We start from the raw sequence: 144,179 nt of genomic DNA on the forward strand, positions 1-144,179 counted from the left end.
TACAGAATAGAATGATTCCTGAAGATCACGTGACACTGAAGACTGACGTAATGATGCTGAAAATGAAGGTCATGTATTCCATCTCAGGAATAGATGATAATAAAATAGAAACAGTTTTTACTGCATTTTTATCAAAGTTTGCTCCGGCCTCATTATTAGAGCAAATCTTGTTAGTTAGTAGAGAAGAGTTTCTTAGTAATAAATAAAAGAAAATGCTTTCTGTGTTCTTCCACTAGATATTGGTGCAAGTGAATCCATGATGAAGAAGAAAACAAAGCAAGATTTCCAGGAATTGTTGAAGACTGAACACTGTAAGTTGTCTTGATAAATTTGAGATCATACTATAGGATTTCTACATGAAATCTACACCATGACACTGTAACCTCACCCATTTCTGCTCCTTTTTACAAATCCAGCTTTACTTGAAGGTTTCGAGATCCGTGAATGTATCACCTGCATTGAAGAACATATCAACAGACAGGTATAAAAAATAAAGACTTATTATTTTTTAGAAGACACTGGTATAATCGCTCTACAATAATAAAGATGCTTGATTTAAAGAATGAGAAAACTCTGTCCATCAGGTCTCAATGATTGACAGTCTTAGACTCCTTTGCCTGTTGTCCATCACAGAGAATGGTGAGACTGATTTACTCTTGTATGCAAGTTCTATGGCTCAAGTTTTTTATTTAAACTATTTCTGTTAAATATTGCATTTAACTGTCCGACAGGCCTTCTGTCCAAAGATTATCGATCTCTTAAAGCTCAGTACCTTCAGGTATGTTATGGTTATTTACATAACCCTTCAAAAGTAAGTGTTTAAGTGAATCATCTGAAATTACTGAATATGTTTTTGTGAGATTGTTCTATTTGTTTTTACTATATGTTGTATTTTGTTCAGAGTTATGGTATAGAACACCTGCTGACGTTTTCAAACCTGAAGCAGCTGGGTCTACTGGAAGAACAGCAAGCTGGAGAAACACTGACAGTCATGGAGAGTAAAGTAGGGAAACTTGTCAATGACAGGACGGCAGGTGAGAATCTTGACAAGTGCAGTCTCCCTCACTCATATTTATTACACTGACTATGATGTGCACATACATGCACTGGGTAGTTACTTATGTTTTCTTTCCAGGGAAGCTGACAGATGCTTTCTCCTCACTGGCTAAGAAGAGCAATTTTCGAGCTCTGAGTAAAAAACTTGCTCTGGTTAGCAAATATGTACAGTTTTTTTAAAGACTAAAAATTACTACAAAAATAAATAAAAACGTGTATAAAATTATCATAATCATCCGATGTACAGGTACCAAAGTCTGGGGAGGAATATGATCTTCGTGTTCCTCGAGACATGGCATATATTTTTAGTGGCGCTTATATACCTCTGAGCTGCAAACTTATCGAACAGGTTAGCTTTCCAAAAAGCCTTTGACTGGTTAGCCATTACTTTTCTCTTTCTCTCGCTGAACAATATTTTACAGTATTTGCTTCTGGCCTTTGCTCCCCGCAGGTGTTGGAGAGAGATGGTTGGACAGGTCTGGAGGAGGTCACCCGCATGTTAAATGGACAGGAATTTGCTGTAACAGGTTTGAACATTTAATTTTGACTATGTTAATATAATGCAAGGTTTCTTATAAAATAATTTATAAGTAAATTATTTGACTTTTTTGATCCCATCAAGCCTCCCTTTCATCCCTCTTTTCCCTGTTTTTGTTTCAGGTGGCAGTAGTATTTCAGAAACCAGGAACAAAACTGACGCTCATAGGATCGTTCTAGTGATGTTCCTTGGTGGTTGCACCTTCTCTGAGATCTCTGCACTCCGGTTCCTTGGCAAGGAAAGAGGTGAAATATTCCAGAATGTATTTCTTTGTTTTATAGTTACTTATTAGTATTGTAAGTAATATTATATACAAGTTAATATATTAGCATGCTTCTAATATATAAGTATTAATATATTGTATATAAATACATATATTAATAAGTAAACAAACAAATTGGATATTTGATTAATATAGAATTGTCCATTTGAAAGGTTGCAGATTCATAGTGGTCACTACAGCCATCACAAACAGTGCGCGGCTTCTGGAATCATTACTGGATAACCACCCTTGAGTCTGTGACAACATTCCACAAGAGGACACTTTTTGACCAATCCTAGGACAGCAAAAAGGACAAAATGTGTACTTATCATCCTGGTCATCGATATATCTCATTTAACAAATGTAATGTTGGAGGGGATGACAACAAAATGTGTTCAATCTTAAAGGGATAGTTCACCCAAAAAGGAAAACTGTCATTTACTCACTATCATGTTGTGCCAAACCTGGATGACTTCCCTTTTCTACATAACGTAACGTAACGTAACGTAACGTAACGTAACGTAACGTAACCAAAATGCTTTAGTTGCCATTGATTTTCATTGTATGGACAATCAAACTGGGTAACACTTTAGAATGATGGTCTGTTATTAATAGATAACTATGCAGGAAGTAATGCAGGACTTATAAGTAGCACTACATTAACACTTCAGCTACTACTATTAACTAATATAGAAACAAGCTGAACTGATCAGTAAGTAACATCAAATTTAGGAGATAGTTCCTTATTAAGTAATCAATAATTAATGTCTGAGATTAGCCGCATTAATAACTATTAACTAACTGACCAATTATCACATTATTTTGTGTCTGACATGTAATTAATCATATTCTTTACTCTGAATACAGTCATTAAATGAATCACTAATTACTTGTGTTACCTAGTCATTATGCAGGAGCTACTAGTGATCTGGACCATTATTTTAAAGTGGAAATATGGTTTTTCACTTTAAAATAATGGTCGTAATCACCAGTAGTCATTGAAGAGTTATTGGGTACTTGAGTAATTAGTGATGCATTGTATTACTTTATTCAGAGTAACAAAGGACAATTTTTAAGACCTACTAGTAATCTAACAATGTTTTCCACTTTAACATAATGGTCCAGATCACTAGAAGTTTCTGCATATGACTAGGTAACACTAAAGTTATTGGTGATGCATTTTATGACCACATTGGGAATAAAAAAAAAGACTTTCTCACATCTCAGACATGTTAATGTAGTGCTTAGTAATTAATTAGTAATTCTTTATAATTTTTCCTTTTTACCTATTAGTGATGCCAGTCTCATTCAGTAACTATTAATTACCTAATAAGGATCTATCTTAGTCCTGAATTCAATATTACTTACTGATTAGTTTAGCTTGTTTCTATATTAGTTAATAGTAGTAGCTGAAGTGTTAATGTACAGCTACTTAGTCCTGCCTTACTTCCTGCATAGTTATCTATTAATAATGGACCATTATTCTAAAGTGTTACCTCAAACTGTTATTTTATGTGTCACAGAAAAAAGGCGAATAAGTGATGACAGAATTGACATTTTGAGTGAACTAATCTTTTAATTGTCCTGGCATCTTGATTTATGAATGGAGAAGTGGCAAAAATAGGATACAAATTTGCACTTTATAATTTTTTGTTTTTAAAACGTTGTTCATACTGTGGCAAGAACTGTAATAACTGATTTAGACTGAACAATAAACAGTTACTGGTGTCTGGTGAGTCTTTTATCTCCAGATAGTTGTTATTGAGTACATAGTGAAGTGACCCTGTTTTAAATCAAAGTGGAAACTTATTTTTTTCAAAAGGGCAAACATATGACTGGTGTAGGCAAAATGGTCAACAATGTAACTTTTTATCATAATATAATTAGCACACTTCTCATATATGGATAAGTTTTGTTGTGAGACAGATATGTAATAAATATTATGAATTATTTAACGTTACATCCAAACATGAAAAACAAAAACACAAAATGTCGGTGTATAATTAAACTGAAAACGAATATAGAAATGACATGAAAATAGTGCCTTATACGATATACAACATTTCGTATACGATAACGGAATAAATGGTAAATTGGACAACTGATTAACATTTTATATCGTGAGTTGCTAAAGAGTATTCATGGGGTGAAAAATCAGGAGTGGTCATTTGAAAATGTTCCTGAGGTGAGGTCATTGTGGAACAAGCCGTCTGTTTGATACATCTTCACGCATGCGCACATTGCACATCTCTGCTCTAACCAGCCAATCAGACGAGCGGCGCTATTTTGACGCATATTTTGAATCAGACAGGAACGGTTAAGCGTACGAGTGAGAGGACTGTCCAGTCTAATATTCCTTTATAAAATACAAATAAGCAAGCGAAAAGCCTTGCATTGGTGTTCTAGGATGAGGAAGAGGTGAGTATGTTTACTGATATCATACTCATTTTGTTATCATTTTGTTTATCTACGATTAAGAATACGGAAACAGAATTTGTATAACTTAATGTGATCAATATGAAGTTTGAGCAGAAGCTTGTTTTGAAGATGGCATTGGCATTGCAAACACTCGATCATCACATGATGATCATATTTGACTCATATTTGACTCCTGAGATTCACGCAGCAACTTTACAGCTTTTGTCACAGATAACGTTAGCAGGTGTTTTGAGCACATTTCACTTTAGCTCATATGGGTGGGTCTCTAGTCATTAGCAAACATTGTATATAACGTTAACTTACGTTAAAGCTCAATACAGCAAGAGCAGTAACAGTTAGTTCATGTTCATTAGAATAAATATATGACGATATATGAAAACGTTTTATAACATTTTGTAACCGCATTAATGCGCATAATGAAAGACTTGTGACCTATAAATATATAACGTATTAATAATGTAATAAATTCTAATAATGTTATTAATGAATGTCATCACTGGTGGATCACAGTAACGTTACATACTTGTCAATGAGTAGATGGATGTTTATCAACAATTCATTTTATGTTCCTTCTCTCCATAATTTAGTGAGGTGATTGCTGCTGAATCAGTGGCATGTCTGAATAAAGCTCTCTGCCATCTGAAGGACATCTGGGAGGAAATTGGCATCCCTGAGGATCAGCGGTTAGAAAGAACAAATGTGGTTAAGAATCATATCAAAGTGAGTGTTGAGTGTACTTGTCCAACATCCTATGAAATATGTTTCAGTGGTAAACTAACAAAACATACTTTAGGGTCTTCTGGACATGATGATTGCTGAGGAAGAGAGTCTGCGGAAACGTCTGATGACCAGTATTGATAAATGTCACCAAGAGTTGAGTAAATTGTGCTTGGAACTGCAGCTTCCCCCCTTTCAGGCAAGTATTTAATCTGAATACAATCTTTATATGAACCAATGTTAACCTCAAAGATCTCATGGCATTGCCTGACCAGATTCAGAAGTCTTGTGTTCATGTATTTCCTATTGAAAGGGGAAGTTTGAGGGACAAAACCTACTAGGTTATTTTAGGAGTAGCATATGACACTACCAGTAAAAAGTTATTATTATTTTTTTTAAAGAAAGTTTATACTGCTTAGCCTGACAAGCCAGACCCACATCAAGATGTTTGGTCTGGAAACTCACCATAGACAGGGCTCAATCCGAGGGGCGGGATAAACGATTGTCTTTCAAACTCCCTCTGCACGCGATAGGATAGCGCTACAACCAACCAGAGCAACAAAGGTGAAATAGAGCTTGTTGATAGATTAAACATTCGCAGGCAGATTAGATTTGCTGCCGCTAGGGAACGTCTAGATTTCTAGGCTACATCCTGCTGCATGTATTTGATCAAAAATACAGTAAAACAGTAAAATATGGTAAAATGCAATATCAATGTTCAAAACAGTTGTGGAAACAGTGATACATTTTTATGAATTCTTTGATGAATAGAAAATTCAAAAGAACAGTAATTATTTGAAATAGAAAATGAATTTCAATTTTAATTTTAATGCATCCCTGCTTAATAAAAGTATTAATTTCTTAAAAAACTAAATCCGACTTACCATGCTGATCATTCTTTCCACAAAAATATTAATTTAGATAATAATACATGTTTTTTCCAAATCAGAATATTGGAATGATTAATGATTAATTAATTGGATGATTAAGGATCATGTGACACTGAAGACATCAAAATTTAGCTTTGCCATAAAATCTTTAATTTTAATAATATTACTGTTTTTTTTTTTTATTTGATCAAATTAATGCTTACAAAGGCAATATTTATGATGCCAACCGAGTGCTAGTGTAGATGACTTCATAGCTAGACATGGACTGAAAGCCACAACAATTTTGATTTTCTAAGGTATCTACAGAACACAGAAACACAAATGTCTTTAACATTTTTTTTTCCTTTTCTTCCTAATTATTTTAGGAAAAGAAGAGTAGCACTATGCTCCAGCAGGAAAAAGACCTCCGGACCCATGTTGATGTGATGTTAAAAGAGAAAAATCAGAGAATGCAAGCACTCAAAGCCTTAAACGAGCAGGATCAGGACCTCTGTGACCTTCTCTGCTCACAGCCGTTTTCCATCTCTGCCAGTTCTGTTCCTTCTCTGGAACAACTGGAGAATTTCCGTCAACACATCTCCTGTCTCACTGCTGAGAAAGTATGACAATAAGTCCTTTTAAACACTAGACTTTTATAAATGTCTTAGTGATTTATGAAATTATTGTGTTCAGTTTGATGTACAGTTTTTTTTTTAATCTTTCAAGGAGCGGAGACATAATGAATTTGTCACTTTGAAGAAGAAGATAATACTTTGCATGGATGATCTGGATCAGTTGCCCGAGACTAGTTTTGAAAAGGATGTTGTATGTGAAGATGAGGAGAGTTTTTGCCTGTCTAAAGAAAACATTGATTCACTCAAAGTCCTTCTTCACCAGGTACAACACTGGCAAACACAGCTCAGTCTGGCAAACTATAAACTTAAGCATTAACAATTGTATAATCCATTATTTTTATATTTTAGTTGGAGAGCAGAAAGGCTGAGAATGAATGTGTCTGTGGCTCTTATCGGGAGAAGATCCAGGAACTGTGGGAAAGATTGCAGGTTCCACAAGAAGAGCGTGAAGCAGTTTCTGAACACATGACCCGGTCAAAGAAAAGGAATATGGAAGCTGTTAGTAACCTTTTGATTTCTGCTTTTCTTTTTCCTTACTTCAGTTATACAGTGCTGCATTAATTAAGGACTTTAAATAGCTAACCATTGTATTGAACTCAGAAGATAAAATTTGTATGTTCTCTGCTGTCAGTTACAAGCCGAGGTCAAACGTCTTGAAGAACTGAAGCTTAAAAATATGCAGAATGTTATCGAGGCCATTCGGAAGGAGATTGCGGTGTTCTGGGATAAGTGCTTTTATAGTGCTGACCAGCGGCAAGCTTTTGTGCCCTATTATGATGGTGAGTTGTAATTTTCTAAATTGCACTGTTGACTGTTCAAAATCTGCCTGTTTTTTCAAAAAATATAAAGATTTAAAGGTTGCCTTTTCTATCAGATGAGTTTAGTGAGGAACTCCTGAGCTTACATGATGCAGAAAATGTGCGACTAAAACAGTATTACGAGGATCATAAAGAACTCTTTGAAGGTGTTCACAGATGGGAGGAGAGCTGGACACTTTTCTTAGAGCTTGAAGTAAGTTAAACTGTCTGAAAATCTTAGTCAAATGTTTTGCATTAAACTAACACTGCACGTTATGTTATAGGAGAAAGCCAAAGATCCATCCAGATTCACCAACAGAGGAGGAAACCTTCTAAAGGAGGAGAAACAACGGGCTGATCTGGTCAAAGGTCTCCCCAAGGTAATTATGGCATGTATGTGTATAAATATATACTACCATTAAAAAGTTTGGAGTCAGTAAGTTATTTTTGTAAATAAATTAATTATTTTATTCAGCAAGGGTTTTTATACGTTTTATACGTTACAACAAGTAATTTATACGTTTTACATTGTTACAAAGACTTCTATTTCAATTAAATGCAGTTCTTTTAAACTTTCCTTTCATTAAATAATCATGAAAATATGTTTCGTAGTTTCCACAAAATATTAAGCAGAACAGTTGTTTTTAACATTGATAATAAGAAATGTTTCTTGAGCAGCAAATCATGATATTATAATGATTTCCTAAGGATCATGTGACACTGAAGACTGGAGGAATGATGCTGAAAATTCAGCTTTGCCTTTACAGGAATACATTACATTTTAGGATATATTAAAACAAAAAACTGCTATTTTAAATTATAATTATATTTTATAATTTTATCCTGTTTTTGCTGTATTTTGATCAAATAAATCAAGCCTTGGGAAGCATAGCGGTCTTTCAAAATCATGGTTCTTTTTTTTGTGCAATATCCAAATCTTTGACCAGTAGTGTACATTTACATTATAAGCTTAGTAACAGTCTCTCATTTTTAGCTTGAGAAGAAACTGAAAGCTGAGATTGAACAGTGGGAACAAGAACAGAACCGAGAGTTCCTGGTGAATGGTCAGAAGTTCATGCAGTTTGTTACTGATCAGTGGGAGTCGTACCGGCATGAGAAGGAGCGGGAAAAGCAGGAGCGGGTATGTACTTCATATTACTGGGCATAAGAATGTACATGTAATCTAGAGTTGTGAATCGGCATCAACAAAAATCTACATTGTCCTTTGTATTAATAGATTGTATATTACTAGGGAATGACCAGTTGAAACCTATGAGAAGAGATTTAGTTGCAGATTTTAGTAATAAAAGAACTGTCTTGCAGCAACTAAAGAAAAGCAAGCAGACAGAGGAGGACATGGTCTATGGCACTGTGGTCCGGACACCGACTAAACGAAGATTTCTGGGTAGCACAACACCCTGCAAAGCTCGAAAGGCAAGTACAATGGGAAATTATTTCCTGATGAAAACAGCATATTTCAGTGAAACCTAGTTCACAGCCCACTTTACTTGTAATGTGTTTTTTCAGAGTGAAAAAAATATTGCAACAGAAAACATATACTGAAAAATGAGTGTTCATACTGACTTTAACTAAAACACATCACGTAACGCACTTTACATTTCAAACGAATGCTTGGCAGTATTAAAGGTGCCCTAGAATGAGTTAAAAAAATATTTTAAATTGTTCTCTGATATCTACAGAGAGGGCATGTGGCTTATTTAAGGGCAAAAATTGTCCAGATACAGTTTTACAGGTCCATTTACAACCCTATAAATTGTCCCTAGGATGTAATGCTCTGGTTTTGCCTTATTTGGAAGAGTCATGAATATTAATGTTAAGCTCGGCTCTGATTGGCTTATTTCAGCAGCTCACATAAGTTCAGTTGTTCAGTGAAGCGGCTTGTCCTGACAGAAGACCGACTGAATGACAATTTAAGCAGAACATATCAAATGGAGATTGATAAAATGCAGCCTACTTGTTTATTGGTGTTTCCAGATCATCTGCGTGTGTGCGAGAGAGAGCTCGTGTGCATATGGTTGCCAGATTGCATATGTCTAGGTGAAACACCAGATAGTATACGTGTTCTTTTCACAGAAAAGCTCTGATTGGGGGATTTTAAATGACTGAAATCTGGCAAATGCAAGCATGAACACTTTAACGCTTTTAACTGTCTGCGTTGAAATGGGCCAAGCAAACGAACGATTTTAAATTAAATTGTTGTGGTATCCTATTATAATAAACATCAACCATGACTGAAATTTTTTATCTGTGGTAAGGGTATGAAAAGTCCTCACATCCCCTGCACAGCCTGGAACATTTGTGTCCATGAGCTGCCATTTTTGCTATCCTCACATGATGCTTGTTTACCTAATGATTTGGCTGCACAGTTCCGGCTGAGATGAACATGTTCAGATATGCAAATGTTGGGGGCGTACATATTAATGATCCTCTTAATTGCGTCACAGTTGGCGTTATGTTGAGTATCACTTATTTCTCTGGGGTTTGGTTTTTATGCACAAGATTTACATAAGAAGTAGGAGGCAATGGTGTTTGAGACTGATGATATCCATGTACTGAACTCTATTATTTCACTATTTCACAAGGATACTTAAATTTTTCATTTAGGGCACCTTTAACTCTTTGACTTTTCCTCAGCTAAACGCTACCTCCAGTACTGGCACTTCTAACAGCACTATCCGATCTGTCTTTGGTGGTACCGTCTGTCATTCTCCTTTATCTCGCCCTCCGATATCTGCAAGCAAGGTCAGTGCATGTCAATAACAAAACTATTGCCCTCAAGCTTTTAATTAACTAATTTACACAATCATTTACTGATTATTGACTGTTTTAATATTATGTTTCCTCTTCCCTTAAGTTATGTGCCTTCTTTCAAAGCAGGGTAACGTGGTGAGGACACCAGGCCATGGCAAACCTCCTCATAAAGGTTTGCTAGAACGCAATAAGGAAAATATCTGTCATCTAACCGGTGGCGTGGCTGGGATGACGAAGGTACCAGCTAGTCCACAGCGTAACTTCAGCATTAACTCTGTTGCAAGCACCTATTCAGAATTTCAGGTAAACTCCTTATCTTCTTTATCAGTAATTCACAGTCTGGTCAAAGAGAGCAAGAGCTTGAACTTAAATGTGTTTTAAGGATATGAGTTGTATAAATGCCTATATAAATATTGGTGTTACTGGCATAATGTTACACTAATAAAAGAAAACCTTGTTTCTTAAGGAAGCTGTCAAGTCTGAATCCATATAATCAAGGTTTGTTTGAGATGTATTTCCAAACAGCCTAAATTTTGCAACTGCATGGTTTAAAACAATGCACCACTTAACAACATTTGTTTGGCTAACACTGTTCAAACGGTATTTTGTACTGTGTAAAACAATTAATGCCTCTTTCATAAAGTATGTAAGGGATAATGTGCAGTCAGATTATTGAAAAATAAACCCTGACTGGGTCATTAGGTCTCTGACAGAGTCTAGTAATTACCCTGAAGGGGTTTGTTTTGTAATAATGACTTGCTGACTTTACACTGTTCAATTAATATTTGCTAAATTGTATCTCATGTTGCATCTATACAATATTGTCAAATTGTGTTTAATATATTTACATTGCCTCTGACTTTTGTAATCGTTTTTATTTGCTGTGGCTTCATATACTAAATGGCCAATTCATTATTTTGTATTCTGAGATGTATCATAAGATGGCATTGTGTATTTGGTATTGTTTTCTAGGTTGTAGATATCACATGTATAAATTTTGAATAACTATTTTGCATATCAATGTTCAGAACATATGTACGAGTTAAAAATCTCTTAATTTGTCATTTTCTTGTCACAGCGAGACCTCTCCAAGTCATCTAAATCGAAACACGTACCTGAAATCCTGAACTCAACCATCATTCAACTTTAACTCAACTGCATGCAACACTTTGTGCTATTAGGACTGGGATCATTATATGATGGTTTGTGGGTTCTTGTTCTTTATAGCTATAGCTATGCATTTTATATGTAAATGAAGGTAATGTATATTTAAATGTTTCTGAGGGATTCTATGTATATGTTCAATTAACACTAGGACAAGCTTTACTTTTATTTGTACTTGTAATTTAACAAATGAATGTGCATTTTAATGTTACAAACTTGCAACTGGTCAGCTGTCTCAAACTAATTAAGACTTTAAAAAATGAAATACTAAAGCGTTTTTTCTCAGTATTAGCTACTTTTTCAAAATCACAGTTTTTATGCTTTTGAATGTTTTGCACAATGTAAAAAAATCTTTATTGCATTCTTTATATTATTGTACAATTCACTACATAAAAATGCACCTTTTGAACATTATGATTCTTGTCTTTATCTTAGTCAAACTTTTCCTTCTGTTCACAATATCTAAGGTTTTTGAGTTTCTGCTTTATTCCAATCAAGTTTATAGACTTAAGTTAGTATATAAGCAAATAAATGCACATCCAGTAGTTGTTCTTTAGCGATGTGTTATTAATTTGCATTAAGAACCCCTGCAAATTCAAATAATACATAATAATAATGGAGCCACTGTGTCCTTTTTCAAATATATATTGCTTTTACTTTTCTTTTCAATGTATTTTTCTTTTTGAGCAGAAAACCGAATTAGTTGTGGAGAAAAACTGGTTACTATCAAAAAATATTCTAAAAAAGATTAAAAAGCAGTATTTTAAACTACTATATAAGTTTATACATAGACACACACACACATTTTAAATTTACAAATATATACCCCAACTATGTATTTCTAATATATGAATTTAGTGGGTAAATTGTATTATAAAATGTTTATAGTTGATTTGTAATATTATTTATCAATATCAATATGAATGAATAAATAATTGTATTCCTTCTCGTGGATTAATACAATTGATACTACTCTTTTCTATTATTGGTCTTACGTACGTTATAAAATGTAATTGTTCTCTGATTAAATAAAGAGAATAAAATATAGTATGCATACAGTAGTTTAAAACACAGAAGCGCCATGGTATATTTATTCGATTGTTTTGATATTTAATAATCGTGAATATTTTTAGGTCATGCGGGGGCGGGGTCACTCTATACCCCGGAAGTAGATTGAGGTGAATGACGCGAACTTTTAGGGTCGAATGGGCAAACGGTAGAAAGATGGCGGATGACAAGAGCAATAGCATAGGCAATCATTCCAGTAATAAAAGCTTTTGGAGCTCGTCAGTCCGAGGACCGGCGTTCGTGTTTATCTGTGTACTGTTGACCGAGCCCGCTCGAGCCACGACGCACTGGGTGGTGACGGAGGACGGCAAAATCCAACAGCAGGTAAGCGGCTGTGTCGTGTTCAGTCACTCCATCTTTCTCTAGATCTTGTTTACAAGACAAGATAGACGAGAAAACCTCAACAATCACTTCCTGATCTGATTGTTACCCACTAACACTGCTTTATACAGCTGTCAGGCAGATGCGTGTGTTGACAGCTGTTGTGTGCTGCTTATCATATCACATCACAGCGCTCTCTTGTGTGCTGATTCAATAATACTCTTCAAATCATCAGCCTGATTTGGCTTCTTGATGTCATCTAACATGTGACCTAATATCTATCAGATAGTGACTCTTGCTCTAAGCATGTGTGTGCATTGATTTTGCCTTTGCCTTTCACATGCGTTTTCGTTCTCAGGTGGACTCTCCTCTTAACTTGAAACATCCCCACCATTTAGTTCTTTTCATGCAACAAGAGACTCGTGTGAACTACCTCAAGAAGTTAGAGGTGATGTTAAGCCTCACGTTCAACATAACCTAAAAGGCTCTTTTATAATGTGCTGTGTCTTGAAGAAGACCGCTCTTAAGTTAACATACGCTTCCCTAAACTCTTAGTCTGACAGTGCGTTATTATACATTTTGCAGAAGCAACTAGTTGCTCAGAAGATTCACATTGAAGAGAACGAGGACCGGGATACTGGTTTAGAGCAGCGGCATTACAAAGAAGATGCTGACTGTGTCACGGCTAAAGTTCCCCTGGGAGACTTGGATCTCTATGATGGCACTTTTATATCCCTGGAAAGCAAAGACATAAAGTAAGCATTGTCTGCTTATGGAGGAAATGTGTTTCTTCATGTTTTTTAATTTATTTTTAATTGTTTATTTAATGAACATTTCAGTTGTCGTTATCATATATGTCATTACATTTTTATTGTTGTTGTGGTTTTCTAGTCCGGAGGATTTTTTGGATCAAATTTCACCTCTACCTCCAGACCTGGAAAAACCTGACTGCGCAAAAATTCTTGATCTCCCTTATAGCATTCATGCATTTCAGCATCTTAGGGTGAGTGTTTTATTACTCGAGATTTTATTACTTAATCTCTCACATGTACCCTCATTGTCTTTGTCTCTCTGATTTTTCCCTCTCAGGGTGTCCAAGAGAAGTTAAACCTAACATCCCCCTTGCTTTCAAAGGATGACCCTATCTTTACCTCCCTGCCTCTTAAGCTGGGACAGAGTATGGATGAGCTTGGGCATCGGATACACCAGGCCCTACTAAGAGTAAGTTGATTTGCTTGATTTATAAACGTATGGGTTCCCACAATCATAGAAATCCTTGAAATGTTACAGTTACGATTTCTAGGCCTGGAAAAGTCTTATGTGACTAGAAATCTGTGTCTCCTCTAATGTAATATGATTGTTCTTCATAATATGGACAATGAGGGAAGCCACCTTTGTGACTCAAAGCTAATATTTTCTTATTGCAGTGGTTCACAACTGGTTTCACCATTGCACTCACATTTTCCCATTGGTCATTAAGCTGTGACCCAGATTTTTAGGAATTTAAACTCATTATTTCTCAAAAATGGTTGACACACACGAGTACCATACCGATTTACTTAACAGACACATAAATTGTAAGAATATCACTAACACTGAAAACAACAACAACAGTATAATAAAGTAAGACTATTAAATAGCAGCCCAAAAGTAGTTTATGTTAGTAGTAAGTATGTAAAGTTATTAAGCCACCACAGTCATCAAAAATATTGAAAGTAAAGTGGTATTTTTGGTTAAGGTTAGGTAATTTGCCATGGTAAATGCTCAATACTAAGATGAACTGTTAATAAAAGATATGGACACTGATCCTGACGAATAGAATGAGCATGCATTCAAATCCCAACTTACATTTGACATAACAGTTAGGTAATTTATTGGTAGTTTTTGGTCATTCCATAAGTACGCCATTGCATGCTTGTAATTTAAATTGCTCTTTATATAATAAAATGATCTATAGTGCACCATTGGAAAATTGTGCACCACAAGCACAGTATAACGCCTGACAGGACTGGAAAGTTACTTCTTCTGAGGTGAGAGACTTTTTATTCTGTAAAGTTATGAATATAATGTAAGAATAATTTCACTGACATGTAGCAGGAATCAGGACAAGTTTTTCTCAGGCACTCTTTACTGAAAATGCGCCTGCCAGAAGAGTCAATCGCATTCACACACTTATTTTAAAGTGTCTTTCATCAGTGAAACATGTTTTTTTGTGTGTGTGTTTTTGTTTGTGACCCACCGATTTAGAAAGGAGAAATTTGCTCTTCCAACCACAATCATTAAATATTTAATATATTAAAAACTCTTTTAATGGACAGTATTAAGGTTTTTGTTTATTTAAATCAGTTTTGGTTAATATTTAATATAGCATTCTCTCATTACCTATTTTTACATTTAAACAAATTTAACAACACTGGTAGTGTTAAAAAAATTATCAGTCTACTATTTGCTTAATTAAAGACATTAATAAGAATTATTTATTATTTTAAGACATTAATTAAGACACTTAAGACTTAATTAATAATAATCATTTATTCTTTATTGGTACCTGAAATACAAATGTAAATCTTGTGAAATGTACTTATGATTAACTGGAAAAGTCATTGAAATGTATTAGTGGAAGCTAATTTCCCTGAATCAGTTTTTCCTATATGATTGCAGTCTTAAAGACTCACAGATAACCGCAGAAGTCATCTGAATATGCCATCCCTCAAGATTAATGATGACCATCTTTCTTTTCTAATTTTTTTTTAAGAATTCCTCTTCATGGGTGCTTTATAACTTGGCCTCTTTCTACTGGCGGATGAAGAATGAACCCAAGCGAACTGTGGACTGTGTGGTCCGTGCCCTCCATTTTTCTCCTAGGTAATGGGAAATGACACATGGATACAAATGGCAGATGTATCAAATGCATAGCATATCAACAGTGAAATCAGTCTCTCAACCACTTGCACAAAGATCTGCACAAGTTGTCATCCTGTTTTGCATAAATTTGCATGTATTTCCGCTTCTTTTGCAGGCAGCACAAAGACGTTGCTCTCGTCAATATGGCGAACGTCCTTCACAGAGCACACTTCTCAGCTGACGCAGCCATCCTCGCCCATGCGGCTTTGGATCTCACCACCGATCTGCTAACCAGCCATTACACCCTGGGCAACATTTATGCTGTGAGTGCAGCCCTGTGAAGAAGAGAGATTGATGGTTTCTTGAAAATACATTGTTAAAATGTTTTGACCTTCCTCGTAATCCTCTGTGCACGCACTTTCTGCTGGACAGGAAATGCCAGTTTTGCATTTATTATCTGATTTCCCTGTTTGTATCAAATGACAGTTCCTTTTGCATCTCTCCCCTTCCTCCCATCTCTCTGGTAGATGTTGGGGGAGTATAATCACTCAGTGCTGTGCTATGAGCAGGCCCTGCAGGCTCAGCCAGGCTTTGAACAGGCCCTGAGGAGGAAACATGCTGTCCTCTGTCAGCAGAAGCTGGAGCAGAGGCTTGAGGCTCAACACCGGTAACATTTCTTTTCTCATGGACGGTGGTGACTGACTGTCTCTTTCTGTGCAATTACTCTCATTAGGGAAAACCTTCAGAATATGGAGCAGACTTGTTACTGGTAATGAGTGGCTTCTCTTTCATTCATGCCATATTTCTGCTAATAATTTCCCCTAGACTCTGTTTATGATGAGGAGTTCATTTTGGATCATTGCAGAGCTGTTCAACAGGGGATCCGTGAGCCCCTGGGTTGTACTGCAGGTCTTAAACCACTGATCTATATATAAATGCCTAGATTGCTCATGACGCCATAAAAAGTGAAGCCACCATGCCACGATATTGGCATTCCTTCAGAGTTTATTGACTTAATAGCAAACATTACCTAATGAGTCAGCGTTTTTATATCTGAAGTCTCCCTGTATATTCTTACAACGCAAACTTCCTAATCATTTAAATAATGATTTGTTTAAAGCCGGATATTTCGCCTGCAGTTGCATTCATCTTCAGTCCACTAGCTAATATAAGATCAGCTGACAGACAAGACACCTCAGCATTTATGTTACGAATGTAAAAATGGTTCTTCTGAAATCTAAATTCAGATTTATACACACAACTTAATTCGCCATGTACAGTTTTTCCGCTGTGGTTATGTAATTATGTTGTGTTATTATATTAGTATTTTTACACTAACTAAAGGATTCAACAGTGTTTTCATTAACAGCATGCTTTTCGATGCAGTAAAGCCATCGACGTAAACATTGGTTAAATTATAATAATATGCTCAACTATATACAAATACTATTTAAAATATGCAAACTGTCATGCTAGTAAAAAGCCATAGAATGTAAGCTGATCTGTATCTTTTTAACAGTTTCCAAGATTTCCAAGAGTCTGAAGTGGATGTTGGTCAACAAAAAGACATCAGGAAATAATATACACGCGTTACAACTTATTCAGAGACATAACGGTGGTTGCGTATAGATTGAGAGACAAGCTTTATTTCCAAGCATTTACTCTCACTCTGAGCAAGATGATGTGTGTTAAACCTTGGATTTTTATCAATTTTGTGCAATATAATGATATGGGCTTGTATGTATTGTAATATTTAATGTATATTCAGTTTTTGCAAATAATCCCAGATATATGTTCATGCTTAATATTTTCTACATACAGTGCCTTGCGAAAATATTCAGCCCCCTTGAACTTTGCGACCTTTTGCCACATTTGCCACATACATATGACATAACGAAACTGTAATTTTTTTGTGAAGAATCAACAACAAGTGGGACACAATCATGAAGTGGAAAGAAATTTATTGGATATTTCAAACTTTTTTAACAAATCAAAAACTGAAAAATTGGGCGTGCAAAATTATTCGGCCCCCTTAAGTTAATACTTTGTAGCGCCACCTTTTGCTGCGATTACAGCTGTAAGTCGCTTGGGGTATGTCTCTATCAATTTTGCACACTGAGAGACTGAAATTTTTGCCCATTCCTCCTTGCAGAACAGCTCGAGCTCAGTGAGGTTGGATGGAGAGCGTTTGTGAACAGCAGTTTTCAGCTCTTTCCACAGATTCTCGATTGGATTCAGGTCTGGACTTTGACTTGGACATTCTAACGCCTGGATATATTTATTTTTGAACCATTCTATTGTAGATTTTGCTTTATGTTTTGGATTATTGTCTTGTTGGAAGACAAATCTCCATCCCAGTCTTTTGCAGACTTCATCAGGTTTTCTTCCAGAATGGTCCTGTATTTGGCTCCATCCATCTTCCCATCAATTTTAGCCATCTTCCCTGTCCCTGCTGAAGAAAAGCAGGCCCAAACCATGATGCTTCCACCACCATGTTTGACAGTGGGGATGGTGTGTTCAGGGTGATGAGCTGTGTTGCTTTTACGCCAAACATAATGTTTTGCATTGTTGCCAAAAAGGCCAAAAACCGCAATTTTGGTTTCATCTTACCAGAGCACCTTCTTCCACATGTTTGGTGTGTCTCCCAGGTGGCTTGTGGCAAACTTTAAACAACACTTTTTATGGATAGCTTTAAGAAATGGCTTTCTTCTTGCCACTCTTCCATAAAGGCCAGATTTGTGCAGTATACGACTGATTGAGTCTCCCACCTCAGCTGTAGATCTCTGCAGTTCATCCAGAGTGATCATGGGCCTCTTGGCTGCATCTCTGATCAGTCTTCTCCTTGTATGAGCTGAAAGTTTAGTGGGACGGCCAGGTCTTGGTAGATTTGCAGTGGTCTAATACTCCTTTCATTTCAATATTATCGCTTGCACAGTGCTCCTTGGGATGTTTAAAGCTTGGGAAATCTTTTTGTATCCAAATGCATGCCTGCCTGTTGTGTTCCTTGTTCTTCATGATGCTCTCTGCGCTTTAAACGGACCTCTGAGACTATCACAGTGCAGGTGCATTTATACAGAGACTTGATTACATTTATCATCATTTGTCATTTAGGTCAACATTGGATCATTCAGAGATCCTCACTTAACTTCTGGAGAGAGTTTGCTGCACTGAAAGGAAAGGGGTCGAATAATTTTGCACGCCCAATTTTCCAGTTTTTGATTTGTTAAAAAAGTTTGAAATATTCAATACATTTCATTCCACTTCATGATTGTGTCCCACTTGTTGTTGATTCTTCCCAAAAAATTACAGTTTTATATCTTTATGTTTGAAGCCTGAAATGTGGCAAAAGGTTGCATAGTTCAAGGGGGCCAAATACTTTCGCGAGGTACTGTAATTACATACATTTCAGTTCAGTTACCTGTAGTTGCAGTGTGCGGTAGAAACACCCATCTTAATTTAAATTCCAGTTAAATGTGCCAATGCTCCTCCCACAATAGCATGCAATAAATTTAAGTAAAATGTACAAGTAAATGTCTGATGAAATAAATGCTAATACTAATTATTTTATTGGCGTTGCAAAGTAAGCATCATAACAAAGTATGTAAATACACTATCGTTAAAACATTTATTTATCAAGAACACATTCAGTTGATCAAAAGTGAAAGTAAAGAAATGTATAATGTTGCAAATGATTTTTGTTTCAAATAAATCCTGTTTTTGTTGTACTTTGTATTTGAAGAATCCTGAAAAAAGTGCTTTTCAACACTGATGATAATGATAAATGTTTCTTGTTTCTTAAATCATTTTAGAATAATATCTGAAGAATAATGTGACACTGAATACTGGAGGAATGATGCTGAAATTTCAGCTTTGCTAACACAGTCAGCAATAAATTACATTTAAATTAATCAAATTATAATATTTTACAATATTACTGTTTTTAAAAATTGTAATAAATGAAGCCATGGTGAGACTACTTTTAACATTAAAGAAGAGAGTCCTTTGGGAAAAAAGGAACCTGTAAAATGGGCATTAAATTATGTTCAATTTATAGTATGAATTATTTTCACACTAGAGGTATGATTGACCATACATGAAGCATGACGTTTGATTTGTTTCTGTGGAAGTTTTCTTACATACTAAGAACAACATATGGTGCTGTAAATATTATGTTAAATACATAACTTATGTAAATATTGACACTATTCCTGTTTCTGGTAATATTTAAGTAGTTACAACAGATAAACAAAAAAACAGTAAAGTGACCACCTTTCTGAATTTTGTTAATATTTAGATTTAAAAATTTGCAGTGAGTTTGCAATTTTTCTCATGTTGATGACAAGGAAGGGGGCACAAATTAATTTGAGTTTGTGCACAAAAAATGCTGTGCATGTGCGAAGTCAACATGCATATTCTTTCACTCTTTGCAGGTCTTTGCAACGCACCCTGAATGAACTGAAGGAGTACCAGAAGCAACACGATCATTACCTGCGGCAGCAGGAGATGCTGGACAAGCACAAGCTCATTCAGGAGGAGCAAATCCTGCGAAACATCATCCACGAGACCCAGATGGCTAAAGAAGCACAACTTGGTTAGACTGCATTTCTTCAATTCCATTTATACAGTTTCTGTAAGGTCCTAAATAAGGTTGTACAATATACTGGATAAACAAGTTTGGCAAGCCTGCCAGATCTTGTTGCCGCCACATTTACTGTCTTTCCTTGTTGTTTGTGTGAATGCGCATAACAGGCCTGTGTGATGTTTTGTTTCAGGAAATCACCAAATGTGTCATATGGGCCAGCAGAAGTTCACCCTGCACTGCCCTTTTGACTTGCCTGTACGGTATCACCGTGGAGAATTGTTTGAAAATGTCCACTACATTCAGGTGAGACTGAAACCACAATGTTTGAATTATTGTGTGCATTTTTTTAAAGTTGACATTAAATCATCTGTCCTGCTGGCTTGGCCTTCCTTCTCTGATGATGTCAATTTTACAGCTTGGGTAGTACATTAATAGTACGCCTACTTTTCTAGATCCAATCAATTAAAAGAGTACTTCAGCGCTGGGAAGATGAATCTGTATTTAAACTGGGTCATTAATGTAGTAGAAATGTGAAATTATTTTTTAATTTAGTGCTTTCTAGACTGAGAAAATATTTATTTTTGTCTCATGGAGATGAAAGACAACAATTCCCAGAATGCTTCGCTGCCCTACGAGGCCACTCGCAAAGCCACCGCTACTAGATTACTGAATCACTGATCACTTTCCCACTGCGACCGTGTTCATTTTCATCATATCAGTTCAGTTAGAGAGAAGACACTATAATTAAAAACTGAACGTCATTTAGCCGCTGAGGGAGTCTCACAGTCCAAAACGCTGCAGGAGTCAGATATATTGACAGTCATGGATGAGTTCGCGATGAGAGCTGAGGTAAACGCGTCCATGGCATAGATTCACAGCGCATGTTCAGTCTGCTGCGTTTTTAGTTTATGTCTTTTGAAAGCTTAACTTTCATAGGAATTAGTTTGAGAAGTTGAAAAACTTTCTTTGCTCTGCTGGCCGCACCGTTTAAACATGAATGCCTGAGGCTGCTAGCCTAGAAATCTAGACGCACCCTAGCGGCAGCAAATTTAATTTGCCCGCAAGTGTGGTCTAGCAACTCTCAATTCCTATCTGAGCTGTATTCCTCAGAATCTGGACGGCCCAATCACATCGTGTATAGAGTCGGCGGGCGGGGCCATAATGAGGACGGCCGAGTTGCGTTTGCGTGCTTCAAGTAACACAGAAACTGGCAAACGGCTGCGGTCTTTCGAATCAGCTCTGCCCGCGACTCTGGAAGACTTGGAGTTAAGCTTTCCTCTGAGAAAAGAACAAAGAGCGGCACTGAAGTCATTCTTAAAAAGGGAAGATGTGTTCGGAGTTTAGCCGACCGGATACGGCGAAAGTTTAATCAGTCAGCGAGCTCCCCTTCACCGTCGTTGCTCCGGTTGGTGTAGCGCTATCCTATCGCGTGCAGAGGGAGTTTGAAAGACAACCGTTTATCCCGCCCCTCGGATTGAGCCCTGTCTATGGTGAGTTTCCAGACCAAACATCTTGATGTGGGTCTGGCTTGTCAGGCTATGAGGCTGCAGCTGCGAGTGTGATCTCCCATCCCCCATGCGCGAGTTGAAGACATATGGAAATGGCTCCCTCTGCTGGCTGTAGTCTTTAGCCTCTGGCTAACAATTCCTCCGATGGCGCAAATTGACGATATTTGCGTCATGGAAGGAATTTTTCCAGAAATAAAATGCATAAATCTCTTGTCTCAGGGGGATATGAGGGGGGGAAGCACAATCATTTGAATATACTCCAGGGTTTCTACTGATACAAAGCCATATGCTAATCGCTGAAGTAACCCTTTAATCTAATTTTCATCCATTCATCTATTTATCTAATTTAATATTCCGTTTCACTCTGAAAAGTCGCATCTTCCGGTTCACACAGACTTTAATATTGAAACTAAATATTGAACCAGTTAAAGGTGTCATCGGATGCCCGTTTTTCACAAGTTGGAATGGTTCTTTAGGGCAGTGGTTTTCAAACCCTGGGTCGCGACCCTCGGGTGGGTTGCGAGACTTAAAAAATGGGTCGCCAGGACAAGAAAAATGGAGTTACCTTACATAAAAAAAAATTAAATATATTTTTTTTTCATAAAATCATTCTATAGGCCTATATAAAAGTAATAAATACATGAAATTTATATTGACTTAAATAGTTAACAGATTAACAAAAAAAAGAAAGAAAAAGAAATGTGTAACAGTTTCTGCTGACTGGTTCATTATCGTGAGGCGCGACGCTCCTCCAAACAAGTTCACTGAACGGAAACCCAGAAGACAGAAAGCAAATCTTGTTTTCTTTTAGGCTATTTTATTGCACAATGTAAGTAAACACTTTTGCTATTTTAAATAATGTCCTTCTCTTCTGTATGACTATTACAGATTTTATTTGTTTCCTCTGCTCTTACGCACGGGCGCCTCGATCACGCGCACACAACATGCGAACTCTGATGGCATTGCAAACTTGACATCGCAGCCAGTTCATTATCAAAATAAAATAGCCAACCTAATATATAAAAAGTTACACAGCTCAGTTTAAATAGCCAGTAGTAGCCAACACTTCGTGCCATTCAGCATGAGCACTGCTCCTGAGGTGTTTCCAAGTAGACACCCTCGCAACATTCATGTTTTGTCCCGCTCCTGTCCGCATACAAGTATAAATAGTTTTTTTTCTGCATGGTTTGGCGTGGCAGAATACGCGCAAAATGCGCTCGTAATTCCAAAAAAGCTCTCATCTCAGTTCAACGCGATCTCACAAAGCTCTGTTATCAATAAAAATGACTGAATCTTTTTTTATAATGTCTAAACTTTCTTTGTTATAATCAGGGGATTTGTCAGCATACAGAATTCAGCACTGCACAAAGACTCTTGAGCGGTGAAGGGATTTTTCTCTTAAATAAATCTGTTTGGCCATTGCGTTCTAGAAATAAACATTTGTTGTATCGGCTTTGTTTAACAATATATTGGTTACATTGCACAACGCGGCAATATACTCTGCCTCCACCTGTAATTTGTTTTTATTTTATTTTATAACATTTTATTGGTTTATAGATGTTTTCTTTTTAGATTTTTTTATTTTGATGTAGTCATGCAAATAGTTTTATTCTCCCGAAATCTACCGCCCGCACTCAGCCATCAAATCTAGACCCGCGCCGCACTCTATATGCGTTGGGTTCCGCGAGTCCCGCGCCGCACTCTATATGCGTTGGGTTCCGCGAGTCCCGCGCCGCACTCTATATGCGTTGGGTTCTGCGAGTCCCGCGCCGCACTCTATATGCGTTGGGTTCTGCGAGTCCCGCGGGAGTGCAATTCTCAAGCACATTTTTGCGCATGTGAAGAGGATGATTTTTCCCATCAATATTGGGACGCGAGTTAAGTAGCCAAAGCCTATAATAAATAATGGTTTAGCATCTAAATTTATCACCAATATGGAAACATTCGGACTCGAATGAGGGAGTTAGGCTGCGTGAGTCTAACGCTGGTTACTTTCAGTTTCTCATTAAATTATTTCGTTTTGACTTTATATAGTTATAGCCTTCTGTTCTGAATGCCGTTAAATTTGAAGGATTTGTTGTGGAGTGAGGGGAACTAAAATAATCTATGTTTGTAGTACAATATTTCGCTTTATTTAGCCTACTGGTATTGTTATGTATGCAATCAAATGCAACTTATACGTGACTTACCTGTTTTTTTCTCCCTTTCAAAAGTCGTATTGGTTAACAGTTAACCAGTTAATAGCGTCCCATAGATATGCCTAGCTATCAAATTAGTGCAGAATCAACTTTGCGTTGCGAACGCATCAAGGATCAAAAGAAGTTGTGTGGAAAAGTGCTGAGCTGAATTTGTGCCATCTAGTGGTTTAATGGAGAATAAAGTCAAATGGCCCATTGGATACAAGTATTGTTATGCTTGGCTTGACACATTTGAATGTAAATGCCTATATATGGGTCGTGACAACTAAAAAAAAAGAAAAAGAGGGTCGCTTTAAAAAAAGTTTGAAAACCACTGCTTTAGGGTCTTCATGTAAAGTCTGTAACATACTTTGGTCAAAATTCCTCAATGTTTGTGTAAAACAACACCCTTTTTACCTTCTTGAAAACAACTCTGTTCACAGCGACCTGTTTCGGTGCACATCTCTTTAAATTATAATGAGCTACTGCTCACCCCACCTCGATTTTGGGCAGAAATAGGCTCAGACTGTCAGCGGTTGTGGGCGGAGCATGAGCAATATGACATCATTTTGCTCAGAAAATTTAAACGGTTTAATTCTTGAGAGTGTTTAGACTTTTTGAGGATTAAATATTTTTTGTTTGTGAATGGATTGATTTTTATTTCCACACACTGCTAGGATACGTTTATATGCAAATACATTATAAAAGTGCTTCACAGGTACTTGGGCGCAGAGATATCCCGGCTCTCATCCTCGTCCTCCGGCTGTTGAGCGATCGCAATGTGTTGCATGATATCTCTGCGCCCAAGTAGCAGTGCTTTGCCTGTGCTTCCCCATAATATAGTGACAAGTCAGTATCTGCCTAGGAAATCGCCTAATCTTAATCTAAAACAAAGCCTACTTGTACTCTATGTGAATACGCAGGACACAAGAAGTAATTAGGTGTTTTTTTTGTTTGTTTTTTGGATCACTTCCTTGGGACATGCTAGCTGGCAACATAGGATTCTATTCATTATGCTAAGCTAAGCTAGCGGCAATCCTGCCTAACTAAAACAATGCATGCACTGAGACAAATATGCATTTGCCCACATATCTAAATGTAGGAAAGAAGTTGAATAAGCCCTCTTTCTAAAAATGGTGGTGTGTTCCTTTGAACATCACATCAAAGCTGTCTGATTAGCTGAAACAAACTTATTTCTAAAGCAGTTTCAGTTTCTCACGCAATAATGTTGTTGATATTCAGTGTAACAGCACTCCTGCTAGTGTGATATTGCTATAGATATCAGTCTCCTTTTTTCTCTGACATGTTTGTGTGTGTGTGTGTGTGTGTGTGTGTGTGTGTTTGTAGTTTGGTGAGGAGGTGTCAATTGCCAATAGTGTTGCTCTGGTGTCCGAGCTGAGTGTGAATGAAAGTCACAGTCCTCAGCAGTCCTACACTGTATCCTTAGGACGGGTACCTGCAGCCCACTGGGACAAGGAGATCACCTCCACTGACGTAAGAGAGTGTTGTTGTGTATTTTGGGGAGGGGGGGTTTATTCTGACTTATAAAAAAACTTCTTGAACTTTCAGAGAGCTCAGGAGAGCTTTCAGTTTCAGAGTGTCACCTGATAATTACAATGGCATGAGAAAATTCTTTGTCAAACTCAAAATTGAGGCTGCCTCAGTAGTAAAATATTAGCCTCATGTCGTCATACTCAATTCTAGTCAGAATGTGAGTCTGATACTGCTCCATTGGGCTGTAATTATGAGGAATGTTTCAACCAAACCAGGAAAGACCTCAACTGGATAGACCTACAACTAATCAGAGCAACGGAGCGACGCATAACGTTAGTTGTCAAATGTCAACAGAACTCAACTGCACTTTGTTGCCAAGTCTGCGGCTTTCCCGGGGGTTGTTTTCATGTCCGCGGGTTGAAGTGACCTCAATTATGTGATATATAGATCCAGGAATGTGAATTTTAGCAGGCAACCTTGCCAAAATAACACAAATTTTGCCCCCCAAATGCCATTTTTCCCCAGAGAACACCCCAAAGAAGCTATTGTTTTATTGTTTTGGGCTATTAGTTGGTGGGTTTTGGTGTAAAAACTTGGCAACCCTGTCTGCACGCATGCTGGATTGGCCTCTGCCGGTGATGTAAAAAAAAATTTTTAAGGATACACAGAGTACTTACCTACATGATCATTTCTGAGAGAAATAGTGAAGGTGAATGCATATACGAAGTTCTCCATTTAGGATTTAAACAAATTCAACCTAAGCACCTTTAATGACATGGATGATTATGTTACTGTTTATCATCTATCCATCATCGTCTAAAGCCCGCCCTGACAATTTGATTGGTCCGAACAGTTTCTGTTCAGGCATGCTTACTTCTCCATGGATTAAGTCCAGACCGTACTGCCTGAGCTCAAATGCTGTGGGCGGGGCTGAGTCCGGCTAGCATAATAAAGTTTTCTAATTCCAATAATTGTCTATTGTTAATATCTTAATTATGCAAGCATAATCTGAAAGATAAATCTATCCTGTATATCTTACAGTAGAGGTCACATTCTCTCTGGTTGTTGTGTGTGAACAGGAGAGTCAGACGGTGCTGTGGCCCAGGAGGTCAGACTGTGCACAACGATTCCCCACAATCCCCCCTGTGCACCTACTTCCCACCTATTTCCTGCCCCCTGAGTCCCGCAACTTTAAGTAAGACATGCAGAAGTGTACACAAACTCTTATGTTACTTTTCATGAGGATAAACCACAAGATCACAGACAGGATGTATAGTAGCATAACCTTTCAAGATGTAACAATTTATGATGATTTTTTTAAGGGCAGAAAGATTGATAATTTTGGCTGGAAACTGGAATCTAGTGTATTTTATTATAATATCTGGATTGTATTAATCAATGCGCTTGTTATTGGTGTCATGTTACCAGGACTCTGAATATGCTCTTGGAAAGCAAAAGTCCTCCACCATCAGCAAAGATGCCAGACTGCAGCTTTAAAAGTCTTGTAACCGCTAGAGATCCGCTGGACTCTCTTTCCTGGGCCTTAGAGAAGGAGCTGCCTGACTCACATGCTGCAGAGGTATGAGCCAGCTGCCAACACTTTCCGTCTAAAAAAAAGTTCTGTACCACACCCTTAGTTTACCTGAGATATTTGTGCTGGTAGACGAAGCAGTGGGAGTTATTTGGTATGTAGGAGTTTTGTGTTTTCTCAGGTGAGTCATTTTGTGTGGGTGTTTTGAGCAGGTGCTGCTGAAGCGAAGTGGTGGGAGGAGTTTGGAGCAAACGGGAGCACTGATTGCTCAGGGTCTGGACAAGGTAAAGCATCAAGGTTGCATTTGGCTCATGTCGAGTGCATAAGCAGTTGCACAATTTTCTTTGTGTAGATAATTGCTGGCCAAATTACTCCCAACTGTAAATTTAAGATTTGAAAATGTTTTGTTAAATTAATTGGTCAAACTGTGTAAGAGTGGGCAGTGTGGAGCTGTACATATTGAACTGGAAAATCAATCAATTTAAAAAGTAATACCAGCAATATACCCTGATGTCTTTTCATAGTTACTATGGACTGTTAAGCTCAGAAAAGGACAAATATCGCTATAAAACTGTGTCGCTGAAGATAAAAAAAATAGTGATTTGCGTGAGGAACTGATTTGCGTGAGGAACAAACCCAAATTTAAGACATTGTTCACTGATAATCTCTTTTAAAATGAATATTAAAATGTAATTTGTTCCTGTAATGGCAAAGCTGAATTTTCAGCATCCTTACTCCAGTCTTCAGTGTCACATGATCCTTCTGAAATCATTCTAATATGATGATTGTCTGCTTAAGAAACATTCATTATTATTTTTATTATTATGAGTTGAAAATAGATCTGCTTAATATTTTTGTGAAAACAGTGATACTTGTTTTTCTCTGATTAAAAGACATTTTTAAAGAACAGGATTTATTTGAAATAAAAAGTAATTACTGACACTTTTGATCACTTTAATGAAACCTTGCTGAATAAAAGTATTAAAACAAAACCTTCTTTTCTGTAGCTCAAACTGTAGAGCATGGCGCTAGCAACGCCAAGGTCATGGGTTCGATTCCCAGGGAAAGCAAGAACTGACAAAAATGTAAAATGTGTACCTTAAAATGCAATGTAAGTCGCTTTGGATAAAAGCGTCTGCCAAATGCATAAATGTAAATGTAAATATAAATGTAAAACAAAACGTATTGACCCAAACTTTTGAACTGTATTGTATATGGTATGTATAAGTATATGTACAAGTATATATAGTGTATAAGTTTGCGCAATGTTGCTTTTATAGTGCTAAATTGCCCTTTTAGGAGCTGGACAGCACATAGTCACTTTCTTGTTAGAGAATATTTCAATGTGAAGATTCTTTCCAAAATAAAATTGTGTGAGTTTCACTGAAAAAATATTGGAATCTAATATAGGAGAGTAAATAATGACAGGTGTTTCATTTTGGATTGGATTCACGTCTTAGAAATTGTTAGTTGCTTATAATGGTTGTTGTATAACATCAGATTTTGTCTGCGCAGCATCTTTTAAATAAAAATCTGAATGTAAAGAAAGTGCATTAAAGAAGATCAAATGGAAAGTCTTTTTCTTTCAGATGAGTGCGCCACTGTGGATGATACAGAATGAGGCAGGTCTTTTCTGGCGTGCTAAGGGAAATGGCACACAAGCTTTAGTGTGTCTGCGCCAGGCACTCCATTCTGCCCCTCCTCAGCACAGAGACATGCCTCTGGTCAACACTGCCAACCTGCTGCTGCACTACGGCCTGCATGACGAGGCCCATGATCTGCTGCAACAGGCCCTGCAGATCAACCGCTCGGAGGTATGTACTGACACTTATCTACAATGGCGAACGTTGAACAACACCACACCTTCTATAGTGCAGACTTTATGACTTCAACCACCCACTTTACACTGTAAGCGATTACATAACTAAATTGCAGTGTAGACAGCTTGTTGGTTATCTTTTTTTTTACATGTCACCAAAGACTAGATTTACAGTTCACTCATATCACAATGAATGGAGGAAATTGCAAAATGCATTAAGGAGGTATATTAGACTGGGTAAACCCAGCCTGATCTGCCGGCGATTTGATTTCGCCCTGCCACTCAGTCTGGAAACCCGTACATTAATTTCTACTGCTTCTGTTACACTTTTGCGGGAACCAATCACAGACTGGCTTATCCGCCTGGCACATTATTGGCAGGTTTAACTTGATGATAGAGAAATGATGGGTCATTGCCTGTTGATCACACCTCTTGTGGTCTGATTGGATGAAGGACTAACCAATTGCACACAGTCATTCAAATAATGCTCATTTATCACGCCTCTTGTGCAGTAGAAAATACAGAGTAATGTTCAATTTTAAATTGAGCTTGGTCTGGTGATAGCCAGACAAGAGGAATACGTCTTGCCGTCTAAATATTGCGTCACTTCACCTGGTGTTAGAAGCTCTGATTCCCATAGAAACTTGGCACGTGCATTGGCTGGACCAACGTAATTTGATCTTGAAGGTGCCCTAGAATGATTTAAAACACTATTTTAAATTGTTATCTGATATCTAAATAGAGGGTATGTGGCTTATTTAAGGTAAAAAATTGTCCAGATACAGTTTTACAGGTCCATTTACAACCCTAGAAAATTGTCCCTATGATGTAATGCTCTGTTTTTGCCTTATTTGGAAGAGTTGTGAATATTAATGCAGAGTTCGGCTCCATTTCATTGCACTGCTGCTCAATGACAACTAACACATCAAACATTATACCATCTCTCATGCAATTATTTCACAATGATAGCTTCTTAACTTTCAATCACGAACTGAACTGGGTAGCGCGTATGTTGTTTGTACAGTAACTTTACAGTTTGACAGAAGAGTATTGATTTAAAGGTCCCGTTTTTCATGTGTTTTTGAAGCTTTGATTATGTTTACAGTGTGCAATATAACATTAGTTCATGTTTCGTGTGTAAAAAAACACAGTATTTTTCACACAATTTACTTATCTGTACACCGCAGTTTTCTCTGTCCTGAAAACGGCCTTAGGATTTCCTTGTTCTATGAAGTCCCTCCTTCAGAAACACGTAACGAGTTCTGATTGTGCCGGCGGTTCCCGTGTTGTGATTGGACAGCAGCATATCGCATGTTGCCTGGAAAGGTCCCGCCTCTTACCATAACAGGGAGATGCACGCGCTCAATGTGTGCTCTTCTCCACGTGGGAGAGCAACAAAACCACGCCCCCTTTTTTGCGTGTACTTGTGGGCGGAGGGTTAGTCAACAAACGGTTCTAGTGACGTCATTCCTGAAGGAAGTGCAGGGGTGTAGTCCAAACCGGGCGTTCGCTGTAGGCTTTGAAAGGGAACTTCTGTAAGCAAAAAAATATTTCGCTTGGCATTGATCTTTATAATTTTACAGGTATTATTTATGCTCTAACAGCAACATTACACACTAAGGCCGTGTGTCCACTAAAGCGTTTTTAGCCAACAGAAAGCACTAGGCACTCAGCTGAAAACGCCTCGCTGTGAGCGCTTGAGAGCGTTTTGGCAGGCAGTGTTTTTTTTTTTCTTCAGTTGAGACTCTTTGCTTGTTATGATACAGAAAGTCCGCGGAAGTCTTACTAATTTCACAGGTAGCTTGTTTCTGTATTGATTCTATATAAAACTGCAGATCCAATGTAAAGTATTTGCGCTGGCTTTTGTTTTAAATCATTTTGCTCCGTTATTATTGCTTGTTTTCATCTGATGACAACACGCAGAATGTGGCAGTTCGTCTGTGTTGGTTTTGTCCCGCTCCTCCTCCACTATGATTGAACAGCTGGGTGAAGAGTGACAGTGATGAGCGCTGCGTTTTACTCAAAGTTGAACATTCTTCAACTCTCGGCGACCAGTTAAAAACGCAGAGCGCTCAGCGCTTGAGCGTGAAATACTCGCTCAGCGCCTCGTTGCGCTCCAGGCGTTCTAAAAACGTGGCACTGTCATTGAAAACAATTGAAAACGCCAGCCAGCAGATCCCAATTTGAAAGATGGGATCGCAAAGAACAGGACATTTAAAAGTCGATTTACTTAGCCAAACAAAGTAATGTAGAAGCCACTGAAAATAGCCAATGTGATGTTTACTACTCACCCCCTGCAAAATAAACATCCTTTAGTTCTCAAAAATGTATATTTATTTAACAAATTGACTAGAAACCTTGTCAAATGACTATCGTTTCAACTTAGATGGTGAAGATGTTAGCTACACAGATCGACTGAGCGATCTGTAAGAAACTAAACAGTAGTAGTAGTAAACGTAGTTAGCTTTTGAGTTGTGTTAATGATGAAATTTTTTAGGCTAATTTAGATTTCTATCCGTCAAAAGGGATCGACATGCGTATCTACTATTTTGACATCACTGGCAGGAAATGATATTAACCTTTGTCATTTGACAAACTGTTATGTGTGCTACTTGGAGTTTCCAATTGTTACTTTAGCATCTTACGTTAGATCTAGACAACACAGGGGATATTATCGTAATGTTGTCTTACTACATGTTGTCTTACAAACTTTCAATTTAATCAGAAATGGGTTTGACAGTCAAGAAGTGGATAAAATCACTGCTTACTGCTTGCAGGAATACGGTTGGAATCTGCCTTTCTTCAGTATCAGACGCTGAGCAAATCTTGCTATATTGCCCCAGGTTAGAAAAACTCTCCGTGGTGAAATGGGCCGAGCAAACGAACAACTATGAATTACAACTTTGAACAAACTTTGTTGCGGTATCCAATTTTAAATAAACATCAACCATGACTGTTGACATTGTTTATCTGTGGGAAGGCTATGAAAAGTCCTCACATCCCCTGCACAGCCTGGAACATGACATTTGTGTCCAGGATCTGCCGTTTGTTTATCTGCTGAACTCCCAACGGCTGCGCACTACACAGTTCCACCTGACAATGAACATTGGCTGACATGCAAACGTTGGAGGCGTACATATTAAGGATCCCAGCGTTTGCGTCACATGTGGCGTTATGTTGAAATTTACAAACAATTGTGGTGTTTTTCACAAACAAGATTTACATATGAAGGAGGAGGAAATGGTGTTTGAGACTCACAGTATCTGATGTCCATGTACTGAAATCTTATTATTTCACCATGGCAAGGTTAATTCAATTTTTCATTCTAAAGCACCTTTAAGAAACAACATTTATATATCAGATATTGTTATTTGTGATTTCAAATATGAAATTGAATCGTAAACTTGGTGATCTTTGGCGAATTTGATGTTTTCTTATTCATAGAGATAGGAGCTGTACTTGCATGATTAAAATAGTTTCCCGAGAGGCGTTGATTGTTAGCTTACTGTGTATTTGGAAAAACAGGCAGGTGGCACTTCAAACTTGAATTGTATTTAGATAAAGATCAGAGGGCATTTTTGTCACAATTTTCTTTGGAATCAACTGCACTAACATTATCAGTCCTAGTGTAAATTAGTATTATGTATTATAGTGTATTATGTATTTATTAATAGAAGAAATGTGGATTACAGCTCTGAAAAAAATTAAGAGACCACTTAACATGGATTTCTCAATGTTAAGTGGTCTCATAATTTTTTTCCAGAGCTGTATATTTTCTTTCTTTTGACTCTTTCAGTAGATGCCCCCACCAAAAGCTTTATTAATCAAAGAAAAAAGGATTATTATGTGACATAACGGACTTTTTCCCCCTTTCTCTCTCTTTTACACCAGCCTCACACACTATTAAGTCTGGTCAACGTTCACCTTTCTCAGGGAAACCTGACTGGCGCTCTGGCAGTGTTTCGTCGGACCCTGACTCTCACTGTTCACTGTCCCCAGTGTCGTGCCAGCCTGCCTCTAATGCGCTGTCTCCAGTTTTACCCCTTTCTTTACAATCTCCAGCACCAGGCCTGTCCATGTAAGTAGCATCTTATGTGAACCCATAGGACCCTCCCAACACTAAACCAAGAGTTTTCCCCCTGGACAGCTATCCCACTAAACCTCCCTCCATCACTTACTCCTTCCTTCTCCCTGGTGTTGCAACCTCAGCTGCAGAGCACTTGGCGCACTTTTTATAGCCCAGGCACTGTAATCTTTGAGCCAATTTTAGACTCTTTACCGTTGCATCTTCTATTCTGGGTTTGCTCCATTCCCTCTCTCCTGCTCCCCTTTTCTCTTCTCCTCAGCATCCTGCACTGCTCCCCTTCTGTAGCTCAGCTCTCTCTCCCCTGGCACTCTTCTGAGCGAGAGAGACTTTGAAATAGCGAAATCGTGTCCTCAATAATTCAGGGCACTGAAAATAGCACAGGCTTTATTTAGATGCCACTGCGCTCTGCAGACAAAAATGAACTCATTGTCCTCTTCTTTTTGGGGGGAACTATTGATTTAGGGATTAATATGGCAACCCCTTCTGAACGAACACACTCGCTTATAAAGCAGTTCAAATTATGAATGTGTCCAAGTGGCCTGTTTATCTACGTTTTGTTTTTAAAAATATAAATAATGCAGTAATATTGATTTGAATGCAAGTTAAGCTGTGTGTGTGTGTGTGTGTGTGTGTGTGTGTGTGTGTGTGTGTGTGTGTGTGTGTGTGTGTGTGTGTGTGTGTGTGTGTGTGTTTGTTTGTTTGTTTGTAGCTGGCTCTGGCTGTGAAGCGGATGAAGACTCTGAGTTGGAGGACTGGGACTCAGGCAGCAGCGGCAGGCAGGAGGCCTGGGACACTGCCATGCCCTTAGAAGACTCTCTCCTCTTTGAAAGTAAGATTAATAATGGAGCTTATTGGGTTTCTTTCTTTGTGTTTGATGATCACATAACATGCAGTGGACTCCATCCAGCAGTTGAGACCACTAGCAAAATTATAGAAGCAAATTATGTTATTAGCATAACAATTTAAGTGCATTCATTGACACAAGTGTATTTATTGCTTTAGTGACTTCATCTTAAATATCTCTTATTCATTTTTGTTATAGCATTTCTTTTTGACATTGTTCAAAATCCTAAATCTCTCTTTCCAGGTTTAAATTACACTTCTAATCCCAGATATTCACTGTGGTCTTTTGGACTGTATGTCTCCACTGAGAGTTTTAATTTTTGTCAGACAGAATGTGACCTCATTAAGGTGTGAATTTTGTGTGTGCTAATTATTGGGGTTAAATAGGTCTATTGTCAATAGTGTAATGATGTAAGAAGCAAAACTCACACAAAAGTATTTTTTTTTAACCAGGCAGCTTTCTTTTCAAGTCTATGGAAATATTTTTCTCTTGCATGAAATTACCAGTCTTGTGAATTCCTGTTAAAATGCATGGAATTGGTTCACTAAACTTTAAAATAAATAAATGTGACTGCTTCTTAGGTGTCTTTAGACTGGCTCTGTAAAGGAACTGACATATTAAGCATACTAAATCTGTGATTTTTATGTCTTTCCCGAATCCAAACTCATTTTGATTAATAAAATCTAGAAACCGGGGACTATCAGTACATTAAAATATTTAAATGTGATGTGATTTTCAAAAAAAAACCAACAGATTGTATATTTCTGCAATAATACGCACAGAAAATGCAAACATTCAGCTCAGTGTAATAATTGAGTAATACAACCAGTTTCCCCAAGCCTTATGGCCAATTTAAATGCGGTCCTGTCATTGCTAAATTAAACATGCGGTCTAGTGAGGTCATGTGATACAGCAGTATAGCACACTACTATTTTAAAGATTTATGGCTGCATATTTTATACTGTTTAATATTTCATGCTGTTTCACTTACTATTTTTAAACAATAGCTGGCAGTGGCAGGTTACAAGGCATACTGTAGCATTTCATTTCAAACAGCCATTATCACATTGCTGATGTCAGTACACATTGGAATAAATGAATTAAATCATCTGAACAAGGACTTCTGCTTAACTCTTGATTCTAATACAGTGTTCTTTCCTCTTTACTTTTACTGTTGTGTTGTGCAGAGGTGGTGGTGGACAGTAACGGCTCAGGGGAGGCGAGTGGGCAGGAGAGGGGCCGAGAAGGGCAAAAGGCTGAGGGGGTGGAGGAAGAGGAACAGGATTGGCGTCTTAGAGAAGAATTGATTGGAGCATTTGAGGGGGCTCTGGACATGAACGGGAAGACAGGGGACCTACGGGGCATCCGCGTACTGAAAAACGACAGGGTCATGGGGGCGAGAGGGGGAGGACCCTGCTTCGGCAATTGTGAAGATGACGAGGGAGCTGAATGGGTATGTCTTTCTGTTGAAAAGTTTAGGAACGTTTGGCATTCATTATCGAAGTGAATTTGACTCTCTCCGGTTCTATTCTATCCCTTCAGATAACATTCCAAGTGAAACGTGTGAAAAAGCCCAAAACCGATACCTCAGAGGGTTGGGTGGGAGATGGAGAGGCTCGTCAAAGTGATTCAACATCGAGCAATTCCATCCTTGAGATCAGTGGGCCCACAATCCCCTCGCCTGGACCCTCAGGTGCTGAGAATGAACTGCCTTCCTTTAGGACATGCTTTGTTATTTTAGTATTATTTAGATATTTAGTCATATTTTGAATAATATAGATTATATTTGATATAATTATTTTTATTTTTAGTTAAGTAATTGTATTTTGTCTTTTTAAAATAGTTTTATTAGTTTAGTTTTTAATATTTTAGTTTAGCTTTACTTTATTTTTATTTCTGTTTTTATTTTTATTACTTCCACTTCAATTTTATTTCACTTAGTTGCCAAGGCAACATTGCTAATTTGTTTTGTTTTTTAATAATTCTATATTATTTCTGTTTATTTAATTTTTTTAATTATTTAATCATTTTAGTACTTCAACTTTTTATTGTATTTCAGTTAGATTCCAATGCAACATTTCTATTCTTTTATGTTTAACATTTGCATCTAATATTTGATTTCGTTCAGCTTTATTCGACACAGACAGAGGGGATTACCAGTGTTTGGCAGTAGCGTCGCTACAAGTAGTGACGCTACTAGCTTAACTGCATTTTTCAGTAGCGTCACTGTTTTCTCAATCAAATAGCTTTTCAGTAGCGAAGCTCTTCTGTTGATCAAGTAGTGTGGTAGCGTCCACACAAGCTAACGTTACATTTTCCCAAGCATTTCTGAGGATCAAGCTCAAATTGGAAACACAGCTGATAAGAACGCAGATATACTTCACTTTCTACGTTCCTTTCTGCCTCGCGCAGACGCGCACAGATGCGCGCGAGCCTTTCAAAGTAGTGAGCGCGTAAAGACGGGATAGGCGCGTGCACATTCGCACTATCTACTAGTTGACGTTTTTTTCTCTAGCGCTCAATGCGCTGTTGCACGCGCATCGTCCGCGTGGTGACAAAAGAGAAACTGCAACGTTTTAAAATCTATTGTGTCTCTTGAATAAACACCTCTTGTTAAAAGTATCGGGGTCCAGCCTGGCCACCTCTTGATATGAATGAATGAAACTTGTTTCATGTGTGTGGAAGATAGATCACACACACACACACACACACACACACACACACACACACACACACACACACACACACACACACACACACACACACACACACACACACACACACACACACACACACACACGCTACATGTTTTGTTTTTTGCTATGTAAGAAGCAGGTCTTAATTACTTTCTGGGCTGGACTTTTTTTTGTACAATTTGAGTTTTAAATTACGTTTGTCCTGCAAAAGTGCCCAAGTCTAAATCGAGCATAAATGCAATCACACAGTTGTGTATGCATATCATACACATACAGATGAACATACACACACACACACACACTCTCTCTCTCTCTCGACACCAGGGGCCTATTGCACAATACTAGGATAAGGGATTAAGCCGGGATATTTTGGTGATCCTGGCTCAATTTACCCGCTAATACAGTTATCTTTCATTATCGTTATCGTTCTTGGTATGAGTTTGCCTTCAGGGTATGTTTACATGACAGCTGTGTACTAAATTTTGCATAAAAATGACAAGATCATCAAGATATCCCAGCTTAATCCCTTATCCTAGTTTTGTGCAATAGGCCCCTGGTTTTGTTAATATTATGGATCACATGTTTTTGTTGCCGAATTGATTTCGGAACAGTTTTTGAATAACTAAAAAAAATGTGTGTCTTTATGCTTGACTTTTATTGATCACTGAAATAGCATTGATTGGAATGAAGGTGGTTCAATATAAAATTAAATAAATAAAAAGTAGCTAAGATGTAGTAAACTACTTTTTTCAAGTTGCTGTAGCTTAGCTTGCTACATTTCCCGGGGTGTTGGCTTCAGTGTAGTGAAGCTTAATTTACTGTAGAGTAACTGGTAGCTTAGCTCACTACATTTTCCAAGTAGCTTGCCCAACACTGGTGATTACTGTAGCTGCAAAAGCCATTGTGACGACAAAAAAGTTTTGTGTTTACAGAGCGATGGAAGGACTACAGCAGTCTGGGTTGGCCCGGTCCTGAGGAATGTCAGCGCACACGTCGTGTGGACCTCACAACTGTGGCTAGTACCTGGCTGGCTGTGTCTGCCAAGAACATAGAGTAGGATATCATTCCTAGTGTCCTTCTTTACACTTAAAATACAATTGGGATGCTTTCATAGTTGGCTGTTTTCCACTAACATATGATTCCAAACTCCTCACAGTATCACAGAGCATATAGACTTTGCCACTCCACTTCAGGAACCTGCGGTGGAGCCGGTGTGTAATGCCAACCTCCCTGCCAGTATGCACACTCTGGACCACCTGAGTGGGGTGGCCAACCGCGGAGGCATTCACTATACTGGAGAGAGTCAGCTCAGAGAGGTGCTTTCCCCCCTCCCATTTACATCTGTGACTGACCATTATGAAAGCTTCTGATGTTTGTTGATGGTTGTCTTGGCTCAATCTCATTCTTCCATCATAGGTGTTGCAGAATCTGGGAAAAGATAAATTTCCCTCACTGTCTTTTGAACAAGTGGGAACACGTATTGCTAAGGTGTTGGAAAAGGTATGACAGTGTTGTCTACTGTGGGAATGTAACTACACGTGCAGTCACACATTAAAAGTTACCTTTAAATGGATTTTATATATATATATATATATATATATATATAATGTCATGCAAATGCTTTAGTCTGAAATTTTTCGTTGCAAAGTCGAACTAATGGCAGACTTACACTGCTGTTCAAACGTTTGAGTTTAGTAAAATGTTTTTTTTTTTCCTTTTCAAAAATACAGTAAAATCATGTCTTCAGTCACAAACATTTTCACAAATCATTCTAATATGCTGATTTTGTCTAAAAATGCTGAAAACATTTGTGCTGCCTATTTTTTATATTTTTGTTCAGGATTATTTGATGAATAGATGTAACATTATAAATATCTTCACTGTAAGTTTTGAAAATCTTACTCACCCCAATCTTTTGAACAGTAGTATAGATCATTTGATTGTAGCTTGGTTTCATCCATCATGTATAATATTTAATCAGATAAAAATTGGCCTTTGTATACTAGGACAGTGTGCAAAAACCTTCTGTTTGCATTTCTACCTGAGAACAACTCAATGGAAAATGTATTAATGAAAAGGGTGATAGATTTTCTTATATTTCATGATCTGTTTGTTTGTATATCCATTAGAATCAGACGTCCTGGGTTCTGTCCAGCATGGCAGCATTGTACTGGAGGGTGAAAGGCCAGGGAAAAAGAGCCATCGATTGCCTCCGCCAGGCTCTGAACTACGCTCCCCACCACATGAAGGTTCTGCTCATTCTCTTACTATTAAGGCCCTGACATACTTCAAGTGAAATTGAAGAATGAACTGGTTTGACGTCATTTTGAGCAAAATCTGGCTAAAACGTTAATTTGGGGTTTGTTTCGGGAGTTTTCAAAAGCAAACATTCCAAAAAGCTTTGCTCCGACTGGTAAAAACTTTGAACTATCATTGGTCCATGGCAATTATATAATAGTTTAGTGTGCTCTGTGGTACTGTAGTAAGTGAAGAATGAAAAAAAAACTTTCCAAACTTGTATTCAAACTTGTATTCCTGTTCTGCTAGGATGTGCCTCTCATCAGCCTTGCCAACATCTTCCAAAATGCGAGACTATGGGAGGACGCCCTGACTGTGGCGCGCATGGCAGTGGAAATTGCTCCTCACTTTGTTGTTAATCATTTTACTCTGGCAAATGTCTATATAGCAATGGTTAGTGTTTTTTTTAAAAAGACACATCATTATGAATTATTTTATTGATGTTAAATGATGACCGTATTTAATAAATACTTCAATGATATCTTCACAGGAGGAATTTGAGAAGGCCATGCAATGGTATGAGTCGACTCTAAAACTCCAGCCAGAATTCGGGCCAGCCAAAGACCGTCTACGTACCATCCAGTGCTACCTCCTCTCCAAGAGGGACCGGCGAGCTCCCTGAGCGTGCACACGCAAACACTTACACACTTACACACTTGAACTTGAACATGCTCCTTAATCTTAGCTATCAGTGAGGAACAGAGTATTTGTCTATTTGTTGTCTTAATTTCATAAATATAAACCATATCATTACTGTCTATAAGGTTGGCTTTCAATTAAGCAATGAAAACAGTTACCCCTTTTCAGATATTTAAGAACATTTTATGATGTTTTATGGCTTAAGGGTTGTTTTTTTTATATAAAACGTCTTGATATTCCTATAAAGAGATATTTTTGGCTGGGGTCGAGATTCAGCGTGCCTGACATTGTATGTGCCGGACTGTATTTGAATGCTTATGTTTTGTTTTTTGCAATAACAAATAATACAATGAATCTTTTAGTGCCACCATATCCATATGTCCCTCTCTCAGCAATAGCTGCTAGGTGTATAAAGGGTGTTTTAAAATGTTTTCAGAATACAGATTGTTAAAAGAAACACTATAATCTTTCTTTTGCACATCCATGTTATTGCTGATGGTAACAGTTCAGGAAGTCACATCTTGCTGTTATCTAAGCTGGTATGCTCGGATGATTTCCTTGCATCTGCCATCAAAGCAGGCTGAAGCATCTTGTTTGTCCTCCTGTTGCTTTTTCTTAGCTAATAATATCCACTACTGCAAACGTGTGGAGAGGAGAGCTTCCCTTGATCGTTTCCTGTACTGCTTCCAAACTACTGTTACAGCTGACATGGAATAAATCCTTAATGTTCAGGCTGAAGACAAAGCCACTGAAAAAAACATTTAAACAAAGAAAAACATCAATAACGAGGTTTTTTTTTTTTAACAGCATATTTATTGTAATTTTTTAAAGGACCTCTTTGAGATTTGAGCAGGATTTTGAAATTTTGCTCAAAGTTCTACAATACACTTCCAGTTTGATCTGTATTTATATATATATATATATATATATATATATATATATATATATATATATAGTCAAGTGGAACTGGACATGGGGTTTTTAAAGATGTTTATGTATATTTTCTGATTATTTAACTAAATTAAACACGTTCAGTAATTGTTAAGCATAAATTAATATAAATCATGCTAGTGTGTCTCTTGTAAAGTGTTTACCCCCAACAACTTTGTAAATGGGTCACATTATAAAATGTTTCATCAAATCAACCCCCTTGAAAAATTATAACTTTAAATTAATAAAAAGTGGTAGTTGGGATGCTGGATGGATATGTTGTAAATATGTGTCGGGTTTTTAATATGATTGCAGACCATTTTTAACATTGGCAGAATAGGTCGATGCTATACTTTATGCAATTCGGCGTTTGACCACAAGGTGGCTGTGAAGCCTCATGCCATTCGATAAACAGACATACAGACGTACATAGGCTATTTTTGCGTGCTATAATACCATTAAAAAATCGCTTTATATTTATTCATGACAAAGAATTGCTATAAAAATATCAATAATGTCGAAGTTTAAGAGTATGCCTAATAATACTAGATCAAGATGTAGGATAACCATGATACCAGAATATTTAAGCTCCTTGCTACTATAAAAATAGTACCAGCCACACGCTAGCAGTTGGGCTTGCACCTTCGATAGATTTTGCTTGACACTTCAGTAGTAACACCGAGTCTAGTTGAGTGCCACACTTTTAGAAGAGCCCCCATCTACAACCCATCCCAATCAAACCCGTTTTACCCAGGGCCCCGCCCCCTCTCTTTGTCAGCTGAATTAATTTGATACTATTTTTAAATTTCTGCGTTTCCCAGGGAAACCTAATGACGTCAATGCGGGTCAATAGCACAGTGATAGGCTGCTGGCGGGGAAAGCTGTGCTCTCCACCAACAGAAATGACACTGCTGTATCTAAGAAGCCCTGGTGTCCAGTCAATTAAGCATACGGAGCATGTATATAAAAATATAAAGCACGAGGAAACACAGTCTGCTTTATTACACAAAATACTAAAATCGTGTAGCCTATTGTGTTAGCAAAACTACGTAAATTCTTACAATGAATGCGAAGATCTACGCAGATCATCGTGTTCTGTCTGTGCAAAACTAGTTTCTGGGATGCCAGCCCTCCTTTAACTTCTCAGCAATCAAGTTCAACCCACCTTTAAATACACTTGGAATGCTTCTACTTTCTCTAAGCTATGTATTTCTCTTCATTCATTCATTCATTCATTAAAAAAAAAAAAAAAAAAAAAAAAAAAAAACCGAGCGAGCTCATTCACGCACTATGGTCTCACTATGGTCTCCAAATGCACGCGCACGTCCGTGCACTCCGTATAGCCTCGATTCCTCTCAGAACCCTGCGAACATCACTTTTCACCTCGATGAACGAGAACATGCATATGGTGAGTGATATTTCTTTCCGTTTAAGTTCTTAACTCATTCTGAACTTTAGGGGGTTTATTTCACTTCAGATCGGGTTTTTGAAGTGATCAGGAATTTAACTGCAGATGTTGCTTGAGGAGCCGATTGCTTGAGGTTGGATTACATGCGTTAAGAATATAAACAGTTCAGATTAAACTAGATGCTACTTTTTTGTTTGTGTTCAGGATTACAGAAGAGCACGCTTCACTTTGTATGAGTCTTTCTAATAACTTTTTCATTCATCTCGATACTTGGCAGAGTTATAATAGTAGCAGATTCGTCCTTGATATTATGCGTCCCTTCACAACTTTAAATCCATACTGCGATGTCCTCAAAGCGTGTTGTTCTCATTGTTGCCGAGTGGTCACGATTCGCGCTGTTGTAACATTTATGAATCGCACTGATATAGTTACGTTAAAAAATAGAGAAAGAAAACCAAACAAACAAACATACAAACCAAAAAAAAAAAAAAAAAAAAAAAAACCCGGATGAAATAGGCTATTTTTTTTTTCATGTCAGTCGTGTTCATGTTTTACTCCTCTTAACTGAGCCTGTTCTGCTACAACTTAAGTCTATGCAACCTGACTATGCAACCTGTCTAGACCGTGCTAGCTGTGTCCTGCTGCACCCCCGAAAGAAAAGAGGGTCAATTTGTTTCCTCGGATGAAATGAGCGGGTGGCGGGTGGCAGGTTCAGCACCACGGACAGCGACTACACGACTCAATGAAGGCCTCGATGCGAGCGCGAGCGCGTGCGTCAGACTACATTTGACACGGAAAAACAGTATGCAATAACAAGTCTATTGATGCATAAACACAAAGCACCTATGGAAGCATATTTGTATAGGATTTTAACCAGTGATCACCTGGCGAATCTTTACCCTGCGTTTCTATTTATTTATAAGGACTAGTCTTTTGCGTGTTCGTAAAAAAATATTTACGATAAACCGAGGCTACAACAGGCTAAATCGTGGCTTTTTGCAGCACAGCCGTGAACAGATGGACGTAGGTTAGGGCTTGCATAAGGCCTAGATCCAGATTTTACTGGCAACGTCTGCTCGTCTTTGCATCATCATCATCACCATCAGCCAATGGCACGACCATTATATGACTGTTTGTGTCAGGTTTTGTTGTATGTAGTCTGGTTTGTAGGCTACTATGCGACATTGAGAAGGCTAATATTAGAAAGAGTCGTTTTTGTCCTTGGTCTTGGTCCTCCTGTTTTCAAGAAAGAGTTTAATCAGTGTGTCCGTTCTTGCTCATATGGCAGCATTGGCGTGTTTATGTGGTTGATGAGCTTGTGTGTGTAAAAACTGCCCCTGCTATAAATAATTTTTTACAGTTTTGCCTTGAGCATTTGTCATACTATCGCCTTAAACGATAAACCAGCCACTGAATACAGCAGTAATATTTTTCATTAAGGCATCGGCAAAAGGAGGAGAATATGAACGTGACGTCAATGCAACTGACGCAGCTTTGGATGAAGGGGGAAACAGAAAATACTTATTTTCCATACATACATACATACATACATACATAGTATTTATGAGTTATAATTAAGTACGAGTTTGTCTATGATTCTATCTGTTATTAAATATCGTTTTGATGCAGAAAATTTTGGCTTATCGGTGGCTCACATCAGTTCAACAGCCTGTCAAAAAAAGAGAAAACCCCGCATCCATTCAAATAAAAGTACAAATCATGATTAGTCCTTTCTAAAGGATGCCATGTCTCCATAACCGAGCGTCACGACCGCGTTAGAGAGTAGATGTGAACGCGCATGTCACGGTGATCACGTACAATTCCTCTGAGGAGCATTTGTGAGTGCTTTTTTCTCCAAGTGCTCTAAAAATAGTAACAGCTTGATCCAGAAATAGACAGGGGTATCACCCTCATATGCAGCCATCGTTTTGAGGCATAAAAAACACACCAGGGCGGCACGTTATGTACTCGATGTGTCCTTGAGATATTTCCGCGTGTTATTGAACGTTTCATTCAGTGCTGACACGTGTATTTCTCACATCGAGGGCTCCCTCCACCGGCGAGACCTCTCGCTCTCCCGGTGACCTCATTTCTGCCTTTAAATGTATATCTGGACAGTTCTGTATATTAACTTAATTGAGCACGCGGAGGTTTAGTTATCGCACGTATCATGTCAGGGAATCACCCTGTCTGCATTCAGTGAATGAAGACGGAGGGGGATCTCATTGGAGCTTATTTTAATCACGAAAAAAAGGTTACCTTTGATGAACTCTCTATACAACATACAACATTTTATTATTATCATTCGTGGCCGATATCGCACGACGAAGCCTGGGTTATGCACAGGAGCTGTCCGCCGCGATGGGTGCTGAAATTTCAGTCACACTTCTGCTAGCGTCCAGTCCTTACAGAAACCAATAAAAGACGATTCATTCAAGACCTTTACCAATGAATAAAACATTCCATGATCTCCGTCATGTGAAAATTGTTGTACGTGGCAGTGCGTTTTCTGGTCCACACACTGGACGATATTGCTTTTCAGCATATAATCATTTCCTTAATAATTCAGAATATCACATACGTTTAGTAATTCACACCTTGCACGGGGACCCTGAGGTATAGTCTGGGAAACCTGCTGTAAACACCACCCTAATCCAGCCTAAGAAGCTGATTGAGATGGTCCCTCATCCTGAGCAAAAGCCAAAACCATGGGATCCATCTAACAAGAACCTTTGATAAACCATAGCACCTCAAGATCACTTTTTTTTTTAAAGGAATATGTGGAGTAGCCACAGCTTCAAATCTCATAAGCAACGCTTATCCGGTTTGTTTATAGACCAAATGCGTGGTCTTGGTAAATCCAGCTCGTCAGACTACACTTGTAGCTGTACAATTTCGGTCATACACATGGTTTATGTTCATCACTTCAAAGACCAATCAATTCTTCACATTTGCCAAACGTTTGAGCCCAGCTCTCCTTGGTAATTCATTTTTTGGCGTGCGGTTTCATCGGAAACAGCACAGATTGGCGAGTCGTGACTGCTAAAGTGAGTAATGCGCGTCGGCTGCGTCAGTAGGGGCAAAGCGCTGGGTGCCGGAGACAGATGGAGGGAATCGTGACTGACTGGAAACTTCCACAAATGAAACCACAACCTCATCATGTCTCCGCTATCTGTTAAGACTGGACTTAAATGTTAGGGTCTCGCTGTTCTCACTGTCACTCTCAGTCCTGACCTTGGAATCCGGAGGCAATTCTACATTCAGAAAAAAAGCGAGTCTGTGGTTAGAGAGTTTATGTGCGCGTGTGCATGTGTGCTCGTGCTTGTGAGGACGAGGTTTTTATGTGTGTGTGTGTGTGTGTGTGTGTGTGTGCGCGCGCGCGTGAGATGTGTGTGGGGTATCCAAATATAGCCAGGCTCAGAGAATGATGTTCATTATTTTATGAGACAAGGAAAAGAGGAAGCTTTGGTGACTACAGACCTAGTGAAAGCTTGTACACAAGGATCTTGAGGAATTTATGGTAAGTGTCCAGCTGGATCATTTTGATATTTATCAGCGGTGGTGGTGCTTATAGTTAGATGCATTTTGTATTTGAATGGATAATTCCAGATGCTTTGAGTTAATATTCTCAGATTAACACCCGGTCAACAACCGAAACCCGTATAATATAACACTTCCATTATCAGAGATATGCATAGGAACGACAGGATAACACCTTCGGATTAAGAAAACGCGCTTTGCAAAGGCAACAATGAAGCAAATTTGTTAAATGCATTTCGCACACCGGTGGAGATTTAGTTTTCTATATTTTTCCTTTTTTCAAAAAGGGGGGTCCCTGTGTGAGAAGAGCACGGATTGGTCGAATGACGAGTTATCGTATGCTCCAATGAAATCCTTCACTGCTCTCTATTTACTGTGAGCTGGAGCGCAGTAATTCCCCTCCTTCAACAGATCTATCGACTGACAGGAGTAGATCAGCTTTTTCCTTAACCACATCACGAACAGGAGAATATGTACAGTATGGCCATAGGAACGGCACCAGAGCACGGATAAAACGACGGTGCGCGGGCTCGGATAGGAAGGGAGTCGTACATCATAGCGGATCCTGTGCATTTCTCCGCGAATGTGTAGAATTGGAGTCTACTGCACACGGTCCGGCCATTGGCTACAACAACATGGACTGTCAGTAATTATGGACCAAGCCTGCAACTCAGATGCCACATTCAAAGCGTATGGAAAAGTCTTTCACGAATCTTTTTGCGGTCTGGGCTTGCTGTTCTCAACTATCAATGGGAAGCCCTTACCCCAAAAAGCATTTGCGGAGGGCACACACAGCGAATGATAGAAGAAAGCTCTCTCTTACTTCTGCTCCTCTTGGACTATATCATAGGCTACTCATTGTCAGAATGGCACACGTTGCCATTCTCATGAGTTATTATGTGATTTTTTTGAAAGACTGGAAACAAAATCCTCGGTCTATTTTCCTTCATTTTTTTCAAGCCTAAGTCTGGCACACCCTTTCAGTATCAAGTGACTCCAACCGCGCCTAATCAATTTAACATGTGATTTAATTCTGAATTTTAAGAGTATAAGGGTTGGGGACTGTATGTTTACTAACTCATTTAAACGACGGGATGCTTGACGGGTTTACTATGTGAATAAACAACTGAATTAAAGCGCAAATGCAATAAAAACAATATTACATCTGGATCGTGACATCTTATTTGGAGTTTTGCAGAGACGCAGCTGACGCGCGCGCAGGTGCTGTTGCATACAGCTCGTGGAACATCAAGTGTGTTTGCAGAGTTACCATTCAATTTCTAAACACGACTCGTGGCTCTCCAATGAGTTTTCATGGAAATGTAGTCAACAGTAAACGTTGTAGGGACTGGACGGACCGATCATTGAATAAGCCCGTGATAAATTCACTTAAAACACGTGTTTGGTGCTCAGCTGCTCACTACAAGAACATGTCAAAATCTTTGTTTAGAATAAAAACGTTAAGCTACCAGTGTCACGTGCCCTTACCTGTGCTCAAAAATGTTGCTCAGAAAATACAAGGCTTGTTCACACTTACCTTAACAAGTTATAGACAGATTCATTGTATACAACATAAACTAATCTTCATAAGGGAGCATTTATAATCCGTTCAAACTTCTCAACATTAGATGTATCCACATTTCACCAGGCAGCACACATACTCTCTTAATTGACTTAAGAAAAAAAAACCTGAATCATTTTATCATCATCATCATCATCATCATCATCATCATCATCATCATCATCATCATCATCATCATCATGACATGGTATGCGACTTGTGCACAGCATCTGATAATGTAATGTGCTACTCTAAAGATGCAAAACAAAAAGAGCAGTTAACCACTACAGTATTATTACGTTTTAAAAGCAAGTTTTACGCTGTCCTTCATTATGCTATGAAATATGATTACGCATTTTTAAAAACACTGGATAATAGGGGATCTTGCTTGTGAGAATATTTGTTTTATTGTTTCAAAACATGCAATGTAATGCTTGATGTCGTGATAGTTTCGTGAAGGCTCATATACACTTGGACTCTGTCCCTTAGCTTTTACGATTACAGTAAAGCAATTGTCTAATGGACTCAACATTATGAGGTTTTCAAAAAAGAAAAATAATTATTTGATATATACAAATTAGTCATAAGTGTGTATGCGTGTGTAGGTGCTGACAGTATTTTCCTTAATTCTTTTTTTAGTCTCTATTTTCATAGTCAACTGAAATGCCCTAACAAAAGTTTGTTATGATGGAATTATGTTCAAGGCTTCTCACTAGTTTCAGGGCTTCATGCATTTCATTTTCCAGTCTCGTCCTCTAATCAAGCAAACACTACACATCAAAACAGTTCACTTTGTCTTGTAAAGTATGGCATTTTAAATAAAAATAATGTATAACATCAATGCATGTTAATATGTGTGCAGGTTATTCCAGCCAAAGGGTCTGAGCTAAAACAGCGAAGCAGACACACACACACACACACACACACACGCATGGGACTTTCCTATCCCCCTAAACTGCCCCTAAACTTACCCATCACAGGAAACATTCTGCATTTTTAAATTTTCAACAACAACAAAAAAAACATTTAGTATGCTTATAAATCAATTTACCTGGATCTATAAACCTGAGATCAATATAAACCTGAGATCACCTACACTGTGGGGACCAACCAGCAGTTCTCAGGTTTATATTACATTGTGTAATATAAAGAAGTATATACACACACACACACACACACACACACACACACACACACACACACACACACACACACACACACACAGACACTGCATGAAAAAAGGTGTATCCGGACCCGTATACTCCTGTATACACTGCTGAAATTCGGAAGAATCCGGGAGTATACTGGCCGGATAGGTCAAATTCCATAGATCGGTATATATCCGTATATATCCGGAATGATACCAAATCGGATGTATGTTGTGGCCGTATACTTCCATGCTACAGCCATTTGTTGCCATGGCAAGTAATCCCATCAGGTTTTTTCAGGAGACATTTTCACACCTCTGAGCAGCTTTGCCTCCCATCCCCTATTGGCCTTTCAACTCAAACTGGATTGGTTGTTCTTTTAAAACCACTCCCAAAACCCAAACTGCTATTGGAGGACAGGGCACATTGAAAACCCAGTAAAGTGATTTTATTGGTTACTTTTAAAACTTAGCCCACCCAAGGCCTTATAGTTTAGTGATTTGATTGGTTATAGGTCAGCTATGCAGATACTGTTCATACACCATAAACCCCACCCCCCTCTCCCCCCAAAGGAAAAATACACACAAAAAACAATTTAGGAAAATATGGAATATTTATTAAGGTACATAAAACATTACCAAGAGCATTTTAAACAAGCAAAAGAATAGAATGGAGAAACAAAAACAAGTGAACAAAATGTATTTAAAAGGGATGAAAATGTAAAGAACAACAAAAATACAAAAATAAAAGGCATTTAAAAGGAACAAATAAACAATATAAATATAACTATATAAAATAAACATAAGTTAAAATGAAAGGCTAAAAAAGGCATGAAAAATAAAATTAACACAACATATTTAAAAGTTGGCGATATAAAGAAATAAATACACAGTGTATCTAAAAATGTAACATTATAAAATGAGACAATGCAAAAATGTAAACATTATAAAATTAGAACCAGAATGTTAAAAAAAGGTTATATAATATACATAAATGTTCTAAGTAAAAAATAAAAATAAGTAAAAAAAAACAATAAAAAAAACTCCCAAAGAGCATTGTAAACATATATTATAAAATGAATGGGGGAAAAAAAAGTGAGCAAATTCTATTTAAAGGACTGCGATGTAAAGAAATAAAAGAAAAAAAATGCATATAATATATGTTCTAAGTAAACAATATATATAAGTGGAAACATTTCCAAAGAGCATTGTAAAAATACATTAAAATGATGCACTGATGATGTGACGTGTAGCATGGGTCAGCCTCTTGTCTGGTTCGTAGCACTTGGGAGAGCGCAGACAACCGTGGTTCTGTTTGGTGGAGACCTCACCATCCACACTGGCCTTCCATCAACAACAGCATCATCTTTATCAGACATCTGCTCTATTGTTGCAGTCTCTCACAGGTCTCTTTCTGCGTTAGCTTGTACAACCCTGGACCTGGTCTCCAGCAACTGCAAAACATGACAGTAATTTAACCACTAAAACACAGACTGTGTTTACATGTGCAACAATAATGCAACTATGTATTCTAAGAGTACGGTCTTAATCGCAGGAAGATGCTCACATGACAAGCAGAACTCTTCACTCCAGTTTACATGTGATTTGCATTATTCACTAATGAGTATGGTTATGTCACACTCAGATTTGATCAAAGTATTGGGTTTAATGTTTAAGTTTAATCACAATATGGACAAAATCATATCTCCTAAAGAGAAAATAAATGCTTAGCAAGTTTCTAAACTTACCCTTCACTTTGACGGTTCTTTGCCATGTTCTTCATAGTGTGTCTTTTTTTGGGCCTTTTCAGGTTGAGCCACAGAATACTTCCTCCGTGGTGTCTCAATATGTCTTGCAACCTGCTAAATAAATCATGAATAATTGTAATACCAATAAAAGTAAGCAAAACAAAGCACACATGGTAAATATTAATATAAAATTACTTTAAAAAAAATAATACAATCTTTAAGATTACCTTTTACACATTCAGGGTCAACATCTGTAAAAGTTGTACTTAATTCTTCAAAGGAAAATGGTCAAAGCGAGGTTGTGTGATGACTATTCTGGGGGAAAAAGTTGCAGTTATAATTAATGAAATTCAGTTTTGGCATTTCAAATCCATATGACGTTAGTAGTAGGTTAACCTAACATTTACAGTATACAATAAGCAGTCTTACCCAGTTTGTGGATCGTATTTGTGTGGGCTGTTCTCTGAATTGGGTTTCACACAAAGGCACCTTACAGATTCCTGTAAAGTTTGAAATTAAAATGCGTTTAAACGGATTCACAATCTGCAAGAACCACAATATTTTCAAGTTTGAATAAGATGGCCATCAAAGTAACCGATGGAGACAAAACACATAACGTTATCAGGCTAACGTTAATTGTAAGCCAACTTTGGTTTACAGGCACATTATATAACAATAACTGAACTTACCTCACGTTATGTGCCCTTTTAAATCTTTTCACAATGTTGTTAGGCTCTTCCTGTAAGTTAGTCCGTGCTGCTCATACTTTTGCTCGAGAGAATAAAGACGATGGAGAGCCTCTTGGAGAAGATCAGCCCGTTCATGCTGTGCAGATATTAAAGTAGTAAGCTGACGAGATATAGCATTCTGGCCGGAGATCAGCTGCTTCATCAAGGCATTCAAAGTAACTGGGCTTGAGCTTGAGGCTGCTTGTCCTCCTTTGTTCAGTGGAGTAGAAAAACTAAGGTTCCTTTTACTCTCCATATTAAATCTGTCGAAAATGATCGATTCCAAATCTCAACCAAACACCACAAAAAAAAACAACTCTCCGTTCTCTGTACTTCCGGAAACAATGCGGAGGTTTCAACTTTCGCGCGCATGAAACAATACACTACTATTGGGTGCGCCTCCGTCCCCACCTGTATTGTGAGTGGTTGATTTCAAACCTCAAACCGCCCCCTCTTTGGCGCGTGTTGTTTGCTTGCTAATCCCCACTCAAACCACGCCCTCGGTATGACGCGTCGCAGGTGTATCTTTAATTTGGTGAAAAAATATAATGCCGGACATAATTATCTATCAACATGGAAGGACAACCACCTGTTGATAATAATAATACGAGAAAGAGAGCTCGGCGGTTTTGCCACCACTGCAACGAGAATGTTTCACATGCATATTTTTATCTTCACAAAAAAAAAGTTTTTTTTTCACAATGGAGCGATTACAGCTGAGACAAATCACAACACAGAGCTGGAAGTGAGTGCATGTGATGAACTTCATCCAGACGAAATGAGACCTGTGGACTGGGATGATGCTGGTATTCATTTTGGTAAGTTACTGAACATTTTTTTTTAATGTAAAACCAAATGACAAGTAAAATAAGATTAGTGATCATCAGCAGTTGGTTATATTTACTGATGTCGTGCAACATTACACTGATGTTTATGATCTGCTTTGGTTAGAGTTGACACAATAGTGATTTGCTTAATTGTTTTTTCCAGTATAGGCATAAGTCTTGTTAATACATTGTAACTTTTATTTATTACAAATTTGGTCATAGCTGTATTTGCTGAACATTTAAATCATGATGGGCCATTCATAACAATAACTAAAGTTATTTGGATAAACTATTACGAATGGCCCATTAACATTTCTATGGCCCATCATGACCTGTACACTGTACTGTAAAGTGCATGATATGTGATTCTAAGGGATTTTAGTAAAAAGCTGATAACTTTAAGATAATGCTAGACAAATGCATAGCTCCAGCCATTAACCAATTGGTGTTGTGATGTTCCACTGTTTAAACTAAATCTTTGTATTTAGCTTGTGTATGTAAATTTGTGTAGCTAAAATCGTTGTATTGTTCTTTAATTGTTACAGAGGACATTGGAGACCAAGAGCAAGTTGATTTCTGCATATTTGAAGAAACCAAGCATTTACATGAGAACCAAGATTCGGCAGATCTTCTTGATTTATCCATCACTGAAGGCAAGGCTCCTTACATTTAAATTGATGCACACAGACAGATGTGTATTGTTACACTTCTATTAATTTTTTTTCAAATGTCTTTTTTTTTTGAAGAAGAAGAACGCAATGAGCTGCTCAGGCTTTCCTTGGAGCTCAGTGAAACGTCTTCAGATGATGACAGTGACCATGAAGAGCAACACGTCTTTACAGATGGTCAGCACAGTGAACATTTGGATTTTAAAGATGACAAACCTGAAGAAGATAATGACAATAGAGACAGCTCTGCTTTATTACTTGTAAAGCTATTAGCAATAATGCTTTTAACCTGGCAAGCATTGTTCAACATTTCAGACAATGCCATCTTTGCACTGCTGCTATGCCTCAGACAAATGATGGCTCATTGGAAATATTCTCAGTGTTGATTGGTGTCTCCTGGGTTTGCCACTGTGGCCTTTGGCTTACTCAGTTGGGGACACTAAATTTATGATCAACGTTATTCAACTAAATATACAAATAAAATAAATTAATTAGGTCTTATTTAATTCTATAAACTATAATATTGATCTGCCAACATTGTTGACCCTACAGCCAACTAAAATTTTGTTGCAATACCAGTACGACAACTTCACTGAATATGCTGTCTGTCCAAAAAGATGATAAGCTTCAATGGCAAGGAATATCTGTACCCCAAACTAACCTATTGTTACTAGAAAGTAACTCAGTCATTAGAGACCTTGGTAAAAAAAGACCTGGGTTTTTTAAAAAGAGAGGCGTGGAGAGAAATACAAATTCTTGGACGAACCAGTCCTCGACCCAAATGCAGAGCTGCGTGCTGGAGTCATTAAGAGATTTCTTATAATCAGTGTTAAAAACTAACACGCGTCCTATACGCCATGTTGTTGCAAAGGTTTCGTGGTTGCACCCTCATCCAGACAGATGTTTCTTTGGGAACCCTCTGGAGGTGTGGCACACAGACTGATTGTGCAGCAGCGTTCCTACCTGTGGAACGTATTGCAGGGAGATGTGTACTAAGTACATACATTGTGCAGTTAAGTCAAACAAAAGAAAAGGTATCAGCCATAATTCCCATTTGCACAATGTTTGAGATTTAGCCCCATGCGATTTCCAACGACCTTCTTTTTATTCCTTTAATTTTATTTTGAGCATATCTGGGTTTTTTTGTGTGTTTTTAAAGCCATGTTTTCATTATTTCATATTAATGTACATTCCTTTTTATTAAATGTTATTGTTATTAACTGCATTTTGTAAAACTTAACAATAAATGTGGGTTGTTCTAAAATGGTTGGTTAATTTTCCTTTAATTGTTCCATTCAATTTCTTAATTTAAAGTTTTTGTGACTATATCTTAGGGGTGTTTATTTTGTAGTGTTTTTATAAAAACTTTGATTAAGAGTCATAAAATCCTGAAGTCCTCCCCTGCCACCCCTCCCTCTGAGAACAGCCAACACCTTAGTGTCATTAACATATGAAAGGCCTTCTTCACACCTAACAGTCACCAGTCCTAGCACCCAGCAGTGTTTCAGCTGTATATTTCCGTGAAATTTCACGGATGCCTGTATATGTCCGCATATGTGAGGTTTCCGGGTGTATCTTGAAATATACTGTTCCGTGTTACTCTGATCCGCTTTTTCCCACATACGTCCGGTAAACCTCAAATTACACAGGAGTTTACCATGCCCGGATAATCCCGTATTCCAGGGTTTTCATGCAGTGAGAGGGATGGGTATCTAAATCAACAGATCAGGAGAGCCCATGCCTAAATAACAGATGCCAGGCACGTGAATAATGGTATTTGTGTGTTTTCTCAAATGCTTGTTATCATGTCATTGATTTGATAGCTACTGGACATACTATGTAACATTTATGGATTGTTTTTCCTTTTTGAATGTAAGCAGGCGCACTGGTTGCATATTTCGTTTAAATTACAGTTCTGTAAGCTTTTGGAATTGTTCAATTTTATGCTTTTAAACTCAAACGATCTAATGTTGATTCCCATCCTCTGACTCTGTTTAAGGGGTGATGCGCTCATATCGTAACCACTCTGAATCACATGTACAAACAGTGGATTGTTATTTTGTATTAATTCATAAATGAGAAAATAAATGTTTACAAATACAAGAGATGTTTTCATTCTCGTTCATTTTTTTGCAGTGTGGTAAAACATCTGGATGGTCAAACTGATTGGTTTGTTTTGGTAAACACACCACACATAAGGTTCAACGCAGATGAATCTCATGTTGTGATATCCAGCCCAGCTAAACCCATTTTACAAACGGTTGTGAACTACTATCAAGTCTTTCAAAGTGTTTTATAAAATAATTTAGTCATTTCAGAAGCAATGTTATAGTTGTTTGCATGTGTCAGTGCGTATTTGCCTTTCTTTGTTAAAGCTATAAAATCTGCAAAGTAAATTATTAATCATGCACGAAGCAAAGCAGTATATTCTCTGATAATTTTCTAGTATTGCTTATCAAAACAATGTGATTTGTCCTTATTTGTCTTAAAGATTCAGATTATGCGTGATTTATATAAAAAAAAAAAGATATGAAATGCCTTGGGTACACATTTAGAATTGTTAATGGACATGCTTATGATATACAGTAGTGGCCAAAAGTGATGCCCAGAAGGGATATTTGCTTTTAATGACCATACAAGCTCAACTGAACCAGCAGTATATATATATATATATATATATATATATATATATATATATATATATATATATATATATATATATATATGATAAATACGACATGAATAGAAAGCTTATACACTTTACACATGCACAAATTTAGCACCACGTCCACGTCTTTTGCACCACGTCCAAAGGCTGCAAACTTATCCGATTTTATAGAAACACTTTTCAATTATATTTCATTAGTTAAATAGTTAACAAGATTCAGCATTTATTAATCTTAGTTCATTTGATTTTAACATTTCTAAATACATTATTTTAACCAAAAGTTGTATTTGTTAACATTATGCACTGTAAACTAACATAAACTAACAATGAACAGCTATATTTTTTTGTATTAACTTTGTATTAACAAAGATTAATAAATACTATAGCTCATTGTTAGTTAACCTTAGTTAATACATTAACACATGTAAAAAAAAAGAGACCTTATTGCAAAGTGTTGCTGGTTTTAAACAACATAAATGCAAATTAGTTTCAAATAAACCTGTTTTTATATTAAATAAACACTTTCTAATATAGTAGATGTTATGTAGACAGTTTATTTTCATGTTTTGAATTTGATTTCCTTTCCAGCTGCATATTTTTTGCATTAAGCATTTCAGTCAAAAGCAAAGAGAAGACCTTGCTCTGAAAGCTTGCTTCACCTTAGGTTGACATAACCCAGCATCTGTACACTCATCTCCTATAGGCACAGACAGCCTCAAACATGTTGTATAGCTGAACACATTGTTGAAACTTACCGTTTCATTTTAGGATGCAAAAGGCATACAGTGATACAAAATAATCAGTTATCATTGGTTCTCGCTTGTTTTTACATGTGTTTGTAATTTCTTTGTATGACAGCCTGGTCAAAAATGATGTCCACACAATTTGGCATGTTTCATGCGTCCTCACAAATAAAACAATTGAGTCCAAGCACAACTACACAGTATGCTTACAAAATCTTTAACAAATTTATAATAACATTTAAATAAAGGGTGAAGATGCCAATTTCCTAGGCCTGACATCACTTTTGGCCAATACTGTAAGTTGTATACAACATTTTTTTACTCTTGACATTGTGACCGGTTCAGTACACATCATGGTCACTTGCAAATTCACATTAAAACAAGTGATTTAAAATGAAGCATTTTTCTGGATTACAAACATTCTGGATACTGAGTGAGGAATGCACCTGCCAACAATAATAATAATCACGACTGAGATGTGCAGAGAACTCACTGCATTTTTCTCATGTGCAACTTTAAAGATTATCTTTAAAGATATCTTTATATATGTGACAAAGAATGTGGGTTTAGATCTTACATTAGAAATATGTTTTGTTCACTGGCTGCTTGAAATATGCCGGGTGTTCAGGAAAATCAGAAAAACTCCTAATGTAGACTAGACAATGATAAATATAGTAGAATATTACACTATATTACTGCAAATGTTTAACTCTCATTTGGACAGTTAAACACTGTGGTTGCAGTGCTCCAAATGGTAGTAAAAGGAGAGAACTCTGCATCAGTACACACCAGTCGTTTCTGTCTGCTATTTTATAGATTTTTACATTTTAAATTATAAATCTATATATTTCCAAAGCTACAGCATCTTACAAACAATAATGTTCTTTGAATGTTGTAACCTGATAATAAAGAGACTTTGAGTCTTTACAATGACATTTTGCCTTCTTTTTAGTAGGCACTGAAATCTAAATCTAAAAATTATAATAACAACATTTCACCAAACATTTTTTGTATGTAACCCATCTTTCCTTTCCACTTTATAATTTGATATTAAATATATCTCTACATAAACTAATTCATTAAAATGAGCTGAATCAAATTAACAACTGAACTGAATTTTACTGAAATACTTACACTATCCGCTGCTAACAACAATGTTCACAAATTACTTTATTTTAATTGATATTTTGTTTAGCTGTTATTGGTGATGTTCCACAAGTGTTATTTTAGTCACTAAGATATAGTTTTATTAATATTTTGAATTGTATTTTTATCATAGTCTTAATAATAGTGCCATGTGTTTTTTTAATATATAGTTTTTATTATTTTGTATTTTAGTTTTAATTATAAAAGTTTTAATTATAAAACTAAAGTTATAATCCTGGTTTCACATGACAAAACATTCAAAACACCCATAGTTTTATATAGACACCTGAGGTCTTGTAGATATAAATAATATAAAGAAAATGTTATAGATTACTGAAAACATTTGTTATGTCTGTTTTCAATTTAAAGTTTTGGTAACACTTTACAATAAGGTTTCATTAGTTAATATTATTTAACATGAACTAAGAATAAACAATACTTTTACTGTGAATAAAGATGAACTAACAATAAATGACTGTATTTTTAGTAACTTACATTAATAAAGATGAATAAATACTGTAACAAATATATTGCTCATTGTTAGTTCATGTTAGTTAATACATTAACTAATGCTAACTACCAAAACCGGTAACACTTTAGGTTACCACATAAGGTTTCATTAGTTATGTATTAAATAACATGAACTAACCATGAGCGGTACATTTTGTTACAGTATTTGTTCATTTTTGTTAACTTTAGTTAATATAAATACAGCTGTCCATGATTTGTTAGTTCACACTGCATTAACTAATGTTAACAAGATTTTAATAAAGTATTAGTAAACGTTTTGTCCTCATAAATCATATAAATATGCACACACAATGGATGTTATAATGTACAAATTGTATCTTCTAACCCTACCCCTAAAGCAACCAATCATATAATTTTTTTTTAGTTTTTTAGTTTTACATTCTTAATTAAAAACACACCCATCAGGCCTAACATTATGACCTAATATTCTGTTGGTCCCCCTTTTGCTGCCAACACAGCCCTAAAACGCGGCATGGACTCCACTAGACCCCCTGAAGGTGTGCTGTGGTATTTGGCACCAAGATGTTAGCAGTAAATCTTTTAAGTCCTGTAATTTGTGAGGTGGGGCCTCCATAGATCAGATTAGTTTGTTCAGCACATCCCACAGATGCTCGATTGGATTGAGATTGGGGAATTTGGAGGCCAAGTCAACACCTCAAACTCGCTGTTGTGCTCCTGAGACCATTCCTGAACCATTTTTGCTTTGTGTCAAGGAGCATTATCCTGCTGAAAGACCACCAGGGAATACTGTTTCCATGAAAGGGTGTACAAGTACTGCAACAATGCTTAGGTAGGTGGTATATGTCAACATAACATCCACATGGATAGCAGGACCCAAGGTTTCCCAGTATAACATTGCCCAAAGCAATGCCTCTACCGGCTTGCCTTCTTCCCAAAGTGCATCCTGGTGCCATGTGTTCCCCAGGTAAGTGACGCACACACACACCCTGCATCCATGTGATGTAAAAGAAAACGTGATTCATCAGACCAGTCCACCTTCTTCCATTGCTCTGTGGTTCAGTTCTGATGCTCACGTGCCCACTGTTGCCACTTTCAGCAGAAAGGGGTCTGGTCCATGCAACCTCATATGTAACAAACGGCAATGCACTGTGTATTCTGACACCTTTTCCTCAGAACCATTATTAACTTATTGAGCAATTTGAGCTACATAAGCTTTTCTGTTTGATCGGACCACACGGTCTAGCCTTCCCTCCCCACGTGCATCAATGAGCCTTGACCACCCGTGTCCCTGTCACCAGTCACCACTGTTCCTTCCTTGGACCACTTTTGACAGATACTGTCCACTACAGACCCAAACAAAACTCCACAAGAGCTGCAGTTTTGGAGATGCTTTGACCCACCCAGTAACAGGTGCCGTGATGAAGAGATAATCAGTGTTATTCACCTCACCTGTCATAATTGTAGTCCTAACCAGTGTAATACAAGTGTAATATGTCATTATACAAATTTGTGTCCTCATAAATCATATAAACAAGAACACACGCACACACACACACACACACACACACACACACACACACACACACACACACACACACACACACACACACACACACACACACACACACACACACACACACACACACACACACACACACACACACACACACACACACACACACAAGGACACGTAAAAACAATTTCCCACTGGACATACCATCCAAATTATATAATATAAAAATGTTAGCTTTTCAATGTTTTCCTCATAAATTATTACTCTCCATTTTGTGTGTAATACTATGAATCTAATACTTTTACTCATTATTTAAATGTCTGTATATTTAAATTAAGTAATTAAACAATTTTAACAGACTAAATGAACATGTGTTTTTTCTTTCTCGGATGCAATATATGCAGTCAGCTTGCCAATACAAACCAAACATTTTCTTATTAATAGCCAGACTCATTTATATGACTCAGTTTTCACTGTGACATATTAAAAATCAAGTCTCAATCAGAACATTCAATGCAGGTATTGATATAAAATGTTAAACAAGTTGTCTTAAAGTATGAGCAATCACAGCTAAACATCAGACACAAGAGAAACATTTTGTCCAATTTTGTAAATGCTAGGGCTGTAACGATACACCAAACCCACGATTCGGTTCGTATCACGATTTTTGACCCACGGTACGATACAAACCTCGATATGGGGGGGACAAAACTGTTTTATTCTGTACAGTATTCTGTAGCCTATTTTGCCGTCAATACCATATATCTGTATGGTCAATAGGCTACTGCCGACATTTTCTTTGCGGTACCAATAGGCAATATATATTTAACATGAAGTATAGGGCCTCCTGTACATCAATACCAACAGAAGCGCCGCGTCAGACACGCTTCTGGTGTGCAAAGAAAGAGAAAACGCCACGCAGCCGCCCCGCGGATGACACGCAACAGAAACGCCACGCTCACACCACTTTGCCAGCCGGTTGGGGCAGCTTCTTGAAACACTTACGGCAAATTGTGTGGGTCTTGTCAACTACACGATTGCCATCCTTGTTCTCCACTGTGTTGCTAAAATGTTGCCATACTGCTGACTTAAAAGTTGGACCTGGACAGGAAGGATAATTCTGGGAGTTGGAAGGGGTGTGTCGCGATTCTGCCTCCTCACATCGCGATACAGGTTCGTGGACCTGCGTATTGCGATTTCGATTTCATATTGCATATCGTTACAGCCCTAGTAAATGCTGATGATTACTTATCGCATTGTAGAAAACATTTGCACCGTCTGTGTGTGTTTTTTGTACCTAAACCCTATAAGAACAAAATTGTTGAAAATCCCTGAACTAGACAAAACATGTTGCAGATGCCCTAATAAATCACTGGTTCAAAAATAAAGCAAAATGTTTCTTTTATATAAAAAAAAATTGTACTTGATTAACCTTATTCTGTAGTAATAATACTAGTTTACGTAAATATAAAAAGTCTATAGTGCTTTCTGATTGAAATGTGTGTTTACGTGTGTGTATACACTGATCTGACATTCATTTTCTATTATCTTTTTTTATGTATAAAGAGTCAGACTTTTATCCATTTATTTTTTTATAATTCTCTGGTTCTCCAGTGCTTTAACCTGCCTACTAATTACAATTTTCTTAATCAGATTTGTCTTTTGTTGTTTGCATGACTTCACACTTTTTCGTGCTGGATGATAAGTAATAGCTACATTAAAAAATAAATCTGGCAGTATGTGAAAAGCAAGATACACTGGAAAAAAAAGAAATATGTACATACCCTGAACTCACGTATGTTTTGCATGAAGCATTCTGTAAAAAAAGAAGAAGAAAAAAAGAAAACTTTTAGAGTTTATTTAAGACATTATAGCAGTTAAAATAAAAACCAAGACAAAAACAATGAAAAACGGACAGCTCTGCCAATTATATATCAGGACAGGAATGTGTAGTAGGTAATGCATATTACATTTATAAGCATATTAAAAATAAGACAGAATAAATGAGCATGAAGAATATCATCTGTACCTATGGGCTTACCGGTACGTTTATATTTCCATAAAATACGTCATAAGTCATTTGTAAAAATATAACTGGAAAAACATTACCTATTTATTTTAATAGCTATAATAGCTAATATTTGTTCCCTTCAATCTCACAAGAGCTTGCTTTATGTGATGTAGGGCCTACTGCAGCTTTAGAACAAGGCAAAGTTGCAAGTTCAGGGAAAAAAACTTGAGTTAAATATTGTTATAATTTAATATATATAATTTCAATATTTCAGCTTTAGCACATACCAATATAAAGTCTTCATTCAGTCGATTCATAAAGTCTAACCAAAGGTTTCACGATTCATAAAAGGGCACTGGTATATTTTCTGTTTTAGATGCCATGTTTTGCATAAAAATTTAAAATATATTAAAAAGTACTGATTAAATACGAAACAGCATTTCAACCTAAACTCCTTTTTAAGGTCTGCTTCCATAATGTACATTTGTTTTAATTGTGTCGGTTTGTTTCATTTTCCCGCAAAAAAAACAACTGACTGTCTGACTCTGTGACTCACACACATGTTGAAATGTATGTAATCGTTCCCGCGACATAATTTTGAGTCCTCTCAGGGACCGTACATATTTTTTTTAACAATGTTTTATTCACACCTGAATCTTCTGCCTTTCTCTCCGAGTCCAAGGTGATAAGCATGAGGTGATGGGCGGTGACGTGCCAATGAGTGGACGAACAGAACTTCCAATCCAATCAGAAAGCAGTCTGCAGATTAACGTAACATACGTAATCAACGCGGAAGCGGATGTGCTTTATTCCAGCACACCAACGAGCCGACAGCGTGTAGCATCTCGGTTATTTGTAATTTGTTGCAGAATTTGTGAAACAGTTGTGATTTGACGTGTGTGAGACACCGAGGCACGTTGACTCTGTTATCATGGAGCTGCTGACAGATGCACTGTTTTGGATCGGTGCTGTCACTGTGGCCTGGGTGTCAGTGAGCACTTTTTGCTCTCTGCTTAACGGGATTCGCGTGTGGATTGTGGGGAATGGAAATTTGATGAGGGCATCCAATCTCGGGAAATGGGCAGGTTGGTACTCAGTACACACACTGCACTGACATTGTTAAATCAACAATTAGCCAGTTAGTTACGGTGTTTCATGATGATAGCCTAACATGTGATGATTCATGTAATTTGATGATTTATTGTGAAGCACTTTATACATCACTTATCAAGAAGATGAATGTCTATTAAGATGACGGCTGAAGCCCAACATTTTTTCTTTTACTAACTTTTACTGACTTCCACTGATCTAATCCGCTTGACGTTTCCGGGTTTTGGGCTGAGATCCGTTGCTTGAATGCTACAGTTCAGTTCCGTCACGGTGTCCCTCCCTTATTATTTGAATAGATCTTGAATGAATATACCTCAAGGTATTTGATTTGCCCTCCAGGAACCACTTATCTCTAAAGAGTGATTGCAGTAGAGAAACGTCACTTATCCTAATAGAGTGCAACAGATGGGTTCCGAAAGTAAAAATCCCTTTATTTTCTTCATAGAAAACAACAATAACTAACTATAAAGACAGACAAACACGAGGTTGTTAAACGGTTGAAAAATGCTTTTGTCGAAGCAATTAGTTTGATTTATTTCAACTCGGGTTGTCCCGCCCTCACGCCACTAAACACGTCATCGGAGAAAAGAGATGGCACTGCAAGAGGGAGGGGATGGGGAAGTTATTTTGATAAATAATGAGGGTGCATGAATTTACAAAATAATGTGCACGGTTAAACCATTTATAATAAATACTGCAATATTCCATAACAAACAAAAATGAAACAATCAATTTTGATTATATTGTGACTTAAAAAATGCTGAAGCGCAAGGTCATACATTAATTAATGGCTTTGGGCCTTAACTGACATGTACTCTGTGACAAAGGGATGTAGGTGATGGTGACCACAACTGTGGGTGGGATCTGGAGTTAACCAATGGACAATGCCTTTGACTTTTTAGCTTAGAAAGTGGAGTGATCCTCACACTTACTGTAGGTTTTGTTTTTTTTGCTATATTGGTAGATCAGACTTTTGACCATGGGCTTATCGTACGTGGAGTTCCAAAGGTCCATCATTCTTGGACCAGTTTAGACTAGTCCCCACCAATACGCTTTGCACTGATTTGGACCTAAGCTCATATCTAATCAAGTGGCTTCTTTTGTCTGTCCTTAATTGGTAAACCATGTTTAAATGGCGTTGGTCCTCCAATGACAAGCACTGAACTGATTCATAACCATTTGAATCTTTATTTGAGGACTAAACACAAACACAGAAGAGAAGACAATGCTGAATAAAGTTGTAGTTTTTGTTGTTTTTGGACTAAAATGTATTTTCGATGCTTCAAGAGATTCTAATTAACCAGATGATGTCACATATGGACTACTTTGGTGATGTTTTTATTACCTTTCTGGACATGGACAGTATAGTGTGCATACACTTAGATACGCTCATGGACTAAATATAAAATATCTTAAACTGTGTTCTGAAGATGAACGGAGGTCTTACGGTGTGGAACAACATTAGGGTGAGTCGTTAAAGCTACACTGTGTGATATTTTCCCCCATCTAGTGGTGAAAAGATATATGACCATCCAGTGAATAATAGTTTCTGTTCCTCTCAATTTCGATTTCGTTTCAACTCCTACGGTGGCCGATTTAGTCATGGCTTCCAGTTCGACCTCGGTGAGTGTTGCTTCAAGTGATGAGGTTACTTTTGAAATCTATTATAATTTGCAGTTATTTAATTTGCCAAATGATCTATGATTAAATTAATCTATGTAAAATGAATAATAGTTTTACGTTTTCGTTATTTTTTACCATTTCATTGCTAACATCAGCTATCAGGTTCCCAGACGAATGCAAGCTAATCTTAGTAAAGGAACTTTTATCAGTGCTATCGTTATTCTGTATATTGTACGACATCACTAGCGTAAGGCAAACAAATTAAAATGCAATTAAAATATTAATCTCATGTTATCCGTCATAGAACACGGATTTATGTTATAAGGTAAACAATACTTTTTCATCATTGACGCGAGGAAAACTATCCTAGACGTCGTTCTTGTGTTATGCACATCACACCATGATATAATTAGCCAAGCAACAATAAAACTTCCAATATACACAAATAGGCTGAATTAATATTACCTGTCGTGAAGAAAGCAGGCAACGTCGGTGTCCTTTTTAAAATCGTTGCTCCTCATGAGCTCTTTCCATCTTGGAAAGGCCACTCCAATATTTACTTTTGTCTTGTTGATTTGCCTGTTGCGTTGCCGTCTTAATTCTCTTTTCCGCTTCCTTGGCGACTGTGATACATATCCCGCAATATTACTAGGTCCCCGACCCGGGTCGAATTCGGTAATCAATTCCGGGACGTGGTTGCTTTCACACAGAAGGCGGCCCGGCAATGTTTCGGGAATATTGCGGGTCCGACGTGCAGTGTGAAAGGGGCTTAAGAGTGATCCTCCATCATCATATAGCAGCCTTAAGCAATCCTCCTCTTCACATTCGACACGGTGCCATCGAGTGTAAAAACGCGAAAAGCGAAGCTTGAATTCACGGGTATGTCCCTCTTTGGCAAATGTACTTTCAAGATGGAGGAGTAACATGGCGACCGCCATCCGAACCCTCAACACTTAAGTATTTTCAATGGTTTATTATAAAATTACGAGAATACAATATTACTTGAAAGAAGTAAATAGCTAAGAATAAACTAAAAAAGTTACACAGTGTAGCTTTAATGACATAAATTTCATTTTTGGGTTAACTAACCTTTAATTGTCGAATTTTGTTGGGGTTGTCCACTGTCATCTTGTTCCGGGTCCGACTCCGGTTCAAATTGATATGGTTGCACAGATGTGTCCTCCATCGCCATTTTTTACCCTCCACTGTTGTCAAGGCAACACTCCTTGTTTTGATAGCCATGGGGTCTGTTGAAAGCTCTATATAAATGCAATCCATTTACAATAAGAAGCCATATCAGATCACAAACGCTCGACTAAAGAAATTTAGTTAAAACATGTTATTAAATGTATTTTGTTACAACACTTCACATTACTAGTTTGTAAAGATGTTTTACATGTGTTGTTTTTTCAAACGCACATTTATAAGTGACTCAAACTTGCAGTGATTTCAGACTGAGCTGCATTTACTACTGATCACAGAGCTGTTCTTCACCGACACACTAGGCATATATTTATTTAATTAAAAATAGCAGCCTTTGTGCTTTCATAATCACATGTAAGCCAAATCGCGATTGTGGTTTGATTTCGATTAATCGTGCAGCCCTAATACAATGTATTATTATTATTAGTGTACATTGCTATATTCTACAATAGAACGGTAATATATTTCTGTGCGTTTTTTGATGGGTTCTTGTGATGACCTTTGAGTTTCTGTGTGTTTATGATATGATGGTAGTTTTTCTCAAATGAAACGGTAAAACGCTGAGGCGGCAGAGGCTGAAACCGAAGCGAGCATTGCGCAAGCTTCAGTGTCTGTGGTAAATGAAAGCGTACATCTGCGCCATTCATTCTCACAGACATGCGGAACATGCAGGATTCATATTTAAATAGCCTTGTCTTTTGTGGCTTAATATTCACATACACTGGTCTATATTGCAATTTGATTTGTGTACTGACCTCCTTTTTATTTGTACATCAAAAAATTTACAAATTTCGTGAAATTCCACATTATACAGTAAATTGCATTTTTTTTTGCATCATGGAAATTATAGGGCCCTATATTAGTTAGTTATATAGTATGTGTATGTTTAAAAAAATATATATATTTTAATGTGTTAACAACGATGCAACATGCTGAGACCCCCTAGTGGACCCTGGCTCCCTGGTTGTATACCACTGATATAGTAAACGTAGCGATATCTTTAGTAAAATAAGACAAGTCAAATCAAAATGCCTTTTCTGTCTTCATAAATATGCCGCCTTTAATCTTCAAATGAGCATCAGCATATTTGAAAATAATATTTTTCAAATATTGTTAAAGTATGAAAGCCAGTAGGTTAGTCCATGCCACTTATGCACTATTTTAAAACAAAGTTAAAAATCTTTGTGTTCTACTCAAGAAACATAGACACCTACATGTTGGATGCACTGGGGGTAAGCAGGTATACATCACATTTTCCTATTTTGGGTGAACTATCCCTGTAAGACTAATGTACGGATCCAGTATGATACACGTGGTGTCTTTCTCTACGGTTTGTGTTCACTTAACCATAACCATAAGTCAGGATACTCGCCGAAGAAGGCATTTAGAGATAAAGCAGGACGAATTTGTCCATTCTAGTGCATGAAGACATGAAAGAGAATTGATCTTATTGTTTGCACCCTGTCACAGAGCACACATTAAAACAATTTCCCGCTAGAATGCTTAAATTGGCAATTGTTTTAAAAAATGTGCAAATGATAAACCTTTGTGACAATACAACACTGGCCAGATCAGGACAGGGCCAGTTCCTTCAACTGTTTGGAACATCTCATGCTGAAAGGCACACCTGCATCCATCATGTTTTGCACTGAATGAATGAGAGTATCCCCGCTGTAACATCACGCAAGGTAAATAAGAGGATGACGTTTAAAGGAGAAGACTAGTAATAAGATTAACATCAATCAGATATTGGGCCCTATCATACACCCGGCTCAATGTGACGGCAGGCACGACGCAAGTGTATTTTTGAAAAGTGTATTTTTGCTAGTTTCAGCCTGGTGCAGTTATCATTTTCATATTGATAACTGATAACATATTGAGTATTCGGGTTAAATGGTTTAAATTTATTTTATTTTTTTTGGTTGCTGCATGGGTCAAGAAAAATATGCTGTATTTGTTTACTCACGGGGCACGTCGACATGTGGAATTGCACATATTTCGCAAAATAAAGCAATGGAAAAGAAGTAAGCCTACTGTGTGGGACCATTTTAAAAGAAAGAGCGACGAAGTTACTTGCAAATAGGGCTGACCACGAATAGTCGAAGATTCGATGGATCGATATGCGGAGAGGGATTCGACCACTGATCTCACGGTCGAATCTTCGTGGGTGTTATGAAATGAGGATCATACCATTTCCGGCAATATAGGGGTGGTCAATATTTTAAAGACGTGACGTGGCACAGCACGGCGCTGAGCTTCGCGTCTGCTGCGCTGAGCTTCTCGTCGTGCCTTTTAAATTTGAACACATTCAATGAGTGTACACACACACCGGTGGCGGCATTCAGTGCATGTCCACGCCAACTCAGGAAGTTGTTTAAAATCCTGCCGTGCCACAGAGCTACATTTCAAGGTTTTATATTAAATTAATATTATATTTCCCTCAAATCACCAATACTGATTTCACCCTGTGCTACAAGGTACTCATCGTGAAGCCCTTCTGTCAGAAGTTGATTCAAAATTGAGCTTGCTCGTATATAATGTGCGTGACTGGTAGCAGTGTGAGATACTTGAGACGCGGCTCTGAGCTTCGCGACGGTGTGCGCCCCCCCCCCCCCCCCAGGCATAATCGGCTTAGGAACGTGCATGTAAACGCACTCAAACGTGTTCTTTTACTCTCTAGGCAGGTCATTTTTTTGGGTTTATTTATAAAAATGTAATTTATCAGTAAAACGGTTTACGAATGTTTATCCACCACATTACCTTTTATTTAAACCTAAATAAGAAAGATTTTGTCAGTTTGTCTTTCAGCAGGTTTGGTCACTTTATTAAAAGTTGTTGCTGTGTGCAGTATGTAAAGGAAAATAAAATAGTTTTCACCTTCTGCTGACTAGTGTCGTGCCTCTTCCAACCCATTCACACACAGATGATTCTACTATCGGTGGACCATAGAAAGATTTGACAATTCTGATTTGAATGTGTAAATCCTTAGTCAGGGACAGAGTATGTGAGCGGAGTGGAGCGGTGGCAATTTCCCAATCTCCACGCTCTATGCATTCAAGAATCACTCCGCTCCAGCTCCGGGTTCACCATCTCCCGCTCCACTCCACACTCACTGCTATCAGAAACTGTCTTCGCTCAGAGGAAATTTGCGGCAAACCACTAAAGTATTTTAGTAAGCTCTGAAATATCACTATAAAGTTCGGTTTATAACCTGCATTAACTGAAAAAAATTATATAAAAATAAACAATAGGAGATTAAGAGTGTAACAACAACGAGCTTATGAGTTTAATGTCTCGGGGAATAATTAACTCAAAAGGGATTTAATATTCAATATTCATGAATTTATGAATATGATTTGCCAGTTGTTCATTACGTATTAAAATTTTCCAATAGGGAAAATTGTTTAATTAAATACAAGTAACCCTTTATGAAATTGCTTGAAATTATCCTACTAAGTTTGTCCTGCAAATTAGTTATAGACTTTTCAAATCAATTCTCAATAAAGGGATTACTGCTTTACGAGCGCATAAGAAACATTAACTTTACTGATCAGGATAAGTTCAATATTTCAAATGGTCATACAGTTTACTTTACTAACATAGTAGCATAAGCAGTTAGGTAACGTTTAGATCGCAAGTTTCATTGACTTTGTGTATGTGGCAGAATAACAGATTCAACTCATTAAATGTCTTTTGAAGGTTTAATAAACACAGACTAAAAATAACACTACAATTCACACAGAAAGTACATACTAAATATTGTAACAACAACGACTCATGAGTTTAATGTCTCGGGGAATAATTAACTCAAAAGGGATTTAATATTCAATATTCATGAATTTATGAATATGATTTGCCAGTTGTTCATTACGTATTAAAATTTTCCGATAGGGAAAATTGTTTAATTAAATACAAGTAACCCTTTACGGAATTGCTTGAAATTATCCTACTAAGTTTGTCCTGCAAATTAGTTATAGACTTTTCAAATCAATTCTCAATAAAGGGATTACTGCTTTACAAGCGCATAAGAAACATTAACTTTACTGATCAGGATAAGTTCAACATTTCAAATGGCCATACAGTTTACTTTACTAACATAGTAGCATAAGCAGTTAGGTAACGTTTAGATCGCAAGTTTCATTGACTTTGTGTATGTGGCAGAATAACAGATTCAACTCATTAAATGTCTTTTGAAGGTTTAATAAACACAGACTAAAAATAACACTACAATTCACGCAGAAAGTACATACTAAATATGCATCAAGAGAGTAGAAGTATAGATATTAACGAAAGAATACATAAAAGAGAATAATGAATAGACTGAAGTTAGAGAGAGATAAAAGAGAGAGAGAGAGACAAAGAGAGAGAGGGAGAGAGAGAGACAAAGAGAGTGGGGGAGGGTAAGAAACAGCTTTCCTTCTGTTCAACCAAATACGACCTTCACGGAGTTAATTTATCCCAACGGGAGAATAACACACCCTCTTTACAGCAGTAAGAAATAGAATACTTGCATTCTTTTTGGTTTCGTTTTGGCTTCTCGCTTGTGTGCATGTGTGTCTGCGTGTCCGGCGGTCCGGCGGTCCGGCGGTCCTTTCCGAGGTTGGGAGGGAAGCGGCTGTTTGCTTTAGCGATGCTTCGTGTTCTTGAAGATCGGATTGTAGAAGAGAAGATTTTTGGAAGGGCTGAGGCCTGCTTGGAGGGCCTGCATTGGTGGCCTGGCTCAAGGGCCAGCCACAAAGACGTGTTGGTTCAGCCAGAGAGAGAAGAGAGAGGAAGGGAGGGCATCCGAGCACCTCTTTTAAGGTCTGGGGGTAGTCCCACCCTCTGGGGTTAGACTTAACCAATGAGAGTGTTGGGATTTCCCGGCGGGAAATTCCTCAGCAGATTTATGGCTCTTTGTTTGAAAGTTCGACTCAGTGGGTCTCTGAGTCTTCATACTATAATTAATGCAACAAACACACATTGCATTTTCTGAATAAGTGATATACATGGAAGTGTAAGTCGTGAAGTGAGCATTAATTTGATAGGAGACATGACATATATGAGGTTATCTGAACTAGTACTTTGTTAAGACACAGACAAAAAGATGCAAAATACCATACAGAAGAAACATTTTACAAAACAATTATGTGTTTACATATAATGTCCTGGGGTGCATGTTCATCTATAGATGGTTTGTCTATAATTTGAGGCAAAAGCTCTGTGTCTTAAGCTCTTTGTGTATAAGACTTTCTCCACATTCTTTCCGGTCGTAAAACATCTTATCAGATGGTTTCCAGGGTAGCTGTTGTGTTGGGGGAAGGTCTGTCCATCAGCACAACTTTCAAAGCATATTTGTTAAATGTAACTGGCGATTGTGTGTTTGATTCGCCTGAGTCGCTACATAATCCCCCCTTTCGCTAGTTGTTGTCCCTCCTATGGACAACAACGAGCGATATCAAAAGTTCAGGAAGATCAGACACACCATAGCCATGTTAGGCTCCAGTTGTTTGTGTCTCCTGAAGTGATGTTCGTTCCACGGCAGATAAGGCAGACAGTAGCCAGTTCAGGTCTCTGTGCTTGTGCAGCAGGTGTCGAGGCAGCAGGTGCCCTGACGGTGCGTCACCTGTCATCCAGAAGTCCGTTTGTGTGGTGCAGGTGTGCTGTGGGCTTTCTGCAGCCCTGGGTGGAACCATGTTCCTCGCAATGGCAAGTCAGTCCTTTAGGTCTCCTGCCTAGGAAGATGGACTGTGCATCTTGACACTTTTATGTCCTATGCTGACTAGGAACTTTTTAGAGGGTGCCTCGCATTGTGGCCAGGCTGGGTGCCTTCTGGTGATCCACTTTGGTTTCTCTGTTTCAAAGTTCAAAGTCATTGGGGTTTTGAGAATCCCTTCAGAGGCGGCCTTGTGTTCGTTTAAGGCCTTCTTTCTCAAATCACATGCATGACATAGTGTGGGGCTTGGCAGTATTGCCTACAAGATGACTAACTGGTGTTGGAGGAGAAGGTTCTTGAAGCTGGTGTAAGGTTAGGCAGAGGGCTTGGGCTCCTCCCCCCCTTTGCGTTTGTGTGCAGGGCTGGAGGAGCTTGCGCTGCTGATGTGAAGTTCAGGAGAGTACGTCTTTCTTTTGAGGATTCATTTGCAGTTGGTGATCAGTAGTCCAGGTTGCTCTCTCAGAACGATGCCCGAGGCTGGACTCGGTGTGATGATGTCTGGTGGTGGCTGGCCTCTGATTGTCTGGAGGCACAGGAGCATGATCACGGCCGCGTTTCTTAGGCATTTCCAGATCTGTTGCATGGCCTCAGTAGTGAAGTGGATGCCTCTGTCTGAGTTGATTCTCAGTGGCAATCTTGATAGGAAAAAGATGTGATTCATCAGGTGGTATGCCGTGGTCTGGGCGGTGTCGTTGGGTGCTGGTTGACACTCCACCCACTTGGTAAACTGGCACACCACTGTGAGAAAGTACTTTTTGCCTTTTGTGGACCTGGGCAGGGGTTCTACCCGGTCGATTTGTAGGTTTGACCATGGGAACGTGGTCCCTCTGTGTTGCAGTGGGGCTCTGTGGTTCGGGTTTGCTGGTTGGAACTGGCAGCGAACTAGCCCTTCTCTAACATACTCTGCTGCCTCTTGATGCATCCCAGGCCAATATGCCACCTGTTTCAGTGTGTCATGCGTGGCTCTGGTGCCGTGGTGTCCAGCACATGGTGTGTTGTGGGCGTACATTAGCATCACCCCCCTTTGCGACCGTGGCATTACAAGCTGTGGCGCTGTGTTACCATCGGGTGCAAACCAGAGAATGTTGTCCATAATACGCATCATGTGTCTGGAGTTATGCAGATGCTTGTGGCTAGAGTCATCAATGAGCTCAGAGTCAGTGATAGGGTGGTTGGAGGGGTCTGAGAGGTGGTCAAGAATTGTCTTTGTTGCAGTGTCAGAGGCTTGCGTATCCGCAATATCGTTGTGTGAAAACTGCGGCGTTAGCGATAGCAGCTGCAAGGGAGGCATTGTAGCCGGTGTCGATCGCTTGCTGTGGGTTAGCACTGCAACAATGGGGCTGGATGTGGGGTGCGGGGGTGCCCACATGTCGCCATGTGGTGTGTTTTTACTGATTGTATTGCACAGTGGTAGACTTTTTGTTGAGTTGTCTGCCCACAGTGCAGGGATACTGTTCGTTGTGACAATGTCATTCAGCTGTAGGTCATTCATGACCTGGGGGCAGAAGGCATCAGAGTCTTTGGATAGCTGAAATGTGCAAAGTAGCGAACTTGAACTTGGCTTTGGGGCTGAGGCTGTGTTGTCACAGTGTGCTGCAGGGGGTCCCGTGGCCTTTGTGACCTGGCAGTCTGGCTCTGTGGGAGTTCCCGTGACCTCTGTGACTTGACAGTCTTGCTCAGACGATGTGTGTGTCTGAAGGGGCAGAGGGTCACGCACTTGAGCCCAGACTTTCAGCTGTTTGAAGTCCAGTACGGGTTCGAAGCGGTCCAGCAGGTCTTTTCCGATGAGAAACGGATAAGTGTTCATAGGGGAGATATAGACTGGGTGTATCAGCCTCATAGGTCCAATTGTCAGGTGGATGGAAGCTACGTGCTTGAGCTGGATGTCGTTTTGGCTATACGACTGCACATTTAGCTTACAAGTGTGAAGGTTAAGGGTGCGATTTTTCCTCTGTGCTTCAAATCTGAGTCTTTCAAACAGTTGGGCGGATATAAGCGTGAGGTCGGAGCCAGTGTCAACTAGGGCTTCGAGCTTAAATTCCCTTTCCATAGTGATAGTCAGATAGAGTTTTCGAGCCATCCCCTTCTCGATTAGGTTTCCCAGGAGTCTTGGTGTGGGGACCTGTGTGTTGCTTGATAAGCCGTCTGGATATGTGTCAAGTGTCTCATTATGCGTGCAAACAATCAAAACAGCGCTTTTTGGTACGCTGGGCTGTCCCATGATGCTGTCTTGATTAGAGGCTGTTGCTGTCAGCTGTAGTGAGTGTGTGCTGCTGACGTGTGGGGGTGCAACAGTTATTACACTGGTCCGTGGTTGGGGAACAGTGTTCAGGGTGGATGATTCAGTTGCAGGAAGGGCGGGAAGGTTGATTTCAGGTATCATGTCTAGTCGTGCTGTACCTGGTCCGTCCTTCTTGTCTTCCTTGTGAGGTTTCTGTCGGAGGAGCTCTTTCAGGATCTTTATGAGCTCTGTAACTTCAGAAGCAGCTACACTTTCTTTGCCAGACGTGGGTTCAGGTCTGGGCCTACCATTGTCCCGTCGAGAGTGGCCTCTTCGCTGGCTTTCTGGGCGAGGCGGGTCCCAGGATCCTTCAGAGCGATCACTCTGGTACCGTGGACGGTCGCCATTATGACCACGCTGCCCTCTGCTGGCTTGGAGTGGTTTGGACTCTCTGTTGACGGGTCGGTAACTGTGGTTCTGTTTGGCGCCCTCTAGGGTTAGCTCTGGGTGGTGCACAGAGACAGGGCAGATGGTGGGCTGTTTTACAGTCTTTTCAGAAATGGTTTTCTGTTTGACGTAAGCTTTGTGAGCCAAGTCTCTTAACTGTTGCGTGCCCATGCTGCGCGGGCACGCCAGCACCCCCAGGTGGTAACTGATGGTAGGGTGCAGGTTTCGGAGGAAAAGAGTTTTGAAGTTGATGTCCTCCTCCATGCCTGGGTCGTTACGTGCCCCGAAGTAGGCACGTCGCAGTCTGTTATAAAAGTTCTGTGAGGTCTCACGTCGAGCTTGCTTGAGGTCCATGGCAGTGATGAACCCCTGGTCTGACTCGGGGTCGGAGTACTCACGAATTAGAGCTTGTCGTAGATGCCAGTAGTCCGCTTTGATGGCCTCTGGTTGTCGATCCAGAAAGCACCGTACATCACGATTAGACGTGGCCCTGAGCAGGTACAGTCTGTCCCAGTTGTTCGCGTGAGCGACAGTTTGCAAGTAAAAGTCTATGTCTTTTAAGTATGCGTGGACGTCGTGTCCTCCTGCCGGGTCTGGGCTGAAGGTAGGAATATTTCTGGCCAGCTTGTCAAGGTTCTTTGAAGCTTCGTGGCTGTTGACCTTGACTTCCTGGAAGGGCGTCCTTTCCTTCGCTGCTGACGGGGATTCGTGGAGACTGGCGGGTGATCTTTTAAACAGGGGGCTGTCATTCCCCTTCGTAGCTCTTGCTTCGTGGCTAAAATGTGCGGAGTAACTGGTCAGGGGAAACTGTGTGTTGTGTGTTTCCCCCTTCCGGTAACGTTGCACTATATATGATTGTCTCAGTTCTCTTTGCACCATGTCAAGTTCATTTTTGAGCTCGTGTCTTTGCTGGACGAGCTCGTCGATCTCGGCTTGTGCCGACTGCAAATGTTTTGCATAGACTTTAGCTTTAATGTCTCTGTCTTTAAGTTCATCAGTGGCTCTCTCCAGGAGGGATTCGCCACGCCGAAGCTTTTCGTTGAGGTTTTGCCTGGCGTCTTTCTCTGACTGTACTCGTCGGTCGGTGTCACGACGGAGCTCCTTCAGGGTCTCCTGAAGTCTTTCTATTTCTTGTCTTTGTTCTTTGTCTGTTTCGTCGTCTTTCTCTGTGTCTAGAAGCTGATCTAGACGAAGCTGGGTGAGGGCTTGGTCTCTCTGGGCCTCCTTGGCTTGAAGCTTTAGCGTTGCTGCCTCCTGTTCCAGGTTGTCGTAGCTCCCTTCGCTTAGACGTGCCTGTGCGATGAGGACGTGGGCGAGGCTTCCGAGGATCTTGGCCACTTCCTTGTTGGAGTAGCTGTGCGTGGGGTCGTGTGTCATCAGCTGGTCTAGCTCGGTGTCCAGTTGTTCCTGGTTCAGCTGTCCCAGACTTCCTTGACTGGTGGCCGTTAGCGCTTCCAGCCATGTCGTTAGGCGGTCCCACGGGACGGCGGAACTGGGTGCACGGAACATTACTGCGGACGAAAGAAACACAGCACACACACACACACAGAGAGAGAGCCAATGCAAGCTTGTTCTAAGCTAACGAGCTATCGTACGGATAGCTGGGAATTTTGGCTAACTGATCTAGACAGTTAGATAATTAGACAATTCAGACAATTAGGTGGGCGGTAGCCCTGGGGGGTCACTTGGTGAACTGCTGCTCGGTCGTCCCGGGACTATTTAATTCTCCTTGGGGTCTCTTGGTGAACTGAAAGAAACACAATCGTGATAGTCCAACAGTGAGGATAGGAAAGAGCACAGTGGAAACAAACACAAGATGAATTGGTCTGTAATGAAAGGAATGTCAGCGTGCGCGCCGGGAGTGTTAGGGAAATTAATTGGCTAAATGCTCAAGATATACTAAAATTCGGCTTGTACTATGGGTTATCCCATTTAGCTCATCCGGGGTGAATTGAGGTCGCTTAAGTGGAAGATTAAATATCAAGAGCGATTTAGAAAAAGGCAAAAGTTTCTGTCAAGTAGTGATAAAACAAAAAGCACTTTTGATACCGTTTGTAATTACCAGACTGAGCGTTATTCCCAATGGGAGGGGAAAAGAAAAACTTTTGCAGAGAGAAAAAAAAATTAATAATAATAAAAAATAAAAATAAAAAAAATTAATAATAACAATTTTTAATTAAAAAATTAATTAAAATTAAAAATTAAAATTAAAATTAAAAATTAAAAATTAAAAATTAAAAATTAAAAATTAAAATAAAATTATAAATTAAATAAAATAAAATAAAAATAAAAATTAGAAGCTCAACTTAATTCAAATTAAATTCAAAGCAAGTTTAAATGAAATTTAAATAAGCCTGTAAGGAAAATCAAATAAAAGAAAGCCAATCAAAAATCTTATCCTATAATGATTAATCTCTAAGTGGGAGTTATCCAAATAAAAGAATTAATCAGAAAGGGAGTAGGGATTTAGTGTTGCGCTGACTTAACAGGGTATAGCCACACGGTGGCGTCCTTCCTTCCAATTGGACTGTCTGTGACTTAAACCTAATTTCACTTTGAGTTAGAGGAAGTTATGTTTCTTTTTAAACTTCAAATTCGAATAAGGGTGTTTAATCAGCGAGAAAGGAGACTTGGTTGTTGCTAGAAAAATTGTATAAATGAAACTGTGTACAACAGTAAGCAATAAACAATTTATAGGCTCAAACTTATTTTGTTAAGGCAGAATCAAATGACGGAGAGTGAAACTATCCGAATTTATCCACACGATGGCGCTATTGCGCCCGCCCTAGACTAGAGTTAGTTAGGCGGAAATGCTCACCAGATGGCTTTGTCTGGTTCTAGAGTCGCCCTCTGGCGGGTTGCAAGCGGCGTTGCAATTCTTGAGTCGCCCTCTGGCGGTTTGCAAGCGGCGTTGCAATTCTTGAGTCGCCCTCTGGCGGTTTGCAAGCGGCGTTGCAATTCTTGAGTCGCCCTCTGGCGGTTTGCAAGCGGCGTTGCAATTCTTGAGTCGCCCTCTGGCGGGTTGCAAGCGGCGTTGCAATTCTTGAGTCGCCCTCTGGCGGTTTGCAAGCGGTGTTGCAATTCTTGAGTCGCCCTCTGGCGGTTTGCAAGCGGCGTTCCCTACACTCTACTGGCTTTTGCACTCATTTAAAAATGACTGCACTTTATGTGCACGAGCAACGAAACGGGTGACAAACAGGAATTTATCTTCTGCCTATTCACGCATTTTACATGGACTCCAATAGACATTTATCAATATGGCTGACGGTTTTCAGCATTTTTGATTCAAATGTTTTAGGTCTCAGGTCTTTGGTTAGCTAAGCCAGACTTAAACCAGGAGTTATCGTTTATCTTAACGATATAATAATTATTCTGAGGCCCCTTATATTGTACAGGAGAGTCTCGCCCTGTCCCAATCTTCCGCAATGATAGAAACTTTCCGTAGTTCAGATCAAGCGGGATAACGCAACGTACGTGTCTACAGACATCATCAAAATCTCATTATTTTGATGGAACACATAATATATTGCTCGAGTCAAATGTATGGGTTTCCTACAATACATTTGTTTGGAAATCACGCGGATAAAACCTATTGCGCCTACGGCCTGCAGAGTTTTTCGGAGATCACGCGGATTTTCGTACCGTTCATATTTTTATTAATATAATCCGGCTACTTCAACATTTCTCAGCATCTGTTTATGCTTGGGTTCGCCTTGCGCGTACCGTTCAATTCACAAAACAACACCAAAACAAAACGAAACAAAAACGCGCGTGCAGGTTATTAATACTCCAAAAATACACAATGAATAGAATATGAATATCACTCACACATACACAAACGTTTGAAACTTGCTCGCATTTTTCTCCACCAAATACATGTAACAACAACGACTCATGAGTTTAATGTCTCGGGGAATAATTAACTCAAAAGGGATTTAATATTCAATATTCATGAATTTATGAATATGATTTGCCAGTTGTTCATTACGTATTAAAATTTTCCGATAGGGAAAATTGTTTAATTAAATACAAGTAACCCTTTACGGAATTGCTTGAAATTATCCTACTAAGTTTGTCCTGCAAATTAGTTATAGACTTTTCAAATCAATTCTCAATAAAGGGATTACTGCTTTACAAGCGCATAAGAAACATTAACTTTACTGATCAGGATAAGTTCAACATTTCAAATGGCCATACAGTTTACTTTACTAACATAGTAGCATAAGCAGTTAGGTAACGTTTAGATCGCAAGTTTCATTGACTTTGTGTATGTGGCAGAATAACAGATTCAACTCATTAAATGTCTTTTGAAGGTTTAATAAACACAGACTAAAAATAACACTACAATTCACGCAGAAAGTACATACTAAATATGCATCAAGAGAGTAGAAGTATAGATATTAACGAAAGAATACATAAAAGAGAATAATGAATAGACTGAAGTTAGAGAGAGATAAAAGAGAGAGAGAGAGACAAAGAGAGAGAGGGAGAGAGAGAGACAAAGAGAGTGGGGGAGGGTAAGAAACAGCTTTCCTTCTGTTCAACCAAATACGACCTTCACGGAGTTAATTTATCCCAACGGGAGAATAACACACCCTCTTTACAGCAGTAAGAAATAGAATACTTGCATTCTTTTTGGTTTCGTTTTGGCTTCTCGCTTGTGTGCATGTGTGTCTGCGTGTCCGGCGGTCCGGCGGTCCGGCGGTCCTTTCCGAGGTTGGGAGGGAAGCGGCTGTTTGCTTTAGCGATGCTTCGTGTTCTTGAAGATCGGATTGTAGAAGAGAAGATTTTTGGAAGGGCTGAGGCCTGCTTGGAGGGCCTGCATTGGTGGCCTGGCTCAAGGGCCAGCCACAAAGACGTGTTGGTTCAGCCAGAGAGAGAAGAGAGAGGAAGGGAGGGCATCCGAGCACCTCTTTTAAGGTCTGGGGGTAGTCCCACCCTCTGGGGTTAGACTTAACCAATGAGAGTGTTGGGATTTCCCGGCGGGAAATTCCTCAGCAGATTTATGGCTCTTTGTTTGAAAGTTCGACTCAGTGGGTCTCTGAGTCTTCATACTATAATTAATGCAACAAACACACATTGCATTTTCTGAATAAGTGATATACATGGAAGTGTAAGTCGTGAAGTGAGCATTAATTTGATAGGAGACATGACATATATGAGGTTATCTGAACTAGTACTTTGTTAAGACACAGACAAAAAGATGCAAAATACCATACAGAAGAAACATTTTACAAAACAATTATGTGTTTACATATAATGTCCTGGGGTGCATGTTCATCTATAGATGGTTTGTCTATAATTTGAGGCAAAAGCTCTGTGTCTTAAGCTCTTTGTGTATAAGACTTTCTCCACATTCTTTCCGGTCGTAAAACATCTTATCAGATGGTTTCCAGGGTAGCTGTTGTGTTGGGGGAAGGTCTGTCCATCAGCACAACTTTCAAAGCATATTTGTTAAATGTAACTGGCGATTGTGTGTTTGATTCGCCTGAGTCGCTACAATATGCATCAAGAGAGTAGAAGTATAGATATTAACGAAAGAATACATGAAAGAGAATAATGAATAGACTGAAATTAGAGAGAGATAAAAGAGAGAGAGAGAGAGACAAAGAGAGTGGGGGGGAGGGTAAGCAACAACTTTTCTTCAGTTCACCAAATACGACCTTCACGGAGTTAATTTATCCCAACGGGAAAATAACACACCCTCTTTACAGCAGTAAGAATAAGAATACTTGCATTCTTTTTGGTTTCGTTTTGGCTTCTCGCTTGTGTGCGCGTGCGTTCCGAGTTCAAATGTCCTGCGTGTCCGGCAGTCCTTTCCGAGGTTGGGAGGGAAGCGGCTGTTTGCTTTAGCGAGGCTTCGTGTTCTTGAAGATCGGATTGTAGAAGAGAAGATTTTTGGAAGGGCTGAGGCCTGCTTGGAGGGCCTGCATTGGTGGCATGGCTTAAGTGCCAGCCCCCCCCGTGGGTGTTGGCTCCCACAGGGAGAGAGTTGAAGAAGTAAGAGCCAGAGAGTAAGAGCGGAGTAAGAGAAGAGAGCGGAGTAAGAGTGAGGGAGGGCATCCGAGGTCCTCCTTTTATGGTCTGGCCGTAGTCCCACCCTCCAGGGTTAGACTTAACCAATGAGAGTGTTGGGATTTCCCGGCGGGAAATTCCTCAGCAGATTTTATAGCTCTTTGTTTGAAAGTTCGCCTCAGTGGGTCTCTGAGTCTTCATACTATAATTAATGCAACAAACAGACACTGCATTTTCTGAATAAGTGATATACATGGAAGTGTAAGTCGTGAAGTGAGCATTAATTTGATAGGAGACATGACATATATGAGGTTATCTGAACTAGTACTTTGTTAAGACACAGACAAAAAGATGCAAAATACCATACAGAATAAACATTTTACAAGACAGTTATGTGTTTACATATAATGTCCTGGGGTGCATGTTCATTTATAGATGGTTTGTCTATAATTTGAGGCAAAAGCTCTGTGTCTTAAACTCTTTGTGTCTGAAACTTCATGTGGCCAAATTCCTTTCGGGGCCATAAAACATCTTATCAGATGGTTTCCCGGGGTAACAAAGAATCTCCCTCTGTTGTGTTGGGGGAAGGTCTGCCACCCAGCACACAGCTTTCACAACATATTTGTTAAATGTAACTGGCGATTGTGTGTTTGATTCGCCTGAGTCGCTACAAGAGCCTAGTTTCAACGTGGTTTATTGGAACATTTGTGTGCATTTTCCCCCCACTATGCCAAACTTATAGGCTTTATCAGCATTAAAAGTTAAATTTCATTGATGCTTTTTGCAGTGCAAATTTTGTTTGAAAATGTTTGGAAAGATGAACGTTTTCATCAGTTATTTTATCTACGGATCAATACAGATTTCTGCTCATTCAAAATCATAATAGAATAACTGTATACTATAACTACAGTACTGATAACTGCACCACAAGATGCTTTTGAATGCATTAGAGAGAACTATTACGTGTGTGAATAAGTGCTACCTGTTTAAATGTGCTTTCACCCGAACATATTCAGTATGTAGAAGGTAAAAAAAAATCCCTTAAACTTTGTAATCCCGCTTATGCCCATCGCCGTGATCCATCTGTATCAAGCTAGTTGTTTACCGTGTAAGTTCTGAACACTGCAATATGCTTATTTAAATCTTTTTGTTTCTACACATATTAGGCTACATATTTCTGATGTCTGTGAGGCAAGCCTGCTGAGTTTATTTGAGACGTGCTCCAGTTCATGAGCAATGAAAGCGATAGCTTCCACGACCTCAGTCTACTTATTTGCTTCTTATTTATTAAATACATGCAATTGGCCGAAGAAACCTTTATTAAAATTAAGAGACAATTTGTACAAAATGAAAGGGAGGCTTTTTACAAAACAAAACTTCAGATTAAACTAAATATAACCACCAAAATCATTTCTTACCCACTCGCATCTTTGCACTTATCATAATCAGATGAAATTTAAAAATAATATTATAATATTTAAACATAAATATAAAAAAAAAAAACATTGTTTAATAGCTACAACAAGTATAGTAAGCTACAGATTTATGTCATGTCTGAGCTGGATTTGAACGAACATCATTTTACCGGTGGGTTCATGTGCGCGCTCCTCCGGATTATTGAGCTGAGTCACACCAGCTTCGCTCCTCTGCTCATTAGTCATTACAGACTTGTTCTCGTCAGAACGCCCGTGTATTAAACAATGGTCGGGTTTAAATCGGGCTCCGGCTCATAATTACAGTTAATGTGTTGGGCAGGGCCGATCTCTCGGGTGCACGGGCTCGGGTAGGGTCGGGCTTGATTTTTTTTTTTTGGAGCCGATCTAAGCTCTAGTTATGGCAAAAAAATGTAGTTATTATGTGCCGGCCCGTTGGCATGAATTGTACTCGCGATGGAGTGGTAGTGGAGCGCTCTCGGAGCGAGTGAAAACCACAACGCTCCGACGTTTAAAAAATCTGCTCCTCATTCCATTCAAAATCTCGCCGCTCCCACTCCACTCTGCTTACATAATCTGGTCAGGGACACCCCTTACTTGTAAAATATGCTATGCAGTTAGGGGTGTGCGATATTGACAAAAAATATATCTCTATTTTCTGGGATTATCTTGATAACGATAATTAGACGATATTTTGCTGAGTGTGTTATTGTAATGCTACCTTGGTGCTGGTGATCAGCTGAATCCTAAAGTTTTTTTTGTTATTCTACATATTCTGTGTGGTGGTCCATTCACAGCAGTGACAGATATCATCTTTTCCAAAAAGTTTAAATGTATTTTTTCCTTTTATAAGCATTATACCTTTTATTCCTTAAATTAAATGAGTATCAACAAAATTCAAATTCGCAATAGAGAGGAAACAGAAGCTGCATTTTAAAGTGGCATTTACACAGACTGTCTAGTGAGCTTAGAGGTGACAAATAACCTGCTGTAGTAATGCATAAATAACGTTTTAATGTTTTAAACACAACGTTGAATGACGTGAGTCATTGATATTCAACCGATTCATTCAAATGACTGATTCATTCAGGAACGAATCATTTGACCATATTAATCTCTTATTCACTGAATCATTGATTCAAACGATTTGTTAAAAATGATTATTTCAGTAGGGAAAACACCGCGTGTGTTACAGAGACGTGATTACAGTGCTGTGACTTTGTTGAACTATTCTCGTTGGCGAAATAGAGTAAAAATGGGCACTATGATGTCTAAAATGTAAGTAACTTATTAAATTCTTGTTCAGTAAACTTGCATAAAATCAATATCACATTTATTATCATGCATGCATGCTGATATCTGGATTCTTCCTGTGATTAAAAATACATGCAGTGAAGCGTGCCACCCGCACTAGTCTAATATTCAAGACTATATCACGTATGACACATATGATGCGCGTGTACGCGCACTGAGAGAGAGATGTGAGAGAGATATACTCCATAATGTAAGATTGCACATCGTTTAAACGACAATTACAATATTATCACAGACGATATACCCCTATATGCGATATTAAAATACAGCATTAGTTCAAGCAAATGAAAGGCACTTCCAAGGCTTCCATCTGAAGCCTTGTTTAAGGCTTTTCGTAGTGTGGTTTTGGTCAAGTTAACTAAAGTAAACATTGTTATGCATTTTCTTCCCTCCGCTTGCATATTCCACCTTGAAAATCGAGTGAAACCATCATGGTGCAAGTGCAAATGGCTTTTAAAGGGAATGGGAGATAAGACTCTGATTGGTTTATTGCATGTTATGCTCAAAACACACCCATGACCCATTAAGAGGTATAACCCTTTTCGACCATGCACCTGGTGCGCTGACCGTTTTTTCCATCTGCACCAATATCAGTGATTGAGTTGCAGCCGTTAATATCTCACTGAAGATGAAGATTATAAGTGAATATACACTTAAGTTTTGGCTTGTCCTAATATAAAGCTGTTGTAGGAATTCAGAAGACTTGGAATATAGTACAGGTATCTTGTGAACTCTAGTATCCTTTGTGAGGCTTGAAAGTCCCAGGCCCTACTTATTAATTAGTAGTTGCGTGGATTAAAACAAGTAATCTCTTCAAAATAATCCCTTGAAGGCATTTAAGAGAATCTTAGGGTGCGTTCACACTTGTAGTTCGGTTAGTTTGGTCAGGACCAAAAAACGAAAACAAAACATAATAGTCCTGGTCCGCTTAGCGTTCACACAGGCATTTTTAACTGCGAACCTAAAGTTACTGAACCAAAGGCACAGGGAGACGTTCACAACCTGATTGGTCGGCTTATATGACGTAGGAGCTCGCTTACCGAACATTCAAAACAATGCTGTGTGCGGATTACACGCGCGGGTATTTTATGCGTGTACAAATGGCATTATTTTTTACCAGAGAACTCCTGAAGAACTCATGAAATGTTCAAAACATTCAAAACAGCAGCAGGATTTCCTCCGTTGTGCAGAAAAGAGACGTCCGTTCTGTCGTCTGTACCTGCTAATAATGGGCAACACAGGAACTTTGATGAGAAGAGCCAGATATGCTTTTTGTGTGTTTTTTTCTAGCATTTTCGAAACATGCTCGTCTGACCAAATATTGATTAGGCACTTCCTCATTGCTCCACGTTTGCCTCTAACGTTAAAGTTATTCATTTTGGATACACCGATCTTTCCGCGTCGTCAAATCAGCTGCATTATGCGTCGCATCTTGTGACATTATACCTCCGGTTTTTGGTTCGTTTACATGTCTTTGGTCCGTGTCGCACCAGGGTTCGGATGGCAGCGTTCACATATGTTCAAATGAACTGCACTAAACGAGCAATCGCACCAGGGTTCGTTTTAATCGAACCAAACATGACAAGTGTGAACGCACCCTTATATAACTTAACACAGAAAATAAGAAGTATACAAACATAGAACATCTTTATACCAGTTATTTTCCTGTTAATTGCATTCTTGTAATTTTTCAGCAATTACTATGCATGTCTGTTAGCCTAGAAATCTAGACTCACCCTAGCGGCAGCAAATTTAATCTGCCCACAAGTGTCGTCTAGGAACTCTCAATACCCTTCTGAGCTGTATTCCTCACAATCTGGACGGGCCAATCACATCATGTATAGAGTCGGTGGGCGGGGCCATAATGACGACGGCCGAGTTGCGTTTGCGTGCTTCTAGTAAACACAGAAACTGGCGAACGGCGGCGGTCTTTCGAATCAGCTCTGACCACGACTCTGGAAGACTTGGAGTTAAGCTTTTCTCTGAGAAAAGAACAAAGAGCGGCACTGAAGTCATTCTTAAAAAGGGAAGATGTGTTCTGAGTTTAGCCGACCGGATATGGCGAATGTTTAATCAGTCAGCGAGCTCTGCTTCACCTTCGTTGCTCTGGTTGGTTGTAGCGCTATCCTATTGCGTGCAGAGTTTGAAAGACATCCGTTTATCCCGCCCCTCGGATTGAGCCCTGTCTATGGTGAGTTTCCAGACCAAACATCTTGATGTGGTTCTGGCTTGTCAGGCTACATGTCTGTGGGTAGCTAGTTTTATGAATGAATGCATTTGTTGGCTCAAGGTGAGGATGCATGTAATTGGTTGGAGTGAATGAGAGCTACAGTTGGACATTTGAGTTCTCGTGTATTTACATCTCTAAAGAAGAGCACCCTCAGTAACACGTGCCTCATCTCCTTGTTTTGCATATTATCTCCCTCCGTTTAGCTGTCTCTTTTATTGTCATTCCCTCCTCTTTCTCATGGAACAATGTGCACAGTGCTTCCTCTGCCTCTTTTTTCTCTCTCCCTCAACTCCTCTGGTGCTTTTACACTACTCTATTATTAATTGATAAACACAGACCAATATATGCTTTTATTAAAAAATGATACTCCGTATAAAGACTGGAATATTCTTTAATGCCTGAGCGAGGAAGTGCATCTCCGCTCATCCATGCCCGCTATAAATGTCTGTGATTCATCTTTATTCCAAGGAGTATGCATGGTACAGTGTGTCATTTACTGAGAATTTGAATAAAAAATACTTGAATGTGCGTGCTACACACACCCGCAGTCATACACATTTCACCACAACGACATGACACAATTCAGAATATTTATTCGATATTTTAGCAAGAAATGTGGTATCGATTGCAATTCCTTGCTCTCCCCTAATTGAAGGCTATTCCACTCTTTTGCACATTGTTCTGAATGCTTCATTAATAGATATTTATGAATTGCTGTAACGCTACTGTACTGCACACTCGATCGCAGAAGACATTCACATATTTCTCCCCCTTTCTGAAAATATCTTGCCTCAGGGAAAAATAAATGCATCGTGCTCTATTTTTAGAGCAGCCGATTTTAAAACCGTCCTTTTGAACAGCGCTGCTGATGTGAAGCAAATAAAGCCGTCGAGAGAGGCACGTGGCACCCCATGCTATTTAAAGAAGCATGTTACTGGGAGTGGGGGCCCAGGAGACTCTTTGAATCCTCTACTGCGGCATCCAATGAGGAGGGAGGATCCCGGTTTGCGGACGGAGATGGATGTGCTATTACATAACACTGCAAACATGGGAACATCCAAGGGCAGTGAGGGATGGCACTTTTGTTTTCTCAAAGTTTTCCAGGTTTGACAGAGAGAAACCTGTAGACTTGTAAGTAAATGCGTTCATCTGATATTATTAACCGTTTAATCTAAAGCTCCAATGATTGCTGCAGTGTACGTGGAACATAAAAACAAATCCACTGTTGACGGCAGCTAGCAGTCAGGGTTCTTGTGTACCCTTTTTTTACAGCTTCATCCTTGTGAGTTAACATGCAGCTGCAGTATTAGCCGCATCAAATGCACAGGGCTCTGTGTGGATGCGTGGCTGCATGTATACGGGCTGGTCCGCGAGCCCGGGGAGGAGCTAGGAGGGCAGTGCACGTGATGCCGGGGGAAGCTGAGGCTCGTTTGTATTCAAGTGCTGCAGCTGTTCCAGACGAGGCTGCAGTGCCTGCCTGGTATTTTTAATCTCCTGTTCTTTTTTTAGCCTTCAGAATATTTAGCGGCAGCAGCATCAGTGTGCGCTGTGAGGGGGCGTCTTCGCTCTTATAAGATCATTTCTCAGTTGACCAGACTCTAGCATTTAATCTTTTGATATGTAGCTCGAGAAGGTCGACGAAAAGCACTTTTTTCATGCTTGATAACCTGCCAGTTACCAATGTAAAATTAACAAGGGGTGTTTCCCTGTATCCACCTCACATGTTTACAAAACTGAAATGTTTCTTCAGGTTATTAAACCCCCAGATTTATTTAGCAGTTTTCTCTGTTGTTTTTCATATGGCAGACTGGAAGAAGCCCCGTCTGACTAAGGCTACGTCTACACTAATACGGATAAATTTAAAAACAGAGTTTCCGTCTAAAAACGCTCCGCGTCCACACTATCATTTTCAATCGTTTTCCCAGAAATTTTCATCTACACTGAAATGTCTGAAAACGCTTACATCCCAGTACTGCGCATGAGCAAATCCAAGACGCTTTGTCTTGCGTCATTTCCGCTCCTCGTTTATTTACTCTTTGAAATTTTGCGGCAATGTCGAGAAAAGGAACTGTTAAAGTTTTTTAACAGTATGTACAAACTGACATTAATATTTAACTAGGCTGTCAAAACAGAACGCATACAAAAACAACTGCTGTACAATGTCGTTCACCATCTTGGCTGAATTGGTCATATGACTGCATCACATGGCTAAAAATGCGTCATTTCCGTTTTCACAGTCCACACTATGACTTTTCATTGACTTAAAACGCTGTCTCAGTGTGGACGGAAGGCCAAAACGGAGAGAAAGATATACGTTTTCAAATGAAAACGTATTAGTGTGGACATTGGCTAGTGTGATTTTTGAAAACAATCCACTGGGCTGTTTGATGTCATTGATTAGCTATACAAATGACTTTAACAATCATTTGAATTACACTGACTATAATTCCTCATCGCCAGGTTTGGCATGACTTTTTCTCCGACATTTTCTAACAGATGATGCTCAAATTCATTCTGTGAATGTTTTCACTCAGACTTGTTAGAAAGTAAACTGGATACTGCTGCTACCCTTTTATTGGAGGAAGTTTGTTTTGTTTGGTTCTACAAACCCCTTTCTACGAAATTGATGTGGTGAAAATTTTCATTTCTCCGTAACCAAAAAGTCCCACTATTAAATACACTACCGTTAAGATCTATTTTTATTTTATTTTATTTTTCCTTCTTCAGTAAGCATTCATTACATTGATCAAAAGTGATGGTAAACACATTTATAATATTACAAAAGATTTCCGTTTCAAATAAATGCTATTCTTTTAAATGTTCTGTTCCTCAAAGAATCCACTGTTTCCACAAAATATTAAGCAGCACTACTGTTTTTAACATTGGTAATAATGTTTAATGGAGTAATGAATGCTTAAAGGGGTGATGAATTGAGAACTCAACTTTCCCTTGAGCCTTTGATATATAAAAGATAATTCTGTAAAATTATCCTGTAAATTTCAGAGCTGAAAGCTTCCTCGTTAGTCAAAGAAAAGCTTTTATAGACACCAGGTCCAGAAAACGATCGTGTGCGCATCTTTACGTCATCACGCGACGAAACGCCGCATCTACAAAATAATAAGCATGTCTAATTCATTAGCCCTGCCCACCGACTCATTGGATCATGCTAGCCAGCAGCAATAAACATGCCGAAGAAGATACCAAGATATTGCGCTATTCCTGGTTGTGGAAGAACACAGTCGCTGCATAACCTTTCTTCGGATCATAGTATTAGGAATGTGTGGTTGAACTTTATTTTTAATGAAGTTCCAGCTGACATGGGGAAGACTGGTGTTCACTTAATGTCACTGCGGGATCGTTGTAAACAAATCTCACAATGCTATTTCTATATTGGATTCGAAAGGAGGAATGGTGCAACACACTTTATAGTCTATAGTGTAGTGACACATAGTCACATAGTATAGTGTCTAGCAGAACATACCTTTAGCGCGCTGGACTGGACTCACATGTATGGGCCAGGGCTCGCAAAGCCTAATTTCCCGGGGCTTTGTGTTATCCAGATGGGCAACCAAAACGGAAGCTCGTCGGCAGGCTGAGGAATCTCATAATATTCCTTTCTTGTTCTGCTGTTATCTCTCTCTTGACTTTGCGTTTGAAGGACGTTCTCACGCACGTGTATGTGTGCGTGCACGGTTTGCGCTTGTATCGAACGATCTTGCGGGCTATGTAATACAAAAATAATAGTCTAATCAATTGCGGGTGGATGAGAAATAAATCCTTATGTTTGTTTGATAAAGACATTTCGGTTGCCGCTTTCAAAACAACCCCTCCCTCATTAAATATGCAAATCTTCTCCAATCCTAGCCGTGGGCGTTTACTTCCAGGTCTTTAGTGCGGCACGCTCATCAAAACCCAGCGTTCACAAGAGAGCCTCAAAACCAGTGTAGAAAATAGCCTACTTATAAGTTATGATGTTTTTGAATGTAAAAACCACACAAACATTAGTTGACCTCAGACAACAGTATAAAAAAATAAAAAAGCCAGTTCATGAAACCTTTAAAGTCCATCATCACAGGAATAAATAACATGATAAAACATTAATTTTAAATGTTAAAACAAAGATATTTGTGTTAATGATTCTGAAAAGTAATGCAACAACCTCCATTTAGATGAAGGACATGGTTATTTTGCTGTTATGAAATTCTAAACATGTCAATGCCTTGAAATGCAAGACGATCAACAATGTAGTTCTTAATTGTACTCGAATCAAGATATAATTACACCTTTTCTGCAGAATTGATGTGAACTGATGCACCATCTTTACATTGGATGTCTAGTAAAAGTGTAAAGTGCAGATGTACTGTGTGATACAACAGCACTAAACACGTGAGGTCTTCTTACTGAGCAGTTTTTCTGAATAAGCCTCCCATTCATTCACATTTCCAGCATGTGTTGTGGACATTGCTGAGGGTGAGATGGAGGCAGTTTACCATACAGCAGCATTCATACAAAATTTCACTCTCTGTGTCCGCACGTAGCAGTACATGCTCGGAGCATTTCATCCCAACCAGTGTTTTTTTCCCTCTCTGCTCATGTGGAGTAATGTATTGTAAATGTGCTTAAAAATAACTGGGAAAATGGTTCCCTTGCCTCTAACTGTGTGCCGCCCCCTCCCAACTGTACTCTCCGTTAGCCGCTTGCCTTTCACTCTTTCCTTTCTATTTTTAACTGCCCCCACGATCAGTCCTCATTCGCTCCTCCCTTGCGCTGCCTTATTGTTCGTCATCCACCCCTCCCTCTTTACACTCCCTTGTGTTACTCCAGCCGGTGCATGCGGGCTGCCCATGTAAATCTTTAATCAGTGCTGGCATCTCTGACACCAAAGATGCCAGGCTAAAGGGTGGGGATGTTTGTCCCATGTCCTTGATGCCTAGTGAAGAGTGAAACATGCACAAATTCTAGCTTTTATGCCCTTTATATAATTGTGAAGCCATTTCCCTCTTTGATTGTCTTCAAGCTATTTTTACAGAGGTGAACCGCGTACCTGGGGGGACAGGGCCTGTTCTCTAGGTGAAGCCAGGACAACTAAACCCTTAAAAATAAAGATTCTTTATTGGCATCGATACTCTTAAAAATAAAGGTTCTAATTCCAAAAGGGGTTTGGAAGAACCATTTTTGGTTCTCCCAAAGAATCTTTTAGTGACCATTTTTCCCCCCGTTTTTTTTTTCTTATTGTGAAGAACATTTGAATATTCTAAAGAACCTTTTTCTACTATAAAGTACTGTATGTTCAGAGGAAAGGTTTATGAATGTTAAAGGTTCTTCATGGAACAGTCAATCCCAATACTTCCTTTACTACTACCTTTATCTTTTAGATTGAATGTTTCAAGAAACTTTAACATCATTAATTCCACAAAATGTTCTTTTGGCTGGAAAAAGGTTCTCAGAAATGTGTTCAGTGATGCCACAGAAGAGCCATTTTGGGTTTCCTAAAGAACCTTCCAGTGAACAGTTGTTAAAAGATTCCTTTTTGTTAAAATATTTAATAATCTCAAGATCATTTTGTGCAGTTGGAACCATAAATGGCAATAAAAAGGAACTGTTTAATGAAAGGTTTGGGGAACCCATAATGATTTGTCTATGGAATCATTACAAAACTGTTTTTTGGATCATTTATATTTTTAATTGTAATAGAGAACAGCAAATGAACATGTAGTCTGTTTTGCTGTTCTCTATTTCATTTATATTTTTAATTGTAAATAGAGAACAGCAAATGAACATGTAGTCTGTTTTGCTGTCGTTTCCATGTTCTCATCAGCTCATACAGCAGACAAAAGCATTTCAAAAATAATATTGCAAGTTTTTATGGGGGAATTTAATGGCATCAACTTTCTTTTTGCACAAAACCAATAGCTTGCTTTTTAAACACTGTCGATAAGATAAGTACACCTGCTGTCAGTGTTGTTGAAGTGCTGTGTGTTTATTGTGATATTCTACATTCTCCCTATAATAAAAATCTAACCTCCTTCTGACTCTGTCTGTTTTTTTCCCCTATAGTTGTGACTGGGGCCACCGATGGAATCGGAAAAGCCTACGCGGAGGAGGTAAGATTCCTCAGGTTTTATTTGTCCCCCCCTTCACGGAAATCACAATGAGTCATCAAACTAGAGGTCTCAGTCAGAGATCAGGGAGAACTCCGCTCTCAAAGGTTTTCCTCATACAGTCGACAAACCAGCAAGCACCCTACTGCTTCTCTTTTTTACTGTTTGATGGCCTTTATAAAATTGTGATTACAATTTTTTTTTTATATGCTATTTTTTTAAGGATTATATGTAACACAATACATCTGATTCTGATCTGATTTAAGCAAGCAGGTTTGCAATACTGAAAATAAAAGTGTGTCAGTGTCACTTTCAATTAGAATTATATATAAGCACCTTTAGAGTGGGATCCTTTGGATAGAAATGCATGTCGATTGCGAATGCAAGACTAATTATCTGATCATGCGTGATTTCAGTTTAAATGTTTAATAATGTATAATAATATTAAAATAATAGTTATATTGCTAATGTTTCTGATTCTGTGCAGCTTGCTCGAAAAGGTTTTGCTGTAGTTCTCATCAGCCGTACTCAAGAGAAGCTGGATGAAGTATCCAAAGCTATCGGTAAGTGTCTGCTTCAACCTGTGAGAAAACACAAGGAATGATTTATTGCGTGAAGCATTCATAAAGCCATTCTGACGTAAGTGTTTGTATTTGAAAATTGTTAGTTGGTATGGGAGAAAAATCACCTCCATTAACACGTGTTAATGGTGTGTAAGTAATGACTGGATTTTGATAACACTTTATTATTATAATATTAAAAAATAATCCAAAAAATATTTTACGCTATATTGTTTCAAAATTCACCCAAAAATTGAAATCCAAAAATGTGCTACTTTATTGACAAAGTTGGAAGTTTTTGTTATTGACACACAGCTGTACGTAAACTGTGACGTAAACTGTGACGTAAACATCTGTTCGGGCGTGCATACATTTCTGCAGAATCGGTTAGTACAGTGCACTGCAGAATTCATGTCGTTGTGAAATAAATGGTTATGGAAATGTAGAACTTAAAGTTGAAGCTCCCATCTCCTTCTGAAAATCCCCAAAAATTCAGTTGGTGCCTCAGTGACTACTTCACTCAGAGAAGCTGTCAATCTCAGTTGTCAATCATGACGTCGCAGCCCTGTTTTTATAGCATCATGTAACTAACTGAAACCAAACTTATTTAAAAAATGAACACTTGATCTTACATCAGTATGATTTAAAAACTACCTAAAATGACAGAAAACATCTTTGGGAAAAAAAATTGAAGTTAAATTTGATTTAGTTTGCCTCACGCCCCATTAGACTACATGAAGAGAGTTTGACCTATACTGGGAGGGGGAGGTAGGCCATCAAAACATTTTGGCTTCACTTTTCAGGATATGTGTACCATGTGGCATGCTTGCTTAGCACTTGATGCTGATAATCTTGATGCTGATAATCTGTTTACCCTTTACCCAAAATGTATTTTCATCATTTACAATTTTATATGTATAATCCACTGTTCACTGTTCTCTTTATATCACTGGTAGCCCAAGAACAAAGCAAAGGCAGGGTCTCTTAGTGTGGCATCATTGAATGAATGGAGCGGCACTGGCTGAATCACAGATGCCCCCCCCATTCATTTTTGTTCTTGTCATTTGGTTGACTGACTCCTGATCTGAGAAGGATGGCATGATTTAGGGCATGCACGCATGTGTGTGTGTGTGTGTGGTGGAGTAGTTGAGGAGTAAGTGCTGCTCCTGTTTGTGAGGCAGCGAGTGTCTCCCTCTGCTAAATGAATGTGGATGTTAATGAGCAGAGTTATTTTTAGCTCTGTGTTGAAAGGCAGGCACTCTGCCAATTGAGCTGCCTGGCTGCTGCAGCAGAGCGCGACTTCACAGATGGAGGTGGATCCTGGAGATGTCATGATGGGGATGAGAGAGAGAGGGAGAGATGGAGAGAGAGAGAGAAAGCATTGAATGGAGGACATCAGCCCAGTGACCTCCACTGTACACTGGCAAATATAGTCATTTGACAATAGTGTTGGACATTTTGTCTTACATGTGTGGTGTAGTCCTCCAAATGGACAGGATTTCTGTATGGTGTATACTGGTGATTGACCAATAATATGACTATCGTGATCATCAAACTGCAATGGCCGAGTGAGGCACAGTGCTCATTTAAACATGAGCAACTCAAAATTAGTTTTCAGTGTCTCATAAGCTTGGGTCTCTTATAATGTAATTTGGTGACAAACCAACTATCTTCATAAGCTTTGTAATGAGAAGTGCTTAAAACCAGCTGTTGCCAACAAAAGAGAAGCTTTATGGTCTTCCTGCGGTTTTCTGTTAAAATAAAAGCATTATGGTTTAACTTCTAAAACTGAATAAAGACAAATATTAGAGTTGCTCTGTAAAACAAAATTATAATATTTTTCTTGCATTTTTTTTTTGCAAATGCATTTTTTTATACTTTACACTGAAATATTACAATAGAAATTACAATACAATGCATATTATATAATATACAGTACATTATATAAAAATTATACATCCCTAGAAATAAGCACTAATGCTTGTATGATAATCATTTAATAATAAAGTATTTTTGATTTGCAAACACAATTTTTATCAGAAATTCACCCGAGTTGCCATCAACTAATTCTAAGGTCACTATGGCATATATTAGCCAAAATATCAGTCGTTTATACCGATTGTGCTATAAAGTTGTTCCTCCTCATACTCACACGAAGTTGCCAGTTTAAGACACACAACAGGAATGAGCAAAATTGAGAATGGAAGGATAGCTGACTTGCACACTGTAAGTTGATAAGTTGATTTATCTGCGTTTTATGTGCTTTTTTTAGGTGGATGCCGAGGCTTTTTAGGTTGAGTAGAATATGTGATCTCTCTGACCAAGTTTTTTTGTGGACTTCCATGACGGCTGCAATACGCTGTGTTTTCCAACTGGCAACCTGTGGTGTCGAAATACTATTGGGTAAACTGGCAACGTGTGCACAGACCAAAGCAAAATCAGACATTCTGACACAGAATGCACATTTCAAAGTAAAATAACTGGCCGTAGCATTGTTTTTCAGAGACGAGTATGTAAACTCGGCATGTTTCCTAAATATCTGCAAACATATGGTGTTTTTATGCTTTAATACAGTCAAACACTTACATACAGCACCTTTTAAGTACTCAAAATGACAAGGCAAACTGAAAATGGTCAATAAGCTTTTAAAATTCCTCTGTTGGTCTTTCTCAAATGTACCTTATTGATTTTACTTCCAGAGCTGTACATTGAATCTATGGTCCGTTGCAATACAAATTTGATACTAGCACCAAACGGTATTTAGTTAGTTTATTTAGTTTTATTGTTTTGTTTCCTGGGGTGCACTTATGTTAGTATGATTTTTACATAAAAAATTGTAGAAATAAAAGGCATTTTTTTCTTCCCTAATATCAATCGCGGGTGGATGAGAAATAAATGATTGTGGTTGTTTGATAAAGATGTTTACGAGCCCTGTGGTTGAGAGAATCTATTCTGGTTGCCGCTTTTTAAAACAATCCCTCCCACATGTGAACTGACAGCGGAGCTGAAGCTCATTAAATATGCAAATCTTCTCCAATCCTAGCTGTGGACGTTTACTTCCAAGTCTCCAGTGCGGCACGCCCATCAAACCCAGTGTTCAGAAAAGAGCCTCAAAAACAGTGTAGAAAATAGCCTATTACTTATTAGTTATGATATTTTTGAATTTAAAAACCACACAAATGTCATTAGTTGACCTCAGACAACAGTATACATTTTTTTTAAAAGCCAGTTCATGACACCTTTAAGCTGAAGCTTAATGACAATGAGTAGATTTAGATGCTCCATACGGTGTGGAAATGAATGAGTCTTTATCATCGCTGAAGTGAGGGACAATACGATCGCAAATGGATAAACAAGCGAACATGACACGCAAGCATATTCAAGCAAAAGCTAGCATACAGTGGGTACGGAAAATATTCAGATCCCCTTAAGTTTTTCACTCTATTATATTGCACCCATTTGCTAAAAGCATTTACGTTCATTTTTTTTCTCATTAATGTACACACAGTACCCCATATTAACAGAAAAATACAGAATAGTTGACATTTTTGCAGATTTATTAAAAAAGAACTGAAAAATCACAGTAGAAGCGCCCTTTTGATGTAATACAGCCATGAGTCTTTGGGAAAGATTTTCACACTTGGATTTGGGGATCCTCTGCCATTCCTCCTTGCAGATCCTCTCCAGGTACGTTCAGGTTGGATGGTAAATGTTGGTGGACAGCCATTTTCAGGTCTCCAGAGATGCTCAATTGGGTTTAAGTCAAGGCTCTGGCTGGGCCATTCAAGAACAGTCACATAGTTGTTGTGAAGCCACTCCTTTATTTTAGCCGTGTGCTTGGGGTCATTGTCTTGTTGAAAGGTCAACCTTCGGCTAGATCTGTCACGATAACAAATTTTGACTGACGATAAATTGGCCAAGAAATTATTGCAATAAACGATAATATTGTCGTTCTGAGGCCATTTTCATCTAAAATAATGATAATGGCATAATAATGCAGGTACACCGTTTCAAAGATCAATAAACTATAAAGACTATTTAACACGGAAAATGGAAAACATTTTAAATATCCACAATAAACGAACAAAACAACCAAAAACAATAAAAGCAATGGACTCTCAGTCTGTTTACAAACAATGCACTTGAATAAATACCAAAAACAATAAATCAAATGGATGAAAACTGCAACGGATGATTGTGTTTTAGGTGCGTATTAGGGGTGGCATGGTTCACAAAATGCACGGTTCAGGTCGTATCACGGTTTTAGGGTCTATTATCGAGCTCATTTTTTTATCGTGCGATTATTTGATTTATTGACTATCGTGACAGGCCTACCTTCAACGCAGTCTGAGGTCTTTAGCACTCTGGAGAAGGATTTTGTCCAGGATATCCCTGTACTTGGCTGCATTTATCTTTCCCTCGATTGCAACCAGTCGTCCTGTCCCTGCAGCTGAAAAAAACCCCACAGCATGATGCTGCCACCACCATGCTTCATTGTTGGGACTGTATTGGACAGGGGATATTTTTCTCCATACATACCGCTAGAGTTAAAGTTCTATATTGGTCTCATCAGACCAGATAATCTTATTTCTCACCATCTTGGAGTTCTTTGAGTGTTTTTTTTTTTTTAGCAAACGTCGTCTGTACCGCCCATAGACCGTAAAAAAATATGGACGACTCGACATCATCCGTTTCCGCTTGCCCGAGTTGAAGCTTTCGGGCGGCCTGCACGGCGCTGACATCTTGGGACCGAGTCTGCGCAGTAGCGATTTCGGGACCGGAGTTGCATCGTAGAGCGCAGGAAGTAGAGCAGGAAGTATAGCTGCGATATCAAAAGCCCGCCCACACTCTCGCAGATGCAGAACAATTAATTATGTTGGTGTGAAATAAACAGTTATGGAAATGTAGAAATTAAAGATAAAGCTCCAATCTGCTCCCAAAAATTCAGAAAAAAGTCCATTAGTGCCTCCGTGACAACTTCACTCAGAGAAGACGTCAATTTCAGCTGTCAGTCATGACGTCACCCCCCCCCCCCCCCCCCCGTTTCTATAGCATCAAATAACTAACTAAAACTAAACTTATTTTAAAAACGAACACTTGAAATGAAATCATCGTGATTATAACTGCCTTCAATAACATAAACTAACATTTGGGAAACAATATTTGAAGTGTAATTTTATTTTTTAGTTTGCCTCGCGTCAATTAGAAAACACACGAGCGGCTATAATTGGACCGGTCACCAGGGGGCGATCGAGGCGCAAAAGCTTCAGTATCTGAGAGGGAGACTGCAGGCTTGGTACCACCTAATGGGCAACACTGGTCCTTTGATGAGAAGAACAAGGTATGCTTTTTTTTTCTAGCATTTTCGAAACATACTTGGACCAAATATTGATGAGGCACTTACCTCCACCTTTGCTCTCTAATGTTAACGTTACTCATTTGATACACCGATCAAATCAGCTAACTTGTAGCATCGCATCTTGTGACATTACGTCTTGTTTTTGCTTAGTTTACATGTTTTTGGTCCATTGCATCCCTATATCAATCGAACCGCACCAGAGTTCGTTTGGAAGTGGACTGAGACCCATCTTTTTAGCAGTCTCGGTCAGCTTCTTTAGTGCACACCAGGGTTCGGATGGCAGCGTTCTCACATATGTTCAAATGAACCGCACTAACCAAGCAATCGCACCAGGGTTCGTTTTAATCGAACCAAACTTGACAAGTATGAACTCTAAATGTCAAAGCACAGAGTCTGAATACATAGTACCATGTGATATTTTCAGTATTTCAGTTTTTTATATATATACAAATCTGCAAAAATGTCAACAATTCTGTTTTTTCTGTCAACATGGGTAATGTGTTGTGTGTACATTAATGAGAACATAAAGAAATATATTTTAATGATTTTAGCAAATGTGTGCAATATGTGAAAAATGTAAGGGGGTCTGAATACTTTCCGTACCCACTGTATATTAGTTCTCGGCTAATGTCCATCATGCGTGTCATGTTTTGAATAATGGCGTGCACTGAGCGTGCTCTCTTCTCATCATCAATAGTAGACACGCCCCTTACCTGCTGATTAGCTACAAGTTTGTTATTGGAATCAGCCCGAATCTGTTTTGTAAAACGATTTTGAAATAACACTTACCCCTTTAAGATCGTTGCATGAAAGATGGCAGTAATGGTCATTGTAGCCGATCACAGACATGTTGATCACATGAATGCGGTGATCTCGTCAATGCAACTTGATGTCTGCACACTAACGGATGCTTTCATCATAACTAACAGCGCAAACTCAATGTAAAATATACATTTGTTTAGAATTGGAGATCCAGCAATTGTAAAGGGAGAGTTCTTTGATCCCTTTCTATATTGAATCAGTTTAAATAACATTATTTTCATCCTACTAAAAGAAACAATATAAAGTTATCCGATTAGTCACTGGTTTGATTTACTGATGCATAGACAAAGAACACCTGAGTGTCATTACATATAAGAAATCACTGGTCACAGATCAGGTATTAGAATTAATACAGTTACTTACATGCTGACACATTACTGTCAAGTCCCTATCATAAAAGTCCTTTTCCAAAGTTTGCGACAAAATTGCGACTAATTTACCAAAGAATTGACAGTTAAATGTACCGCACACAAATAAATAATGCTCAACTGAGACATTCACTTTGTTGAAAATAACCACACGTAGCATTAGGATCCTTTGGAAGGTAATGTTTTTTGCAGTCCATCCTTTATCACTCTTCTCTCCTTGTCATCTCAGTCACCAACATGCCAGTGGGTGGGTCCAAAGTTGCAATGATGAATTAGGCTTTGATTGTCATCTGCATAGGTGGTCTTTCACCTATCTATTACATGTACATTCCACAATGAGTCGTTATCATTGGTGGTGGTTGAGGAGATTTCCCCCCTTCTATATGTAAAGCGTTTTGGGTGTCTAGAAAAGTGCTATATAAATGTAATGAATTATTATTATTATTATTATTATTATCTGGGCTTGGTTAGAATAAACGCTTTTTTTTAACTAACAAGGACGTTTTTGGTTCTGAAACATACAGAATGTTTTTATAGTATGGTGACCTCTTATGTCAAAAGGAAGGAAATTGTATTTCTCAGTTCGTGGCCCCTTAAACATTCTGTGACATTCCATAAAGCACCTGCATTCGTAATGTTCTGCTTTTCCTTTTCTTCCAGAAAGCAAATATAATGTTGAGACCAAAACCATTTCTGCAGACTTTGGATCTGTGGACATCTACCCTAAGATCGAGTCTGGACTGGCTGGACTGGAAATAGGAGTTTTAGGTATACTATGTTTTTTTTTTTTTTTTAGGTGGTAGTGGGATGCTATTTGGTTAGGTTTTCCTTTTTTTTTGGAACAATATGTTCTGTGCTTAAACAGCAAAACTTTTTCTCTCTTTTTGTTAATAATCAGTTGTCTGTTTAGTGACGCTTTAGTATTTGCTGCCAGTTATGGGAAAGTGGCGGGAACTACCTATCTTTCCACTCTTTCTTAACATGCTTTTTTTAAATATTGCTCAAGCGCATTGAAAGTCATTTTATTGTAATTTTTTTTTAAATCTTTTTTTCCACCTACAGTTAACAATGTTGGAGTGTCTTATATTTACCCAGAGTTCTTCCTCAACGTTCCTAACATTGACAGCGTGAGTTTGTTGAATTAAATGGAAATGTAATTGTCTGTTGATTTTAAAATTTGTATTGGTTGGTAACATTTTGACAGTTGTAATTGCAGTTCATCAACAATATAGTCAACATCAACATCACATCAGTATGTCAGGTAAGAGGCATTTGCTCTTCACTTGAGTTTTAGAAATGGCCTTTACATGCCCACTGTGGCTGGTAACAAAGTGTATGTATAAAGGACAATAACAGTCATATTGTAATTTGTAAGGTAATTAATTTTTCTGATTTTAAAACTCATTGCCTACATTTTTCCTAACAGTAACGTCCCACTTCCTCTGTACTGGCGGTCATGTGTTAATGTGTTCAGTGTTTTAGTATTAGATATTTACTGAACACCTTTTAAGACTGAAAAGAGTTTTGCAGTGTTTTCATACTACAATAAATTCGTCTCAAAATATAAAGGAAAATTTGCTTCCTTATGATGTGACTAATTTGTAAAATATATTTACAGCACTATAAATAAACTGAAAATATTTATAGCCCTGTTTTTGTTTTTTGTTTTTTTTTGGGGTGCACAAAAGGTTGTGCAGTTCTGTATTATAAAGGCAGAATTTTGAGTCTGTGCTGCCACCCTCAGGATCCAAGATGTATTACTCTGTTAGTGCAATTCAATGTACTGTATGTGGTGGAAGAATGCATGTGCATTTATAGGACAGCTTTTTAAGGTTTGTCATGTGCATTTATGAAATATTACTGAAAAGATAATTGGAAGTTATCAGAGTTTATAATCATGTTCTTTAATTCATTGTACAATATGATTTTAAAACATCGTAGATCTGATTCATATATACTGTCCCTGTACTATTATAGATGACGCGATTGGTACTGCCCAGGATGGTTGACAGGTACGTTCAGAAATCAGCTCAATCACTAAAATGTGTTTTTGGTGACATTTAAAGTAGTGTACGGTCATTCAGTGCAGATGAAATGATTTTATATAGCGATATGACTAGTATGTCCCACAGGAGTGTGTCATGCAAATCTTTACTTGGTTATTTTTGTACTCTGTCACCTCTTACATACGTGGTGGTTTTGGCTTTTAGTTCTTGCACATTTCAGTCCAAAAATCATGAACAAATATGCCACTTTTACATATTTTACACATTACTATCACATTGGCAATTATACATGCATCTTGATGAGAAGCTGTTAATTATTCCTTGTGGCCAAGGATGGCTGTGTCAAGCCAAAATGAAACAAAAATAATGGAAGAATAATATTAGTTTCAAACCATGTACTAAGATAAAGTCTTTAGAAAATATTTCCTTAGTTTGAAGAATAAAAGCCATACCGAAAGTATCTGTAGCTCCTCCCATCTAGAGCCCTAGAGTCTGGCGTTCACTAGTACATAATGCAACAGTATGTACACTGGCATGGGCACCGGTTGCCATAGCAACAGGATTGCAAGAATCCATTAGCAGGTACCCGTGTGTTAGAAGGGATAATTCTGTGCTGTCAAAATAGTCAAGTGAAAATGGAACAAATATAAGGGACATTATAAGCACTGTTGTCTGTATTAAACATGCTATGTGCTGTTCTTCAACAGTTTATACATTAACGGGTGGAAACCCTGACTCTTTCTAGGTCTAAAGGAGTGATCCTGAATGTTGCCTCAGCGAGTGGCATGTACCCAGTTCCTCTCCTCACCCTCTATTCTTCCTCGAAGGCAAGTCATCTTTCTTTTATTTTCTCTGCCATGGATCAGATCTTCGAAATCTTTATAGTAAAAGTCTGTCTTGTCTTTTGTCGCTAATGTTTTCGGAAGATGTTGCTGTATGTAAAGTTTCTTGATTGGGAATGTTTAGCAGGACTGTTTTGAGCACATTAGTTGTTGATTTTGGAATACTACAGCAGCTTGATGCTTTAGGTTATGTGAAGGTTAAAGAGTTTGTGACATTCATGATGTTGAAGGACAGACATTAGATGATTATTCTCACTCCTCCAGGCCTTTGTGGACTTCTTCTCCCGTGGACTTGATGCTGAATACAAAAGCAAAGGAATTATTATACAGGTGAGTGAAAATGTATGACCAAGAAGTTAAAACAAAGAGCTATTTTCAGAGTTCAGACCACACTATATTATATAGTTGTTGGCAGAAAAGAACAACATTTAAAGGTACACTGTTGTACACAACTTTTTTGTTTTGTCCTATCCTGATCCACTATGCTAATTGTTTATAATTTAGACCTAGCAGGATGGTTTTTGCTGGAATATGTGTACATTTGCCTGTGTGCATCTCATCATATTCGTAAACTGAGAAAAGTTACTCCTGCTGCTTTACGTGTATGTTGTAGTAGTAGCAACAGTGTGCTGAACAGAGGATAGTTTTCTGGCAAAATAATGCGACCGAGCCTGTAATGTAACAAGAATCAACATTGGCAAGAATTAGAAATGTGGAGATGGAGTTTTTACTACTCAACAGGTGAGCAAGATATTTTATAAAACCGATAAATTTCCATATGTAGCTAACAGAGATCATTGTAAAGCATTATCTGTTGTGAAGGGTCATATTCATCCGCACATTAACACACAGCCGAAGCACAACCAAAACAATGTTCTTACACTAAAAGCATGCGGTTTTATTTTTTAAACATTATAGTCCCTTTAAATATGCGACTGATGGTTTTAAGTATAAATCCATTTGAGGTATATAGTGTTTGGCTTTTTGTCTTTGTGATGTGATGTGTTCTGCTCACCCAGACTTAGACTAGTTCAACTGCTTCCAGTGATAAAGTGTCTTGTGTATCTTCTTGAAGAGTGTGCTGCCGTTTTTTGTGACAACCAAGCTGAGCAAAATCAAGAGGGCGTCTCTCGACATCCCCACTCCAGAACGCTACGTAAAAGCCCAGCTGAGTACTGTAGGCCTGCAGACTCAGACTAACGGTTACCTCCCTCATGCCATCATGGTGAGACCCTCTTAAAATGCCTTCATCCTCTTTAAAGCTACACTGTGATATTTTCCCCCATCTAGCGGTGTAAAGGTATATGACCATCCAGTGAATAATAGTTTCTATTCCTCTCAATACTGATTTCGGTTTAACTCCTACGGTGGCTGATTTAGTCCAAGATTAACACGGCAATCCCCCTCTTCACATTCGACACGGTGCCATCGAGTGATAAAACGCAAAAGGCGAAGTTTGAATTTATGGGTATGTCTCTCTTTGGCTAATGTACTTTCAAGATGGAGGGGCAACATGGCGACCAGCATTCGAGCCCCTCACCCGTATGTATTTTCAATGGCGTATTATAAACTTACGAGAATACTTAATTACTTGAAAGAAGTAAATATACATTAATGAGCACATATATTTTTGAAAGAACTAAGTGTTTTAGCTAAGAATAAACTAAAAAAGGTACACAGTGTAGCTTTAATTCAATGTTCAGTTCTACATTCAAAATCAAGGGGGGAAGTATGATTTTTTTTTTTTGTTGTTGATGTTTTTGAAAGAAGTCTCATGCTCCGTAAAGGTACGTTCACACCGAACACGAATAGAGCATCTGGAGGGAATGATTTCCATGTTAAGTCAATGGAAAGGCGCGTTGACGTGTGTCTGGAGGTCATGCGTTCTGCGCAGCGCGATGGACGCGATTCCACCTCGTTCTCGCGAATTGAGCGTCTTGCACGATACACGTATCATGCGCGAGTGGTGCTTTTTGTGCATTCATGCGTTTAACTTTGGCGTCAATTTGCGCCGCTTTAACCAATGAGGAGCCTGCTTGCTGATGTCATGTGGTAAAGTGACTTGATGAGAAAACCCTGCATAATTAAAAAATACTGTTATTTTGTTACTAAATGTAGTTTTAATGCTTTTCAGTTGATAATCTAGTTGTTAAAGGCTAAATGTGGTTTATTTATAAAGACAGCGCCTATTTAAAAAAAATGATCTTGTGTTGGAGTTGTGAGATACAGGAGATCACCGGACGCTCAGCGGTCGTTAACCCTGGCGAGAGCAGCCTTTCCTCCACCAGTCCTTCTGTGTACATCTAATGGGTGATCTTTGGTCTAATGAATCTATTGTTGCCTAACAAATAATTTTGACTGAGCGCAAAGTGAAGTTTCATAGCTTTATATTTTTTAAGGATATAAAAACATGCAGTAATCCAGGTAACGTTAGTGCGTTGGCTGAACCACATTTGTGTGGCTGTTAATGCTTAATATTTTTTTTTTATTTATAAAATTTTAATGAAAAGAGGCAGTGTGTTGTTTTATGACATTTCTCCTGGAGCGCCTTGAACATGTGTCTATTTCGCTTCAAATGCTTGATTTCTACGCACGTCCAATTTGCTGCGGACGCACGAATGGGTTCAAAATGTTTACGTGTCTAATTATAGATGGTAGACAAGATTTTGACGCTCTATTCGCATTCGGTGTGAATGTAGCATTAGGCTGCATTTATTGGGTCAAAAATACAGTAAAACATTAATTGCAAAATATTACAATTTAAAGTAACATATTTTTTTTTTATTTAAAAATCTTTTTACATTTTTATTCCTGTTATGGCAAAGCAGAATTTTCAGCATCATCAGTGTCGCATGATTCTTCAGATATCATTCTAATGCAGGGGTCCCCAGACTTGGTCCTGGAGGACTGCTGTCCTGCAGAGTTTAGCTCCTACTTCAATCAAATACACCTAAACCAGCTAATAATGTCTTACTAGCGCTGCGTCCCAATTCGCCTACTTATACTACGTCCTAAAAGTATGTACTCTTTTTGTGAAGAAAAAGTATATACTTTTGAGTGTGTAGCAGAAAAGTATGCAAGTTTCGGGACATACTACTTCGCCAACTTTAACGGACTCTGTCGCTTAGTTACGAGCATCCCGTCACCGTTTATCTGCCCTGTCAATCATCGTCAGATTCGTCACAGTTCAAATCCTCCACATTCAGATTAATCTCCTACCGTATCGGAGAGAAATGTAGCCGCTCATTGATCTGCCATTTGTGGATCTTTAATGCAGAGACTCTCCTCATGTGTTTGCAGTTTAAATATAATGATGCATTTCAAAGTTAATGGCCAAACAAAAGTTCACAATGCTGCTGCATGTGAAATATAATGTGGACAACACTGAATAAATATATTTTTGTCAGGTTAAATATTGATAGTTGGTCACTCAAACCCCTTTATCTAAACTTCTCTATTTAACCGTCGAACTCGCACATCCGTCATGTTTGTAGTTTATTAACGCTTTTTATCCGCGTTTGTAGTTCTAATCGAATCCTCTGCCAACTCGCAGTGGGTTGTGGGCAATATCAGCCGTTAGAGTGCCCATCGATCCATACTGTGAATACGGACCGGAAATAGTAAACCATCCGGGAATCTTTGGAATACTCTTTTCAACATACTACGATTTGGGACATACTAATTCTATTTTCGAATACTATTTAGGATGGATAGTATGCAAATTGGGACGCAGGGCTGGTCCTATAAAGGCATTGATTAGCTGTTTCAGGTGTGTCTGATTGAGGTAGGAGCTAAACTCTGCAGGACAGCAGCCCTCCAGGATCGATTTTGAGGAACCCTGTTCTAATGTGCTAATTTGCTGCTCAAAATTGTTTCTGATTATTATCAATGGTAAAAACGGTTGAGCTAGTTAATATTTTTGTAGAATTTTGATTATTAGAACAGCATTTATTTGAAATATAAATCTTTTGTGGCCTTGTAAATGCCTTTACTGTCACTTTTGATCAATTGAATGCATCCTTGCTAAATAAAAGTAATAATTTATTCAAACTATGAAGAAAAAGAGTCCTTCAAATTATGCTTAAAGCATTTGTTTACCCAAAAATGAAATTGATGTCATTAATGACTCCCTAATGTCGTTCCACACCCGTATGACCTCCTTTCATCTTCAGATACAGTTTAAGATGTTTTATATTTAGTCCGACAGCGTATCTAAGTGTATGCACACTTTACTGTCCATGTCCAGAAAGGGAATAAAAACATCATCAAAGTAGTCCATATGTGACATCAGTTAGTTAGTTAGAATATCTTGAAGCATCAAAAATACATTTTGATCCAAAAATAACAACAACTATGACTTTATTCAGCATTGTCTTCTCTTCCGTGTTTGTTTTCAAACCTCAAATAAAGATTCAAAGAGTTATGAATCAGCTTATTGATTCATGATTTGGATCGCGTGTCAAACTGTTGAAATCACGTGACATTGGTGATCCGAATCATGAATCAATAAGCTGAATCATAACTCTTTGAATCTTTATTTGAGGTTTGAAAACAAACGTGGAAGAGAAGACAATGCTGAATAAAGTCGTAGTTTTTGCTCTTTTTGGACCAAAATGTATTTTCGATGCTTCAAGAGATTCTCATTAACTAACTGATGTCACATATGGACTACTTTGATGATGTTTTTATTCCTTTTCTGGGCATGGACAGTAAAGTGTGCATACACTTAGATACATTTTTTTTAAACATTTTTACGCATTCGGCAGACGCTTTTATCCAAAGCGACAATTAGTTCAATTAAAACGAACCCAGGTGTGATTGCTCTTAGTGTGGTTCATTTAAATAGGGGTGTGTTCACACTTGAAGATCGCTTTGCATGGTCTGGACCAAAAAAAAAAAACATTTAGTCCTGGTCCGCTTAGTGTTCACATTGGCATTTTAATGAAATATGAATGCAACATTGACCAAAAACATGTAAACAAACATGATGTCACAAGATGTAACCCTAAAAAGGACAGAATGCTCAAGCTAAAAACTAAATGCATTTTCTTTTTTTGGTCTTAACCAAAAGAACCAGTAAACCCAAGCTACAAGTTTGATCATACCCTAAAAGGGCCATTTAGAATAATGGACGCTTGTTTATGGTATATACTGTAGTACTAAAGCAGAATATTTTTGTCTTTTGGATTCTGACAGTCTAACAAGTCTGTTATGTCATTGCTGCAGGGTTGGGTGACTACTGCTCTGCTTCCTGCGAAACTGCTCAACAAATATGTTATGAGCATGGGGCTGTCCCAGCGTGCACGCTATCTGAAGAAACAGAAGCAAGGCTAGAGACATAAAAAAGGACAGACAGAGGGATGAAGGAATGGTGGGATGAAATGAGGGAACGAACAACAACAAAAAAATCCTTAATCTTTCTTCCCTTTTGCTGTCAGGGACCAAGAGCAGTCACACCAAACTGCTCCTGATAAGTCTGTTTGAGATGGTACAAATCAAGCGATGTATTTTCCAGACATTAGATTGGTGTATTGAGTCGTTGCTAACCAAAAATGATTTGATTGAACAGCCTTTGCTGACCAACAGTGCTTATTAGCTCTATTGGACAACCCCAGAATAGCTGAAGTCTCTGTAATGCACTTTGTGTCCTAACAGTCACTAACAGCATTGATCAGTACAGTTTGTTTGGTTTTCTTTAGTATTTGGAGAGAGTAAATTAGTAGTTCTCTGGTAATAGTCATCTGATGAACATAATGAAAAATAACCTGAATGAAATGTCTATTTGCACAACAGCACGCCCATTACCATAATCAAAAGATATATGACTGAATATGGTTCATTATTTGTGGTCCATATTTGCTTTTCCCCCGTCTGACTCAGCAGTTGTTTACAAAACAAAATGCACTACATGAACTATTTGTGCCCATCACAGATGGCAGTATGCATTCTATCGAGCATCTTTTTGAAAGGAGATGCAGTTATATTGCAGAAACATTGTGGAAAGTGTGTGTATGTCCTCTCCTGTATGGTTCACTTTGTAATGCTGGTGCTCCTGGGGTTTTGAGATACGTGAGGAAGCAAATTTCAACTCTGCCACCAGTTTATTTGTAAGCTGAGGCTGTGTTTGTTATTATCTAGTCAATGATAATACAGTATTTTCTCCAAAACAACTCTTAGAAATTCCTAAATGATGATTGGCACTTTCAGGTTTCATTTTTAAGTACTTAAAAAAAAAAAGAACAAAGAAAAAAAAGAACAGTCTGCAGCAGACTAAATGCAATCCACATGCTTGCTTGTGAATTAATCTTGCATTTCAAATAATAAAAAGTCTTTCTATTGCCCTTTCTCACTCGTATGTTTTATGGATTTTTCATAAACAAAAAGGCTTAATGTATGTATAATGTGTCAAGTGTGTTTGTGTTAAAGGGATAGTTCCTTTGTTCTGCTGAACACAAATAATATATTTTGAAGAATGTTTGTAACAAAGATTCTTCAAAATATATTTTATTTGTGTTCAGCAGAAGAAACTCATACATGTTTGGAACAACTTGAAGGTGAGTAAAGGATGACAGAATTTTCATTTTTGGGTGAACTATCCCTTAACATTGATAAAGATGGAAGGTCTACTCTATAGTAAGACATATTGTCATAACTGGCATGCTTGGCTTAATTCCCTTGTTAAATCATTAATACATTTAATAGATCATGATTTCACAATCATTAGAGCATCTTTTTTTAAAGAAGTATTTTATGCTCAGCTATGCATTTATTTGATCAAAATAAAGTAAAAACGTAATCCTGTGAAAATTAAATCACTTCTTTTTGAGTATATTTGAAATGGTAATTTATTCACGTGGAGGCAAATCTGTATTTTTATCAGCCTTTATTTTAAGTCTATAGTGTCACATGATCCTTCAGAAATCATTATATATTGATGTTGCTGCTCAAGCAAAACGTATCATCAATGTTAAAAAAAAGGCAGTGCTGCTTAATAATTTTTGGAGAATAATTATTTGATAAATAGAAGTTTTTTATATATATATATATATATATATATATGTAGACTTATATTTACTGAATTTAATCCATCCGTATGGTCTTAACTTATAAAAGTTTATCTAAAAAATAAAACAAATAAAAACATTTCTCACTGACCACAAACTTTTGAATGGTAGATACTGACCTAGAAATCAAATATTAATTTCAAATCATTTATTTTTATTTTTTTTTCTTCCAGTCTGGCTTTCAGGATTTTTCAAAATCAATTCATACATTTCTTTATTCATTATCTGATGAATAAAATGGCATTTAGAAGTGTGCATTTTCTACTAGCCATCTACTTTAGTTCCAATCAGTCAGGAAGACACTCCTGAGTCCTGTCCTCGCTGGACTACACACCAGAGTTTTCCCCTTGCCCTTTATCGCCTCTATCTATTTCCCCCCTGCAGGCAGAAACCATCTGTGTCCAACCCATGTGGATGCCCTTTGCAAATGCTACAAAAATTGTTTTCTTTGAGCCTTGGTAAAAATGAATTCCTCCCCATGTTGTAGCTTCATGGCAGTGTTTAAAAGACCATCTGCCTGGTGTCACGTCCACCTACTCTAATAGATGTGCACGATCTCTCATGTTGTGTCTGAGTGCCTCCCAGTTGCACACCGTATGCGTGTTTGTTCCAGGCAGTAGTGGGGGGTGATTCCGGAGGATAGGAATGGAAGTCGGAAGCGTGACAAGTCCTGTGATGAAGGAGGAGTCGTGAGGAGTGAGTGGGAAGAGAAGGCCTATATAAAGCCTCAGAGCAGCTCTGGTTCACGAATACCCGAGAAGGATACAGAACAAGAGTGACAAACTGACTGAAGAGCTTCTCTCTGGTTTCATCATCTACTTCTAGTAGCATAAAGTGCGGATTTGGAAGACTGACTCACCTTTGTTTCCTCGCTCATCCAAACCTATACCCTCACAGGATGTCCACGCGTGCAGTGGAGATGAGCCACTTGAATGCTTTGGCCGTTCACAGGATGTCTTTAGCTATGGAGGAATTCCCCCAGCTGCTGGGTTTGTCCAGGACCCACTACTGCGTCAGGGCCCGGTCCGTTCTGTGGAGGAAGAGCAAGTTCAGCTGCGGCAGGATTGCTGAAGAGGTGGATGAGGAAGGACCCTTCGCAGTAGAGGAAGACAAAGCATGGCGCTCTTTCTTGCAGTCTGTTGAGAGTCTGCGCAGATGCACACAAGGACGCCAGTAACTCGAAGAGCCTGAAGGCCAGCTTGGACTTCATCTTGAACCTGTATGGACTGAGAGACTGAGATTCAGTGTAGAATGGAGACTATTTAAAGGGAACAGTCAGGGTAGATGCTTCACAATGAAGCCAGACTGACTGACCCAAGCTGTTTATACCTTCCAAAGATGGGTAATATGCTGGTTAAGCTGTAATGTTTCTGTTCTGATTTTTCCCTGCACTAGTAAATGGCTAATGTGTAGCATGTTACTTACTGTTAATACTGGAAATGTGTTGCATGCCTGTCCATCTGCCAAGAAAAGCTGTGGAGATAATGAGCCACACATGAGCACTGTTACGGTTTTGCCGAAGGCAAAATCTCTTAAGACTGTTTTCTCAAAGATGCATTTGAAAATAACTGCTTTATATTTTTTCTCTATTTGTCTTTATATGATCTGTGCAATAAAGTTTTGAATGTGAAATATAGTTTTAGGAGTGCCTGATTCTTTAGAATTATACAAATGAAGATATTTTTGCCTTATGCTTTATATAAATAATATATTAAAGGGTTACTTTACCTAAAATGAAAATCTCAATTTGCTCACCATCATTCATTATTTCAAAGCTAAATTACTTTTTGAAGAAAAAAAAGTTATGTGTATGTTTGTGTTTTCATACTATGCAAGTCAGTGGTAACCAGTTTGGTCACCATCATTCTTCAACTTTTGTGTTCAGCAGAAAAAAGTAAGTCAAATAGGTTTGTTTCAACATGAGTAAACAATGATAATGAAGGTGAAACCGCTCAGCGTTCATTTTAATTGAAATTTAATCATTCTCTATGATAGTACTACTTTCTTTTTTTTCAAAGTGGCCCACATATTTTTAGCTGGTTGGTCAGCTGGGTTATTGTTGGCATTCAGCGTTTTGTTGAGCCAGTATAGCTTCATTTAACCCTTTTTTGGGGGATCAGGCTCTTCAGCTGAGACTTCTCTCAAGCTTCAGTGTGTTCTGCTCCTGTTTACGGACTTTAATGCTTGCCCTCAAACATTGATTTATTTCTTCTATGGAATACAAAGGATTCATTTGGCATAATGTTACAATTTGCTCTTTTCATGCAAAGTCCTGTTACATACAAATGCTCTCAGTCTCAACAATTGTAATATCCTCTCTTCATCAGAAAGGTTAGGTTAGGTTCCTTCCTTATCTGGTTAGGTGGTTGCCTAACTTGCTGCCCATGTGAAATTGACTTTTCAGTTGAAGTCATAATCTGTCTTCCTCTACTCACTTGGCTCCATTCTGGAATGTTATGCTCAATAAATTCTACATTAACTCATTCAATATATACTGTTTCACTCATTGGAGTCATTTATTGATTAGTCCAATCATGATTTAAACAGACATGGGCAAATCATTTTTGTGAATATTGATAACATTTTTGTTTCAAAGTTTACTTTAAAGGGTAAGTTCACCCAAAAAATAAAATTCTGTCAATGACTTACCCTAATGTCGTTCGACACCAGTAAGACCCCCGTTCATCTTCGGCACACAAATAAAGGTATTTTGGTTGAAATTTGATTTCATTGCAATGTCTCTCTCACGACCCATAAAAGGCACTAAAGACCTTAAAAAGTCCATCAAAACTACAGTGGCTCTACAATAATTGTATGAAGCGATGAGAATAGTTTTTGTGCGCAAAAAACGAAACTAAATAACAATTTATATAGTGATGGGCCGATTTCAAAAGAGGGATGAAGGAAAAGATTCGAACGGTTATGAATCAGCGTATTGGTTCATGATTCGGACCGCCAATGTCACGTGATATCAGCGGTTTGACACGCGACTCGAATCATGATTTAAAATGGTTCGAAACTTCTTTTGGAAATCTGCCCATCACTATATAAGTCGTTATTTAGTTTTTTTGCGCACAAATACTCGTCGCTTCATAAAATGATTGTATAATCACTGTAGTGAGATGGGCTTTGTAATGACGTCTTTAGTGCTTTTATAGGTCTTGAGAGAGGAAATGACATTGGTGTCAATGAAGGCCTTTCTGAGCCATCGGATTTCAACAAAAATTTAATTTGTGTTCTGAAGATAAAGGGGGTCTTATGGGTGTTGAACGACATTAGGGTAAGTAATTAATGACAGAATTTTCATTTTTAGGTGAACTAACCCTTTAAGCTTAGCAACTTAATATAAATACTTGATATTTGTAGGCTAACAAAGTTATATTGAGAGAATAATTAGAAATCATTGTATTTTATTAAGATTCACTCTGATTTATTATGGAATTAGCATGAATCCAAGGTCTAATTTCCACTTTAGCCTACACTTAAATCGATAGAAATGGTTATGAGGCTCTCTTCATGACACTTTTAATGAATATTTGGCTTAAAATCACGCCATCGAGGACAGTCATTTGGTAAGATGCTCATTCCGTCATAAAAATGGCTCAGCATGACTCCATGGTTAAAGACATTGAGCTTCACTTCATGTGAGCAAAGCAACCCCATGTTGCTCTATATAGTGGCTGTAGTTAAAATGTCTTAGTTATTAATTGTCTTTAATGTCTTAACAAATAGAAGCGTCTAAAACAGCATTTTCAGTACCTAGTGTCAAAGAGAAAATATTGTCTAAGCGGGTGGTGCAGTAGTTGGCATTAATGGGTTATGTTTTCACAAAAGGTCAATGCAAATACACTGCATCTTATTTTCTATAATGGTGAAAATGTTAAATAGTTTTTTTTCTTCATAAGAACTAATACATAATTTCTGAAGCTTTCAAAACAGAAAAAAAAACATTGCAATCATTTAACTTTTTTTTTGAATGTTTGTTCTTGCATAAAAATATATTCAACAATAAACCTGAGAAATATTCACTAGAAATATTATATATATATTTGTGAGTCATTTTAAAATGACTTAAAGAACCCTATAAAAAATGTACCTGTGTATGTAGAAGCACAAACCTTAAACTATAAAAAACATTACATAACATTTCAGAATCACTTAATAAATCATAAAAGGTTAACGTGGAAAACATTCAAAAATGATGCGTTATTAGTTCTTATGAAGTAGTCTGTTGTCAATAGTCATTAAATGTAGACATGTACACATTAAAGTCATAGTTTTTGTAAGAATATTGTAAGATATATTTTATTTGTTAAGAATACCTGGAAATATGTTTCCATACTCTAGACTAAGATGTTATATCTTATGTCTTTTTATATCCAGAACAAGTAAATCATTACAGTAACTTGTGGTTATCTAATCATTTTTTCCTTGCTCCTTGCTGCTGAGGGCTGGAGGATTTCTTTCCTCCATTAGGGGTCTCTGTTGTTTCATGAAAATTCCTGTCTCACACCTCTTCAAGTCCTCAAACAGACAAAGATATTTTTGTAGACATTTAGCACCAGCAGAGCTTGACTCTCCCTGAAATATATGACAGCGGCTTACAGGCCTTGCCATCACTGCACCTCTCTGGTTGCCCCAAGCCCTTAGACATGGTAATACATTCACTGTAATACGGTGAACCCCAAACATTAACCGCTGTCTGTCTGTAAAAGGGCACTATATGATAGACTTTAATGACGGTGAAACCAGTGCCAGCTCTTTGACTTAAGAGTAAAGTCCAATATGGCCTCCTGGTGCCTAATTTGCATGTAATTTTGATGGATGGCTTATTCAAGGCCTGTGTCTTTTGGGGGTGGATGGAGAGGTTAATTTGTTCATTATAATGGTTCAGTTTTTTTTCTCCTCCTCCAATGCCAGTCTCATCATTCATTTGCCCACACACTGGATGCACACTTGATGCTAAAACATTGGTGCGTTGATCACATTAATAAACCGTACAATTAATGTTTTCCAATCACATGGACACATTTTCATCTTCACTTGATTTATGAATATTTGGAATGAAGCGTAAACCAATTGAACAGTATCAGCAGCGTTCAAGGCGTGTGACTGGTGAGAAAAGATAAACTTGCTAGAAATTGGACAGTGTTGTACTTTTTAAAGTTATTCATGAATTTCACCCTTCACTTCGTAGGATGCAGGCATAGAAATAGCCTTTAACAAAATACCCAAAGCGGAACTAAAAGACCTAATTATTTGAGCTCTTTGCTATTTATTGGTTCATTCCATTGGCTCTCCACTGACCACTTATATCCTCAGGGAAAAAGGAACATATTTCATAATACAAGACTCCACACACACAGCTACGGTGTATGATTAAGGTTTTTTCTTTCTTCTTTCTTTACCGTATAATTCACCGCCTCTAATTTAGAGGACCAGGCATATCGGCAGGGACATTTGAGAATAAATTGAGTGTGAAGATTGAAAGGAATTAATGTCTACTTGACTATGAGCGGAATGCTTCTGCCACATGAAAAAGAAGCAAAATAGTGGCGAGGATTGTATTTCTACGGTGATTTGTACATTAAAGGTTCACTTAGCAAAGTCAATTAATGTTCCCTACTCTAGAGAGACTTCTTTCTCCAAGCCACAATTCCCTTTGTGCAAAAAGACCAGTGGGCAATTTCCAATATAAAGTCTTTTAAAGTTCTTTCTTTACCACTTTTTATCACATTTCACACTCTATAGAACAAGCAAAGGTAATATACTCACTTCTTACTGATGTGTTCAGGTCTTTATTCATATCAGCCAAATTACTGAGTCAAGGGCAATTTCTTAAATAGCATATGTGCTGGTTTAATGACTTCAACATAGCCGTTACACCACAGGTTAGTTTAGTCACAACCTTCAATCAATGTGAATTAATGGCAAACCCATTTCCCCATTAACACAAAGAGTCATTGGATATCAGAAAACAGAATAAGAGTCTGTGAATCGTCAGACATGTTGCTACTAGAATGACAATGAATCTCATATTTATATATTACATTTTTTAGATAATAAGGAAAATACATTTTTGGCCTAGAATATTTTGTGTTCTTTTCATTTTACAGCAGCAGACAAACGGATCTTTGATAATGCCGGCACAGTGCTGATAAGAGGCATTTTGATAAGAGGCATAAGAAGAACCAGGAAATTGGGAACAGGGCTATTCAGATATTTGTTTCTATCACTTCAAATTATAATACATCACAAAGGATTCATATTAACAACAAAGTTTAATGAAATTGTTTCAAAGAAATGTTCCCCCTTCACAAGCATTTTGTGCTTGTATTTATGTTTTCGGCTTATTGGCTCTGACAGAATGAGGTAAAGCCCATATACTAGATTTTCAAATGCATAAAAAAAGCAAAAAATGAAGGGCCAAGACAAAAATGGGAAAATATTTAGTGATCTTTGAATGGTCTTAACCACTTGATCACAATTTACTGGTCAGGCGATTAAGCAATAACTTCTAATTATTATTATAATATATATACTAATAATTATATTTTTTTAGAAAAGACCTCTTTGCCTTCTTTAAAGGTGTTTAAGCTGTCTTTAATTTAAGAAGAGTCATTGTTGTTCCACTCAATGTTGGCTACAAACTGTTCATGAGTAGTTGAAAAATGTCTCCCAGTTCATCTGAGTTTAATGTGAGACCAAATATTCACTACACTCTAAAAAAAAATTGGTGCTATTTGGCACTAAAAGTGGTTCTTGGCTTGTAATCAAAGGGGAACCATTTTTGGTGCCGAACAGCACCATATCTTTAAAGGTGCTCTGCAGTACCTTTGTCAAATAGTCCAATGTAGAACCCATAAGAAGTGCCAAGCCATATGACATTTTATTTTGTCCTCAGTAATGCTGCTAAACAGCACCAACAATATAGGTCTTTGCCATGTAAAGAACCTTTAAAGGGGCTTGAAAGGTTCTTTGTATGGCAGTGGCACCTTTATCACCCCAAAGAACCACTGAAAAATCGCTGAAGAAACATACAGGAACTTAACAGGTTCTGTATATGGTAACGGTGCTATAGCACCTCAGTCATCCCAAAGAACTGAAGAACCACTGAATCACCAAGATTTGGTGCTATACGGTAAAGTGGTTCCCCTATGATTACAAGCCAAAGAACAACTTTTAGTACTATATAGCAGTGTGTATAGGGTTCAACTCTGGACTCTGACCAGGCCAAAACATGTACCTGATGGACATTAGAGCATTGTCTTGTTGAAAAATAACATGCTCTTTCCTCTTTAGATAACTTTTCATTTATGGGAAGCAAGCCATTATGTAATGTTCTCCTGTATTCTAAAGCATTAAATGACTTTACACAGTGAAGCAGCTCACCATATCAGCAGCTAAACTGTACATGCTTCACTGTAGTAGAGATGGATCTTTGAAGACACATGTTTAATTGTGATTCTTCACTCCATACACAACTTCCCATATTCTGCAAAAAACAAACAAAAAAATATTTCTGTCTATGATGTTTTTCTGAGACAGCAATAGCTATTCAAGTAATGCATTTGCTTGCATTTTGCTAATTTCCTGACCAAATATTTGTGGTTAAGACAATTAAAAACTTATTTTTCAGCCATTTTGGGCTTGGCCAAATGTTTATTTATTATTTGCACAGTAAAAAAAAAATGTTACATTAAATCAGCAGCTTCTGTATTTAGTTATTAGTGTGTAAATAAAAAGCAAAATAACAATAAAAAAAAAAAGAATCTCATGGGAATTGATACTTAGCCTATAAAATTGATAATTGGATGGGACTACATCTCCCACCCACAAAATTGTAGGCTATAACCTTATAAGAGTAGTTATAAGAGTAGTTAAATTTGTGACAAAATCTGGCAACTATAAAGACACTCAATTAGACGAAAACAAAAAAAAAATGCACATAAAACATTTCAATTTTTATGCGTAATGCCTCAATATATGGGTTTAATTGAACACTCATTTTTATGGTCTTACACCTTCCACATATGATATATATTTATAAAAATATATATTGCTTTCAGGATATGAGGAGACTTTCAACCGACATAAATAAAACATTTTGTAGAGAATAACGATTGCACTTAACTAATGCCAAAAAATACAACTTTTGATTTTAATAATGTAGGCTATAAGTAAATGTTGAAATAAACATGAACTAAGATGAACAAATGCTGTAGAAGTGCAGTTCATTATTAGTTCACGTTAACTAATGTAGTTAACTAATTAAAAACCTTTTTGTGAAGTGTAGCAGACTGTAAATGATTTCTGTGGTTTTCACAGTACTGTATTTGCCATCTTTTTCTTTCTAAACTATTTGCAAGAAAGTTGCTGTCAATGTATGCTATTCTTTGGAGAAAAAACAGCATTGTGAGAATATAATTACACAGTAGCCTAATACTTATATTACTAATATTAAATTGATGACAGTAATATTCCAACAGACAAGCCCGACAGAGGACGTTTGGATTATTGAGGTAATTTCAGTTTAGGAATTTTATAATGTATAATGTAGTTTCATAAGGTATTTGGTCTGAATCAAATGTTTGCATGGTTCCCTGTCAGTCAACGTGTGTTTTGCACACTGCGTAGCCAGTTTAAGCAGACACGTATGCTGTGCAGGCAGAGGAGAAAGGCATGGCAAACAGCAACAAATTTAACCGACAACATCTAGATCCCTCTAATGCATGTAATATTACACAATGACACTTTTTAGTATAGCTACACACACGAAAACTTGCTGCATCGAAATTAGTTTTTAAATAGTTGTTTGTTTTCGTTATTGTATTAGTTACTCACTGTACTGTATGTAAAGTTTTCTCACCGGTGATGACACATGATCATGATCATGATTTAATCCAATAACGTTGCGTCTGGTTGACTCTGGTCTGTGAACTTTATTTGTTTTGGAGGAGGTGTGGCTTTGAGCGCGATTTTCAGGGAGTGTCAAGAGGCTTTCAAAGCTAGCTGTCTAAAATGAGCATTTCCCAGTTACCCATTGCACATTTATGTGCAGTGGTATTTTTTATTAAAGCATGCTCTTTGTAATTTGTCCGTCCTACCTTTACGAAACAAAAATATATTGCAATATATTTGAAAATATCATGCAATATATTCACATATATGGGATTTGATATTTATATTTTCCAATATATTGCAATATATTGAAAGCGGCAATCATTTGTATATTTTGCAATACATTGCATGAATATATAATATATTTTATAATACCATCAATATATTATTCCATATATTAAAATATATTTCAAGAAAATATATTGGTAAATATATTTTCCTTTCATAAGGGTAGAGGGCAACTATTCAAAACAAAGGTGTAGTTTGATGATGCCAAATTTGAGCTCAGAATCTTGGGAGATGTGGTCTTCACCTCAGCCAGTAGAAAATAGGACTCGGGCAGAAATCATGTTCATGGATGCGATTATTGCGTTACTGTAGTATGGAGCAGAGCGTTCATTCAACAGCGAGTGTTGTGGAGCTGAGCAATGCCCTTGGAGCGATTGTTACACAAACAGATGGCTTATGAGCAGTGGGACTATTATTATGACGGGATAGTCGCGGGTGCCATTTCCGCTTTTCCAGTCATGAGTATGAGGTAACGCTTCTCTGTTTATCATATCAGATACGTTTAAGTGTGTTGAAAATTATTTCATGACGTTACTTTGTGTGTTTGCTCAGCGGTTGCTGTGACACTTGTTCACACTGCTAAGAGTAAAGCGCTTCTGCAGAATAAAACCAGAAACTGAGGGTAACGCAGACATGACGCAATTGACAGGCGACTCACTCAGATGTCCCGGCACCTTGGTTAAAATAGCAATTTTCTCACAATTTACAAATAGTTGGAAACATTTGGGGTATTGTAAGAACTTACAATAAGAACTGAATAAAATATATAACCATGGCCTAGTGTTTTTTTGGATATTTTACCGCAAAAATACTACATACAATTAACTAATATTAACAAATGTATTGCTCTTGGTTAGGTCATGTTAGCTAATACATTATCTAATGTTAACAAATAAAACCTTATTGTAAAGTGTTACTTTTTGTTTGTTATTGTTGCTTAGATTGTATATTTAAAGCTAGCGGATCTACTTGGTATACCTGGTTTAACATGATGTAATATTACATGTTTATTTTATTTAAACATTTTGTGATCCCTTACGTCTCACATCGCTCAAATTTGGGGTTAGTAAGATTTTATTTAACAAAGATGTGTTAAAGGACAATGGTGAAAAATGAACCGAGGTGTAATTAACAGATGGTTACAGAGTAGATCGTTCTCTGGGATGCGTTTTCATGGAAATCGAATGTAAAGAGTTTTATCTCTAAAAACAGATTAGCTTATAACGCTAGTCTATGGGGCACAGAGTAGTGAAATTAAATCGCTAGTTAATACCACTAACAAGGCTCAAAATAACCTCACACTAACACGGTAGCAAAATGAGGGTCCCAACATGCAAACCAAAGGATTGAGAACTTTGTAAGTGTACAAACAGTTTAATAAGAAGATACTTTATAAACACAGTGCATTACGCGTTCACGGACAGGCGCCATCTTGGAAAACAGTCTCGACTCATCGAGCCACGAGCACGCTGGTGCTTAGCACACTGCTAAGTGATGAACTGTGACTTGTAATCTCATATGGTCATTTCCGGAAGAAAACACTGAACGGGTAGAGAAAATAAATAAATAAAAATAAAAATGTCCATGCAATTACATTAATTCTAATTACAATTAATTCCTATCGACCAGCTCACTTAAAACAGCGCTCGTGGATTGACTCGTCGATGGCGCCTGTCCGTGAACGCGTAATGCACTGTGTTTATAAAGTATCTTCTTATTAAACTGTTTGTACACTTACAAAGTTCTCAATCCTTTGGTTTGCATGTAGGGACCCTCATTATGCTACCGTGTTAGTGTGAGGTTATTTTTAGCCTTGTTAGTGGTATTAACTAGCGATTTAATTTCACTACCCTGTGCCCCATAGACAAGCGTTATAAACTAATCTGTTTTTTTAGATAAAACACTTTACATTCGATTTTCATGAAAACGCATCCCAGAGAACGATCTACTCTGTAACCATCTGTTAATTACACCTCGGTTCATTTCTTACCGGAGTTGTCCTTTAAATGGATGTTCAATTTCTATTTCAAACAAATGTTGTTCTTTTGTACTTTCTATATTTATTAAAGAATCCTGAAAAAAAAAAATCACTGTTTCCACAAAAAGTATAAAGTAGCCCAAATCTTTTCAACATTGATGATAATAATAATAATAATAAGAAATGTTTCTTGAGTAGCAAATCATCATATTAGAATGATTTCTAAAAGGATCAAGTGACACTGAAGACTGTGATGCTGAAAAGTCAGCTTTGCCGTCACAGGAATAAATTAAATTTTAAAATATATTTTAAATAGTAAAATTAAAAAATGTAATAATAACGGATCGCACTGAAATAAATGCCAACTTGGTGAGACTTCTTACTGAAGACTTACTGAACACATCTTACTGACCGCAAACTTTTAAACAGTAGTGTATAACCATCTGTGAAGTTTTACAGAGACATGCTCCCAGTAAAACTAGGCTATGGTGCCCCTCTTAGTCTCTGTGGTTTACCCCTGGGCTTCAGGCCTTGAAACAAATTCTCTCATCCTCTGTCAGCGAGTTAATTATACAATCTTGTCACCTAGACCCTTCCCTCACCCCCTCTTAATAAACTGCTCCCATTTAACATTTGATAAAATCCGGTCTCTTTTCTGCTCTTGTCCCAGTACACCTGAAAACTGATGCCGTCTCTCCTGTGATTAGGAAATGTGGCTTGGATCTGTCTGAATTGAACAATTTCAGGTCTATCACAAATCTTCTCTTATCGAACCTGCTTGTTGCTTCACAACTACAATCGGATCTGCTTTTACTCATTCTCGTCTCTATGATTCTTTTCAATGTTTTCCCACACTTTTCCAAAGCACAGAAACTGGTCATTGATAATCCACAAGAGACCTTCCTTTAGCTGCTGATTATGTGAGTGTCTCGATCTTAGCGCTGTGTTCCAAACATAAACAAACATGTTGTCTGCGACAACATACTCATCTCTTGACTCTCATCAAATGGAAACATCAAATGGAAAAAAGAATTTGCTCACTCATGGTTACTATCACTGACAGACTTTGCTTTTCAGTTTTTAAATGTTTTCCCTTGGTTCATAATGTCAGTCTCAGCTTCCATTGCTCTGCTGATATTTTTTTAGATCTGTCCTCCCACTCTGCTCTCTTAATGCCTGCATCAATGATTTGAAAGCATGGTTGCTTTAATTTTCTCAAATTAAACAGACTGGTTTTATGCTATTTGAACCACTAGCCTTTCTCACTTGATAGGCCCGCTACAGTACATGCTAAAATTACTGCAATATGTTCAGACTTCTGCAGCAAAAGTCACCCACTCCAAACAATGAGCCCACATAACTCCCATCCTTTGTAAATTACATTGGCGGCCTGTCTCTTCCTTGTATCCATTACAAGATACTTCTCTAACCTTTAAATGTCTCCGCAGCCTTACCTCTCTCTACCTCTGTGAGTTACTTCACGCCTAAGATTTCAGGTTTCTTTTGTGGGTGGAAATTAATTCTGTCTCATGGCACCAAAACTCTGAATCTCACTCCCATTGAGTCTTTGCAGCATCTCATCAAATGCCAAATAAAAACTTTTTATTTTTCTGCAATAGTGATTCTCTACCTCTGACTCTGAATGAGTGTGTTTCTCTCTCTTGTGATGTGAAGTTACTCATGTCTGTAATGTCTCTTAAAAGTTCATTCTTTGTTGCAAAGCGAACTTGAGCTGTAAGGCGCTTAATAATAAAACACATTATTGTATACTATTATTATGAAATTGTGAATGTCTGAATGAGGCTGAGACGTTGTTTCTTTCTATTATGGTTTTATAATATTTGGGCCTAAACAATAGGAGAAAAGCATAACAGCTACTTCCCTAATGTGAAATGTAAATGTGACATTCTCTATTATGACAACACCTTGCAGACCCATTTTCCTTTTTTCTGGCTTTGTTTTCCCTGAAGACCATCCTCTCCATGACAATAGCTCAACGTCTTTTTCATCAAGTTTTCATTGATTATCTTGAGGGTTGCCAGCTAGCACATTATACTGTTCATAATGAAATCACAACATCTCTGTCTGTGATTAGTTTTTTCTTCTTCTTTTTTTCACACATCTGAGGAAGGAGCTACAGAGTAAAAACATTAATCTAAATACACATTGATGGTGTGCCTGTACAAGTATAAAGCTAAAGTAATTTGAAATGTAATCATTGTTATATGGTTTATTTTTACTAACCTGAAATGACAGTTAAGAACATGTGTACACTAAAGCATTTTTAGCATTTTTTCCCCAATTGTTTTCAATGGGATCACCACGTTTTTAAAACGCTGTGTCATGCCTGTGGCACTGAGCATCTATTTAACACTGAGCGCTTCGGCATTTTTTTCTGGTCACCAAGAGTTGGAGAATGTTTAACTTTGGGAAAACCAACCGGCAACCTCCCGCGGTCTCTCTTGAAGCCAATACGGAAGTGACTTAAACTGCAATTCATTGACTGGCCGCTCCAAAAGGCAGTAAAATCTGCATCTCACCCATGTTAAAATGCCAAACTTTACAGCAGAAAAACATGTTTACAACCGGGTAGAAAAAGTTATCTTGGTCTATTCAGCTAATTTTGCCCTTATGACAACTGTGTATAACTATAACTTTTATAACTCATCCGTTTAAATTATATTAAAGGGTTGGTTCCGTGTTTTTTTTAGGCTTGGTTGTGTTTATTGGGCGCAGTATAACATGTCTTAATACTTTTTTTTTTAAACGCCATATTTTTCTTATATTTTACCTTTTTTCCACACCGCTGTCTCCACTGTCCTTTGAACGGTTTGCGTCCTGCTTCTACGAAGCCCATCCCTCCAAAAAACGCAATGGTCTTAGATTGGATAAATGGCCAAATGTAGTGTCATGTATTTTTATTGACTGAAGTGCCAAGCACAGGTTGTCGGGAAACGCCACGCCCCTTACCATTACGGGCAGAAGTCCCATCTGTGGTGTAAATAATGGCGTAAATATTGCCATACCAATTTTTGTTATTGTAGAATAAATATAACACAATATGTTTAGCAAAAAATAAAACAAACGATGAGCCTGTTACAAAACCTAACCATGCCTCTGCACTGGCCAAATGTAACACAAACATGGCTTGCATGACTATAGCTGCTATAACATGTGGTCAAACACAATAAAAATTGTACACTAATAACAGAAACGTAAAAAATAAATAAATAAACGATGTTCGCGGATGTGATTACATACTAGGTTATTAGAGTTTGTAGCCGTTTGTTGGAGAAGTATGAAACAATTTGGTTAACTGTCTAGCGTAGCCAAACCGCATTGGTCTCTATGCAACCAAAACAAACACAGAAACTACACATTTAAAAGACATGTAATTACAGGTTTAGGCCCATAAACAGCAGCTTCTGCCTTTAATGTGGGAACTGCTTCATATTTTAATATGAGCCTTTGAGCAAATCCAGTATTGAACTTGTGAAGATTCTTAAAGCTATCTTCCATGAAATGTACAGCGATGTGGCTAAATTTACAGTGTAATCAGCAGGAACTGAATTAAACACAAATTGTAACCATTGCTCCTGAAGTCCAGCGTCCCGAGGAAGGGCGAACACAGAAGTCGTGCACTTGCGGTGAACATTGTTTCGATGTCTGCATCACTCTAGTCTACTTCAACAGCTCTCTCTTCCGTAATGACTGCGACGTGGCCTCGCCCACTTTGTTGCGTCTTGGTGGGGGCAGTGTTTATGTTAATAGCAAGGGTTTATGATGTCACCAACCCGGAAAAGAAGCTTGTTGTAGTACAAACTGGCCGTTTTTGTAGGCAATAAACTGCCATAACTTTACAAGACAATATCTCCGTTTGCATTGAACTTTCAGTGCTGTAACTTTGCAGATACTGTTTATGCTCAAGCAGCAACATTACACACTAACTAAAGTTACACACTAACTAAACATTACACACTAACTATAGTTTAAAAAAGGCAAATTGCATGCAACCACTAGCCTGACAAGCCAGAGCCACATCAAGATGTTTGGTCTGGAAACTCACCATAGACAGGGCTCAATCCGAGGGGCGGGATAAACAGGTGTCTTTCAAACTCCCTCTGCACGCGATAGGATAGCGCTACAACCAACCAGAGCAACGAAGGTGAAGCAGAGCTCGCTGACTGATTAAACATTCGCCGTATCCGGTCGGCTAAACTCAGAACACATCTTCCCTTTTTAAGAATGACTTCAGTGCCGCTCTTTGTTCTTTTCTCAGAGAAAAGCTTAACTCCAAGTCTTCCAGAGTCGCGGTCAAAGCTGATTCGAAAGACCGCCGCCGTTCGCCAGTTTCTGTGTTTACTAGAAGCACGCAAACGCAACTCGGCCGTCGTCATTATGGCCCCGCCCACCGACTCTATACAAGATGTGATTGGGCCGTCCAGATTTTGAGGAACACAGCTCAGAATGGTATTGAGAGTTCCTAGACGACACTTGCGGGCAAATTAAATTTGCTGCCGCTAGGGTGCGTCTAGATTTCTAGGCTATGCAACCACCCCTTAAAGCCTTAAAATTCTGTAAAATTAAAGGTGTGGCCACTACAAATGACAGGTGGATTGCCACTGTTGGTTTCAGCAACCTCCTCTTTGTCCATTTTCAGTGACCCGGGAGTGAAGTGATGCGCTGCCAAGATGGCAAAAGCCGACTTTAGGCTTTCAAAAATGATCTTCAGAAACCTAGAGGTGACGTCACAGACACTACATCCATATTTTTGTTTTACAGGGTAAAATGCAGCGCTAATGATGTATGGCAACATGCTAGCTATTTGTCATCACTACAACATACTGCATTGTTGGAAATAAAAGGACACTCTTTAAAGTGACTAGTAATGTGCACTTTTTTAAGTGAAACAACCTTGACTTTTCTTTCAAAATGAGAGATGACCTGCTGAAGTGCTTTAGTTCCTCTATCAAACATTTCAGTGTTTCAACAGTGATTTTTTTTTTTGCTGAATCTTTAATTACATGATTAGATGTTAACTGGTAAATTCATCTAGTTTTACAGAACATATGACATAACACAACCACAGTGTTAAAATGGTTATGTTGGCATATGACACCTCTGTATGGTGGAATTGCACTTTCTTTGCACATTTTCTCATTGGGAATTTATACACAGTCATTAGATAGTTTATTACATACATACATATTAATTAATTTAGTTTGAAGTATAAATACGTTTAATTTTAATTTTACGTAACACCATTATAATTTGTATTTTACAAAAAGAAAAATTAAACACAAGAATGTTTCATGGCCAAGAATGCTGTAGTCAGCATTTCAAGTGATAACAGTGCAAACGTTCAGAATCAGTTTCAATAATGCTTCAGAAACACTAATAATGAACCCAAGATAATGATGCACTCCATTTTAGTTTGAAATAAATATTTAGATTCAATTAAAAAATATTAATTTAATTTAATGAGAAACTGATAAGAAATACTGATGTTTGGCATATGGGATATGTTATGATTAGGATACAAACTATAGCCTATCATACATAAACCAATAAAAGTTTGGGAAAGTCATGACAGTTTCCATAGTTTGACATTTCTTCAAACAAACAACAACAACAGCAACACAAAAAAAAGAGTCATATTTACTTCTTGTGTCCAGTACAATGCATTCTGGCTATTGCTAATTTATCAATGCACAAATTAGTTATATTATTAGAATTATTATATATGTTAGACGACAAACTTATGAAGAGGAAATGATTGACGGGGAGAGGGTCTCAGTACAGGGTAATCCATCTTAAAATTACTGGCATTAAGTTCACATTGTGAAAGATAATGTCATTTTACGGCTAATCAGCTAATGGAGCCCAAATCCATTTTCACCTAAATAGGAGATACACACACACACACATATTAACTTAATGGCAGTGCAGAGACAAGGGATGAAACTAATGAATGCAAATGCAATTTACAGCCACCTCTCACTCAAACCACCTGAAACACAAGACTAAATTGAAGAGTGGTATGAAGTGCGTTCCCAGCTCAGACATAACCTAAATATAGTTATATAAAAAAAAAAACACCATAAAAAAAATCAATTTTCCTAGAAGAAAGGAAGTCTGAATGCCAGCTACTTCATTTTTCTTAGCTGTTAGAGTTCTCTAATTATGAAGTAGCTGACTTCTGCCCTTGAGGACCTCGGAAGAAAGCATTTTTGTTTCAGTATGAACATACCTTTAAGTCACCTTTTTCAGTGAATTAGTGTAGATCTTGAGCCAAATATTATACTTTTGGACCATAATAAGTACAGTGTCAAGTTAGGGGCTGTTGTCTTCTACAGGAATGGAAGAAATGTGAATCCTTTAAGGCCGTTTACATAGCCTAAAAATCTAGACCTACCCTAGCGGCAGCAAATCTAATCTGCCCGCGAGTGTCGTCTAGCAACTCTCAATACCTTCTGAGCTGTAAACGCCAAACTCTTGTCGGGCCAATCACATAATGTATAGAGTCGGTGGGCGGGGCCATAATGAATGACGGCCGAGTTGCGTTTGCGTGCTTCTAGTAAACACAGAAACTGGCGAACGGCGGTCTTTCGAATCAGCTTTGACCGCGACTCTGGAAGACTTGCAGTTAAGCTTTTCTCTGAGAAAAGAACAAAGAGCGGCACTGAAGTCATTCTTAAAAAGGGAATATGTGTTCGGAGTTTTGCTGACCGTTTAATCTATCAACGAGCTCTGTTTCACCTTCGTTGCTCTGCTTTGTTGTAGCGCTATCCTATCGCGTGCAGAGGGAGTTTGAAAGACAATCGTTTATCCCGCCCTTAGGATTGAGCCCTGTCTATGGTGAGTTTCCAGACCAAACATCTTGATGTGGGTCTGGTTTGTCAGGCTACCGTTTACATTTAATATGGAGAAAACTCCTGAAACATACTATGCTGTAGACCCAATGCTTGTCATTGAATGCATTTTTACTGACATGTTTTTCGTCTACATGTCGGGGCATAATATTATTATTTTGACTATACTGACACTATTGGTTGAAAACTGAACTAAGCTGGATGATGTCATCTCTTTTTTTTCTACAGAGCTGCTTTCTAGTAGCCTAGAAATCTAGACGCACCCTAGCGGTAGCAAATCTAATCTGCCTGCGAGTGTCGTCTAGCAACTCTCAATACCCTTCTGAGCTGTAATCACCTAACTCTTGCCGGGCCAATTACACCGTGTATAGAGTGGGTGGGCGGGGCCATAATGACAACGGCCGAGTTGCGTTTGCGTGCTTCTTGAATAGCGGTCTTTCGAATCAGCTTTGACCGCGACTCTGGAAGACTTGGAGTTAAGCTTTTCTCTGAGAAAAGAACAAAGAGCGGCACTGAAGTCATTCTTAAAAAGGGAAGATGTGTTTGGAGTTTTGCCGACCGGATACGGCAAATGTTTAATCTATCAACAAGCTCCGCTTCACCTTTGTTGCTCTGGTTGGTGTAGCGCTATCCTATCGTGTGCAGAGGGAGTTTGAAAGACAACTGTTTACCCCGCCCCTCGGATTGAGTCCTGTCAATGGTGAGCTTCCAGACCAAACATCTTGATGTGGGTCTGGCTTGTCAGGCTAGCTTTCTAGCTGAATCAAACTCATTTCATATTTACAGTTATTCAATAGAACTGAATTAACACTGAACTAACTTCAGCTACACAATGAGAACAACATGATGCAACGTGTTCCTGGATCAACATCTTTGTTGATCCTGTAACAGCATTCCAATCAACCAATCAGATTTGAGGGAAAATGTACAGTTTTAAGTTTAAGCTTACAACCAGTGTTATTCACCTATCCTTTTCCTCTGACTTTAGGGATAAATTATGGGTAGGATTAGGATTAGGGGTGAGGATAACATTTTCGGACAGGAATTTTTTTTCCAGGATCAACAACATATGTTGCATCTAACTTAAAAAAAAAAAATTAGGACGTGGGTCCTTTACATAATTTGGAATGATGTAAAATAGATGCAGAGTGTCTGCAGTGGTATCATCCTGCTTTATCTGATAAGACCCTTTGGGCTATGTTTTCTCCTCAGTAACTCCAGTAGTGAGTGATCAAATAAAAATTGTGTGACTGTGGAGCTAATTAAGCCAAGACAGGGCAACATTTGCATGTCTGACATGAGGAAAAATATGACAGTGTGGTAATAAACAACGTAAAAGTCATTTTTGGTGTCAAATTATTCATGATTAGTCTGCTCTATGCAGATAGCTCTAATCTTGCCCTTTAGGTGAGGATAACTCTTGCCAAACATTCAAGCAATTTGGTTGATTTGAATTGTAAATCGACAGTCCCAGTTTCTATGTCATAAGTCAAACTAAGTGTGCATTAAGGGCATCTTTAGTTTGAACTGCTTTGTGATGTAGACCAGTCGCTGCGTCCAAAATCACATAGCGTCTGAGTAGGTATGCAATTTGAGCTTACTTTACGGCTGCTAAAAAGGTATGTTATGAATGTGGGTATTATGAATGTAATTTGTACGTACTACATCCACCATGTTGCCATTATCATGTGACCTACCAGCATCAGTTGTGTCGGTTCACCTCCGTTCATAAATCCTCTCCTGTGCCGTGGCCTCATGGGATAGTAAAGTGTCCATTGATTGTACACTTCAGAATCTTGTCATCCAGGGGCTTTTCTCCTACTGTTTTTCTAATACTATCTATTCGGACATACTACTCTGTTGGTGTACCGTTTTTCACATAGACCTACTACGTGTATATAGTAGGGACGTATTCAATTTCGGATGCAGTGAGTGTGTCTTGTAGCACATTGTCTCCATTGTCTGATTTGAGGTGATTTTGTCCCCGTCCACACGGAGACGCGTTTAGCTGTATACGTATACATTTTGTACCGTATTGGCGTTTCGTCCACATGGATCCGGCGTTTTGGAAGCATGAATCTGATATTTTCTGAAACCGGGTCCCAGAGTGGATAAATCTGAAAACGACATTCTTCAATCCGTATATTTTGTGAAACGGTGATGTCATCAGACTACATCCAGCACGGTGAAAGACTAAAGGGATACAACTACGGGCACTGGGCATGCGTACATCAATGTCATTTAATTACTGTATTTGCATTTTTGTAAGGGTAGGTTTAGGGCTGGGGTATGTGTAAGTGTTAATAAAACACATCTCTAACTAAATGTATTTATTGTTCTTTTATCGTGAGATTTTGCCTCACTAACACTGCTATACCCCCTTCTAGCAACAAATCTTCTTCTCTGTTTTTAGTTTATTTCTGTGGCAGAATTACAGCGCCACACACTGGCCTGGCATGTATACCACATTGTTTTGAGTCATTTTCATTGCTCTCGTGTGTACGAAGATATTTCTCGAAACGAGTAGAAAAAAGAGATTGGACTTGGGAAAGCTCTGGCTTTGTGTGGACGGGGCCTTTGTCTCTACTAATGAGCTAATGACCTGATTCAGGTGTGTTTGATTAGAAGATCTTTTTACATAGATTATGAAGATGTTTTGGCAAAGATTGTGTGCTTTGGCTAGTGTTGTTTTCTGTCTGCTGTTTCCATATCTTTCATTATAAAATCTCTTCTAAAAAGATTTTTTTTTTTTTTTTTTTTTTGCAGTGGCAACATTTTTTTTGTTATATAAACGTGCTTTAATGTCCTTTGGTGTTTAGCCATGCATAGGCCTATTTCATTATCATCTCAAAAGCCTAGGTTCAGGAAAAAAACAAAAGCATCTTAGACAAGCTAATTATTAGTGCAAATTATATCTGAGCAGAATTGTGAAATATTTTTTTCATTTTATTGAAGTTCACAGACCTTTTTATGAGTAATGGAGAGTTTCATAATAAGGTTTATAGTATATGATCTCTCTTTCACACACATAGTTGAAAATAACCTACAACAGATACTGAACAACCCTGACTAAACTAGGGTGACCATATTTTGATTACCGAAAACCAGGACACTCTGCCTGGCAATGAGATACGCAAATGATACCCGAAGTTTACTCAAAGATTCCTTATTAATTTCAATTCATTAAAACCAGGATTTTCATCACTTTATATAAAACAACCAGGACGGCCAGGAGAGTACTTGAAAACAGGACATGTCCTGGGAAAAAAGGACGTTTGGTCATTCTGTCTAGACCAAACCAATTTTTCAAAGTCTCAATTAGATTCTATCTTTAGAGGACGCAATTAGATATAAGCAAGATATTCTTTGAAGTTATATTGTGAATTAAATGTATCGGTTCTAAGCATTGTTGTCAGTACTTTTAAAAGCCAATGTTACTCCAGTTCTACATGCACTATGATGGCTGGGTAATCGCATGCATAGCAGATAATTTAGCAGCAAAATGACCTTTCAATGCCTTGATAATTAGGAAGGCAGATAAGGAAATCAAGCCCAGAGACCAGAGCTCAGAACCATTACTATGCATGAGAAGGGGGCCACATCACACAAAGGCATGTCAGAGGTTTGCTTTTGTCTGGAAACAACTTATCAGGGCTTCAAATTTCACTTCACTGCATTATCATATATGGGGCAACAAGACCATATTAGCTGTAACATCTTCTAAACTGAGTTCCCAAACAAGCTTCTGCCAGGAGTTTGATATTCATGAAGTGCTTTCATCTATAATGGTGCTGTCCAGGTCACTTATAAGCACTATTGTTGAGCTCACTCTCAAGTTTATTATTTATTTAGGATATGAGTAGATGATGAATGCCATTGGTCTTAAATGCAAAGAGACACTCTTGCATATTTATGTTTGAAACTTAGATTTCTGGCTTAATGCCACTGAAAATGGTAATGGAGCTATGCACTGGTATGCTAACACACTTAGATTTTTTCTTCATCTTCCAGTGACAGATCAGATGTATTATTCTTTAAGTGTTATAGTCATTCACGCACGCACGCACGCACGCACACACACACGCACACACACAAACACACACAAAATAAATACATTTGAAACCACTTAGGCCAAGATGTAGTTTTGGACATCATCAGCATAAATCATTATTACTTTGTTATGGCTTTGCAATGATAATGGGCAAACCTAAACTATGAAAACATACACTGATCAGGCATAACATTATGTCCACCTTCTTAAATTGCGGCATGGACTCCACCGGACCCCTAAAGGTGTGCTGTGGTATCTGGCACCAATATGTTAGTAGCAGATCATTTAAGTCCTTTAAGTTGCGAGGTGGTGCCTCCATTGATCAGATTTGTTTGTTCAGCACATTCCAGATGCTTGATTGAATTAAGATCTGAGGAATTTGGAGGCCAAGTCAACACCTCAAACTTGTTGTTGTGCTTATACCATTCCTGAACATTTTTGCTTTGAGGCAGGGCAAATCATCCTGCTGAAAGAGGCCACAGCCTCCAGGGAATACCATTTCCATGAAAGGGTGCACATGTACTGCAACAATGCAAGGTGGGATGTGTCAAAGTAACCAGGAATCAAGGTTTCTCAGTAGAACATTCCCCAAAGCATCTCACCACCTTTTTACATTGCTCTGTGGTCCAGTTCTGATGTTCATGTGCTGACTGTTAGCACTTTTAGCGATGGACAGGGGTCAGCATGGGTACCCTGACTGGTCTGCGGTTATGTAGCCCCAAATGCAACAAACTGTGATGCACTGTGTATTCTGACACTATCAGACCCAGCATTAATTTCTTGAGCAATTTGAGCTACAGTAGCTTGTCTGTTTGATTGGACCACATGGGCCTTCACTCCCCATGTGAATCAATGAGCTTAGGCTGCCCATGATCCTGTCGGCGATTCACCACTGTTCCTTTCTTGGACCATTTTTGATAGATACTGACCACAACAGACTGGGAACACACCACAAGAGCTGCAGTTTTGGAGATGCTCTGACCCAGTCGTCTAGCCATCACAATTTGGCTCTTGTCAAACTCACTCAAATCCTTACCCTTGTCCATTTTTCCTGCCTCTACCAGATCAACTTTGACAAACAAAACAAAAATGTTCACTTGAGGCTTTATATATCCCACCCACTAACAGGTGCCGTGGTGAAGAGATAATCAGTGTTATTCACTTCACCAGTCAGATGTCAATGTTATGCCTGATTGGTGTATTTATATTTATACTAACCTAAAGGATTATTAGAAACACCTGTTCATTTTCTCATTATTGCAATTATCTAATCAGCCAATCACATGGCAGTTGCTTAAATGCATCTAGGGGTGTGGTCCTGGTCAAGACAATCTTCTGAACCCCAAACTGAATGTCAGAATGGGAAAGAAATGTGATTTAAGCAGTTTTGAGTGTGGCATGGTTGTTGGTGCCAGATGGGCCGGTCTGAGTATTTCACAATCTGCTCAGTTACTGGGATTTTCACACACAACCATTTCTAGGGGTCACAAAGAATGGTGTGAAAAGGGAAAAAACATCCAGTATGCGGCAGTCCTCTGGGCGAAAATGCCTCGTTGATGCTAGAGGTCAGAGGAATATGGGCCGACTGATTCAAGCTGATAGAAGAGCAACTTTGACTGAAATAACCACTTGTTACAACCGAGGTATGCAGCAAAGCATTTGTGAAGCCACAACACGCACAACCTTGAGGCGGATGGGCTACAACAGCAGAAGACCCCACCAGGTACCACTCATCTCCACTTCAAATAGGAAAAAGAGGCTACAATTTGCACAAGCTCACAAAAATTGGACAGTTGATTACTGGAAAAATATTGCCTGGTCTGATGAGTCTCGATTTCTGTTGAGACATTCAGATGGTAGAGTCAGAATTTGGCATAAACAGAATGAGAGAACATGGATCCATCATGCCTTGTTACCATCCCTTTATGACCACCATGTACCCATTCTCTGATGGCCACTTTCAGCAGGATAATGCGCCATGTCACAAAGCTTGAATCATTTCAAATTGGTTTCTTGAACATGACAATGAGTTTACTGTACTAAAATGAACACCACACTCACCAGATCTCAACCCAATAGAGCATCTTTTGGGATGTGGTGGAACGGGAGCTTCGTGCCCTGGATGTGCATCCCACAAATCTCCATCAACTGCAAGATGCTATCCTATCAATATGGGCCAACATTTCTAAAGAATGCTTTGAGCACCTCGTTGAATCAATGCCACGTAGAATTACGGCACTTCTGAAGGCGAAAAGGGGTTCTAACACTGTATTAGTATGGTGTTCCTAATAATCCTTTAGGTGAGTGTATATTAGGGCTGTGCAATATATCGAAATTATTGAAATATCGCAAATGTACATATCGCAATGGCTCGCAATATCTGAATGATTTTAATACATCAACATTGTGAAAAGTGGGCACACATTGGGCAGAGAATAGACTGGGCACATTACTGTTACATATGTGACTTGCTTGACGTTAAAAAGAGTTATTAAACACAATAATTTGCAGTCTTGCACTGTTTGACGCACACACACACACACACACACACACACACACACACACACACACACACACACACACACACACACACACACACACACACACCGAAACCTGAGCAATTTGTGACACAATTTTTTTCTACAACACTGCTGGTCACTTTCAGAAGTTGTAGCGATTCTTTCTTTTCCCAGAAAGAATGTGAAACACAAATGGTTTCATTCTCAGTTTTTAAATATAATTTAAATAGATTTTACACACTAATTGCAATATCATATCGCATATCGAATTTCGCATTATTAACAAGATATCGCATATCGCATTTTTCTTCAACATCACACAGCCCATATATCAGATCAGATCAAAGTTTTGGAACATCTGTCATTTCTTCATGGGGCTGGCTCACCATTTACAGCTATAACAGATTCAACTCTTTTGGGAAAGCTTTCCACAAGGTTTAGGAGTGTGCTTATGGGAATTTTTGATCATACTTCTAGAAGCAAGGTCTGGCCCTGCCACGCAGTTTCTGCTCTAATCCATCCCAAAGGTGTTCTATTGGTTTGAGGCCAGTTAAGTTCCTCCACACCAAACTCGCTCATTCATGTCTTTATGGACCTTGATTTTTGCACTGGTGTGCAGTCATATTGGAACATGAAGGGGCCATCCCCAAACTGTTCACACAAAATTAAGAGCATGAATAAAATTGTCCAAAATGTCATGGTATGCTGAAGCATTATGACTTCCTTTCACTGGAACTAAAGGGCTAAGCCAAACCCCTGAAAAACAACCCCACACCTCAATCCTGCCTCCACCAATATACACTTGGCAAAATGCAGTCAGGCAAGTACTGTCCTCCTGGCATGTATCTTATGATGATATTGTCATGCACTGTGTAGGCTGTAGTAAGCGCATGATCACAAAGGAGCAAAAGTTAACTTAATTAACAAGTAGGGAAACTAACTAGGGATCACAGGCAAATCAGAACAGGGAAAATGGAACCAAAATACAATGAGTCTTGTTCACTAAGCATACAAAAGTACACACAAAAAGAGAGGAAATGCTCTTGAGAGAGGAAATGCCATTGCTGTCAATGAAGGCCTTTCTAAGCTATCGGATTTCAACAAAAATATCTTCATTTGTGTTCCGAAGATGAACGGAGGTCTTACGGGTGTCAAACGACATGAGGGTGTAATTAATGAGAGAATTTTCATTTTTTGGTGAACAATTCACCAAAGATTTTATTATCTTTTTTTTCTTCTAAATTTAATCAAATAAGCAAGGAGTATGCACTTTCGGCAATAGAAATATTTATTTCTTTATTGTATTGAAATATTTTTTGTAAATGACCATAAGCCCCGCATGGTCCACCATGCTTTGTTTAGATCTAGCTACCACAATTTCTTGCGCTCAGGCAGTTTGTCGTGACTTTTTAAAGTCATAACTTACAAGCTCAAAACCCTTCCTGGAACGCAGCATTAGAATACTCCAAATTCACTAACATCGCTTAACACATTTTAATGAATCAGGTGGATATTTTTTCTGAGAAGTTCTCCTCTGCGTACAAATATGAAAGAATCCACACAATTATTAGTGAATGAGATGAGACCCAGTGAAACTAAACCAAAACAACATGCGTTACAGATATTGTCCAAAACCTCACTTTTTAAAAACTTGCTGTAAGACATTTAGAGGGCATTATATGTGGGCAACTAGCGTAGCTATGGGGGGGGGGCCAGAATTGACAGCTTTCCACCCTTGTTAGATCCAGGGAAATATAGGCTACATTATTTTATTTTTTTTAATTAACGTTTAACAATTCTTCAATAATTAATTTAAATGTGATTTTTTTAATGCATTAGAACACTGTATTAATAAAATGCTAATTCATCTATTCAGTTATGTCAAGGCAGTAGTAATGTTATTTTCTTCGCAGCAGCAGTATCTGAATTTGATTCCAACTAGCAGCGCACTTTTTTGTTGTTAAAAAAAATGGATAAACTGCCATTAATGACACATTTAAGAAAGAAAGACATCTTGACAAAGATGACAGGATACCATAACACTTTTGTAATTTGAAAGTGAACAGATAATTAGGATTATGATGATATTATCAACATCTTCAAATCAAAACCTAGCCAACAGACAACAGTCATACAAGGTATAGGTAGGACTTTGATCGCTCTCCTGCTTTGTTTTTGTTTTCAGTTTTTTTCAAGTTGCAGTCGCTCACACTTGTTTGCACAGAGCTTAGTGCTTACAGGTCAAGTATTTAGTTTCTGCAACACTAGTAGCACCCAGCGGAATTTGAAAAATACAGCAAACTTGCAAAAACGGTCCTTCTGCATGTCTCACTCAAACATCACAAACACAGCTCATACGGGGGCTTGAGAAGGCATCAACATGTAGAAGTAGACAATATTAAAGGTGCCCTAGAATGAAAAATTGAATTAACCTTGCCATAGTGAAATAATAAGAGTTCAGTACATGGACATCACATACTGTGAGTCTCAAACATCATTGCCTCCTACTTCTTATGTAAATCTCGTGAATCAAAAACACCACAGAAAAATAAGTGCTTCTCAACATAACGCCAGCCGTGACGCAAGCGTTGGGGATCATTTATATGTATGCCTCCAACATTTGCATCTGTCCAAACATGTTCATTGTCAGGCGGAACTGACGGAGCAGAATCAAGTAAACAAGCATCACGCCAGGATAGCAAAAACGGCAGCTCTCATGGACACACGTTATGTTCCAGGCTGTGCGGGGGATGTGAGGACTTTTCTACCCTTCCCACAGATAAAAAATGTCAACAGTCATGGTTTCAAGCAAGCTTCGCTCAGCATCTTAAACTGAAGAAAGTGGCAATTACAACTATATTCCTGCAAGCAGTAAGTGGTTTATCCACTTATGGACTGTTTAAACAAATTCTGATTAAATTAAAAGTCTCTTAGAGACAGCATTGTCTAGATAACGCAAGATGCTAGTACAGTAACAATAGGAAACACCAAGTACCATACGAAACTAAATAGTGTGTCTAATGACAAAGGGTAATATTATTTTGTATTACAAAATACAACAGTAGATACGCCGCTTACAGATCGTTCACTCGATCCTTCTAGCAAACTTCACCTTTTCTTTTCAACCATATAAGTTAAAACGACAGTCATTTGACAAGGCTATTCATTTTGTAAAAATATATATATTGATATTTTTGAGAACGTAAGTATGTTGTTTTTGCATGCTTGTATTTCAGAGTACATCACAGTCACTGCGTAGCCTACATTGTGACTAACATTATATAAACATGCAATATCAATGACGAAAAAAGACGAGTCATCACTGGTTTTGGTTTTATTTGAGGGAAGGAAGAGCCATCGTGCTTGCGGTTGCCAGATTTCAGTCATTAAATCCCCCAAACAGAGCTTTTCTGTGAAAAGAACTTGTATACTATCCGGTGTTTTACCTAAACATGTCCAATCTGACAACCATATGCACGCAAGCTCTGTCTCTCGCACGCGGATGATCTGGACACACCAATAAACAAGTAAGCTGCATTTCAGCAATTTCCATTTGAGATGTTCTGCTTAAAGTGTCATTCAGTCGGTCTGTGTTCTGTCAGGACTCACGAGCTGAACAGCTGAACTGCTGTGAGCTGCTGAAATAAGCCTGTATCTGGAATTTTTTCCCCCTTAAATAAGCCACATACGCTCTATGTAGATATCAGAGAACAATTTAACATATTGTTTCAACTCATTCTAGGGCACCATTAAAAGACAATAGACAATAAAAGATCAAATGAAGGAATACATTTAGCTGTATTGTTATGTTTCTATGAGATTTTTTTTGAGGTAATGCGAATTATTCCAGCCCACCCACACTATTAAAGGCCCACCCATCATCCACTTTCTGCCAACGCTACTGTTGTGGGCATAGATAAATACAAAGATTTGTACAATATTCAAAATATTTATACATTTATACAATTCTTTATGAAGCTTGTATTTATAATGCAAAAAAACAAAAACAAAAAGTTATTTATAAAGCTATTTTTTAGTAGTTTTAAAGTAATCGAACAGCATATCAAATCACTTTGTGGGTTGTAAGGTGCTTGGCGCTTTGTGAATGAAGTGATTGTGCTAATCAAATTTACTTGTTCAAAATGATTGTTATGCCATTCCTCATCACCACCCATTGAAACATTTTAATTTAAAAAGGTATGTATATAATCATTCCTCACAATTGTAGCAAATATGGCTTTTCTTAACAATTGTGTGAATATAATTAAGCAATAAGTTTCGAGGGTTTGTGCTGTTTTCAACAAAACTAAAGGACATTGTTAGGCAGTCTCTTATCCAGCACAAACTGTGTTCATTGCTTTTTTAAAATAAATGTTAAATATTAAATATTAATATTAATACACAATTGTCTATGTCTTTGTTCATAAAAAGTTATGATGATTGTCTAATTAAGGATATTATACCACATGTAGCATAATGGGTAACTGCAGATTTGATTTTGAGTGTATTATAGAAATGTTTGTTAACAAGCCAAATTCTGAGCCCTATGCAAACAACTAACCCCGCAACACACACACACACACACACACACACACACACACACACACACACACACACACACACACACACACACACACACACACACACACACACACACACACACACACATACGCTTTATCTGGCAATTCCTCGGTCACCCGTCCATCTGCCTTTTAGCCTACATCTCCGACTGTTCTCTTCTACCCTTTTCACACACTGCACTTCATTTTGAGTCTACACTCAACACGATCTCGCTCTCTCTTTCCCTCCAAGCCCAGTAACGGTCAGAAATGCAATCATTTTAACTAGACTGTAGTAATGTTTTACATCTACCACTGTTGTATGCGAGTACCATTATGTAAGAATGAGCCTCAGTCCGTATACTGTGTCATTTGTGAGAGTGAATGTGGGTGCAGTTTGTGAAGTTATATTGCATGGCCCGTGAGTGAGATGAAAATTATGTTTCTATGGCAACAAGTGCAGTATTGTTAAGAGGTCAGAGACAAACACAAGGAGGATACAGATTAGGGCATAAAAAGAGAAATAACACAAAAGCAAGCATCGTTTAGTAAGTATTAATGCCTAATAATGAAATGTTTGATTACTTATTGAAATGAATTCAATTTAAATTCATCCGGCAAATAAAGCAAATGTAAATGATTTTCTACTGGTTTGTCTATGACATTCTCTTTACAGCCTCTACAGTTCAGTCCTGATTTTTCTTCTTTTTTGTTCTCATCTGATTGGTTTGCTTTCTCATTCATCCTACATATGGACAAATTTATAAGATCGATGTACTAATCAAGTCACCTTTATTTCTATAGAGCTTTATACAATAGAGATTCAAAACAGCTTCACAGAAATAAACTGGAAAATAACACTCAGTGATCCAAACTTCATCAGATATAAGATTTAAAATTAGCTGTAAAGCAGCTCTACAGAAGAAAATATTGTCATTATTCAGTTCAAATAAGTCCAATGCTGATTCAATCCAGTACAATGAGTGTCAGTATTGCATAATTTGTAAATTGCTTGTTGTTATTTAAAAGTTTTAAAGGCAAATTAAATTGATAACAGTGTTCACCTTACATAATAAACTTTTATAAATTTACCATAACATCATTAAGTAAATGGCACATATAGATATTATGTAACAAAGTTACATAAGTGACAAATTCAAATTGTTTGTATTTAAAAAAATTGTGCCAGCTTTACTTGCACTTTTTTTGTTCATATAACTAAATTGTTATTTGTAAAAATTGATCAATATAGTTTTTAAGTAAATATTTTTAAAGTAAATTCAACAAGTCATTTTTTGAGTGCACAACATTGCACACTCATATTGATATGTATTCTCATGTGATTGTGTCGCTCAAATCAGTAAAGGTTTTGAAAACTGCTCATAAACTAAATCTGGTCACATGTATACAGAAAAAAACTCCTTTCTCCTATGTAGTTTTATTGTAGCCAATAAGCCTGTAAGTGATAGTTTCACTAAACTGTCACCACGTGTTGTGGTTGATTTATACGGGGCCACAGAAATCAGCACATAACTGTATCTTGCTATCACACATATGTCTGTTTCTGCACTACTGTCCATGCAGAGCTGCAATCATTAGAGTGCCCACCGGCACCCTTTTTCTAGAACCCAATGGAGGCTGTGCAGGGTACATCAATATCAATACTGAGCAATGGCAATAACAAAAGCTCTTTTGACACCAGCATTAGTCTTCCAAATCACCCCTTCTGCCTCTCAGCATAAGGCTGTAATGTTTGTGATTTCTCTCGACAGCACAATTTAACACCCACAGTTCAAGCAAGGCCATTGCCTTGGGCCCTAAATGTGGTTGACCGATCTCACTGAGCTATTAACACCCAACAAAAAGAAGTGAATATGAACTTAATTTAAAATAAATGTCTTTGAAACATAGGGAATGTAACTAAATGGGAATTTGCATGAGCTGGTGTGATGGGAAATGCATTGTGAAAGAGGGGCGTAATTAATCATAGAGGAAAACCGTTGCTGTTCTTGTTGTTTATGCGTATAGTAGGGTTTTGTTAATTTACCCCAAAATGATTTAAAATCCAGGAGTGATCCCAAATGTCAGACTCTGTTTGCTGGTGTAATTAAAATCCAAACGGTCAAAGTTTTAATTGGACTGAAACCTGCACCTCAGCCAAGTTTCAAAGGAGACTAATATGCTGAGTTATGGTTTTCAAACTGTAATTCTAGTTTATTATCGTTTACTTGACACAACCAATCCCTGAAAACAACAAACTCTTTTTGTCAAATAAAACTTTTTATTTTTTCCAGGGACATGCTCATTGGGACGCCTGCTAATTGGCCCAAATATCTTTTTGTTGCTTTCTAAACAAGGCCATTTCGCAATCCTGCTTCTGTATTTATTAAGGAACTCCTATTTGGCAAAACAGTTGGACCTAATTGATCTCACTGGAGCACAAGGTCCTGCCTCCCGTTTGTTGTAAAAAGCAGAGAAAAAAGCATGAAGGCTTACAAGCTTTTACAGGATTAAGCATCATAAGCTTTTACCTCTGTTGCTCATATTAAATAGCATTGAACAGTTAAAGACAGACGTTTCAAGGGATTACACAAAGGAAACAGTTAATGTCCATGTTATTCTCCATAAGGCTGCTTAGGGCTGTAGCTAAACTGCTTTTTCACAACAGTTAGTTCGGATCCTATAATCCAGGGGTTTTTAAACTTTCTCTGTTCAGGACTCTGACCCTGGGAGCCACAATAACCATATAATAAGCTACACTATACTGTAAATTAACTTATTTACTCTTTAGGATTAAATTAATTGCAATATAGACACATTCTTGTCGACATCATTATTCTTTTTTTATTGGCAAAAAAAACAACAACAAACTGGAACCAGATTGACCTGCAATAAAACTTTTATGTTACTTTGTAAATCTTAAAAATAATTTTACAATGGCCGCTATAATTTCTGACCAAAATACCCTTATTTACTGAAGTTATTGTGTTGTGAATTTAATAGTTTTATAATAACTGCAGTAACTATAGTCGTTAAGTGAAGTTATTTAGTATGCTTTTGCATGCCAAAATTACATGGCAAAAATATGACTCAAACATTTAAAAAAAGTCATAAAATTCACAATCAGCTCCGAGTTCTTTGCATGCATGGTCAAAATCTGTGTATGTCCTCAGCTGCAGGTTTCATCAGGCTGGTAATAGGCAGAAGAGTGGCAGCTACAGTAATACCCTTGGGGTTTCTCTGCTCATCTCAGGGCACTATTGCTGTCTCTCCCAGCGCTAACCGTGCACAATTCCATTAAACTGTCACATCTTTTTGAATGACTTTCCTCTGTCCGAGGGAAAAGACCCACATCTTCACTGGCACAGTACTGAGAGAGAGCAAATAAACAGCAGTTGCTCAGGTTTACCATTAGCACGATCACAATAAAATAAAATGAAGGTCGCTTGTTTTGAAAGCAGTGCACATGCAGAATACGCTCCTTTATTTGCCGCCTTTGCATCAGTTGTGATCTTACAAACATCTGCCTGTCACCTTTGTTACTGCCTGTTATTAGAAACGGATGGACTCTCGGGCCGTTACAAAACGAGGAGGGTGCCTCTGCAGGGTGTGTAGTGGACCGTGGTGATCTCATTCTTATTCAAAGGTGCTCATGTGTGAGGTGTATACATGCGACTCGATGATAACATATTGAACCCTTTTATACAAGTGCAACTTTAGAAATGTACAAATCCTTTCTGATCTCCTGAGGATTTGAAATTGCCAGAAGCGGAGCCACTGTGGATGTTATGGTGGTGTGTTTCAGTCATGTATTGATTTGTGTGTTTACTGTCACAATAGTTCAAGTAGTCAGTATGAATCACTGAATGAAGCTGGTATGTTGTCAAATTAACTGTGTTTAATGAATGTGATGCTGTTAAACATATTTAAAATATTGAAAATCATGTCGAGCAGACAGATGCCAAGGTGACAAGAAGCAGATGGAATCCATTATTTTGTCTCTCAAAATATGACCTAGCAGTTGGAAATTGTCCTCACATGTTGTGTGTTACAGAGGAACAATCTCTTATGGTCATTTCTGCCAAACAAAAGCTTTCACAAATCCTTGTAGTAGTGACAGTTGGTTGTTACAGCGAGAGCTGTTATTTGCCATCCTTGAGTCTTGGAAACGTAGTATAATGTCATGTGGAGCATGAATTAAGTGTCAATATCAAGTGAAATTGTTTTTCTTGTCATGGAATGAGTTGTCTTTAGTCAATGGCAAACAGATTGAGTTGATGAAATGCTTATTTGGGCATCTGAGCCTGACGATATGTTTGCCTGAGGATTGCTGCTGTTCAAGATTTTGACATTTGCTGTAGAGGGATTGAAATACTGATTGTATCTGGCGTCGCTGGGTTTTCAAAGCATGGAATCTTACAAGATTTAAAAGTAATATACAGGGCCTGCTTTAGTTTTTGTGTGTGTGAAAATACATTAGATAGCGTGCAATCAAATGTGCAACAAAATTATTGCATTAGATGAGACAGCAATGTCTTCAGTTGCCAATTATCTTTTTCAAATCATCGGTTTGCATTTAGGGGTCTATTTTATCTAACTTTTAAGTCATACGAGTTTAATTGGTAATGCACATTTGACTAATTCCATATAACGCATGCACATTCAAAGAAAGTCACATAATCATTGTATGAGTCACTACAGCACTATTTACTAACACTCAAGGCAAGGCTACTAGAATGAATTTGAAAGTATAACCGTTTTTCTAATCGCATCTCTTCCTCACAGACATGCAGCTATTGGATAAGCACTGAATATCTCGTTTTACTCAGCCTTTCAAAATAGCTCTGGGGTGTGACATCTAAAGATATTGGTCTGTGCATTGGAGTGGCCCTCAAATATTCCAGTCAGTTCTAACCAAAATTGAATACAGTGCATGTGTTGTTTATTCTAATGCAGATTAGCTTGAAAAGCATGAAAATGAATTTAATTACAGGCAGGGAAACAGTCCAGTGGTTGTATTCTGTTCCAAACTATTTCAAGATAATTGCTTTATCATACTGATTCCCCTCATAATTGCCAGCCCCCTTGTTTCCATCTAGTAGAGGATTTCATCTTATAGCATTGCTCTCTGTTTTTATACTGTACTGTATGGCACATGCCATTTCAGTCGCCTTTTTTTGTCAACTCACCATGTTTTTACATATACTCCATCTTTCATAACACAAAGAACCCAATTTGTATATGAGAGCAATTCTAGCAGCTGACAGGTCATAAAAGTGAACCGTTCCTTCCTTCATAAACTGCATAGTCTTATTGATGACGGAAGACCTGCGTGCTGTTTATCATTTGTGACCTGGATTTTCTGCTGAGTAAGAGACTCATTCCACCCTGCACTCCACTGAACACAGATAATATGTTACAGTACCCTTTCCCTTCTTCTATTAAGCTCAAATGAAAAAAGGAACATCTGCACACATAAACACTGCACAATGGATACAACGTCTGCCCTATTGGTTTCATGTCCTATGGAATTAATTCTTGTTTATTTCACACAAAAGCAAAAGAAAATAAGCTCAATGCATATTATGCAAGCGTAAAATGATGTAGGGTCCTATCGGGCTGGTAAGTGATACATGTCCATTCTCTGTTTTTTATTAACTGTATTATGAATCATCATGACACCTACAATGGAGCATCGTCTTTGCTTGTTCATTTGTTGTGCTCTGGTACATATTTCATATAAATGGAGAGTGATGAGGGTGCAGAATTTCACAATTGAGATATCCATTTCAAATGACAACACTGCATGCTCTGACGGGCCCTTTAATTTTCCTCTAGCCTCTGCAAACCAATGAAGGGAGAAAATAATAAAGAATTCAGCAGAGGCCTCTGGTCAGTTTGTTGCAGTTTGTGGGCACATTCTTGACCCACCTTCAAAAGGAGCTGTCAGGCTATTGCTGGCGACTAGCTGTTATACTCCTCAGCGATAATATTTCACGAGTCAAGGATCATAAACAACTGTAAGCTTCTGTCAAACAACCAAGGTAAACATCACTTTTCTCCATTCTGAGTTGCCATGAAAAGATATACAGCTTGGCAGTTTTACATTAGAAGCATTTGGACTGATGTGGAATGATTCTGAAACGTTATTGAATCTGTGTTTCTTCTTTCCGACGGTCTTTTAAAGATGAAATCCCTTTAGATTAATCTTTTATAGGAAGGAGTGACATGATTGATAGATAGATCGAAGTTCATTTGCTAATCATTTAATTTTCAAAACTCTTTTAGACATATTGAAGCTTTGAGACTATTTGAGCCTTCTCCAAGAGTGTTTATTCCTGAAAGATAATTGATAAAGTAATTAATTTTATAAAGACAAATTCTCTTCCTCTTGGGCCTCTGCAATTATAAAAACTATGAATGGATGTCACTTTAATATTCTTCTTTCATGGAGCCTTTTTTTTTTTCTCCTCTCGAGCACACATCTCTATCAAAAGAAATGAAAGCACCAGTGACACTTCTTGACATGTCCCAGATATCTTTGCCTGACAGGCAGTGTGTAGCGCTGCAGGCGACTCACTCCCCAGCGTTGACAATACTGTCTAAAACTGCCGCTTCCATATGTCCATTGAGCCCACTGCGAAACGAGGCCTGAGAGTCTTGGCACGCATTGTGGATGTTCACACATTAATGCCAAAAACTCTTGAGAGGTTGTCGAGGGAAAGCGTGATGGGGGCAAAAGGTTCAAAAGGAGAAAATGGCCATATGTATTTAAAGGAACCATTTCTATTGTCACGACCTGCTTGAGTGGCTGTCAGGTTGAGACTGTTTTTATGTTGTTTTGTTTATGTGTGTGTGTATGTGTGCCCTTGTTTATATTACATTGTGGGGACCAAATGTCCCCATAAGGATAGTAAAACCTGAGATCACCTACATTGTGGGGACCAGCCAGCGGTCCCTCCTTTTCAAAAGGCTTATAAATCATACAGGATGAGTTTTTTTGATAAAGTAAAAATGTAGAATGTTTCCTGTGATGGGTAGGTTTAGGGGCAGGGGCAGTGTAGGGGGATAGAAAATAGAGTTTACACGGTATAAAATCCATTACGCCTATGGAAAGTCCCCCATATGTTACAAGAACAAACATGTGTGTGTGTGTGTGTGTGTGTGTGTGTGTGTGTGTGTGTGTGTGTGTGTGTGTGTGTGTGTGTGTGTGTGTGTGTGTGTGTGTGTGCATGTGCGTGTGTGTGTATGTGTGAACAGCCTACCAAAACTGGCAGATCTAGGTCTCTTCTAGTGTGAAAGAAATTGCTGTGCTTTTTACACAAACTTAGACAACCTTTGAGTCACATCAGCTACAAGTCTGTTGATGTTATAAGATGCATGATAGTACTATATGTTACAAACCACAAATCATCAATTACATATTTCCCTGCAGTTGTTAGTATCCTGATGCTACTAATGTTTTGTTGAAGATATTCTAATGTTTTAAAGTTTGCAAAATAGCTGTACCTACTCTTTTCGAACTGATGAGTTAATGCAACAAATCTCCGCATCTAGCAGTACCTGACACTTTTTGCAAACATCTAATTATTTTCTAGCATGTCCAGTATTGAAGTGGATAGCAGCTTTGTCCATTGACTGCCAATCGGATGAATTGGAAGCAAATTGGATGAATCATTTAGAGGCTCACGTTTCACCTGTCAGGTTTACAATGACATGAGGATTCGGTCTAAAAGATTTCTGCTCAATAAATCAAGAGATAAAAAAATCTAGGTGTGTAAGGTAGCCATTTAACAAAGATATATGACAAGTGATACTAGCCCTAACTCAAAAAAATGAATAGATTTTTGCCTCTTGTTTAATTTACCTAAATAAAAAAAGCTAATGCAGCATTATTCTTGAACATTTTGCAACATCTTAATTTCACCATGTGGAATTGAGTTAAATGTGTCAAATAAATGTTTACTTCATCCATTTGTGTTGATAATGTGGGTGTTAAAGATTCGTACAATGAAGGAATGGAAATCGAAACTCAAAAGATTTGCTTTAGATCAGCAACTGAGGGTGTACTCTCTAGGCACGGTTGCCTAATAGATAATATATAAATGATAGATTTATCATTTATGTTGAGCAGCTTTATTTACTTGATTGTGCTGCACGTATCAGAAGATTATTATGAAGGCAGCCAGCTACAAACTACAATCCCTGTTTGTCAATAAGGTGAAAATCAGACCCGTTATCAAGCTTCATAAAAAAGTGTATCCAAGTAGTAATAATTCAGTGTTTGCTCTCTTAATGATGACAGTAGTGC

General features: G+C 38.1%; 4 protein-coding genes and 2 long non-coding RNA genes across 9 annotated transcripts in view; 5 read left to right on the plus strand and 1 right to left on the minus strand.

Annotated features, from left to right (window-relative positions):
* Nucleotides 1-3,584, plus strand: part of vps33b (VPS33B late endosome and lysosome associated) — a 7,861-nt gene extending 4,277 nt beyond the window's left edge. For both annotated transcript variants that reach the window (XM_067449744.1, XM_067449750.1), the window contains exons 15-24: nucleotides 237-311; nucleotides 417-481; nucleotides 585-639; nucleotides 732-778; nucleotides 902-1,034; nucleotides 1,136-1,209; nucleotides 1,304-1,405; nucleotides 1,508-1,583; nucleotides 1,717-1,839; nucleotides 2,030-3,584. In XM_067449744.1, coding sequence (XP_067305845.1) covers nucleotides 237-311; nucleotides 417-481; nucleotides 585-639; nucleotides 732-778; nucleotides 902-1,034; nucleotides 1,136-1,209; nucleotides 1,304-1,405; nucleotides 1,508-1,583; nucleotides 1,717-1,839; nucleotides 2,030-2,109 — 830 coding nt within the window. In that variant the 3' untranslated portion in view covers nucleotides 2,110-3,584. The remainder of the gene's footprint in view (nucleotides 1-236; nucleotides 312-416; nucleotides 482-584; nucleotides 640-731; nucleotides 779-901; nucleotides 1,035-1,135; nucleotides 1,210-1,303; nucleotides 1,406-1,507; nucleotides 1,584-1,716; nucleotides 1,840-2,029) is intronic.
* Nucleotides 3,585-4,148: 564 nt separating this feature from the next.
* On the plus strand, nucleotides 4,149-11,667 carry prc1b (protein regulator of cytokinesis 1b). 2 transcript variants are annotated; one of them, XM_067449762.1, is made up of 14 exons: nucleotides 4,149-4,274; nucleotides 4,883-5,015; nucleotides 5,089-5,211; nucleotides 6,268-6,501; nucleotides 6,608-6,778; nucleotides 6,865-7,014; nucleotides 7,148-7,295; nucleotides 7,391-7,527; nucleotides 7,598-7,693; nucleotides 8,308-8,454; nucleotides 8,637-8,747; nucleotides 9,969-10,076; nucleotides 10,209-10,388; nucleotides 11,164-11,667. In XM_067449762.1, the coding sequence occupies exons 1-14, from the start codon at nucleotides 4,264-4,266 to the stop codon at nucleotides 11,233-11,235; spliced, it is 1,821 nt and encodes a 606-aa protein (XP_067305863.1). In that variant the 5' UTR covers nucleotides 4,149-4,263; the 3' UTR covers nucleotides 11,236-11,667. The 2 variants fall into 2 exon arrangements, with proteins under 2 accessions (XP_067305863.1, XP_067305869.1); XM_067449768.1 differs by having other exon boundaries at nucleotides 10,212-10,388; nucleotides 11,164-11,666.
* Nucleotides 11,668-12,416: 749 nt separating this feature from the next.
* Nucleotides 12,417-39,524, plus strand: ttc17 (tetratricopeptide repeat domain 17). The gene is made up of 25 exons (XM_067437441.1): nucleotides 12,417-12,641; nucleotides 12,997-13,086; nucleotides 13,224-13,393; nucleotides 13,530-13,641; nucleotides 13,728-13,859; nucleotides 15,394-15,503; nucleotides 15,658-15,805; nucleotides 16,010-16,149; nucleotides 19,913-20,073; nucleotides 20,255-20,367; nucleotides 25,097-25,243; nucleotides 26,323-26,438; nucleotides 26,672-26,822; nucleotides 26,987-27,058; nucleotides 28,364-28,588; nucleotides 32,485-32,671; nucleotides 33,390-33,509; nucleotides 34,712-34,977; nucleotides 35,067-35,217; nucleotides 37,153-37,273; nucleotides 37,377-37,536; nucleotides 37,637-37,720; nucleotides 38,350-38,469; nucleotides 38,768-38,911; nucleotides 39,009-39,524. The coding sequence occupies exons 1-25, from the start codon at nucleotides 12,432-12,434 to the stop codon at nucleotides 39,138-39,140; spliced, it is 3,582 nt and encodes a 1,193-aa protein (XP_067293542.1). The 5' UTR covers nucleotides 12,417-12,431; the 3' UTR covers nucleotides 39,141-39,524.
* A 1,838-nt stretch (nucleotides 39,525-41,362) lies between these two features.
* On the plus strand, nucleotides 41,363-105,981 carry hsd17b12b (hydroxysteroid (17-beta) dehydrogenase 12b). 2 transcript variants are annotated; one of them, XM_067437443.1, is made up of 11 exons: nucleotides 41,363-41,495; nucleotides 89,636-89,682; nucleotides 90,167-90,242; nucleotides 97,449-97,556; nucleotides 97,851-97,915; nucleotides 98,005-98,049; nucleotides 98,766-98,800; nucleotides 99,540-99,621; nucleotides 99,901-99,966; nucleotides 100,712-100,861; nucleotides 104,863-105,981. In XM_067437443.1, exons 1-11 carry the CDS (start codon nucleotides 41,378-41,380, stop codon nucleotides 104,968-104,970), a joined length of 900 nt encoding a protein of 299 aa, XP_067293544.1. In that variant the 5' UTR covers nucleotides 41,363-41,377; the 3' UTR covers nucleotides 104,971-105,981. The 2 variants fall into 2 exon arrangements, with proteins under 2 accessions (XP_067293544.1, XP_067293543.1); XM_067437442.1 differs by lacking the exon at nucleotides 41,363-41,495 and adding an exon at nucleotides 61,057-61,372.
* On the plus strand, nucleotides 44,702-46,205 carry LOC137083824 (uncharacterized). The gene is made up of 2 exons (XR_010906613.1): nucleotides 44,702-45,015; nucleotides 45,323-46,205. It is a non-coding gene; the product is annotated as an uncharacterized lncRNA (long non-coding RNA).
* LOC137083830 (uncharacterized) lies at nucleotides 49,169-50,169 on the minus strand. The gene is made up of 3 exons (XR_010906618.1): nucleotides 49,921-50,169; nucleotides 49,719-49,806; nucleotides 49,169-49,605 (listed from the first exon to the last, which is right to left on the minus strand). It is a non-coding gene; the product is annotated as an uncharacterized lncRNA (long non-coding RNA).
* Nucleotides 105,982-144,179: the final 38,198 nt, after the last annotated feature.

The sequence above is a fragment of the Pseudorasbora parva genome, chromosome 1 (genome assembly GCF_024679245.1).
Source record: "Pseudorasbora parva isolate DD20220531a chromosome 1, ASM2467924v1, whole genome shotgun sequence".
Lineage (NCBI taxonomy): Eukaryota > Metazoa > Chordata > Actinopteri > Cypriniformes > Gobionidae > Pseudorasbora > Pseudorasbora parva.

What these genes read in the sequence shown, in the direction of transcription:
- prc1b (XM_067449762.1), top strand. An exon ending in TCAAAGTCCTTCTTCACCAG is followed by an intron (nt 6,779 to 6,864) that starts GTACAACACTGG and finishes TTTATATTTTAG; the next exon opens with TTGGAGAGCAGAAAGGCTGA. An exon ending in GCACCTATTCAGAATTTCAG is followed by an intron (nt 10,389 to 11,163) that starts GTAAACTCCTTA and finishes TTCTTGTCACAG; the next exon opens with CGAGACCTCTCCAAGTCATC.
- ttc17 (XM_067437441.1), top strand. Translation starts at nt 12,432, where the DNA reads ATGACGCGAACTTTTAGGGTCGAATGGGCAAACGGTAGAAAGATGGCG. An exon ending in AGGCTTGAGGCTCAACACCG is followed by an intron (nt 16,150 to 19,912) that starts GTAACATTTCTT and finishes CACTCTTTGCAG; the next exon opens with GTCTTTGCAACGCACCCTGA. An exon ending in GGCTAAAGAAGCACAACTTG is followed by an intron (nt 20,074 to 20,254) that starts GTTAGACTGCAT and finishes GTTTTGTTTCAG; the next exon opens with GAAATCACCAAATGTGTCAT.
- hsd17b12b (XM_067437442.1), top strand. Translation starts at nt 61,219, where the DNA reads ATGGAGCTGCTGACAGATGCACTGTTTTGGATCGGTGCTGTCACTGTG. An exon ending in GAAAAGCCTACGCGGAGGAG is followed by an intron (nt 89,683 to 90,166) that starts GTAAGATTCCTC and finishes GATTCTGTGCAG; the next exon opens with CTTGCTCGAAAAGGTTTTGC. An exon ending in CCCTCTATTCTTCCTCGAAG is followed by an intron (nt 99,622 to 99,900) that starts GCAAGTCATCTT and finishes TCACTCCTCCAG; the next exon opens with GCCTTTGTGGACTTCTTCTC.